This window comes from Coregonus lavaretus (assembly GCF_964263955.1).
Source record: "Coregonus lavaretus genome assembly, chromosome: 6".
NCBI lineage: Eukaryota > Metazoa > Chordata > Actinopteri > Salmoniformes > Salmonidae > Coregonus > Coregonus lavaretus.
The window spans coordinates 38014442-38147756 of record NC_139993.1 but is presented as its reverse complement, the minus strand read 5'-3'; the positions used below and the strand labels follow the sequence as shown (position 1 = coordinate 38147756).

At 43.9% G+C, this 133315-nt stretch overlaps 3 protein-coding genes and 1 pseudogene across 4 annotated transcripts in view; 3 read left to right on the top strand and 1 right to left on the bottom strand.

Moving 5' to 3' along the window:
• The window catches only part of LOC311130272 (semaphorin-6B-like), a 151188-nt gene extending 146333 nt beyond the window's left edge, over positions 1 to 4855 (top strand). Inside the window, exon 17 of the mRNA XM_084162993.1 lies at positions 3783 to 4855. Within this exon, the coding sequence (XP_084019119.1) occupies positions 3783 to 4651 (869 nt within the window). The 3' untranslated portion in view covers positions 4652 to 4855. The remainder of the gene's footprint in view (positions 1 to 3782) is intronic.
• A 14601-nt stretch (positions 4856 to 19456) lies between these two features.
• LOC311131038 (G-protein coupled receptor 55-like) lies at positions 19457 to 20453 on the bottom strand (annotated as a pseudogene). The gene has a single exon. The product of its transcript is annotated as a G-protein coupled receptor 55-like (transcript).
• Positions 20454 to 73329: 52876 nt separating this feature from the next.
• Positions 73330 to 90420, top strand: LOC311131137 (nuclear receptor ROR-beta-like). Its single transcript, XM_084163967.1, has 10 exons — positions 73330 to 73625; positions 85550 to 85635; positions 85837 to 85978; positions 86245 to 86670; positions 86787 to 86908; positions 87046 to 87178; positions 88887 to 88994; positions 89160 to 89270; positions 89397 to 89509; positions 89654 to 90420. The coding sequence occupies exons 1-10, from the start codon at positions 73592 to 73594 to the stop codon at positions 89813 to 89815; spliced, it is 1437 nt and encodes a 478-aa protein (XP_084020093.1). The 5' UTR covers positions 73330 to 73591; the 3' UTR covers positions 89816 to 90420.
• Positions 90421 to 107467: 17047 nt separating this feature from the next.
• On the top strand, positions 107468 to 133048 carry LOC311131460 (endophilin-A2-like). The gene is made up of 9 exons (XM_084164473.1): positions 107468 to 107593; positions 114528 to 114596; positions 115329 to 115401; positions 115598 to 115741; positions 115870 to 116003; positions 116159 to 116317; positions 127754 to 127857; positions 128397 to 128536; positions 130152 to 133048. The coding sequence occupies exons 1-9, from the start codon at positions 107549 to 107551 to the stop codon at positions 130343 to 130345; spliced, it is 1062 nt and encodes a 353-aa protein (XP_084020599.1). The 5' UTR covers positions 107468 to 107548; the 3' UTR covers positions 130346 to 133048.
• The last annotated feature ends 267 nt before the right edge of the window (positions 133049 to 133315 follow it).

Genomic DNA, 133315 nt, shown 5'->3' with positions numbered 1-133315 from the left:
TCTCTCTCTCTTTTCCCTCACTCTCCATCCCTCTCTGGCTATCTCCTCACTCTCTCTCACTCTTTGTCTATCTCTCTCTCTCCCTCCCTGCTCTTCCTCTCTGTCTCTCTGTCTCTCTCTCTCTCTCTCTCTCTCTCTCTCTCTCTCTCTCTCTCTCTCTCTCTCTCTCTCTCTCTCTCTCTCTCTCTCTCTCTCTCTCTCTCTCTCTCTCTCTCTCTGTCTGTCTGTCTGTCTGTCTGTCTCTCTCTCTCTCTCTCTCAATTCAATTCAATTCAATTTAAGGGCTTTATTGGCATGGGAAACGTATGTTAACATTGCCAAAGCAAGTGAAGTAGATAGTAAACAAAAGTGAAATAAACAATAAATATTAACAGTAAACATACACTCAGAAGTTCCAAAAGAATAAAGACATTTCAAATGTCATATTATGTATACAGTGGGGAAAAAAGTATTTAGTCAGCCACCAATTGTGCAAGTTCTCCCACTTAAAAAGATGAGAGAGGCCTGTAATTTTCATCATAGGTACACGTCAACTATGACAGACAAAATGAAAGAAAATATCCAGAAAATCACATTGTAGGATTTTTTATGAATTTATTTGCAAATTATGGTGGAAAATAAGTATTTGGTCAATAACAAAAGTTTCTCAATACTTTGTTATATACCCTTTGTTGGCAATGACACAGGTCAAACGTTTTCTGTAAGTCTTCACAAGGTTTTCACACACTGTTGCTGGTATTTTGGCCCATTCCTCCATGCAGATCTCCTCTAGAGCAGTGATGTTTTGGGGCTGTCGCTGGGCAACACGGACTTTCAACTCCCTCCAAAGATTTTCTATGGGGTTGAGATCTGGAGACTGGCTAGGCCACTCCAGGACCTTGAAATGCTTCTTACGAAGCCACTCCTTTGTTGCCCGGGCAGTGTGTTTGGGATCATTGTCATGCTGAAAGACCCAGCCACGTTTCATCTTCAATGCCCTTGCTGATGGAAGGAGGTTTTCACTCAAAATCTCACGATACATGGCCCCATTCATTCTTTCCTTTACACGGATCAGTCGTCCTGGTCCCTTTGCAGAAAAACAGCCCCAAAGCATGATGTTTCCACCCCCATGCTTCACAGTAGGTATGGTGTTCTTTGGATGCAACTCAGCATTCTTTGTCCTCCAAACACGACAAGTTTAGTTTTTACCAAAAAGTACTATTTTGGTTTCATCTGACCATATGACATTCTCCCAATCCTCTTCTGGATCATCCAAATGCACTCTAGCAAACTTCAGACGGGCCTGGACATGTACTGGCTTAAGCAGGGGGACACGTCTGGCACTGCAGGATTTGAGTCCCTGGCGGCGTAGTGTGTTACTGATGGTAGGCTTTGTTACTTTGGTCCCAGCTCTCTGCAGGTCATTCACTAGGTCCCCCCGTGTGGTTCTGGGATTTTTGCTCACCATTCTTGTGATCATTTTGACCCCACGGGGTGAGATCTTGCGTGGAGCCCCAGATCGAGGGAGATTATCAGTGGTCTTGTATGTCTTCCATTTCCTAATAATTGCTCCCACAGTTGATTTCTTCAAACCAAGCTGCTTACCTATTGCAGATTCAGTCTTCCCAGCCTGGTGCAGGTCTACAATTTTGTTTCTGGTGTCCTTTGACAGCTCTTTGGTCTTGGCCATAGTGGAGTTTGGAGTGTGACTGTTTGAGGTTGTGGACAGGTGTATTTTATACTGATAACAAGTTCAAAAAGGTACCATTAATAAAGGTAACGAGTGGAGGACAGAGGAGCCTCTTAAAGAAGAAGTTACAGGTCTGTGAGAGCCAGAAATCTTGCTTGTTTGTAGGTGACCAAATACTTATTTTCCACCATAATTTGCAAATAAATTCATTAAAAATCCTACAATGTGATTTTCTGGAAAAAAAATCTCAATTTGTCTGTCATAGTTGACGTGTACCCATTATGAAAATTACAGGCCTCTCTCATCTTTTTAAGTGGGAGAACTTGCACAATTGGTGGCTGACTAAATACTTTTTTCCCCACTGTATATACAGTGTTGTAACAATGTGCAAATAGTTAAAGTACAGATGGGAAAATAAATAAACATAAATATGGGTTGTATTTACAATGGTGTTTGTTCTTCACTGGTTGCCCTTTTCTTGTGGCAACAGGTCACAAATCTTGCAGCTGTGATGGCACACTGTGGTTTTTCACTCAGTAGATAAGGGAGTTTATCAAAATTGGGTTTGTTTTCGAATTCTTTGTGGATCGCTGTAATCTGAGGGAAATATGTGTCTCTAATATGGTCATACATTTGGCAGGAGGTTAGGAAGTGCAGCTCAGTTTCCACCTCATTTTGTGGGCAGTGTGCACATAGCCTGTCTTCTCTTGAGAGCCAGGTCTGCCTACGGCAGCCTTTCTCAATAGCAAGGCTATGCTCACTGAGTCTGTACATAGTCAAAGCTTTCCTTAAGTTTGGGTCAGTCACAGTGGTCAGGTATTCTGCCACTGTGTACTCTCTGTTTAGGGCCAAATAGCATTCCGGTTGGGTCTAATTGGGTTGTTGTTGTTGTCCTGGGGCTCTGTGGGGTCTGTTTGTGTTGTGAACAGAGCCCCAGGACCAGCTTACTTAGGGGACTCTTCTCCAAGTGAATCTCTCTGTAGGTGATGGCTTTGTTATGGAAGGTTTGGGAATCGCTTCCTTTTAAGTGGTTATAGAATTTAACGGCTCTTTTCTGGATTTTGATAATTAGCGGGTATTGGCCTAATTCTGCTCTGCATGCATTATTTGGTGTTTTACGTTGTACACAGAGGATGTTTTTGCAGAATTCTGCATGCAAAGTCTCAATTTGGTGTTTGTCCCATTTTGTGAATTCTTGGTTGGTGAGCGGACCCCAGACCTCACAACCATAAAGTGCAATGGGTTCTATAACTCTCCTTGTTTTCTGTTGGTATTGTCCCTGGACTTGCACTGCAAAGAACAAGTTTTCTCCTGACATTTTCTTAATTGATCCATGGCAGCAGCTTTGTGCTCTACTGTTTTTCCACTGCTATAGTAATTCATATATTCCGTTCTCCAGAGGAGCTTCTCTCAAGTTCTTTGTTGGGAAAATAAACATATTATCGTAGTCCTCTTTTCAGATGTGATTGTACATTTGTTTTATAATTTCTCATGCTGTTAGATGAAAATAACTTTGTGAAGTTCATGTGTTAATACAGTATGCAACTTAAAGCAATTACTCACTATTCAAGGGATAGTTCGATATTAAAAGGATAGTTCAATAAAGCCCTTTACCTACTTCCCAGAGTCCCGAAAAATCCCTTTAATTCCGGAGTGTACAGGCATCTTCCGCTGCAATGTAAATGTTACGCAACACTTCAGGGTTGGGAGATATTCTCAATCAGGAAGACAGTTATTACAGCCATTAAAATCACCATCCACTTTAGGTAATGAACACAATTAGCCATTACACCAATAGCATAGCTTCACAGGAGAGCATTCCTCCCCACCCACTGAGGCACAGGGAAATAGGCCACTTTGTCAAGCTGTAAACTCCCACTTTACTAAGGCCAGAGCTGAGATGATGTTAACTGTGCTCTGTCTACTGACAGAACCCTGATGAAGGCTAAACGCAGAAATGTATTGTTGTTTTATAGTGTATTTTTCTCTTCAACATCCATTGTCCCCCAAGAGTGTCTGAACCCTCTTTCACATATCCACTGTATTTACTGACTTATTGACAGCCTTTTCTGTGTCTCTGTTAATCTGTCTGTCTGTCTCCATGTGTCTGTAGGTCTCCTGCAGGAGTCTTTCATTGATGAGCCAGATGGTCTGGTGTCAGTCAACCTGCTGGTTGTGTCTGCGGTCTCGGCCTTCACCACGGGGGCGGTGCTGTCGGGCTTGGCTGTCTGCTGGATCATGAGTCATCGCCACCGCACACGAGGGGCAGGAGCCAACAGGAGCCGTAAAGGAGACAAGGAGCAGAACATGCTGGGTCAGGGCCGGAGCGGCTCAGTGATGAGCGTGACACGTACCAGCGGCAGCGAGAGATCCCGGTCACATTCTCAGGCAGACAACCCGTTCGTAATGCCCAATGGCTGGCCTAAAGGAGAGATGGATCCAGGCCTGCCTACTCCAGAACAGACCCCCCTGCAGCAGAAACGGCCTCCACCCAGCATGAGAGATGGAGACTGGGACCAGAGCCAGACCTTCCTCACCTCAGTGGGCATGCCCTGCCCAGCCAACTCCGTCATCTACCTGAGCTCCAAGTTCCTGCAGGAGAGAGGTGGCAGGCACGAGGGCCCAGGGGATGTGGGGCCCACCAACACGGAGCGAACACGTTACCTGGTCCTGGCCAGCAACCGGGAGCCCCACGGGGGACAACCCAGGACCACCCTGAGGAACTCTGCAGGTGAATACAACTACCCAGCCACGCCACAGGACTCCCCAGACCGCAGGAGGGTGGTCTCAGCCCCCAGCACCCAGATGGACTTTGAGGAGCCCCCCCGCTGGACCCACGAGGGGCTCAACTATAACAGCAATAACGGAGCGCCCTACCCCTCCCAGCGCCCGGGCCTGATCCGGGCCAACCACCACGGCCTTGCAGACTTCAGTCACCTAATGGGAAAGAGCATGGGCGAGCCTACCCCTAGTGGCCAGTGAGGAGAAGAGCGCCATGAACCCCTCTCTCTGAAACCCATTTCCCCTCAGCAACTGGAATACCCCTCAGACTCACTCTCCCATCCCGAATCCTGCCCTGTCTGTCCTCTCTCACTGTCATTCAATGTTCTGACATCCCCCGGCGCGAAGCCTGACTGACTAACTGACTGAAGAGACTGGGACTCCAGAAGCCAGCAGTTTAGAGAGAGAAAGAGAGAGAGAGAGTTAAAGAGAGGAGGTTATTCTCCTCATGGCTTCAGCTCTGCTATCGCCCTGAGAGGTGCACCCCTCTCCTCCATACGTGGTTTAACCCACAGAGCAGGGCCTGGACACCATAAAACCAACCTCAAGGACTAGGAAGGGGTGCAAGGGAAGGGACATTTTGTGAAAAAGGAATAACAAAAAAGAGAACCGCTTCACTGATAATTTAGCATTCAGTTCCAGTTGTGAAAGGTCTCATTCTACTATCTTGTGATCTGCAAGTCATTCTTTGGGTGTGACATTTTTATTTCTGCTTTCCTTTTTGCCAGAATCCAGCAGACAACCATGTGCTTTTCCTTGGTTTTCAGGCCATCTCTATCAGTCATCTCTATCAGTCAGCTCTATCAGTCAGCTCTATCAATCAGCTTGTGTTTGGTAGATATTAGCAATGCCAGAGGGCACTGGATCATGCAGTATGGGAAAGGCTTCCTGTCTTAATGTGAGCATACAACGCACTGGAACTTCTTATAGGAATAAGCTTGATAATGATGTCAACGATCCATTCCGTTGTGTTAACAATCATGGAAAAAACAAATTTCTAGTGTGTCTGAAGCTCTATTATGTGTTTATAATCAGACCCCCCCAGTCTACAGCCCAGATCTAGCAACAACAGCACTGGAGTTGAACATGTCAAGGTGGAGGGTGCAAAAACCAGCAGGGAGGAGATAAGAGAGGATGGCACCTTTCCATTTGATTTAAAATCAACCCCAAGCATTTTCTAATATCTCTGTGTTTCCTTGGAGAAATGGAGGGAACAGTGAAAGAGAGTCAGAGGGTACAGTGGTATAAGACAACCTTGTCCCTCCCACTCCCTTCCTCCTTCTCTGTCTGTCTCTCCCTGGATCTGTGTGACCTGACCTGAGGCCTGGGCTACCCGGCAGGCCAGCGGAGAAGAGAGAAGAGCACATAGCCCATTTAGGGGGATGTGAGCCTGGCTGTGGGAGCTAGTGGGCCCAGGGCCCTGCCACTGGGGAGCTCCATTCAGGCTCCTCTCCCTGACACTGAGCTTCTTTGTGCCCCGGAGCAGGAGGAGACGGCTGCAACAAATAGCCGTTAAGAGTCTGGGCCCGCGGGACGAACCCAGCGCCCCAGACCAGCGGAATATCAATGAGGACAGCAGCGCCCCACTGCCCGTCCCTCCGGCCCCCTCACAGACACTGGCATCGTCTGGGACTGGGGCTGGGACCAGGCAGGGTGGTAGGCCAGGGATGGGCCAATAGGGCTGGGGCTGGCAGACAGGCATCATTCAGACTGCTATCACTGCTATATCCCTGCCTTTCCGTGTCTATACACAAGGGGCACTGGCTAAACAAAGCAAAGTAGAACTGTTTGGCCGTGGATTGTCTCCCTCAGCTCTCTCTCTCTGTTTGATGTTCTCCTTTTGTCCGCCCCTCTGCTCACTCCCCTGTCTGTCGATCCGGTGGCTGGTGTTTGTTCATCTGGGTCATGACTTGTGTGTGTGGATGCTGCTCTGTTTCAGGCTGCAGTGGAAGTTGTCTTAATCTCCTTGTTCTCCCCCTAGTTCTCTGGCCCGGCAGCCATTATCTGAGTGATTTCTGCCGCAATCCCCCAACATTCACAAATCAGTGTTAACTGCATCCTCACCCTGAGTGCTGGTCGGCAACACGCATGGGAGCGCATAGACTGGCTTCATTAGTGGGTCTGTGGGCTGGGAGGAGCAGAGGAGGAGAGCTGGAGAGAGATGGAGCTGGAGGGGCATGGGAGGAACAGAGGCTGATCTGGGTAGGACTGGCAGAGAGTGGTGTTAGAGAAACACACAACAGCGGCAGAGAGCACAAACATACATCTTTGCAGGGCTTAAATACAGAGCTATGGCTACATTCAGAGCTGCTCTGAAACAGGGGGAGCAGATAGAGAGGATGCCTGGCCTGTATAGAGAGCCAGCTGTGTGGTGGGCTGAGGAGAGGAGCCAGGCTGGACGGTGGATTTGTTTGTCTTAATGTAAAGGGCTAAACCACTGAGGTAGAATACTAAAAGAGATTCATGGAGTGGAAGCACATGATCTAGCTGGGTAGAAGTGCCCACGCATGGCTGAGTCCAGGGAGACAACTCAACAACTGAATGAGTGTGTGTGCATGTGTGCGTTCATGTGAGTGTGTTGGTTTTTGTGCACTTGAAGTACAGTAGTAGGGAGTGTTGCCATGAATGAGTAAAGTAGTCGGATGGGGTGGGGAGAATATTGAAATAGCACATTCCATACTGTAGTAGACAAAACCACTCCTCCACGTCGTCGTCCTCCTCCTCCTCCTATCTCCTGAGAGGAGTGTTGGTTGAGAAAATGGGGCCTTGAAGCAGTAGTGGCCCCCTGGTGCCCCCTCTCCTCTCCTCTCTGTCTCCCAGCCAGTGGTGTCCCCTAAGTGCAGTGAGTGAATGAGGCCTGCTCTGCCTACCCAGCCAGCCGTGCTCCAGCTCCCTCTCTTACACTGTTTCACTAAACATGCTTGATTAGGCAAAGTACATCCCAGCTCCTAATGTTGTGATGAGCCTTTGAGAAGATTACTACAGACATATCAAGAGGGTGACGAGCACCCACTCTCCTCGACAGCTATCCCCCCATACACAAACACACACACACAGTTACACGGACACACACAGTCACACATACATAAACATACACACACACTGACACAGACAGTTACACACACACTCAGACACACACACTGCGCCCTAATCAAATTCAGGATGCAATTGAATTACGATTCGCTGTTATCCCCAGGCCAGGGAGGAGGGAGGCCAGACTTGCGGCTCAGACCCAGGGATTTGCTCGTTGAAAGAGCCACACTTAGTCCACCATGACTAAACAGTTAAGGAATCTGGGATTCCCCTTTATACAACCCTTCAGGCTTGCACACAGACAGACAGACAAACAGACACACACACACACACACACACAATCAGCCTTTCCCTCTCTACATGCTGTATTAGCAGCTACAATCAAACAGAGGCAGTTTTAAATGTGTCAACACCAGAATGAAAAATCTGGGTAATTTACTGTGTAGCGCTCAAAAATGTTTGTTCTTTTTTAAATCAGTTTTTAAATGTTTTAACCATTTTTTCCTACATTTGCAATCTGCTGATGCAGTAAATTGTTTTCTTTGGCAGCCATTACTTTCTGCTGGACATTTTTTGTTTGGATCTGTTTGATATGTAGCTCACAGTGTTCCTCTCTCTCCCCCCACCCTCACCCCCAACACACATGACCTGATCTGTCTGTATAAATATCATGGACTGTGTGTTTGCCTGAGACCATGCCATTGTCTGTTGTTGGCTTGTTTTCCTCAGTAACCCAGTGATTTAGCTAATGCCCCCCAGCCAGAAACTGCCAATGCCAGGATGGGATGCCCTAGAAACACCCAAACCAAATAAGGAGACATGTAACCCAATCTGCTGAGGAATAAACACGGGCAGCAGACATATTAATCATTGAAAGATAAGCACAAAAAATGTTTGCATTTTTGTAAAGTTGTAGAGAACATTCTATTTAGTCAGCACTGATCATTCTTGTCATGTTTTATTTGTTTTATTTGTTTGTTTCTGTGGTAATATTTGGTTTGAGTTTTTAGGATTTGTTGTATTGGATTTTCAATTTCCTCTCTGGTGTATGAGTTTGATAAAGTTGATGATGATGATGAAGATGATGATGATGATTCTGTACTGTGAACAGCATCTCAGTATTTGCTCCCACTCTGATGTCTGTGCTGTGTCTGAGTTGTGTCTGGGAGGAGAAGAGGAGGAGAGGAGAAGAGGAGGAGAGGAGGTGAGGAGGAGAGGAGGAGGAGAGGAGGAGAGGAGGTGAGGAGGAGAGGAGGAGAGGAGGAGAGGAGGAGAGGAGGTGAGGAGGAGAGGAGGTGGCGATACAGACTGGAATCACAACAAAGAGAACTTTCCCACTTCTCCTCCAGAGTCGAGTCTCCTGCTACTGTGACAGACTCCTGCAGTCCTGTGGCTCTCACCAGAGGCTGTCTGTCCCTGCCTGTGACCAGGGACACTGTCATTAAATGACACATTTGTCCCTGTGTGTACATAATATCAATGCTTAAATGTAATTTAAGTACAGTAGCTGCATGACACAGCCTCTGTGTGTACAGAAGTAGCAACGTGTGAATTTATACAGTACATGCAAGTGTGTGTGCTTGTGTCTGCAAATCTGTCCATCACACAAAAACATGCATGCACCCTCAAACAACTGCACACACACACACACACACACACACACACACACACACACACACACACACACACACACACACACCCTTCAGCAGTTGAACACCATTTCAACATTGTCCTCAGCTCTGCCTGTCACTTAGCATGGAGACTTTGCTCTCTGTCAACTTTCTTATTCTAATAAACCACTCAGACATTAACTATCTTCTTGTATCTCCTTTTACTCCGGTTATTTGTACTACTTATTCTCCTCCTGAAGGATATATGTATGTATATACACTACCAGTCAAAAGTTTTGACACATCTACTCATTCAAGGGTTTTTCTTTATTTTTACTATTTTTTACATTGTAGAATAATAGTGAAGACATCAAAACTATGAAATAACACATATGGAATCATGTACACTACCGGTCAATAGTTTTAGAACACCTACTCATTCAAGGGTTTTTCTTTATTTTTACTATTTTCTACATTGTAACTACATCAAAACTACCGTGCGGTAGTAGAGAGAACAGTCTATGACTATGGTGGCTGGAGTCTTTGACAATTTTTAGGGCCTTCCTCTGACACCGCCTGGTATAGAGGTCCTGGATGGCAGGAAGCTTGGCCCCAGTGATGTACTGGGCTGTACGCACTACCCTCTGTAGTGCCTTGCGGTCAGAGGCCGAGCAGTTGCCATAACAGGTAGTGATGCAACCAGTTACGATGCTCTCGATGGTGCAGCTGTAGAACCTTTTGAGGATCTAAGGACCCATGCCAAATCTTTTCAATCTCCTTAGGGGGAATAGGTTTTGTCGTGCCCTATTCACGACTGTCTTGGTGTGCTTGGACCATGTTAGTCTGTTGGTGATGTGGACACCAAGGAACTTGAAGCTCTCAACCTGCTCCACTACAGCCCCGTCGATGAGAATGGGGGCGTGCTCGGTACTCTTCTTTTTCCTGTAGTCTACAATCATCTCCTTTGTCTTGATCACGTTGAGGGAGAGGTTGTTGTCCTGGCACCACACGGCCAGGTCTCTGACCTCCTCCCTATAGGCTGTCTCGTCGTTGTCGGTGATCAGGCCTACCACTGTTGTGTCATCGGCAAACTTAATGATGGTGTTGGAGTCGTGTCTGGCCATGCAGTCATGAGTGAACATGGGAGTACAGGAGGGGATTGAGCACGCACCCCTGAAGGGCCCCTGTGTTGAGGATCAGCGTAGCAGATGTGTTGTTACCTACCCTTACCACCTGGGGGCGGCCCGTCAGGAAGTCCAGGATCCAGTTGCAGAGGGAGGTGTTTAGTCCCAGGGTCCTTAGCTTAGTGATGAGCTTTGTGGGCACTATGGTGTTGAACGCTGAGCTGTAGTCAATGAATAGCATTCTCACATAGGTGTTCCTTTTGTCCAGGTGTGAAAGGGAAGTGTGGAGCGCAATAGAGATTGCATCATCTGTGGATCTGTTGGGGCAGTATGCAAATTGGAGTGGGTCTAGGGTTTCTGGGATAATGGTGTTGATGTGAGCCATGATCATCCTTTCAAAACACAACAGTCGTGAGTGCGACGGGTCTGTAGGCATTTAGGCAGGTTACGTTAGTGTTCTTGGGCACAGGGACTATGGTGGTCTGCTTGAAACATGTTGGTATTACAGACACAGACAGGGAGAGGTTGAAAATGTTAGTGAAGACACTTGCCATTTGGTCAGCGCATGCTTGGAGTACACGTCCTGGTAATTCGTCTGGCCCTGCGGCCTTGTGAATGTTGACCTGTTTAAAGGTCTTACTCACATCGGCTATGGAGAACGTGATCACACAGTCGTCCGGAACAGCTGATGCTCTCATGCATGTTTCAGTGTTACTTGCCTCGAAGCGAGCATAGAAGCAATTTAGCTTGTCTGGTAGGCTCGTGTCACTGGGCAGCTTGCGGCTGTGCTTCCCTTTGTAGTATGTAATAGTTTGCAAGCCCTGCCACATCCGACGAGCGTTGGAGCCGGTGTAGTACTATTCAATCTTAGTCCTGTATTGACGCTTTGCCTGCTTGATGGTTCGTCGGAGGGCATAGCGGGATTTCTTATAAGCTTCCGGGTTAGAGTCCCGCTCCTTGAAAACGGCGGCTCTACCCTTTAGCTCAGTGCGGATGTTTCCTGTAATCCATGACTTCTGGTTGGGGTATGTACGTACAGTCACTGTGGGGACGACGTCTTCGATGCACTTATTGATGAAGCCAGTGACTGATGTGGTGTACTCCTCAATGCCATTGGAAGAATCATATTCCAGTCAGTGCTAGCAAAACAGTCCTGTAGCTTAGCATCTGCTTCATCTGACCACTTTTTTATTGACCGAGTCACTGGTGTTTCCTGCTTTAGTTTTTGCTTGTAAGCAGGAATCAGGAGTACAGAATTATGCTCAGACTTGCCAAATGGAGGGCGAGGGAGAGCTTTGTACATGTCTCTGTGTGTGGAGTAAAGGTGGTCTAGAGTTTTTTTCCCTCTGGTTGCACATTTAACATGCTGGTAGAAATGAGGTAAAACGGATTTAAGTTTCCCTGCATTAAAGTCCCCGGCCACTAGGAGCGCCGCCTCTGGATGAGCGTTTTCCTGTTTGCTTATGGCCGTATACAGTTAATTGAGCGCAGTCTTAGTGCCAGCATCGGTTTGTGGGGGTAAATAGACAGCTACGAAGAATATAGATGAAAACTCTCTTGGTAGATAGTGTGGTCTACAGCTTATCATGATATACTCTACCTCAGAAATACAAAAATACATAGACCGCCACCCCTTGTCTTACCAGAGGCTGCTGTTCTATCCTGCCGATACAGTGTATAACCCGCCAGCTGTATGTTATTCATGTCTTCGTTCAGCCACGACTCTGTGAAACATAACATATTACAGTTTTTAATGTCCCGTTGGTAGAATATTCATGCCTGTAGTTCGTCCACTTTATTATCAAGCGATTGTAAATTGACCAATGGTATCGATGGCAAAGGCAGATTAGCCACTCATCGCCAGCTCCTTACCAAGCACCCCGATCTCCTTCCTGCGATATCTCCTTTTCTTTCTACTGCGAATGACGGGGATGAGGGCCCTGTCGGGTGTCAGGAGCAAATCCCTCTCGTCCGACTCATTAAATAAAAAAATGTTGTCCAGTTCAAGGTGAGTAATCGCTGTTCGGATGTCCAGAAGCTCTTTTCGGTCATAAGAGACGATAGCAGCAACATTATGTACAAAATAAGTTACAAACAATGCGAAAGAACACAGAAAATAGCACGGTTGGTTGAGAATCCATAAAACGGCAGCCATCCCCTCCGGCGCTATCTTGCTTACAGTGGGGAAAAAAAGTATTTAGTCAGCCACCAATTGTGCAAGTTCTCCCACTTAAAAAGATGAGAGAGGCCTGTAATTTTCATCATAGGTACACGTCAACTATGACAGACAAAATGAGAAAAAAAAATCCAGAAAATCACATTGTAGGATTTTTTATGAATTTATTTGCAAATTATGGTGGAAAATAAGTATTTGGTCAATAACAAAAGTTTCTCAATACTTTGTTATATACCCTTTGTTGGCAATGACACAGGTCAAACGTTTTCTGTAAGTCTTCACAAGGTTTTCACACACTGTTGCTGGTATTTTGGCCCATTCCTCCATGCAGAGCAGTGATGTTTTGGGGCTGTCGCTGGGCAACACGGACTTTCAACTCCCTCCAAAGATTTTCTATGGGGTTGAGATCTGGAGACTGGCTAGGCCACTCCAGGACCTTGAAATGCTTCTTACGAAGCCACTCCTTCGTTGCCCGGGCGGTGTGTTTGGGATCATTGTCATGCTGAAAGACCCAGCCATGTTTCATCTTCAATGCCCTTGCTGATGGAAGGAGGTTTTCACTCAAAATCTCACGATACATGGCCCCATACATTCTTTCCTTTACACGGATCAGTCGTCCTGGTCCCTTTGCAGGAAAACAGCCCCAAAGCATGATGTTTCCATCCCCATGCTTCACAGTAGGTATGGTGTTCTTTGGATGCAACTCAGCATTCTTTGTCCTCCAAACACAACGAGTTGAGTTTTTACCAAAAAGTTATATTTAGGTTTCATCTGACCATATGACATTCTCCCAATCCTCTTCTGGATCATCCAAATGCACTCTAGCAAACTTCAGACGGGCCTGGACATGTACTGGCTTAAGCAGGGGGACACGTCTGGCACTGCAGGATTTGAGTCCCTGGCGGCCTAGTGTGTTACTGATGGTAGGCTTTGTTACTTTGGTCCCAGCTCTCTGCAGGTCATTCACTAGGTCCCCCCGTGTGGTTCTGGGATTTTTGCTCACCGTTCTTGTGATCATTTTGACCCCACGGGGTGAGATCTTGCGTGGAGCCCCAGATCGAGGGAGATTACCAGTGGTCTTGTATGTCTTCCATTTCCTAATAATTGCTCCCACAGTTGATTTCTTCAAACCAAGCTGCTTACCTATTGCAGATTCAGTCTTCCCAGCCTGGTGCAGGTCTACAATTTTGTTTCTGGTGTCCTTTGACAGCTCTTTGGTCTTGGCCATAGTGGAGTTTGGAGTGTGACTGTTTGAGGTTGTGGACAGGTGTCTTTTATACTGATAACAAGTTCAAACAGGTGCCATTAATACAGGTAACGAGTGGAGGACAGAGGAGCCTCTTAAAGAAGAAGTTACAGGTCTGTGAGAGCCAGAAATCGTGCTTGTTTGTAGGTGACCAAATACTTATTTTCCACCATAATTTGCAAATAAATTCATTAAAAATTACAGGCCTCTCTCATCTTTTTAAGTGGGAGAACTTGCACAATTGGTGGCTGACTAAATACTTTTTTTCCCCACCGTTCAAAAGTTTGGGGTCACTTAGAAATGTGTTCTTGAAATTGATCAGAAATACAGTGTAGACATTGTTCATGTTGTAAATGGCTATTGTAGCTGGAAACGGCTGATTTTTTATGGAATATCTACATAGGTGTACAGAGGCCCATTATCAGCAACCATCAGTCCTGTGTTCCAATGGCACGTTGTGTTTGCTAATCCAAGTTTATCATTTTGAAAGGCATAATTGATCATTAGAAAACCATTTTGCAATTATGTTAGCACACCTGAAAACTGTTGTGCTGATTAAAGAAGCAATAAAACAGGCCTTTTTGAGACTAGTTGAGTATATGGAGCATCAGCAATTGTGGGTTCAATTACAGGCTAAAAATGGCCTGAAATTCGTCAATCTATTATTGTTCTGAGAAATGAAGGCTATTCCATGCGAGAAATTGCCAAGAAATTGAAGATCTCGTACAACGCTGTGTACTACTCCCTTCACAGAACAGCGCAAACTGTCTCTAACCAGAATATAAAGAGGAGTGGGAGGACCCGGTGCACAACTGAGCAAGAGGACAAATACATTAGAGTGTCTAGTTTGAGAAACAGACGCCTAACAGGTCTTCAACTGGCAGCTTCATTAAATAGTACCCGCAAAACACAAGTCTCAACATCAACAGTGAAGAGGCGACTCCGGGATGCTGACCTTCTAGGCAGAGTTGCAAAAAAAAAACTATATCTCAGACTGGCCAATAAAAATAAAAGATTAAGATGGGCAGTCTGAGATATGGCTTTTTCTTTGGAACTCTGCCTAGAAGGTCAGCCTTTTAAAATGATAAACTTGGATTAGCAAACACAACGTGCCATTGGAACACAGGACTGATGGTTGCTGATAATGGGCCTCTGTACACCTATGTATTCCATAAAAAATCTGCCGTTTCCAGCTACAATAGCCATTTACAACATTAACCATGTCTACACTGTGTTTCTGATCAATTTGATGTTATTTTAATGGTCAAAAAAATTGACAAGGACATTTCTATGTGACCCCAAACTTTTGAACGGTAGTGTATATATATATATATATATATATATATATATATATATATATATATATATATATATATATATATATTAGACAGTATCTAACTAATTACTAGTCGGTGCTTTAAAGTTATTTGTGAGATACATTGAATACTTTGCTATCAATTGTGTCAAATGCATTAGTACACTTCTCTTTGTAGCCATGATGTAGTTTGAAAATACCACCACTGTCCAGTAGATGGTGTTGTTGGTCCATCAACGGCCTGTGACAGCTGTAAAATAAGGCATGGACTATGCCTCTCCCTCTGCCATGGCAGTCCAGTGTGTCCTCCACTTTGCCAACATGAGTAATACTACTTCTGACAATTGTGAGGATAAACCATCCAAAAGCATCAGATTTAATAATAGAAATGAACTCAAATAGCTTTGTCAGTATTGATGATATGAGCACAGGATTCTCCTCACACACACCTCTGTCTCTCTCTCTCAGGGGAGCATATGAGACAGTAACACATCTGTTGACAGGTAAAGGGGCTGTGAGGCCTGTCAGAGCCGCCCATTCCCCGGTGCTGCGTTATGGGTCCTCAGCCCTGGTGCTGCAGTTTGGAGCCGGAGCCCTGCATGCCCCGCAGCCCTCCCTCCGCCACCGCAGCCCTTGCTGGCCATCATGTTGTCATAAATCTCAGAATCAATCAGCCGAGCCAGAGGCACATTCATGTGATGAATCTGATTCATTAATGGATTGGACCAATGCCAGCCCAGAGGACACTGTCGGGATGACCCACAGCTGAGCTCACTGCAGGCTAACTCACAGCTTCACAGCCCTCTTCTGTGTATTCAGATTCCAGCCACATATTGTCTTTTTGCATTCATTACAGGGCTGAATTGTGTAAACATCATGAATATGATACAAGACACAGTGTGTAATTTGAGGCCCATCTATCTGACATATTTATCAGGCACCTCTGAGAGAGAGAAGGAAAAGGTCATTCTGTTTAATGCTCTGTTTGCTTTCAGGCACCAACACAGACACAGACACGGGGGCTGTCTATGCAGCACAGAAAACCGCAGAAAATCAAGCACAGAGGGCAGGGCAGATGTACAGTAAGCTTGACAACAACACATCCGGGAAAGGACTATAGAATTACACAATCAATATCAGTGTGGACATTGGTCTATATTTATTACTACCACAGTGGTCTTTAGGGCCAGAGACCATCCACGTAACATACACTGAGTGTACAAAATGTTAAGAACACCTGCCCTTTCCATGACATAGACTGACCAGGTGAATCCATGTGAAAGCTATGATCCCTTATTGATGTCACTTGTTAAATCCACTTCAATCAGTGTAGATGAAGGAGAGGAGACAAGTTAAAGGATTTTTAAGCCTTGATACAATTGAGACATGGATTATGATTTAAGTGCCTTTGAACAGTGTATAGTAGTACATATATTCTTTCATATATGTAAAGACAAGATTAAATTAAGAATAGTCTGATGGGTGACAATATTAGCCTATCACTTGTGAATTACAGTATATATTATCACTTGAATGATGCCCAGCATAAGGCAAGAAACAATGCCTTTTTCTTGCGACTTTTTCGAATCACAGTCGAACACCTCATGTAGCCTAGCCCATAGGCCTATATGTTTGATAAGGTTTGTATCACAACTAAAGTGGCCAAATACATTCTTAAAGTTAAGCACATTAATCTGCTTTACAATGGGTGTAGAGCCTAACTGGCATACATAAGCAGTGCGTGAGTTTCAAGTTTGGGGAAGAGAATTTTCACCATAAAAATGCACCTATATAATAAAAGCATTACATGCATAATCGCATTTGCTGTCACTTTTGTTAATGGTGTTTTCCCGGTAATGGAACATTCGCGCTTATAGCCCACTGCAGTGTGCACATTGCTGTGCTTATAATGTGAAGATATAGCCTAATAGTTTATCACATTTTAATCTAAATGTTCTGATCTGTTGCGTAAGCCTCATCGAGTAAAACATTTTTTGATGCTAGTGGTTGTATTAAGTTGGGATCTATCGTATCCCACAACTGTCCCATACTACTTTTTGGAATATTTATTTCTCACACTGTAACAATGACGCTGTGAGTCGAGAAGCAAGTGCAACATTTAATAAAACAACAAACATGAACCGAGACAGCGTAACAGTGGCGATATAGCATAAACACAGGCACAATACCGACTGAGGACTAAACGTAAGGGAGGGACCAGGTGTGAATCATAATGATCTGCAGGTGCGCGTAATGATGGATGCCAGGTGTGTGTAATGATGAATCCCAGGACCGGTGGTTAGTATTCCGGCGATGTCGCACGCTGGAGGGGAGGAGCAGGAGTAGACGTGACACGTACAGAATAGAATAGGTCAACTTTTGTACTATGGAGGATAGTTGATTGACATAGGCTAGTGCTTTTGCTGTTTGTTAGGACTACTCATCTTGTTGGCTGACCAAAAGTAAATGTGGACAGTTCCTCCAATATCTTCAATATGCACCTCGGAATTGGATAAGAATGCAGGTAGTTGCGTCCCCGAAGTGTCTGTCTTCACTTGTAGCCTGTGAGAAATACCCGATCACGTGATGGAGAACCATGTGAGTGAGAGGTGCTTCAGAGCACGCAGCACTCAGGGAGACGGGAACAACGGCCACTGGCCGCAAAAGGCATGGATTCTTTTAGGGTGCATTATGGCCACACAAAGGAGATGCCGCTGGGAAATTCGAGGCATTATCAAGTGCTTGTCAAATTGTGAATGAGAGACTGATTAAGTGTGTACAGCCTGCGCCAAAAAACAAACCAGAGCTCATGCCTTCAAGCGACTTTTTTAAAATCATGCAGCCTTACAATGTATTAAAAATCAAAACATATAGCCCAACATTTGTAGAACAACTAAAGTTACATTAATAACTCTAAATTAAGCATATAGGAGTACCTATTTCTTTGTTAACCGCTCAACACAGAATAGCCACGCGTGCACTCCCTCAAATCGTTTGGAGAAAATATCCTTTCTATTTTATTCAGCTTTGTTCAATTGTATTCTTCATACTGTAAAATAATGCCACGGAATTCTAACCAAATCTTGTCTGCTAAATGAATAAGTGTAGCCCACAGCCATATGGCATAGCCAGATCAGGACGTAACATAAGGACAACTCAGAGTATGCTATTCTGTTCTTCTGAAATAGACTACATTTTCTTCATATATAATGGATTTATTGTGAAGGTGTATGCTATATTACATGGATTTATTAGACCTTTTAAAATGTAGTTGTTCCAAAGGTCTGCATCAGTGGCTTGTAGGCTATGTGTGGAAGCCAGGAGGTGCTAAATATGTTTATGTTAATCGAATCAAATCAAATCAAATCAAATTGTATTGGTCACATGCGCCAAATACAACAGGTGTACTTACAAGCCGATAACCAACAATGCAGTTCAAGAAATAGAGTTAAGAAAATATTTACTAAATAAACTAAAGTTAAAAAATAAAAAATAAAATAATAATAAAAAGTAACACAATAAAAGAACAATAACGAGGCTATATACAGGTGGTACCGGTACCAAGTCAATGTGCGGGGGACCCATGCCAAATCTTTCCGTCTCCTGAGGGGGAAAAGGTGTTGTCGTGCCCTCTTCACGACTGTCTTGGTGTGTTTGGACCATGATAGTTTGTTGGTGAAACTCTCGACCCCCGCCGCTACAGCCCCGTCAATGTTCATGGGAGCTTGTTCGGCTCGCCTTTTCCTGTAGTCCACGATCAGCTCCTTTGTCTAATTAACAGTCAATTACCGTGAGACCGACAGTTATTTGCTTGACAATCACCGGCTGATGAAATTTCGTGACGCCACAGCCCTAGCCAGGCGCACTGGTTTGTGTCAAGAACTGCAATGCTGCTGGGTTTTTCACACTCAACATTTTCCCATGTGTATCAAGAATGGTCCACCACCCAGAGGACATCCAGCCAACTTGACACAACTGTGGGAAGCATTGGAGTCAACATGGGCCAGCATCCCTGTGGAGTGCTTTCGGCAGTGCAACTCAATATTAGGAAGGTGTCATTAATGTTTTGTACACTCAGTGTACATGACTCTCTTTCAATGTTGACTGTATATAATTTCTATAATGGGGCATTTGTATTCTCACTTATATTGCCTCAACAATTTTTATCTGATTTTAGAAGCCATGTCAATTTCCATTATCAAATATAAACAATGTCAATATTGATTATTCAGTATAAACCATGTAAATATCTATCATTCAATATTAATGGGAATGTATTTTAGCATAAAGCAGGGTGCGATGACCAGGCTGAACACAAGGGGGAGACATTAGCCTGCCAAAAGTTAAGTCCAGAAAAGCAGAACTGTTTTTAACATTTTAAGCTACCCTTCAGTTGTTTGAAAAAGACGACACCAGACACCTACACAGTAGGAAAATGTGTATATAATTCATATATCTATATAACCATCAGATTTTTATGATTTTTCAAGTGACAGCATTCTCTAGGCCAAAACAGAATATACAGTAGCTGATAATTCCTCTCCATTCCTATCCAGTTCTAGAGAGAGCAATTCTCTCTGGAGAGTCTCGGTTCGCTCTTTGCACTGACCTCCCTGGGATCAGTTCCTTGCGGAACTCCTTCACTAAGAAGAAATATCCAATAGCATCTAAACAGCAGTTTGTTGTGGCAATCCCTTCTGAGACATGATAAAAGTTATGCATCAAATTATACTGTTGGCAGTCAAGCGGGACTTTGGAGGCAACATAGAACTTCATGAAAAATGCAATATGGATAGGAGTGTAACAGATGAAAAAGACTACCAAATTGGCTGATATTATTCTAATACTTTTCCTGTTGTCCTCATTTGAGTGCATGTCCTTCTTGGCCAGCAGAGTGCAGATCGTCTGCAATGAACAAAGGAGCATTGTGAGAAAAGGAACCACATATCCCAGTATCTCCAGAGTCAGAATGTAGCCCAGTGGAAACGGACGGTCTCTCTCAAAGCAGGCCAGTCTGTATTCAGGTCTGTTGTGCTCCCTGAATATCACACATAGGACCACAATAGTTACCCATATCATCACACACACTACAACAGCCACTTGTTTCTTGGAGCCCATTCTCCTGGAGTGGAAGGGAAACTGAATGGCGATGAATCTCTGGATACTGATAGCCATAACAGTGAAGATACTAGCGTACATGTTGGTGAAGTGGATGAGAACCAGAACAACACAGAGGCCAGGAGAGTCCAGGTTGAAGAAGGTGTGGTAGATCCTGAAGGGCAGGAAGGTGATGAGGGCACAGTCGGCCACAGCCAGGTTGAACATGTAGATGTGTGTGTCTGTCCAGCTGTCTCTCTTACAGTAGAACACCCTCAGAGCAGAGAGGTTCAGGACCAGACCCAGCAGAAACACAGGGCTGTACACAACCCTCTGGAATAGCCTCACCTCCTCCAACATGTTGGTGTTACAGAGGTGTGGTCCATGTGAATGGTTGGACATCATTCTCACTATGGTGAAGAGCATGGTCAGTTAGTCTGATATTATGATGTTTTATTGATGAAGGCTAACATTATGGTCTTTAGATTCTTATGAAGTTGGTAATGTGTTTCTATTTCAAGCACGTATTACTAAAAGTCAAAGTTACAATCAACATCAGTGAGTCGATTGCTGTTTTAGGGTTCAGAGGCTAAGAATCGTTACATACACTACAATTGTAACAGTTCTCACTTGGTCTGTACTTCACACTTCAATTAAAAACACATAGTTCTTTCTGTTTGTTCTGACTGTTAATAAATGTCCTACCTTAAAATGAGAGGAACTCTGACAAAGACAGCCTTTTAATGCGATTTCCAGCCACCAAGCATACAGATGATTTTCACCTGTAAGTTAAGACTCTGTCTCCTTCTTGAAGCTGTGTGAGAAGCTTGAAGTTTCCTTCAAGCAGTGTCCCCTTGACAACAGAAAAAGGAAGTTGCCTTTGATAGACTGCAGTCTATTTGCATTTCAAAGTGTAGAACTGCGTAGGTATAATATCACCAGAGAGTAACAATTTGACAGACATACATTAAAGCCTAAGAATATTTCAACAATAACGAAAGAGCCAAAAGCTCTGAAATTGCCTTGATCTTTTTCTGTTTTATATTACCTCACTATACACAGTCACAATATGAGAAGTTATTTTAACCTCAAGACAATGTTATTTCCTTTATATGGTCTGCACTGTAATTGGTTGGGAAATTTAGACTGTTGGTGCAATATTTGTCTCTTCGTGGTTTGGAGGTTCACATCTAATGTCCTTCTGTTTGTGTTGAATGTTGAAAGACACATGACAAGATGCATTCTCATGACATTCTCATGACAAGATGCATTCTCATGACATTCTCATGACAAGATGCATTCTCATGACATTCTCATGACAAGAACATTCTCCATTCAGGCTGAATTGGATTTCCTCCTTAACTAGATTTAATGGCGAGAAGGCGGAAACAAGGGGAAAATATGCATACTTTCTTTATGAAAAACCATTTTCCACCACAATGTAAAGTGGCTAATGCCTAGTAATGCTAGTCCCGGATGTTGCGTATTGCGTTCAGCCAATCAGGTTGCAGCAGTCTGTTGTTTACCCCTGGCTGAACGCAGGGCCCAACATCAGGAAGTAGCAACTAGCAAAGTGGTGGAAAATGGTGTTTCATAAAGAAAGTACGCATATCTTGCCAGTTGTTATCCACATTCTCGCCATTAAATCTAGTTAAGGAGGAAATCCAATGCAGCCTGAATGGAGACTGTTTTAGGTACCAACCGGTCCACAGGGGATATGAGTGTATTGCCAGCTGCCATCAATATCAGATCAATATCATCATCTGCCGACCTTTGGGCTAGGGCTAATGGTAACTACTTCTAAACTTCCAAAGATCCAATCAACCATGGATGAATATAGTATACCTAGCTAAAGTTGAAATGATGGTGTCCTTTGTTGGGCAAATCAGATGTCAATGTAACCTACATAAACCCAACCTCACTCCGAATGTACTTTTACATTTAGCTTGTGTAAGAAAAGTTAGAGGAGTTACTTTCAACTATTCAATGTTATTTAGGTCGTCTATGGAAATGAGTATAGAAGCTGATCAATGTCTAAATGTGTTGACATGATAGCTCAGCTGAAACGAACACAACTCATTTCCAAAATAATCGGCGTACATAGAGGTAGGCATCTGGATGGTAGACTCATTCTCACTAAAGTGCATTACCCCTCATTTACCAGTAGGTGTCGCTGTTCAGGCATTGGACTGTGGCTTCACATTTTATTTCAATATACCTCTTTATTTAGATTGATAGCGTAACGTTGAAACAATGATGTTGATTGAAACATACCATTTTACTATCAACATTGAAACAAGGTGAAATGAAATATGTTTAATCAAATCTAAAATGAAACATAATTTCAACTACCCAATTGAATATAGGATAAAAAAATATTTGTTAAGTTTCTATGTGGAATTCAGTCACAATACATTGACAAATTACATTGAAACAATATTGATTGAATCAGTGTGTGCCCAATGGGTACTTTTCGGAGAATACACACCAATACAGCTCTCTGTGTAGATTCAGAGTTATGCATTGCAGTTCTATCTAGTATTTGTACCATTGGCAGACTTACAGTTGAAGTCGGAGGTTTACATACACTTAGGTTGGAGTCATTAAAACTCGTTTTTCAACCACTCCACAAATTTCTTGTTAACAAACTATAGTTTTGGCAAGTCGGTTAGGACATCTACTTTGTGCATGACACAAGTAATTTTTCCAACAATTGTTTACAGACAGATTATTTCACTTATAATTCACTGTATCACAGTCCCAGTGGGTCAGAAGTTTACATACACTAAGTTGACTGTGCCTTTAAACAGCTTGGAAAATTCCAGGAAATGATGTCATGGCTTTAGAAGCTTCTGATAGGTGTACCTGTGGATGTATTTCAAGGCCTACCTTCACTCTTTGCTTGACATCATGGGAAAATTAAAAGAAATCAGCCAAGACCTCAGAAAAAAATGTGTAGACCTCCACAAGTCTGGTTCATCCTTGGGAGCAATTTCCAAACGCCTGAAGATACCACGTTCATCTGTACAAACAATAGTACGCAAGTATAAACACCATGGGACCACGCAGCCGTCATACCGCTCAGGAAGGAGACGCGTTCTGTCTCTTAGAGATGAACGTACTTTGGTGCGAAAAGTGCAAATCAATCCCAGAACAACAGCAAAGGACCTTGTGAAGATGCTGGACAGGTACAAAAGTATTTATATCCACAGTAAAACTAGTCCTATATTGACATAACCATAAAGGCCGCTCAGCAAGGAAGAAGCCACTGCTCCAAAACCGCCATAAAAAAGCCAGACTACGGTTTGCAACTGCACATGGGGACAAAGATCGTACTTTTTGAAGAAATGTCCTCTGGTCTGATTAAACAAAAATATAACTGTTTGGCCATAATGACCATCGTTATGTTTGGAGGAAAAAGGGGGTGCCTTGCAAGCCGAAGAACACCATCCCAACCGTGAAGCACGGGGGTGGCAGCATCATGCTGTGGGGCTGCTTTGCTGCAGGAGGGACTGGTGCAGTTCACAAAATAGATGGCATCATGAGGAAGGAAAATTATGTGGATATATTGAAGCAACATCTCAAGACATCAGTCAGGAAGTTAAAGCTTGGTCGCAAATGGGTCTTCCAAATGGACAATGACCCCAAGCATACTTCCAAAGTTGTGGCAAAATGGCTTAAGGACAACAAAGTCAAGGTATTGGAGTGGTCATCACAAAGCCCTGACCTCAATCCTATAGAAAATCTGTGGGCAGAACTGAAAAAGCATGTGCGAGCAAGGAGGTCTACAAACCTGACTCAGTTACACCAGCTCTGTCAGGAGGAATGGGCCAAAATTCACCCAACTTATTGTGGGAAGCTTGTGGAAGGCTACCCGAAACGTTTGACCCAAGTTAAACAATTTAAAGGCAATGCTACCAAATACTAATTGAGTGTATGTCAACTTCTGAACCCCTGGGAATGTGATGAAAGAAATAAAAGCTGAAATAAATCATTCTCTCTACTATTATTCTGACATTTCACATTCTTAAAATAAAGTGGTGATCCTAACTGACCTAAGACAGGGAATTTTTACTAGGATTAAATGTCAGGAATTGTGGAAAACTGAGTTTAAATGTATTTGGCTAAGGTGTATGTAAACTTCCGACTTTAACTGTATATGTACAAAAAGAAGGTCATTTTGGTTTTGTACACAGTCATACGATACGTGGTGTAGAAATGTACAATCTTAGGCGAGTATATGGGGAGCTATATCTCTGCAGATGATCTGTCAAAATCACTGATACAGGCCCCCTCCAGAAAAAATTGGGTTCAAATAAAGATCCTGTATATCAAATTACTACAGGCGGAATTAGGTGTTTTTGACTTGGGTCAAAATGACCCCAAAGGACTTGAATTTTTTATAAGTCCATATTGATAACGAAACACTAAACAATGATTTAGATTTATTAACAACAAGCTGATTGACAAAGTCATGAACATTTTGATGAATTCAATAAACCACCTCTGGGCTATGATAAAAAATATGCCTCTGGGGTCAAAATCAAATCAAATCAAATCAAATTTTATTTGCAAATGACCCTAGTCGGCAGTATGAGGGTTTTTATGTTATAGACTGCTGCTGCCCTGCCCTATCTGTCTCCTCTCTGGTTTACATCTGTCTTAACGCCAGGCACCACACCCTAATAGGGTATTTTTTCCCCCTTAGTCATATCACAATAAACTTTTACCAGTTGAATATACACACCAATATAATACTTTTTTGTGTTACAACTTTTCTGAAACAATGTATTAAAATATGCAAATGAGGTGGTATGTCAATATATGCACATATTTGCATGTACCACAAATCCATTTTTATGGACACTGGATAAGGTCAGCCTAAATATTTTGGTTTAATTTGGTTAAAACACTCCAGGACCGGACTTGTGTAGAGCAGATTTTCATCTTTCTATCTGTAAAATACTAAAGACATGTACAGTACATAAACAGCATTTTGGGTGCATATTTCCAAACAAAATATTATCCAGAATCAACATTTGACAACACATCCACAATTCCCTCCATACAAATCTGGAGAACATATCTAAGGATAACCACACAAAATTTGGTGAATGCAGATAAATTCTGAAGCTGAGAAAAATTTGTTGGCATGTGGGAAGAGTTTGACTTTCAGGAAATGGCAGTTAAAGAGAAGTACAATGAATTTAGCCTAACACACACACACACACACACACATACATACACACACACATACATGCGACACACACACACACCATATAACGACTCGCTCAATTACAATATAGTTAATTAAAGAGCAGTGTTGTTGAGGTTGCTGTAAATGTGTGTCAAGGCTTGGCTTGCTGATTAGCACTGAGTGATGTTGCAATGTAATCTAATGAGGGTTAGAGTAATTGAAAAGCAATCCCCTCTGATTCGTCAGGGATCATGAGATGTGGTGCACCTTTCCTCCGTCTCAACATAGGATGCAGGAAAGAACATTCAGAGGCCACAGAGTTTGAGGGGGGAAAAACTATCCTGAGAAACACTTCATCCTTTTTTTCTCAGAACTCAACCTCCCGTTGATCTGTATTAGATTGGGTGTTTGCTGTTGTAAAGCATCTTTTCATTGAGAAATAAAAGTGATTGTTTTTCTTATGTCCTGTCTGACATTTAGACATCAAATAGAACAGGAAACTGGGTTTCTTCCTCCAGGTTTTCTTGTTGACATTTACCGTGATGAGGTGACACAAGAAACCCCATCGAGAAAAGGGAATGAATCTCCCTGCCAGTGCTCCACTTGGATAGATAATACCACAACAACACACAACCACAGCCCTGCCCTGTCTCACTGACAAGCACTTAGCATGATCAATGTCCATGTACTGTTGAGCCGATGAGCCACTCTCTTAGACAACTGCTAGAAGTTGATCCCAAAATCATGCAGTTCAGTAACTATGAGTTAAATCGTCCTTGGCTACATTTAAATAAAATGTTTTTCAATTAACTTCAAGCAAATCTTTATAACGGGTCTTCAAGCACTTGGCTGTTAGTCAAAAACACAGTGTACTCTCAATACCATTGTAGTGGGCATAATATTTATCATGTATGATATTATAAATACCTCACATGTGACTCGTAATAAGACTAAGCAATTAATTATTTTTATCTGACTCCATAGGATAAATAGGAATATGCAAGGAGACTATGGTTGAGTTACAGTAATAGGCAATGGAGAAATGTCTGAGAATGGAATTCTAAATACAAGTGTATTTAGTTACTTTGTCAAATGAATGGATTCACATACAAGGCATAAACTTCAGTTACAAAGCATTAACAAGTATTACAAGGCATTATCCTAAGCATGGTCAGAGAGAGAAAGAGAAACCATAGCCTGAAAGGCCATGCCACAAACGTCCATGGGGTGGAGAGAGAAAGAAATAGTACCTCACCACAGCAGGTCAGGGACAAATAAGAGAAATAACAATGCATCTTAGACCCTTTTATAAGCATCTGAGTTGTTTGGATTCAAAACCTGAGTTGTTGACCAATAGTATTACTGTAAAGTTAACCTCCAATTAGATATCAGACCTCCATGACGTAAACTCTGCTTCTCAGGGGTGTGACAATGGGGGTTGGCATGACCAACACAGAGAATGTTGAATTCCTACGACAACACATAGCAAATTCTTGCATACAGTTGATAAGAAGAGTCACTTCTGAGGCCGGGCTGCCCTACACCTTACATTCAGTCTGGCCTGTGGAGAGAAACATCATAAATGATTGAAGAGCCCCGGTGGCGAGTCAGCAGAACGGGACGGCAGCCAGCCAGCAGGTTAACACTCCCATTTGTTGAGGTGGGAATCAGGGTCATTCTACCCGCATGCTGCTGAAGACGGGGCGACTAGCCTTGGCTCTCACCCAAGGTAGTGTTATGAGCTGGCCTACTGTAGCACTGTTCAGCGTAAGCTGTCATTTCATTAAAAGCTACTCTCAAGGTCAGGTTACCACAGGGGTGGGAATGCCTGCTCATGATGCACTGTGTTCGTTGAAGGTGATCACTAGAAGTCAGAATGATGCTAGCTTTTCTGGGACATTACAAATGAACATGACTCAAGTTGTAAAGGTGTTGAATTAGAAGCAATCATCCCCTTGTCACCATAACACATGTGAGCTGAATGACCCGGGTGTCATACAGTAGATTGTGTTCCAGGATGGCATTACTGAGAGTGCATTTATTCCTTGTACAGATGTACGATCTTAATTTGAGCCAGTTTGCTACAGCAATAAAAAAAATATCCAGCAACAGGAAATTATAATTAATGAACATTTTTGTAGGGTTTGATATATTTTTCGTTAGGGCAAATCAAGTCTGACATTTCAAAGTGGAAATTACAAACTTTATAAGCCTTTTAAAAACTAAAATACACTAGAAGTTTGCATTTCCTGCTTTGCAGGAAAATTCTCAGCAACAAAAGAGTAATCAAGTTAAGATCCTACATCTGTACCGCTCAGTATTCAACATCATAGTCCCCTCCAAGTTCATCACAAACCTCAGGAACTGGATCCTGATCTTCCTGACGGGCCGCTCCCAGGCGGTGAGGGTAGGCAGCAACACATTCCAACACCATCATCAAGTTTGCTGACGACACGACGATGGTAGGACTGATCACCGATGACGATGAGGCAGCCTATAGGGAGGTCAGAGACCTGGCAGTGTGGTGCCAGGAAAACAAACTCTCCCTCAATGTCAGCAAGACAAAGGAGCTGATCGTGGATTACAGGAAACGGAGGGGTGAGCACACCCCCATCCACATTGATGGGACTGTAGTGGAGCGGGTCAAGAGCTTCAAGTTCCTCTGTGTCTACATCACTAAGGAACTAACACGGCCCACACAGTTGTGAAGAGGGCACGACAGCACCTCTATCCCCTCAGGAGGCTGAAAATATTTGGCATGGGCCCTCAGATCCTCAAACAGTTCTACATCTGCACCATTGAGAGCATATTGACTGGTTGCATCACCGCTTAGTATGGCAACTGCAAGGCACCCGACTGCAAGGTGCTACAGAGGGTGGTGGGTACGGGGCCAAGCTCCCTGCCATCCAGGACCTGTATACCAGGCGGTGTCAAAGACTCCAGCCACCCAAGCCATAGACTAATCGCATGGCAAGCAGTACCAGTGCACCAGGTCTGGAACCAACAGGACCCTGAACAGCTTCTATAAGACTGCTAAACAAGACTGCTAAATACAGTGGGGGAAAAAAGTATTTAGTCAGCCACCAATTGTGCAAGTTCTCCCACTTAAAAAGATGAGAGAGGCCTGTAATTTTCATCATAGGTACATGTCAACTATGACAGACAAATTGAGATTTTTTTTCTCCCGAAAATCACATTGTAGGATTTTTAATGAATTTATTTGCAAATTATGGTGGAAAATAAGTATTTGGTCACCTACAAACAAGCAAGATTTCTGGCTCTCACAGACCTGTAACTTCTTCTTTAAGAGGCTCCTCTGTCCTCCACTCGTTACCTGTATTAATGGCACCTGTTTGAACTTGTTATCAGTATAAAAGACACCTGTCCACAACCTCAAACAGTCACACTCCAAACTCCACTATGGCCAAGACCAAAGAGCTGTCAAAGGACCTGCACCAGGCTGGAAAAGACTGAATCTGCAATAGGTAAGCAGCTTGGTTTGAAGAAATCAACTGTGGGAGCAATTATTAGGAAATGGAAGACATACAAGACCACTGATAATCTCCCTCGATCTGGATCTCCACGCAAGATCTCACCCTGTGGGGTCAAAATGATCACAAGAATGGTGAGCAAAAATCCCAGAACCACACGGGGGGACCTAGTGAATGACCTGCAGAGAGCTGGGACCAAAGTAACAAAGCCTACCATCAGTAACACACTATCCCGCCAGGGACTCAAATCCTGCAGTGCCAGACGTGTCCCCCTGCTTAAGCCAGTACATGTCCAGGCCCGTCTGAAGTTTGCTAGAGTGCATTTGGATGATCCAGAAGAGGATTGGGAGAATGTCATATGGTCAGATGAAACCAAAATATAACTTTTTGGTAAAAACTCAACTCGTTGTGTTTGGAGGACAAAGAATGCTGAGTTGCATCCAAAGAACACCATACCTACTGTGAAGCATAGGGGTGGAAACATCATGCTTTGGGGCTGTTTTTCTGCAAAGGGACCAGGACGACTGATCCGTGTAAAGGAATGAATGAATGGGGCCATGTATCGTGAGATTTTGAGTGAAAACCTCCTTCCATCTGCAAGGGCATTGAAGATGAAACGTGGCTAGGTCTTTCAGCATGACAATGATGCCAAACACACCGCCCGGGCAACGAAGGAGTGGCTTCGTAAGAAGCATTTCAAGGTCCTGGAGTGGCCTAGCCAGCCTCCAGATCTCAACCCCATAGAAAATCTTTGGAGGGAGTTGAAAGTCTGTGTTGCCCAGCGACAGCCCCAAAACATCACTGCTCTAGAGGAGATCTGCCTGGAGGAATGGGCCAAAATACCAGCAACAGTGTGTGAAAACCTTGTGAAGACTTACAGAAAACGTTTGACCTGTGTCATTGCCAACAAAGGGTATATAACAAAGTATTGAGAAACTTTTGTTATTGACCAAATACTTATTTTCCACCATAATTTGCAAATAAATTCATAAAAAATCCTACAATGTGATTTTCTGGATTTTTTTTTCTCATTTTGTCTGTCATAGTTGACGTGTACCTATGATGAAAATTACAGGCCTCTCTCATCTTTTTAAGTGGGAGAACTTATCAAATGGCTACCTAGACTACAAGCACACACACTGGACTCTACCCACACACTCACAAATACTTACACTGACACCACAACACACACACACACACGATGACCATCAACACGGGGGCCCCTCAGGGGTGTGTGCTTAGTCCTCCCCTGTCCTCTCTGTTCATCCGCAACTCCAACACAATTAACTCCAACACAATTAAGTTTGCTGACGATATGACAGTGGTAGGACTGACCACTGACAACGATGAGGCAGCCTATGGATTCAACCACAAAGACCAGGGAGGTTTCCAATGCCTCCCAAAGAAGGGCACCTTTTGGTAGATTGGTCAAAAAAAGCAGACATTGAATATCGCTTTGAGCATGGTGAAGTTATTAATTACACTTTGGATGGTGTATCAATACACCCTGTCACTACAAAGATGAAGGCGTCCTTCCTAACTCATTTGCCGGAGAGGAAGGAAACCGCTTAGGGATTTCACCATGAGGCCTAAGCTGACTTTAAAACAGTTACAGAGTTTAATGGCTGTGATTGGAGAAATCTGAGGATGGATCAACAACATTGTAGTTACTCCACAAACAGCTCCAGGCATTCCATGCTTTTCTTAACTCTTATTATGAGCACCTGAGATACACTATGCAATCTGACATCCGTCAAATCAGTTTCCTTTATCTTTAGATTTTGTGTGAGGATAATGTTCCATACACTGATCTTTACAGGAAACCCACTGATCATTACAGTTTGTTGAGGGCTGATAGCTATCACCCGCTTCCCTTGAAAAACAGTTTGCCCTACAGCCAATTCTATCGAATCAAAATCATTTGCAAAAAACTATCAGATTTCGACAGAAACATTCAAGGTCCTTCGCACAGGCTGCAAGTGAAGACAGACACATTGGGGCGCGAGTCCTTATCAAATTTCAAGGCGCATATTGAAGATGTTGGAAGAACTGTCCACATGTACTTTTCGTCAGCCAACAAGATGAGTAGGCCTAACGAACAGCAAAAGCACTAGCCTACAGTGAGGGAAGAAAGTATTTGATCCCCTGCTGATTTTGTACGTTTGCCCACTGACAAAGAAATGATCAATCTATAATTTTAATCGTAGGTTTATTTGAACAATGAGAGACAGAATAAAAACAAAAAAATCCAGAAAAACACGTCAAAAATGTTATAAATTGATTTGCATTTTAATTAGGGAAATAAGTATTTGACCCCTCTGCAAAACATGACTTAGTACTTGGTGGCAAAACCCTTGTTGGCAATCACAGAGGACAGACGTTTCTTGTAGTTGGCCACCAGGTTTGCACACATCTCAGGAGGGATTTTGTCCCACTCCTCTTTGCAGATCTTCTCCAAGTCATTAAGGTTTTGAGGCTGACGTTTGGCAACTCGAACCTTCAGCTCCCTCCACAGATTTTCTATGGGATTAAGGTCTGGAGACTGGCTAGGCACTCCAGGACCTTAATGTGCTTCTTCTTGAGCCACTCCTTTGTTGCCTTGGCCGTGTGTTTTGGGTCATTGTCATGCTGGAGTACCCATCCACGACCCATTTTCAATGCCCTGGCTGAGGGAAGGAGGTTCTCACCCAAGATTTGACGGTACATGGTCCCGTCCATCGTCCCTTAGATGCGGTGAAGTTGTCCTGTCCCCTTAGCAGAAAAACACCCCCAAAGCATAATGTTTCCACCTCCATGTTTGACGGTGGGGATGGTGTTCTTGGGGTCATAGGCAGCATTCCTCCTCCTCCAAACACGGCGAGTTGAGTTGATGCCAAAGAGCTCAATTTTGGTCTCATCTGACCACAACACTTTCACCCAGTTCTCCTCTGAATCATTCAGATTTTCATTGGCAAACTTCAGACGGGCCTGTATATGTGCTTTCTTGAGCAGGGGGACCTTGCGGGCACTGCAGGATTTCAGTCCTTCACGGCGTAGTGTGTTACCAATTGTTTTCTTGGTAACTATGGTCCCAGCTGCCTTGAGATCATTGACAAGATCCTCCCGTGTAGTTCTGGGCTGATTCCTCACCGTTCTCATGATTATTGCAACTCCACGAGGTGAGATCTTGCATGGAGCCCCAGGCCGAGGGAGATTGACCGTTCTTTTGTGTTTCTTCCATTTGCGAATAATCGCACCAACTGTTCTCACCTTCTCACCAAGCTGCTTGGCGATGGTCTTGTAGCCCATTCCAGCCTTATGTAGGTCTACAATCTTGTCCCTGACATCCTTGGAGAGCTCTTTGGTCTTGGCCACGGTGGAGAGTTTGGAATCTGATTGATTGATTGCTTCTGTGGACAGGTGTCTTTTATACAGGTAACAAACTGAGATTAGGAGCACTCCCTTTAAGAGTGTGCTCCTAATCTCAGCTCGTTACCTGTATAAAAGACACCTGGGAGCCAGAAATCTTTCTGATTGAGAGGGGGTCAAATACTTATTTCCCTCATTAAAATGCAAATCAATTGATAACATTTTTGACATGCTTTTTTTCAGGATTTTGTTGATGTTATTCTGTCTCTCACTGTTCAAATAAACCTACCATTAAAATTATAGACTGATCATTTCTTTGTCAGTGGGCTAACGTACAAAATCAACAGGGGATCAAATACTTTTTTCCCTCACTGTATGTCAATCTACTTTCCCCCATAGTACAACAGTTAACCTATTATATTGGTCAACTTGTCCTTCTGTGCAATAAATAAATATTCCAAACATAGTCTGGGACAGTTGTGGGATGCAATAGATCCCAAATTAATACAACCACTCGCATCAAACAACCTTTTAAAACCAATGAGGCTGATGCAACAGATCAGAATGTTTAGCTTAAAATGTTGATAAACTATTAGGCTATTTCTTCACATTGTAAGCGCAGCTATGCGCACGCGGCAGTAGGCTATAAGTGTGAATGTTCCAAAATGCAACCAATTAGCGGGAAAACACCATTCTCAAAAGTGACCGCAAATGCATTTATGCATGTAATGCTTTATAATAATGTTTCTTCTTTTTTTTGTACTTTAGTTATAGATTTTCAGACATGAGAACAGAAAAACAGTAAAACCCCAACCCTTCATCCATCCACCCATCCCTCCATCCATCCCTCCCTCCCATCCATCCCTCCCTCCCATCCCTCCATCCCTCCCTCCCACCAATCCCACCACCCCAGCCCACCCCCACCCACCCACCAAGGCATCGTACAAGGATATCACAGAAAAGTACATTAAATAGGACAAAAATAGAAACAGTAATAGAAACAAAAACAAAAACAATGGAAAAAGTTAAATATAAAAATAAAAATCAGTATTATAATTAGAGTTGAATCTTATCAGCACAATATATGGCCACTAGAACAGACAGGACTGCTTACCAAAATATACAAGTTACACAGTAAAAGACATGCTCTCCACGTAGTGTATGAATGGGGACCAGGTTAAGTCAAACTTTTGTCAGGACCCATGCACAGTGTACCTAACCTTCTCCAGAGGCAGAGATGACATCACCTCCTTAACCCACTGCATAAAGGAAGGCGGCTTTGCAGACTTCCAGTGAAAGAGGACAAGGCGGCGAACTAGCAGTGAGGCAAACGCTATCACATTCACCTGATGCGTGGTAACATTCTGATCTAGGGAAGTACACCAAAAATGGCAGTGAACAGGTTTGGCCTAATAATTGTATTACACATATGTGAGAATGCCTAAAAATGGGGTCCCAGAAGCCAAGGTGCATTTTTATGGTGAAAATTATCTTCCCCAAACTTGAAACTCATATACCGCATATGTATGCCAATTAGGCTCTACAACGGTCGTAAAGCGGATTAATGTGCTTAATTTTAAGAAGTTATTTGGCCACTTTAGTTGCAAGACAAATCTTATCAAAACATATAGGCCTATGTGCTAAGATACATGAGGTGTGCGACTATGATTTGAAAAAGTCGCAAAAAAAGGCATGCGCTGTTTCTTTCCTTAAGCTGGGCATCATTCACAAGTGATAGGCTAATATTGTCACCCATCAGACTATTCTTGATTTAATCTTGTCTTTACATATACTAAATTGTATGTGTGAAATTTGTTTTGATTTAGAATGGACCATTATCATGCACCTGTCTCAGAATAGGGGCAGAGGAAAAAAAGACATGTCATGTACTTAAATAGCGAATGGAGGACGCTTTTCGGGTGGTTCATTTTCATGCCAGCCAGGTAGGCTATACTCCTGTTGTAAAGAGGAGCAGTGTGCTTAATATTAGGAAAGTTGAGAAATAGATATAGTAGGCCTAGCCTATAGAAAGCTGATGGGATCCTCCTCTATTTAATAGAGGCCATCAAAACTCAGTTTTCTCACGCAATTGCATAGCCTATAGAAATGTTGTGCAACATGAGCTCATCGGCTATCATGAAGTGTTTGATTAGATTTTCAAATACATTTGCATTGATGTCAAAGTGATTAGAGGGACAATAGAGTGCAGAGTACCAGGGAGTTAGCAAATTCGGTAGGCTACTAATGACCATCAGCAGCATCAGAGCTTGGAGAAGCCTAGTTAGCGTGACTAAATGGTCACGTGGAATTTGCCTGCAGACTCATGATTGCCGGTGTGGCGGCAATATGGTCACAGTAACAGCCCTACCAGGTCTTTTAACAAAAACATCTGTAGAGTCATTTACATTTACATTTTAGTCATTTAGCAGACGCTCTTATCCAGAGCGACTTACAGGAGCAAGTCCAAATGGTTTGAGCTACAAACTATTAAAAGCTACAGTAGCTTCTTTAAGAAGCAAGGCCGGCGTGGTTATGGTGTTGAACTGAGCGGACGTCAGTGCTGTCCTGCCAATTTTTTTATCTCTTATTTTAAATCCTCGAAACACGAACAGCAATTTTCTTGGACAATTTCAGACGTATCTACATCCATTATGAATCGACTTAAACATAGTCCTCCTAAAGCAAGAACTTTGCCGACGACACAACAGTGGTAGGCCTGATCACCGACAACTGTGATCTGACCTACTCCTCACAGACCTGGCCGTGTGGTGCCAGGACAACAACCTCTCCCTCAACGTGATCAAGACAAAGGAGATGATTGTGGACTACAGTGGGAAAAAAGAGGACTGAGCACGCCCCCATTCTCATCGACGGGGCTGTAGTGGAACAGGTTGAGAGCTTTAAGTTCCTTTGTGTCCACATCACCAACAAACTAACATGGTCCAAACACACCAAGACAGTCGTGAAGAGGGCACGACAAAGCATATTCCCCCTCAGGAGACTGAAAAGATTTGGCATGGGTCCTCAGTTCCTCAAAAAGTTCTACAGCTGCACCATCGAGAGCATCCTGACTGGTTGCATCACTGCCTGGTATGGCAACTGCTCAGCCTCCGACCGCAAGGCACTACAGAGGGTAGTGCATACGGCCCAGCACATCACTGGGGCCAAGCTTCCTGCCATCCAGGACCTCTATACCAGGCGGTGTCAGAGGAAGGCCCTAAAAATTGTCAAAGACTCCAGCCACCCTGTTCATAGACTGTTCTCTCTGCTACCGGACGGCAAGCGGTACCGGAGCGCCAAGTTTAGGTCCAAAAGGCTTCTTAACAGCTTCTACACCTAAATAAGACTCCTGAACAGCTAATCATGGCTACCCGGACTATTTGCATTGTCCCCCCCACCCCACCCCCTCTTTTACGCTGCTGCTACTCTCTGTTTATTATCTATGCATAGTCACTTTAACTCTACCCACATGTACATATTACCTCAATTACCTCGACTAAACTGTGCCCCCGCACATTGACTCTGTACCGGTACTCCCTGTATATAGCCTCCCTACTGATATTTTATTTTACTGCTGCTCTTTAATTATTTGTAATTTCTATTTTTTACTTATCTATTTTTTACTTAACACTTATTTTTCATAAAACTGCGTTGTTGGTTAAGGGCTTGTAAGTAAGCATTTCACTGTAAGGTCTACACCTGTTGTATTCGGCACATGTGGCAAATAAAACTTGATTTAATTTGATCTCACATCAACAACGTGGTCCAGGCTAGGCCAGTTAGCCCTGCTAATTCAGCCAGCTCTACTAACCCAGCTCCTCACACCATGAGTCCGACATGGCAACTAACGATGTCGACGACCTAAAACAGAACCAGAACCAAGGGGTTTTGGAAGCAATCTCTGCCATGAGGGCGGACTTTCCACCAAACTCGAAGGTGTCCTAACAGGGATTAGTGAGGTTAAACGTGACCTTCAAGCCTACTCCACGCGCTTGGACAAAGCAGAGGAATGCATTAGCATGGTGGAAGATACTGTCGTCACTGTCAAATCAACGACCGAAAAGTTGTAAAAACAGGTGGCGGACCTTACTTCAAAACTAAGCTCGCTCCAGAACCACCACAGGAGGTCTAATTTGAGACTGGTTAATCTACCCGAAAAAGTGGAAAATGGTGATGTCGTGTATTGAGATTATGACGTTGTTAATGTTTTAAGTGGAACCAGAGAGGACGTTAATTTTAGTATCAAGAGGGAATGTTTTAGTGTAACGCCACATACAACAGACAGGAAGTGTGTTGTAGACAGGGGAGACTGGTGATTGGCCAGAAGAGGGAGCCCATCTTTTTGCATTGTTTATAAGTAGGGGTTAAACGATGAAAGGGCAGAGTGGCCATTCTGAGGCGTCGCTCTCCGGATGTCATGACATCTGTCACTTATGCTGTAACCGTGGGATATTAATAAAAGCCTCTAAAACACGGTGCAGCCTAAGCGGACTCTTTGTTGACAGCAATAATTGCCACCATTCACCCGATACGACAGTGACACAGTTGCATTTCTCGAGAGATGGCTTTCCGAGGCATTGGGGTCGGACAACTTTCCGGACCCCCTGCGCATTGAAAGAGCCCATCGGCTTCCGATTCCTGCAGGCCCGAGAAACCACCCCTCTCCTCGAGTCCTTATCATGAAGTTTCTCAACTTTCAAGACAAAGTCCAAGTGATGTGTAAAGCCAGGGCTAAGAGCAAGGTGATGTATGGGGACCAAGAGATCATGTTCTTCCCTGACCTGTCCGCGGACCTGCACCGAAAAAGAAAAGGCTATGGAATAGCCTTCCCAGCTAAACTACATCTGACTTACAATGGACGGTCACACGAGTTTGAATCTCCCTCTCAAGCCGAGGCATTCATCTGTGGCATACAACGTGGAACTTCTTCCTAGTCATGTTGCCGCTGTGAAGTTTACCATCACTCTGGACTACGGATAATTAAACCACCTTGGATTATTTGACTGTTGGCAAGCTAACTAACATTAGCTAATGTATTAGCTACTACTGTAGTACTGTAGCTAGAATAACAGTTAAGTTAATAAAATGGCGAGCTAGTCCACTCAAAGTTTCCTTATATTTTTTGTAGCCTGTATGTGCTCATCAGTTAGCTCCGTTTCTTCTATATGACAGGTGAGATAGCTGTCCATTGATCGTTGGACGTCATGTTTAAGTTCATTTTTGTTATGTTGATAATTCTCTTCCATTGGATTACATAAAACACTAAAATGCCAGCAAAGATGTTTAGCTCCATGTCAACAGACTCGAAATGGCTAACGTTACCTCACTTATTTAGCCAGTGAGCCAGCCTTAACACAGCGGGACCTTATTCATTCATCCTGCACCACCAAGAAGCATCGGGACTACTTTATATGAAGTTTAAGTTTTGATCATGTCCTTGGACTAAAATGATTGACACTCACGTGCAAGCCTGACATCTTGTGCAAAGGGCCTTTGGGTAACGTAGCACATATTCAATGGTATCTCTTTTTCTCACGTAGCCTGTTCATTTCTGATCTTTATACTACGTTAACGCTATATGTATGGGCCATTTTGTTAATTGGTAGCTACTAGCAACAGACCCTGTGTTGTGGATCATCTACAACTATTTTGGACTGCCCATACTGTAACGTTAACGTTAGTCTCAGGCTTCACTAACTAGCGTTACTGTTTTAAGTAGAGCTATTCTTTGCTACTTTTCAAACAAATACTATGTGATATTTCACATCATCTTGCTAGATATGCCTTTTGTTGTGATATTTCACATAACATCTTGGAAGATATGCCTTTGTTTTGTTCGTGAGGAGTAATGGCCGAGAGAAGGCAGGAGACACTTTGTTTTGTTTAGCGTCGCTTAGGTTAGACTGCTCCGTTTAATGGATCAGTCGTCCACCAGGCTACACTCTACGATTAGGGGGGGTGGGAGTGGAAGCGTTGGGTGTCTCGGTTAGGGAGACAAGGGAATGGGGTTCAGTGTTTTACTGTTAGGATAGATTTATGTTTGTTTGTTCCAACAGATCTTTACATATTTTTCTCACTACAAAATATTCTAGCGGTCCTTGTGGTTACTAAACATATTTTTGATATGCCTTTATGCTATAGCTTATTCCATGTTTACATCTTTGGTTAAATGACTTTAAATGTAAAACTGAAATTTACTTAGTGGAATGTCTGTGGAGTTTGTAAACTATCCAAGCTTAAACAGGTTATAACTAGGCTTAAACAACTTAATTAATCTATTGTGTTCCTAAAAGAAACTCACTTGTTGAAGGATGAGCTCCTTAAAGTACGCAGTAGATGGCAAGGGCAAGTAATAGCATCCTGTTTCTCTTCTTATTCTCGTGGTGATCTGGTTTTAATTCACAAATCTGTTCCGTTTCAAGTGGATAATATTATAACTGATACAGCTGGTAGATACATTTTGATACAGGGAACTCATTTGAATGAGCGTATTAATCTGGTTAATGTTTATGGTCCTAATGATGATAATCCCAAATTCTTTGAGAAGGTATTTCTATTGAAAGCCTCCCTTCCTGGTAAAGTCCTAATGGCAGGGGATTTTAATTGCACTCTTGATCCTCATCTACATCGCTCTGCTGGTTTAGACAATTCCCACTCGCAGAGTAGAATGAAATTACAGCATTTCATTAAGGACTTAAATCTATGTGAACCTTGGACGACTCAGAACCCAGTAAAAGGGAGTATTCATGTTACTCGTCAACATTTAAATCATTCTCATATAGACTACTTTTTAGTTTCTTGCTCATTGCTTCCCAATGTAGCAGGAAGTGGGTATGATAGTATTGTTCTGAGTGACCATTCCCCTGTGTCATTATTCTATAAGGATACAAAACTAGTAAAAGGATCCTCTAGATGGCGTTTGCATCCCAGATGGTTACAGGACCCAGACTTCTTACATTACGTTGGTGTCATGTCTGCTCCTGCTCCTCCCCTCCGGAGTACAACGTCGCTGGAATATTAACCACCGGTCCTGGTATTCATCATTACGCACACCTGGCATCCATCATTACGCGCACTTGCAGATCATTATGATTCACACCTGGACTCCATCACCTTCCTCATTACCTCCCCTTTATCTGTCCCTCCCTTATGTTTATTCCTCAGTCGGTATTGTTCTGTGGTTGCCCTTCAGTCCAACATCCCAGAGATGTACCAGGACCTGCGGGAGGTTTTCTCCAAGACCCGCGCCACCTCTCTTCCTCCTCATCGCCTCTGGGACTGTGCCATCGACCTGCTTTCAGGTTCTGCGCCTCCACGCAGACGCATCTACCCTCTGTCGGTGGCTGAGACCCAGGCCATGGAGGAATACATCCAAGAAGCGCTCCAACAAGGTTTCATCCGCACGTCCACTTCCCCTGCGTCGGCTGGTTTCTTCTTCGTGGCCAAGAAGGATGGAGGGTTACGTCCCTGCATTGACTGCAGAGGACTCAACGAAATCACCACTAAGTATTGGTACCCTCTCCCATTGGTGCCGTCAGCCATCGAGCAGCTCCGCGGGTCCCGGTTCTTTACCAAACTGGACCTGCGGAGTGCATACAATCTCATCCAGGGATGAGTGGAAGACGCCATTTAGCACGATGTCTAGTCACTACGAGTACTTGGTGATGCCATATGGCTTAGCCAATGCTCTGTCAGTGTTCCAGGCATTCGTTAACAAGGTGTTCAGGGACATGCTCGGTCACCAGGTGGTCGTGTATATCGATGACATCCTGATGTACTCGTCTACCCTGGAGGACCACATCATTCACGTTCAAGCAGTCCTGAAACGCTTCCTCGCCAACCACCTGTTCGTCAAGGCTGAGAAGTGCCAATTTCACCAGAGGATGGTCGCCTTCTTAGACTACCAAATCAGCCAACAGAGTGTGAGGATGGATGACAAGAAGGTAGATGCAATCCTGTCATGGTCAGTTCCAACCACCATAAAGGGGTTACAACAGTTTTTGGGGTTTGCCAACTTCTACTTCCGCTTCATCAGGAACTTCAGCTCTGTCACCGCTCCTCTCACCTCTCTTTTTAAAGGAGGGCCCCGTAGGTTGGTGTGGAGCCCAGCAGCCGACGAGGCCTTCTGTCTACTCAAAGGATGTTTCACCTCCGCCCCAGTGCTCAAACACCCAGATCCCACGACATCCTTTGTGGTGGAGGTGGACGCTTCAGAGGTAGGCATGGGGGACATTCTGCCTCAACGACAGGGTAACCTACAGAAGTTGTACCCGTGTGCGTTTTACTCGAAGAAACTGTCTCCTGCAGAGAGGAATTACGATGTGGTGATCGTAAGCTCCTGGCAGTGAAGTTGGCATTAGAGGAGTGGAGACACTGGCTGGAGGGCATCAAGAACCATTCGTCATTCTCACTGACCATCAGAACCGGGAGTACATACGGACAGCGAGGAGGCTGAATCCGCGCCAAGCAAGGTTGGCCCTTCACAAGATTTGACTTCACGCTGACCTATCTCTCAGGTTCTAAGAACACCAAGGCCGATGCTCTGTCCCGTCTCTACGATTCGGGGGAAGGTCCTGTCCAGAATGCGCCATAATTCCATCTTCCCGAGTCGTAGCTCCTGTGGTCTGGGACGTAGATGCGGACATCCGCCAGGCTCTGGAGAGGGAGCCCGCACCCACTAATTGTCCTCCCGAGCGCATTTACGTTCCCACAGGGATAAGGGACCGGCTGCTGACCTGGGTGCACACAGCTGTCGTTGCTGGACATCCAGGTATTTCTCACACTACCCAATCCATCTCTGGGAAATACTGGTGGCCCACCTTAGCACAGGACGTCACTCGCTATGTCAACTCCTGTTCCGTATGTGCCCAAACCAAGTCCCCCCAGAACGTTCCAGCAGGGAAGCTCCTGTCGCTTCCCGTGCCTCAGCCACCCTGGTCACATTTTCCATTGACTTTGTAAACGATCTCCCCTCCTCTGACGGTTTCACCACCATTTTGGTGTCCTGTTGTTTAATTCCTCTTCATGGTCTCCCCACTACTCTCCAGGTCGCTGAGGCACTCTTCCAGCAGGTCTTCCGGCATTATGGCCTTCCGGAGGACATCGTCTCCGACCGTGACCCACAATTCACACATCACGAGTATGGAGGGCCTTCATGGAGAAGCTCGCGGTCACGGCCAGCCTCACTTCCAGGTACCGGCCTCAGTCCAACAGGCAGGTGGAGAGGATGAACCAGGAGCTGGGGAGGTTCCTGAGGAGTCACAGTCAGAACCGGCAGGGTGATTGGGCATGATTCCTTCCATGGGCAGAGTACGCCCAAAACTCGCTACGTCACTCCTCCACTGGGTTGACCCCCTTCCAGTGTGTTCTGGGTTTCCAACCGGCCCTGGCTCCGTGGACCCCGGGCCAGACCTAAGCTCCTGCGGTTGATGAGTGGTTCTGGCGCGCAGAAGAAGTGTGGAGCGACGCTCACGTAAGACTCCAGCGTCATCCTGCAGCGGGAGCCGTGCGTCAGAGGGGGGGTACTGTTACGTCTCCTCCTGCTCCTCCCCTCCGGCGGAATACTAACCACCGGTCCTGGGATTCATCATTACGCACACCTAGCATCCATCATTACACGCATCTGCAGATCATTATGATTCACACCTGGACTCAATTACCTCCCCTTTATCTGTCCCTCCCTTTCGTTTATTCCTCAGTCGGTATTGTTCCTGTGTTCATGCTATTTTGCTACTGTTACGCTGTCTCGTTTCATGTTTGTTGTTTTATGAAACGTTTCACCTGCACCTGCATTTTGACTCACAGCGTCATGGTTACAGTTGGAGTGCATATAGATGTTTATTTTACATTGAACACTGACCAAACATCAGCGAGTACCAGATGGGATGCTTTCAAAGCATATACAGTGGGGAAAAAAAGTATTTAGTCAGCCACCAATTGTGCAAGTTCTCCCACTTAAAAAGATGAGAGAGGCCTGTAATTTTCATCATAGGTACACGTCAACTATGACAGACAAATTGAGGGAAAAAAATCCAGAAAATCACATTGTAGGATTTTTTATGAATTTATTTGCAAATTATGGTGGAAAATAAGTATTTGGTCACCTTCAAAGAAGCAAGATTTCTGGCTCTCACAGACCTGTAACTTCTTCTTTAAGAGGCTCCTCTGTCCTCCACTCGTTATATGTATTAATGGCACCTGTTTGAACTTGTTAACAGTATAAAAGACACCTGTCCACAACCTCAAACAGTCACACTCCAAACTTCACTATGGCCAAGACCAAAGAGCTGTCAAAGGAGACCAGAAACAAAATTGTAGACCTGCACCAGGCTGGGAAGACTGAATCTGCAATAGGTAAGCAGCTTGGTTTGAAGAAATCAACTGTGGGAGCAATTATTAGGAAATGGAAGATATACAAGACCACTGATAATCTCCCTCGATCTGGGGCTCCACGCAAGATCTCACCCCGTGGGGTCAAAATGATCACAAGAACGGTGAGCAAAAATCCCAGAACCACACGGGGGGACCTAGTGAATGACCTGCAGAGAGCTGGGACCAAAGTAACAAAGCCTACCATCAGTAACACACTACGCCGCCAGGGACTCAAATCCTGCAGTGCAAGACGTGTCCCCCTGCTTAAGCCAGTACATGTCCAGGCCCGTCTGAAGTTTGCTAGAGTGCATTTGGATGATCCAGAAGAGGATTGGGAGAATGTCATATGGTCAGATGAAACCAAAATATAACTTTTTAGTAAAAACTCAACTCGTCGTGTTTGGAGGACAAAGAATGCTGAGTTGCATCCAAAGAACACAATACCTACTGTGAAGCATAGGGGTGGAAACATCATGCTTTGGGGCTGTTTTTCTGCAAAGGGACCAGGACGACTGATCCGTGTAAAGGAAAGAATGAATGGGGTCATGTATCATGAGATTTTGAGTGAAAACCTCCTTCCATCAGCAAGGGCATTGAAGATGAAATGTGGCTGGGTCTTTCAGCATGACAATGATCCCAAACACACCGCCCGGGCAACGAAGGAGTGGCTTCGTAAGAAGCATTTCAAGGTCCTGGAGTGGCCTAGCCAGTCTCCAGATCTCAACCCCATAGAAAATCTTTGGAGGGAGTTGAAAAACTGTGTTGCCCAGCGACAGCCCCAAAACATCACTGCTCTAGAGGAGATCTGCATGGAGGAATGGGCCAAAATACCAGCAACAATGTGTGAAAACCTTGTGAAGACTTACAGAAAATGTTTGACCTGTGTCATTGCCAACAAAGGGTATATAACAAAGTATTGAGAAACTTTTGTTATTGACCAAATACTTATTTTCCACCATATTTTGCAAATAAATTCATTAAAAATCCTACAATGTGATTTTCTGGAAAAAAAAATCTCATTTTGTCTGTCATATTTGACGTGTACCTATGATGAAAATTACAGGCCTCTCTCATCTTTTTAAGTGGGAGAACTTGCACAATTGGTGGCTGACTAAATACTTTTTTTCCCCACTGTATTAGGGGGCAAATGATACATTTTACCAGTTTAAAATCAAATCAATTTTCCAACTTAATCGAGGAAAATAAGAACAATCCAAAATTTCTTTTTGATACTGTTGCAAAGCTAACTAAAAAGCAGCATTCCCCAAGAGAGGATGGCTTTCACTTCAGCAGTGATAAATTCATGAACTTCTTTGAGGAAAAGATCATGACCATTAGAAAGCAAATTACGGACTCCTCTTTGAATCTGCGTATTCCTCCAGGGCTTAGCTGTCCTGGATCTGCACAGCTCTGCGAGGGCCTGGGATCGGGAGAGACACTTAAGTGTTTTAGTACTATATCTCTTGACACAATGATGAAAATAATCATGGCCTCTAAACCTTCAAGCTGCATACTGGATCCTATTCCTACTAAACTGCTGAAGGAGCTGCTTCCTGTGCTTGGCCCTCCTATGTTGAACATAATAAACAGCTCTCTATCCACCGGATGTGTACCAAACTCACTAAAAGTGGCAGTGATAAAGCCTCTCTTGAAAAAGCCAAACCTTGACCCGGAAAATATAAAAAACTATCGGCCTATATCGAATCTTCCATTCCTCTCAAAAATTTTAGAAAAAGCTGTTGCGCAGCAACTCACTGCCTTTCTGAAGACAAACAATGTATACGAAATGCTTCAGTCTGGTTTTAGACCCCATCATAGCACTGAGACTGCACTTGTGAAGGTGGTAAATGACCTTTTAATGGCATCAGACCGAGGCTCTGCATCTGTCCTCGTGCTACTAGACCTTAGTGCTGCCTTTGACACCATCGATCACCACATTCTTTTGGAGAGACTGGAAACCCAAATTGGTCTACACGGACAAGTTCTGGCCTGGTTTAGATCCTACCTGTCGGAAAGATATCAGTTTGTCTCTGTGAATGGTCTGTCCTCCGACAAATCAACTGTACATTTCGGTGTTCCTCAAGGTTCCGTTTTAGGACCACTATTGTTTTCACTATATATTTTACCTCTTGGGGATGTTATTCGAAAACATAATGTTAACTTTCACTGCTATGCGGATGACACACAGCTGTACATTTCAATGAAGCATGGTGAAGCCCCAAAATTGCCCTCGCTAGAAGCCTGTGTTTCAGACATAAGAAAGTGGATGGCAAAAAACTTTTTACTTTTAAACTCGGACAAAACAGAGATGCTTGTTCTAGGTCCCAAGAAACAAAGAGATCTTCTGTTAAATCTGACAATTCATCTTGATGGTTGTAAAGTCGTCTCAAATAAAACTGTGAAGGACCTAGGCGTTACTCTTGACCCTGATCTCTCTTTTGACGAACATATCAAGACTGTTTCAAGGACAGCTTTTTTCCATCTACGTAACATTGCAAAAATCAGAAATTTTCTGTCCAAAAATGATGCAGAAAAATTAATCCATGCATTTGTTACTTCTAGGTTAGACTACTGCAATGCTCTATTTTCCGGCTACCCGGATAAAGCACTAAATAAACTTCAGTTAGTGCTAAATACGGCTGCTAGAATCCTGACTAGAACCAAGAAATTTGATCATATTACTCCAGTGCTAGCTTCCCTACACTGGCTTCCTGTTAAGGCAAGGGCTGATTTCAAGGTTTTACTGTTAACCTATAAAGCGTTACATGGGCTTGCTCCTACCTATCTTTCCGAGTTGGTCCTGCCGTACATACCAATACGTACGCTACGGTCACAAGACGCAGGCCTCCTAATTGTCCCTAGAATTTCTAAGCAAACAGCGGGAGGCAGGGCTTTCTCCTATAGATCTCCATTTTTATGGAACAGTCTGCCTACCCATGTGAGAGACGCAGACTCAGTCTCAACCTTTAAGTCTTTACTGAAGACTTATCTCTTCAGTAGGTCATATGATTGAGTGTAGTCTGGCCCAGGAGTGTGAAGGTGAACGGAAAGGCTGGAGCAACGAACAGCCCTTGCTGTCTCTGCCAGGCCGGTTCCCCTCTCCACTGGGGTTCTCTGCCTCTAACCCTGTTGCAGGGGCTGAGTCACTGGCTTGCTGGTGCTCTTTCATGCCGTCCCTGGGAGGGGTGCGTCACTTGAGTGGGTTGAGTTACTGACGTGATCTTCCTGTCTGGGTTGGCGCCCCCCCCTTGGTTTGTGCTGTGGTGGAGACCTCTGTGGGCTATACTCGGCCTTGTCTCAGGATTGTAAGTTGGTGGTTGGGGATATCCCTCTAGTGATGCGGGGGCTGTGCTTTGGCGGAGTGGGTGGGGTTATATCCTTCCTGTTTGGCCCTGTCCGGGGGTTTCTTCGGATGGGGCCACAGTGTCTCCGGACCGCTCCTGTCTCAGCCTCCAGTATTTATGCTGCAGTAGTTTATGTGTCGGGGGGCTGGGGTTAGTTGGTTATACCTGGAGTACTTCTCCTGTCTTATCCAGTGTCCTGTGTGAATTTAAGTATGCTCTCTCTAATTCTCTCGTTCTCTCTTTCTCTCTGAGAACCTGAGCCCTAGGACCATACGTCAGGACTACCGGGCATGATGACACCTTGCTGTCCCCAGTCCGCCTGGCCTTGCTGCTATTCCAGTTTCAACTGTTCTGCCTGCGGCTACGAAACCCCTACCTGTCCCAGACCTGCTGTTTTCAACTCTTAATGATCGGCTATGAAAAGCCAACTGAGAGACCTGAGCCCTAGGACCATACGTCGGGACTACCGGCCGTGGTGACTCCTTGCTGTCCCCAGTCCGCCTGGCCTTGCTGCTATTCCAGTTTAAACTGTTCTGCCTGCGGTTATGGAACCCCTACCTGTCCCAGACCTGCTGTTTTCAAACTCTTAATGATCGGCTATGAAAAGCCAACTGAGATTTATTCCTGATTATTATTTGACCATGCTTGTCACTTATGAACATTTTTGAACATCTTGGCATGGTTCTGTTATAATCTCCACCCGGCACAGCCAGAAGAGGACTGGCCACCCCTCATAGCCTGGTTCCTCTCTAGGTTTCTTCCTAGGTTTTCGCCTTTCTAGGGAGTTTTTCCTAGCCACCGTGCTTCTACACCTGCATTACTAGCTGTTTGGGGTTTTAGGCTGGGTTTCTGTACAGCACTTCGAGATATTAGCTGATGTAAGAAGGGCTATATAAAATAAAATTGATTGATTGATTGATTGATCAATTAAATCTGAAAAGGAGAGAGATGGACAGCAAAATCAGAGAATTGGAGAGGGAAGCTTTTTTGGATACCTCAGTAGAAGTAAATAAGGAATTATTTGCTCTTAAAGCTCAGTATGAAGAACTTTCCACTTCAAAGGCTGTAAACAGCTTAACGAGGCCGAAACAGTCCTTCTATGATCTAGGTGAAAGACCTGGTAAATTGCTGGCCTGGCGCATTATGATGTTAAATTCAGACAGAGCCATTAATGCAATTCATAATTTACAAGGACAGTTATCAATGGATCCTGTAGAAATAAACCAAACATTTTCTTCCTACTATAACACACTTTACAACTCTGAATCTCCTGAGAACTTAACTAATCAGACATCATATTTGGATGGTCTTGATTTTCCCTCTATTTCAGAAGACACAAAATTGGATCTGGAAAAGGAATTGGATGGTGTTGAAATATCTGATGCTATTTTCAATATGAAGGGAGGTAAAGCGGCAGGTCCAGATGGTCCCAATAGATACAGTTTAAGTCAGAAGTTTACATACACCTTAGCCAAATACATTTAAACTCAGTTTTTCACAATTCCTGACATTTAATCCTAGTAAAAATTCCCTGTCTTAGGTCAGTTAGGATCACCACTTTATTTTAAGAATGTGAAATGTCAGAATAATAGTAGAGAGAATGATTTATTTCAGCTTTTATTTATTTCAGCACATTCCCAGTGGGTCAGAAGTTTACATGCACTCAATTAGTATTTGGTAGCATTGCCTTTAAATTGTTTAACTTGGGTCAAACGTTTCAGGTAGCCTTCCACAAGCTTCACACAATAAGTTGGGTGAATTTTGGCCCATTCCTCCTGATGGCCACTCTAATACCTTGACTTTGCTGTCTTTAAGCCATTTTGCCACAACTTTGGAAGTATGCTTGTGGTCATTGTCCATTTGGAAGACCATTTGTGACCAAACCTTAACTTCCTGACTGATGTCTTGAGATGTTGCTTCAATATATCCACATAATTTTCCTTCCTCATGATGCCATCTATTTTGTGAAGTGCACCAGTCCCTCCTGCAGCAAAGCACCCCCACAGCATGATACTGCCACCCCCGTGCTTCACGGTTGGGATGGTGTTATTCGGCTTGCAAGCCTCTCCTTGTTTCATCAGAACAGAGGACATTTCTCCAAAAAGTACGATCTTTGTCCCCATGTGCAGTTGCAAACCGTAGTCTGGCTTTTTTATGGCGGTTTTGGAGCAGTGGATTCTTCCTTGCTGAGCGGCCTTTCAGGTTATGTCGATATAGGACTCGTTTTACTGTGGATATAGATACTTTTGTACCTGTGTCCTCCAGCATCTTCACAAGGTCCTTTGCCGTTGTTCTGGGATTGATTTGCACTTTTCGCACCAAAGTACGTTCATCTCTAGGAGACAGAACGAGTCTCCTTCCTTAGCGGTATGACGGCAGCTTGGTCCCATGGTGTTTATACTTGCGTACTATTGTTTGTACAGATAAACGTGGTAACTTCAGGCGTTTGGAAATTGCTCCCAATGATGAACCAGACTTGTGGAGGTTACAATTTTTTTCTGAGGTCTTGGCTGATTTCTTTTGATTTTCCCATGATGTCAAGCAAAGAGGCACTGCGTTTGAAGGTAGGCCTTGAAATATATCCACAGGTACACTTCCAATTGACTCAAATGATGTCAATTAGCCTATCAGAAGCTTCTAAAGCCATGACATTATTTTCTGGAATTTTCAAAGCTGTTTAAAGGCACAGTCAACTTAGTGTATGTAAACTTCTGACCCACTGGAATTGTGATACAGTGAATTATAAGTGAAATAATCTGTCTGTAAACAATTGTTGGAAAAATGACTTGTGTCATGCACAAAGTAGATGTCCTAACTGACTTGCCAAAACTATAGTTTGTTAACAAGAGATTTGTGGAGTGGTTGAAAAACGAGTTTTAATGACTCCAACCTAAGTGTATGTAAACTTCCGACTTCAACTGAATAAGATATTTAAGGACAAACTTCTAGGTCCACTTTTGGATATGTATGCTGAATCCTTTCAGCAAGGTTGTTTCCCCCCGTCTCTAAGGAGTGCTTTAATTAAGACTGATAAATCCCCAACAAAATGTAAAAGTTACAGACCGATTTCTCTTCTAAACTCTGACTCAAAAATTATTACTAAAGCCTTAGCCAGGAGATTGGATAGAGTGCTCCCATATCTAATACACGAAGACCAAAATGGCTTTGTGAGAAGAGTACTAAACATAGTGCACATGTGTGAAGGGTCCCCTGATACTGTCATACTCTCACTTGATGCAGAGAAAGCATTCGATAGAGTTGAGTGGTCTTATTTATTTGAAGTGCTTAAGAGATTTAGGTTTGGGAACTACTTCTGTAAATGGATTAAGATATTATATACCGACCCCACTGCAGAAGTTGCAACTAACGACTTGATTTCACATCCTTTTTCGGTGCACAAATATGTCCGGCCAGTCCAGGACTCTTTCTTTTAGCTATAGAACCCTTTGCCATTGCAGTAAGGGCCCACCTGTCAATTAGTGGAATTAAAACATCAGATTTTGAACATCGAGGGGCCCTGTATGCCGATGATACCCTCTTATTCCTAACAGATCTAAAGAATCCCTCGCCAATTTAATTAATAACTTTGGTCAGTTTTCTGGGTTTAAAGTTAATAAAACCAAATCTTCCATCCTTTTCCTCAACAAGCAAGAGAGACTGAATCCAGTTGTACAGCATCCATTTGTGAATACAGAACAAGGTTTCACATATCTTGGTATTCAAATCACACCAGAAATTAGCTCCTTGAGTTCAACAAATTATGAACCCATGGGAACGACTGTAACAGAATCCATCAACAGATGGACATCATTGCCTATATCTATTATTGATAGAATAAATATAATTAAGAGGAATATTCTGCCCAAATTCCTTTCTCTATTTCAATCAATTCCTCTGGCTCCACCACCTTTATTTTCCCCAAAGATCAGATAGATACTCTCAAATTTTATCTGGAGCAACAGAAAACCAAGGCTTAGACTTTCTCTTCTTTATTTGCCCTATGACAAAGGGGGGTTGCAACTTCCAAACCTACAGTGGTATTACTGGGCTGCGCAACTTAGGGCTGCAATGTTTTGGTTCTCCAAGTAACCATACATACCCTGGCTACAGACTGAAATGCTGTCCACAAAAGGCTTAACTTTGGATGGATATTTGTACTCTGTGTCACGGGTTCTGCCGAGACTGCCCTTCCTTCTGGTTCGGGCAGGCTTCGGCGTTTGTCGTCACCGGAATACTAGCTGCTGCCGATCTATGTTTCATGTTTCTATGTTGCACACCTGTTTCCCATTATGGTATTATGTCCTTCCCTATTTAACCTGTTCGCTCCCACTGTGTGTTGTGCATGTTTGTTACTTGTTTCGAGTGTCGTTTGTGAGTGGGTTTGCTCCTCCCTGTGTTGGAGGTTTTGCTTGTTTCTTTACTATACAGTAAAGTAGATTTTCATTTCATTTTTGTGTCCTACCACATTCCACAGACATTCACGACAGAAACACGCACCACTATGGAGTCAGCAGGAGCAGCCGGATTAACCGAGACGATGGAGGAACGAGTCCAACGACAAGAGATGATGATTCAGACTCTCGGTGTCACCATGGAACGAGTGTTCCAGACGATGGAACGATGGGAGAGAGGGGGTATCCTGTCACCATCTCCAACCACTCAACCACCTACAACATTGGTCACCACTCCGCCACCTGGGTCCAGTGGGATTCGGCTCTCGCTCCCGAGGGCATATGACGGTACACCTGCCGGGTGCCAGGGATTTCTCCTCCAGGTAGAGCTCTACCTGGCCAACATTCACCCGGCGCCCTCGGGATACGAGAGCGTGTCCGCCCTCATCTCCTATCTATCGGGGAAGGCGCTTGAATGGGCCAACGCCGAGTGGGGAGGAATAGACTCGAGAACTGTCCGCTACGAGGATTTCACCCGCCGCTTCCGGGCGGTATTCGATCATCCACCAGAGGGGAGAGCGGCGGGTGAACGTCTGTTCCACCTACGACAGGAGATGAGGAGCGCGCAGGAGTTTGCGCTGGAGTTTAGAACTTTGGCAGCCAGCGCGGGATGGAATGAGAGGGCCCTGATCGACCATTATCGTTGCAGCTTAAGGGGGGACGTCCGTCGGGAACTGGCCTGCAGGGACACCAATCTCAACCTGGACATGTCCATCAGGTTGGATAACCTGTTGGCAGCCCGCGGACGTTCTGATCGGGGGCCGTCCATCCCATCCCCCAGCACCTCCGAGCCTACCCCCATGGAGCTCGGAGGTGCTGCAGTTAGGGAGACGGGGAGAGGGACCGTCCCCTGCACCAACTGTGGCTGCAGAGGACACACTGCTGGTCGGTGCTGGGGAGGGTCCTCAGGAGGTCGAGGCATCAGGCAGAGCATTGGTCGACCGTCGCAGGTGAGTAGGCACCCGTCTCACCCAGAGCCCCCTGTTGCTAATCTGTGTATTGATATTGTTTTTCCAGAGTTTCCCCCCCATTCCCAGCATAAGGCACTAGTAGATTCAGGCGGCTGGGAATTTTATTGATCGCCAGAATGCTCGGAGGTTAGGGATCCCTACTGTGTCTGTTGATAAACCTTTCCCTGTGCATGCATTAGATAGTCGTCCGTTAGGGTCAAGCATAATCAGGGAGGTCACCGCTCCACTTTTGATGAGGACGCAGGGGGGTCATGAGGAGAGGATTAGCCTCTATCTGATTGATTCTCCTGCATATCCTGTGGTGTTGGGACTTCCCTGGTTAACCATTCATGACCCCACGATTTCATGGCAACAGAGGGCTCTCAACGGATGGTCCAGTCAGTGTTCAGGGAGGTGTGTATGAGTTTCCTTGGGGGCAACTACGGTGGAAAGTCCAAACCAGCTTTCCACTATGCACATTCCTGCCGAGTATGCCGATTTGGCTATCGCCTTCAGTAAAAAGAGGGCGACTAAATTACCACCCCATCGTCCGGGGGATTGCGCAATAAATCTCCAGGTAGGAGCTGCACTTCCCCGGAGTCACGTGTATCCTTTGTCTCAGGAGGAGAGGGCGGCTATGGAGACATATGTCACCGAATCTCTGAGACAGGGATACATTCGGCCATCCACTTCACCTGTCTCCTCAAGTTTCTTTTTTGTGAAGAAGAAAGAGGGTGGGTTACGCCCGTGCATTGATTACCGTGGCTTAAATCAGATTACCATCAAGTACAGCTATCCATTACCCCTGATATGTAGTATGACGGAATCATTGCACGGGGCACGCTTCTTCACAAAATTGGATCTCAGGAGCGCGTACAACCTAGTGCGTATCCGGAGGGAGATGAGTGGAAGACGGCATTTAGTACCACCTCTGGACATTATGAGTATCTTGTCATGCCATACGGGTTAATGAATGCTCCATCAGTTTTCCAATCATTTGTGGATGAAATTTTCAGGGACCTGCACGGACAAGGGGTAGTGGTGTATATTGATGACATCCTTATATACTCCACTACATGGGCCGAGCATGTGTCCCTGGTGCGTAAAGTGCTTGGAAGACTGTTGGAGCATGACCTGTATGCTAAGGCAGAGAAATGCCTGTTCTTTCAGGAGTCCATCTCCTTCCTAGGGTACCACATGTCCGCGTCTGGGGTGAGGATGGAGAGTGACCGCATTTCGGCCGTGCGTAATTGGCCGACTCCAACCACGGTGAAGGAGGTGCAGCGATTCTTGGGGTTTGCCAACTACTACCGGAGGTTTATCCGGGGCTTTGGTCAGGTAGCGGCTCCCATTACCTCGTTGCTGAAGGGGGGACCAGTGCGTCTGCGGTGGTCAGCTGAGGCGGACAGGGCTTTTAGTCACCTGAAGGACCTGTTTACCTCGGCTCCAGTGCTGACTCATCCGGATCCCTCCTTGGCCTTCACGGTTGAGGTGGACGCGTCCGAGGCTGGGATAGACGCTGTACTTTCTCAGCGCTCGGGCACGCCACCCAAGCTCCGTCCCTGTGCTTTCTTTTCGAAGAAGCTCAGCCCGGCGGAGCGCAACTATGATGTGGGGGACCGGGAGCTGTTGGCTGTGGTCAAAGCCCTGAAAGTGTGGAGACATTGGCTTGAGGGGGCTAAACACCCTTTTCTCATTTTGACTGACCACCGCAATCTTGAGTACATCCGAGCGGCGAAGAGGTTAAACCCTCGCCAGGCAAGGTGGTCCATGTTTCCCACCCATTTTGTTTTCACCCTTTCTTACAGACCAGGCTCCCAGAACGCTAAGGCAGATGCTCTGTCCCGACTGTATGACACGGAGGAGAGTTCTGTGGAGCCCACTCCCATGCTTCCGGCGTCGTGTCTGGTGGCTCCGGTGGTATTGGAGGTTGACGCGGACATCGAGCGGGCATTACGAACCCACTCCTCCCCAGTGTCCAGAGGGTTGTATGTACGTACCGCTGGAGGTCTGCGATCGTTTGATCTATTGGGCTCACACGTCACCCTCCTCTGGTCATCCTGGCATCAGTCGGACAGTGAACTGTCTTAGTGGGAAGTACTGGTGGCCCACCTTAGCTAAGGACGTGAGGGTTTATGTTTCCTCCTGCTCGGTGTGCGCCCAGTGTAAGGCTCCTAGACACCTGCCCAGAGGGATATTACACCCCCCACCCGTTCCACAACGACCGTGGTCCCACCTATCGGTGGATTTTATGACTGATCTTCCTCCCTCAAAAGGGAACATAATCATCCTGGTCGTTGTGGATCGGTTTTCTAAGTCCTGTCACCTCTGCCCGGACTCCCTACGGCCCTACAAACTGCGAGGCCCTATTTACACACGTCTTCCGGCACTACAGGGTGCCTGAGGATATAGTGTCTGATTTCTCCTCATTCACCTCAAGGGTTTGGAGGGTGTTCATGGAACGGTTGGGGATCGTTCGAGAGTAACGGGCATGTGGAGAGAATCAACCAGGAGGTGGGTAGGTTTCTGAGGTCGTATTGCCAGGACCGGCGATGGGAGTGGTCGGTTTTCCTACCGTCTGCAGAGATGGCAATAAACTCCAACCGCCACTCCTCAACCGACCTCACTCCTTTCCAGTGTGTGTTAGGTTATCAGCCGGCCCTGGCACCTTGGCATCAGAGCCAGATCGAGGTACCTGCGGTGGACGAGTGGGTTCGGCGCTCGCAGGAGACCTGGGACGCTGCCCATGAACGCCTGCAGCGGGCCATCAGGCGGCAGAAGGCGAGCGCCAACCGCTACCACAGTGAAGCCCCGGTGTATGCAACGGGGGACCGGGTCTGGCTCTCGACCCGAAACCTGCCACTTCGCCTGCCCTGCCGGAAGTTGGGTAGGCGGTTTGTGGGCCCATTTAAAGTCCTGAGGAGATTGAACGAGGTATGTTATAGGTTACAGCCTCCTACTAATTATCGCATTAACCCCTCGTTCCATGTGTCTCTCCTCAGGCCGGTGGTAGCTGGTCCACTCCAGGAATCTGAGATACGGGAGGTTCCTCCGTCCCCACTAGACATCGAGGGGGCACCGGTGTACTCGGTCCTTCCATCCTGTCTTCGAGGCGTCGGATGGGGGGCCTGCAGTATCTCGTGGAGTGGGAGGGGTACGGTCCGGAGGAGCGGTGCTGGGTTCCTAGGAGGGATACCCTCGATCCCTCCTTGTTGAGAGAATTTCATCGAAATCATCCGACTCACCCCGCACCATATCCTCCTGGCCGTCCCCGAAGCCGGTGTCGACGCACGGCTGGAGCCGCGCGTCAGGGGGGGGGGGGGGGGGGGGTACTGTCATGGGTTCTGCTGAGACTGCCCTTCCTTCTGGTTCGGGCAGGCTTCGGCGTTCGTCGTCACCGGAATACTAGCTGCTGCCGATCTATGTTTCTATGTTCATCTGGTTGCTGTCTAGTGTTGCATACCTGTTTCCCATTATGGTATTATGTCCTTCCCTATTTAACCTGTTCGCTCCCACTGCGTGTTGTGCGTGTTTGTTACTTGTTTCGAGTGTCGTTTGTGAGTGGGTTTGCTCCTCCCTGTGTTGGAGGTTTTGCTTGTTTCTTTACTATACAGTAAAGTAGATTTTCATTTCATTTTTGTGTCCTGCGCTTGACTCTGGCCTACCGCATTCCACAGACATTCATGACACTCTGCTCCCTTTAAGGAACTAAAGAAGAATATTACTAATCCCTTTGTTAAAAACACCCTAAATATATGGCATGAAGTACAGCAATATCTGGGCGAATCCCCTGTATTATCCAGTTTTACACCAATTTGGGGCAATGACAATTTCTCACCTGCTAAAAAGGACTTGGGGTTTAAAGAATGGGCAAGAAAAGGTATTGTTAAAGTAATGGACTTATACAATGAAAACGGGCTCATGTCATTTGGTGGTCCTCTGTAGCTCAGCTGGTAGAGCACGGCGCTTGTAACGCCAAGGTAGTGGGTTCGATCCCCGGGACCACCCATACACAAAAATGTATGCACGCATGACTGTAAGTCGCTTTGGATAAAAGCGTCTGCTAAATGGCATATTATTTATTATTATTTATTTGAAGAACTAAATGGAAGATATAACTTACCACAAAAGCATTTTTTCAAATACTTACAATTGAGAAGCTTGAATTTTTTCCAGTCTAAAACAATCTGCCCTACAACCTCCTTTGACCACTTTAGAAACTCTCTCTGTTAATATGTGTTATGGGAGAGGTCAAATTACGTCATTATATGGGAAAATGGTAGCTACTCTGATAGTAAAAGACTTCAGTGGATACAAGATATGCAGGAAGATATTTCAACAGAGGACTGGGGTATGATATGCTCTAGAGCTCAGATACAGACAATAAACACCCGCCTGAGATTGTTGCAATACAATTGGATAATGAGAACATATATCACCCCTGTTAAGCTCCACAAATTTGACCCTAATATCCCAGACCTGTGTGTTAAATGTAACACGCATTTAGGCACCTTGTATCATTGGCCATGGGAGTGTGCTGAGATACAAATGTTTTGGAGCTCAGTACTGTGCTATATCTCTGAGATTACCTCTACCCCAATACCACCAATCCCTAAACGTTGCATCCTAAATCTTTACCCAGAGAATATCTCTTTACATAGGAGAGAGAAGAAAATGGTTGACCTCTGTCAATTACAAGCTAGACGTTCAATTGCTCTCCACTGGAAGTATGTCAGTTCCCCCTCACTTGTTCATTGGTTAAAATAATGAATGTCAAGCCTGGCTCTTGAAAAATGTACTTGTATAGTGAAAAAGAAAGCCCCAGAGTTTCGTGATATTTGGGATCTGTTTGGTGAGTTTTTGCAAACCGGTGATATTGTAGAAGCAATGGAATTGTACATCTGCACAGAGAACTAGAGCCCACATTCCTTGGGGGCGGGCCGCATAAGTGGCACTGTGTTATCCTCAAAGCGGGCGAAGAAGGTGTTTACCTTGTCCGGGAGCAAGACGTCAGTGTCCGCGATGTGGCTGGTTTTCCCTTTGTAATCCGTGATTGTCTGTAGACCCTGCCTCGTGTCTGTAGACCGAGACACGAGACGTATGTGGCAGGGCCTACAGACAAGGACTGTGGGCTCTCGTTCTCCGTGGCCGAGGTGAGTAAGACATTTAAGCGTGTTAACCATCACAAGGCTGCCAGCCCAGACGGCATCCCTAGCCGCGTCCTCAGAGCATGCGCAGACCAGCTGGCTGGAGTGTTTACGGACATATTCAATCTCTCCCTATCCCAGTCTGCTGTCCCCACTTGCTTTAAGATGTCCACCATTGTTCCTGTACCCAAGAAAACAAAGGTAACTGAACTAATTGACTATTGCCCTGTAGCACTCACTTCTGTCTTTTTTTTTATTATTTCACCTTTATTTAACCAGGTAAGCCAGTTGAGAACAAGTTCTCATTTACAACTGCGACCTGGCCAAGATAAAGCAAAGCAGTGCGATAAAAACAACAACACATAGTTACATATGGAGTAAAACAAAACATACAGTCAAAAATACCACAGAAAAATATACAGTGTGTGCAAATGTAGCAAGTTATGGAGGTAAGGCAATAAATAATTACAATTAGTATTAACACTGGAATGATAGATGTGCAAGAGTTGATGTGCAAATAGAGATACTGGGGTGCAAATGAGCAAAATAAATAACAATATGGGGATGAGGTAGTTGAGTGGGCTAATTTCAGAAGGGCTGTGTACAGGTGCAGTGATCGGTAAGGTGCTCTGACAACTGATGCTTAAAGTTAGTGAGGGAGATAAGAGTCTCCAGCTTCAGAGATTTTTGCAGTTCGTTCCAGTCATTGGCAGCAGAGAACTGGAAGGAATGGCGGCCAAAGGAGGTGTTGGCTTTGGGGATGACCAGTGAGATATACCTGCTGGAGCGCATACTACGGGTGGGTGTTGCTATGGTGACCAATGAGCTAAGATAAGGCAGAGATTTGCCTAGCAGTGATTTATAGATGGCCTGGAGCCAGTGGGTTTGGCGACGAATATGTAGTGAGGACCAGCCAACAAGAGCGTACAGGTCACAGTGGTGGGTAGTATATGGGGCTTTGGTGACAAAACGGATGGCACTGTGATAGACTACATCCAATTTGCTGAGTAGAGTGTTGGAGGCTATTTTGTAAATGTCATCATGAAGTGCTTTGAGAGTTAAGGATCATATCACCTCCACCTTACCTGACGCCCTAGACCCACTTCAATTTGCATTCCGCCCCAACAGATCCACAGACGATGCAATCGCCAACGCACTGCACACTGCTTTAGCCCATCTGGACAAGAGGAATACCTATGTAAGAATGTTGTTCATTGACTATAGCTCAGCCTTCAACACCATAGTACCCTCCAAGCTCTTCATTAAGCTCTGGGCCCTGGGTCTGAACCCCGCCCTGTGCAACTGGTTCCTGGACTTCCTGACGGGCCGCCCCCAGGTGGTGAAGGTAGGAAACAACACCTCCACTACGCTGATCCTCAACACAGGGGCCCCAGAAGTGTGCATGATCAGCCTCCTCCTGTACTCCCTGTTCACCCATGACTGCGTGGCCACGCACGCCTCCAACTCAATCATCAAGTTTGCAGACGACACAACAGTGGTAGGCCTGATTACCAACAATGACTAGACAGCCTACATGGAGGAGGTGAGGGGCCTGGCGGAGTGGTGCCAGGAAAATAACCTCTCCCTCAACGTCAACAAAACGAAGGAGCTGATCATGGACTTCAGGAGACAGCAGAGGGAGCACACCCCTATCCACATCGACGGGACCGCAGTGGAGAAGGTGAAAAGCTTCAAGTTCCTCGGCGTACACATCACTGACAATCTCAAATGGTCCACCCACACAGACAGTGTGGTGAAGAAGGCGCAACAGCGCCTCTTCAACCTCAGGAGGCTGAAGAAATTAGTCTTGGCCCCTAAGACCCTTACAAACTTTTACAGATGCACAATTGAGAGCATCATGTCGGGCTGTATCACCGCCTGGTCTGGGCAACTGCACCGCCCACAACCGCAGGGCTCTCCAGAGGGTGATCTGCTCTGCCCAATGCATCACCAGGAGCACACTGCCTGCCCTCCAGGACATCTACAGCACCCGATGTCACAGGAAGGCCAAAAAGATAATCAAGGACATCAACCACCGGAGCCACGGCCTGTTCATCCCGCTATCATCCAGAAGTCGAGGTCAGTACAGGTGCATCAAAGCTGGGACCGAGAGACTGAAAAACAGCTTCTATCTCAAGGCCATCAGACTGTTAAATATCTATCACTACCCGGCTACCACACATTTACTCAACCCTGCACCTTAGAGGCTGCTGCCTTATGTACATTACATTTTTACATTTTAGTCATTTAGCAGACGCTCTTATCTAGAGTGACTTACAGTTAGTGAGTGCATACATTTTTTTTTTGTCATACTGGTCCCCCGTGGGAATCGAACCCACAACCCTGGCATTGCAAGCACCATGCTCTACCAACTGAGCTACACGGGACATGGAATCACTGGTTACTTTAATAACGGCGCACTAGTCACTTTAATAATGTTACATACTGTTTTATATACTGTATTCTACTGTATTTTAGGTAATGCCACTCCGACATTGCTCGTCCTAATATTGATATATTTCTTAATTCCATTATTTTACTTTTAGATTTGTGTGTATTGTTGTGAATTGTTAGATAGTACTGCACTGTTGGAGCTAGGAACACAAGCATTTCGCTACACCCACAATAACGTCTGCTAAATATGTGTATGTGACCAATACAATATTATTTTATTTGATGTAACATGTTTTGCTCTATGTTTTGCTCTATGTTGTTAGAAGGTAAGGGGTTCTTCTACATAGAAGATCATAGGAAATCCAAGGACATACTGTCTATAATACTGTAATAAGCGCACATAGTTGCTGTCACAAACTACAAACTCCAAACTGAAAACACAGTTGTCATTGACTAGTTGGATATTCATTTCCCACTGAGCAAAACATTTCTGTACTTAAAGCATTCATATAAATTCATTTTTATCATGTTTTTGTTATGCCGGACCTTCTTTTTTTTAACAACATTTGTCAATAAAACTAATGAATGCAACTGTTTATGTCAAATTGTTTTGTGTTTTACTTGTAGCCCCTACATTTTGAGGCTAAATATAAGGGCTGGACATGCAGATAGATGATGCTGCTTTGTACTCAATACCAGAACGGGACTCTCTCCACCCTCTACCTTAATGGAAAGTCCTTAGCATATGTGGGAACTTTGTCTCAATTATGACATACAGTACATTGTGTCACTATCAATGCTGTTATATCAACACAGCATTATTCCCTTTTCCATTCTTCTCTGCTGTGTTATGTTATACTGTACATTGTACAATATTTTGTCTTGCTTTGACCTTGTATATGAGATAATGGGGGAAAGAACATACTCTCTCTTTGTTAACGTTCTAGTTCACTCACTGTAACTTACCTTACTTATGCAGGTGCATACTGGGCTTTGCAGGCGTGGTCCCCTTGCGTGTGCTGAAGAAATGTAATTCAACCGCTGACCAACATATTTTTTCGTTGTGTTTTCATTCAATAGGGGTTTCAGTACTTTTATCTGAAGCCATCCCTTTACATTTGGTGTAGTAGCTTTAATTCGAATGTTCTCGACCGACTCACTGGAATATATGGAGAAAACGGTTCACGATATTAGGGATCAATGAAAGAAAGCCATGTAAATACACACGTTCGTCTCCTTTTCAGCACCAATTGGTAGATTTAAATATACTCTGATCTTGTATATTATTTAAGTTTAGGCAGTATTTATGAATAAAAATGGTTTGGAGTGCCTCTATGCACGAAATATATTGGTGAATCAAAAATATAGTGGTAATCAAAAATACAGTGGTTTGTTTAATCCTGAAAGTTGTCATATTCAATTGTTCAATCCATGACATATTCGAAGGTGAGAAAAATATACAAGGGTTTGAACAGTAGTGCTATAAATCTACCCTAATAATCCTCACTAATCACGGAACTGTGATGACAACCGCCCAGTTGTCGTGAACGGTGCGCCAGGCTCCAGGTTTAAACTGCTATGTATGGTCTGCGTTCCATAAGGATTCAAATAAGCTACATGTCCCAAATTATTGCACAACTTGTAATACATTAGCCTAACATGATCCACTATTGCTAGTGATCCATAGGAACAACCACATGAACGTGACAGAGGAAGGAAAGGTAATCCAACAATGGAATGGAATGATGCAAAATCTAAGGAAACTAACAAAGTCCCAGTTATACATGTATTTGGGTATAACTGACGGTGGCTACCGATTGTGGCTAATATTTAACATGATACAAATTGTGAGAAAAAAAATACAGTGGTGAAAAGTCCAGGAATATAATTAAAACATTCTAGACTTCATAAATCTACTTGGTAGGTTTGGCACTACACTGTCATTTGCGTATGGCTACAGAAGAGTATCCACTATAAAAAAGGTGATATGTTGATATGCTTCAGTTTTCTACCATATGACTGGTTTCACATTTGTCTGCAGTGATCATAAGGTAAAATAGATCTCAAACAACTGTAATTTATATTTAAAATCCCCTTATCCAAATGGTTTATTCATTTACCTAGCTCTTATCAATAGCTATTATCAAAGTGTATGGAGAATGGGGTTATTTCTGTCAGAACAAATAAAGTAGATGTTTTTCATCTTGGAACCGACAGGTTGCTCGACCTTATTCATCGTTTCATCGTGAGTAAAGGTGGTGAAATTATGATGGAATTAAGCCAAGGTCAGAGTAAAGCATATCTGTAGACACCTCCGCCACACCTTCATTTTATGATCTCCAACCCAAACGAATAGCGGGTGAATAGTATGCTTTTCTCATGCTTAAATTCAAGATCAGAATACACATAGAGAGAAAAGTGCATAAAAAGGGAATTACGTTCCATTTATGCGCGCTTAACTCGGGTCGGAAGAACAATTGTACCCTCTATTGTAGCCCTTTTTCTTGAGCAGATGTTGAACAAATAGAATGCCTGGGATCAGGTAATGATAGGCCATGTTATCTCATTGGTAAGCACAGCTACCCAGAAGCACTTGGCCAATTAGTGAAGTATTGGGTCATTGATCCCCATGTTACTTCTAATCACCAGGACCGCTATTTACTGCATCTCCACGACCATGACAATAACAAGGCACAGGCTAACTGACCTAGTAACAGGTGTATTGTATAAGACTGCAGCGGAGATCGAGACACTACAAGGCTTATGTCTCTGTGACGCAGAGAAACATAACCATAGAACACTCTAACTAACAATCTAACTAGAAATGTTATCATGATGGATTGATAATAATAAAGAGGTCAGAGAGAGAAGGGGAGAAAGAGAGAATGAGAGCGGGAAGACGATTGAAATAGAGAGGTAGAAAGAGTGGGAGAAAACCGAGTCGATAGCCTGCCTGCATGTTGCTCTGAAAACGGTTCTGAGAGACCATGACTGGTAATGGGGGAGTACGAGTTTAGGGCTGTGACAGGTGGCTCTGTTGTATAACCCATGGAAATCAATTATTTATTTCCTCCGTTTATAAGACACTCACTCTGATGCCTTTTTTACTTGGCTCACATTGTTCTATGGGAACATACAGTGCATTCTGTTTTCTTTGTTTGTGGTTTATGTGTAGGTTAATTAACTATTCACCTGTAGACCTGTGGAAGTCATCAACCTGGACTCATGGGGAGACATAACATAGTAAACAAAAAACCGAAACACTCAAATTAGTATGGTATATTATGTTTGGTATGGTATGTATTAATTTGTGGATGTCCGTCATCCATTTCGTATGATATGTTACAAATTACAATACCTATGATATGTTACGAATAACAATTTATATGATATGTTATGAATTGCAATTTGTACAATATGTTACAAATTTGCTATACTTATGATATGTTATGAATTACAATTTGTTGTGGCTAACGTTAGCTAGGTGGCTAGGGGGCTAACACTAACTTTAGCCATATGGCTAACATTAACATTAGCTAGGCGGCTAACGTTAGCTAGGCTAGGGGTTAGGATTAGGGCTTAAGGTTAAGGTTACGGTTAGGGTTAGGGGAAGGGTTAGCTAACATGCTAAGTAGTTGCAAAGTTGTTAAAAAGTAGTTAGTAGTTGCAAAGTTGCTAATTACCTCAAATGCTAAAGTTGTCCGTGAAGAGATTCGAAAACGCAACCTTTGGGTTGCTAGACGTTCGCGTTATACGCCTACCCATTCACCCCGACCAACCACCCTCCTTTCCTTTTTGCCTTAAGTAACCTTCTGTCTTATGTAACCATACCAAACATAACATATCATACTAATTTGAGTGTCCTGGATTTTTGTTTACTATGCTGTATCTAGTCTATGAGACCAGGCTGAAGCATTGCGGTTTGCCCTTTCATACCCCCACTCCCCTCTCCTCTACCATCGAAGATGAATTACATAGAGTCTCTCTGGATTTGTACACTTACTGCATTTAGTCACAACAGTAAAACTGATCACAAGGTCTGACCACAAGATTCCTAATAATCACAAGGCCTCTAAACACAAAATAACAGACACAACAGTGCAGCCCTTGTTGTCTTGTGTGTTCTTATTGCTCAGTGTCAGCCTGTGAGGGCTGTGCTACATTTCACATAATATTGGATATTATCTGTTTTATGTAATACATTGTAGAGGAACTAAAGCCTTGTTTATAGTCGGGGCTAACATGCATCCTTTGTCCTAAAGTGAGCCACGTTCCGATTTTGTCCACATTGTAGCCGTAGAATTTACACATGGAAGTAAAATGTGTCTCTTATCCATCTACTGTGTCCACATTGTGACCTGATATCCTAGTCTCTCCCTGTATGCAAATTGTTTGACAAATATGATTTTAAAATAATATTTATTTATATATTTTTGGACATACAGTACCAGTCAAAAGTTTGGACACACCTACTCATTCCAGGGTTTTTCTTTGTTTTCACTATTTTCTACATTGTAGAATAATAGTGAAGACATCAAAACTATTAAATAACACATATGGAATCATGAAAGTGTTCAACAAATCAAAATATATTTTATATTTGAGATTCTTCAAAATAGCCACTCCATCACTCTCCTTCCTGGTCAAATAGCTCTTACACAGCCTGGAGGTGTGTTGGGTCATTGTCCTGTTGAAAAACAAATGATAGTCCCACTAAGCCCAAACCAGATGGGGTGGTGTATCGCTGCAGAATGCTGTGGTAGCATGCTGGTTAAGTGTGCCTTGAATTCTAAATAAATCACAGACAGTGTCACCAGCAAAGCACCCCCACACCATAACACCTCCTCCTCCATGCTTTACGGTGTGAACTACACATGCAGAGATTATCCGTTCATCCACACCGCGTCTCACAAAGACACGGCGGTGTTAACCAAAGATCTCAAATTTGGACTCCAGACCAAAGGACACATTTCCACCGGTCTAATGTCCATTGCTCATGTTTCTTGGCCCAAGCAGGTCTCTTCTTATTATTGGTGTCCGCTAGTAGTGGTTTCTTTGCAGCGATTCAACCATGAAGGCCTGATTCACACAGTCCCCTCTGAACAGTTGATGTTGAGATGTGTCTATTAATTGAATTCTGTGAAGCATTTATTTGGGCTGCAATTTCTGAAGCTGGTAACTCTAATGAACTTATCCTCTGCAGCAGAGGTAACTCTAGGTCTTCCATTCTTGTGGCGGTCCTCATAGCGCTTGATGGTTTTTGCGACTGCATTTGAAGAAACTTTCAAAGTTCTTGAAATTTTCCGGATTGACTGACCTTCATGTCTTAAAGCAATTCCACAAACTAACTTTTAAGAAAGCACACCTGTTAATTGAAATGTATTCCAGGTGACTACCTCATGAAGCTGGTTGAGAGAATGTCAAGAGTGTGCAAAGCTGTCATGAAGGCAAAGGGTGGCTATTTGAAGAATCTCAAATACAAAATATATTTTGATTTGTTTAATACCTTTTGGGTTACTACATGATTCCATATGTGTTATTTCATAGTTTTGATGACTTCACTATTATTCTACAATGTAAAAAATAGTAAAAATAAAGAAAAACCCTTGAAAGAGTAGGTGTGTCCAAACTTTTGACTGGTATTGTATGATGGTACAATAAGTCAATGGCGTCACCTGTCAATGATTTTAGAGGGCGGGATAAATGATGATTTCAATGTTTTCACTGTTCAGATCTGACTACACTTGTACGATAACGTATTCAGACACAATTCGTGTCTGACTACCTCCAGAGGTGGTCAGGAAGATATAATCACAATCAGATCACAATGTGTCTTTTAATCGTCTACACCTGTCTAAAAATGTGAACACAATCAGAATGTGGACAAAATCAGGACAAAGGAGGCATGTTAGAACCAGGTATAATTGGGCTTAAGAGAGAATGAGAGTGCATGGGGTTATTTTAGGACCTCAGGATGATTCAGAGCGCTTGATAAATAAGGAAATCCTCATCCTGGTTATCCGAACCATTCTCTGACAACACCAATGTATTATTCAGAGCTTCTGGCAAGGCTTGCATCGAGCCACACTAATTGATTGTTTATTTAGAAGGCGTTGCATAAGATGAAATTCTACACACACTGATAATGTAAATAATGCTTATATCCTCTAGAGAGTTCAAACCACCAGTGCTCTTTGGAAAATGTCCCTTGATTGAACTGCACATCACAGACTACATAACAGTGTAGACTACACAGCACAGTGTACACCACTTGATAAAAGGCAAGTAGAAAATAAAGTGAAAAGACAAAATAAGTGTCAAACAGTGAGAACATATAGCAGTTGAAGTAAATAAAAGTATGCCATGGATATCTGTGTCAGAAATACAGATCCCGACAGGTGTCTTCTTAGATGCAGTGAATGAAAAATATCATAAAAGAGGTCTAGTAACATATAGAATTGGAACGTCAAGTAGCTTATTACAGAATGGGAGCATTGAGTTCAAGGGAGAAATACAATACATCCAGATCCCTCTAGTCTATAGGTACCTGTTGGCTGGCTGCAAATAATGAAGAAGACAAATAAGTGGCCATTGTGTCACTGGAGATCTAATCTAGTTCTAAATTAAATCTCTCCACCGAGGATTAAATGAACCCCTCTGGGGAAATTTCTGAAATTAACCAAATGATTTATTAGCAGGAAGTGACATACCCTACATAATTGTTTTAGTTATATAATTTTATCTTCAATTGACAGAAACAATCCTAGAAAAAAAGAGAACAGTTCAGGTGGGACTTAATCACATATTTTTAATAATAGTATTATTACCACAATTTAATCTAGAAACATCAATAAATAGAAAGGTAATTACCATGAAATGTTAAAGGGGTAAGACATAGGTTTTCTACAGCTGTCAGAGAATAATTATTTCAAAACAACACATCTAGAATTGCTTTTGCAGCTGTACAGGTAATTCCTACAACAACATCCTTAGAAAATCAGATTCACTGATTAGTTTTATAACCAGGTTGCAGAAAGCTATTGAGTCCATCCATTGACCATTGGTGTGTGTGTATGTGTGTGTGTGTGTGTTAGAGACAGAGGGATGGTGCAGCAGTGTGGTAAGTTTCCTCTCACTGCATTGTTGCTCTAAGTAGGTCAGAGCAGAGCTCCCCCTCCCTCCCTGTTCCTTTCTCCTCCCCTCTCTCTTCTGAATGAGACCACACTTCCACTCCATTTCACGCTTTTCCACTGAGTTTGGGAAGCAGGACATGGTGTCTCCTGAAGTCCACCAGCCCCTGTCTCCTATACCCCTCACTGCAAATCCCATTACACACACTTTAAACATATATACCTATGTAAACTAGCAAACACTGGAGTTTAACACACACTAAATCAACCTTTCATTGCAAGTACAGTACATTCATTTCCATCTGGTAAAGTCTGTCTAAGTCTACAATCTGTTTCAAATTACTTGGAGTCTGTGTTTATTTCCTGTCAGACATGCTGTGTATACATTTTTGAGGGGAATGACATTATAATTATTGCCTGAACAATTGTGCTGACTGGTGATTCTGAAATTATTTTGTGTGTGTGTGTGTGTGTGTGTGTGTGTGTGTGTGTGTGTGTGTGTGTGTGTGTGTGTGTGTGTGTGTGTGTGTGTGTGTGTGTGTGTGTGTGTGTGTGTGTGTGTGTGCGTGTGTGTGTATGAAAAATGTATACACTCACTAACTGTAAGTCACTCTGGATAAGAGCGTCTGACAAAATACTGTGAAGACTACAACAATCCTTGAGCCACACAGAGTATAATAGAAGAAAAGACATAGCAACTAAGAAACAGAACAATTTTAATAAAAAGAGGAAGTGTGTATGGAGGTAGAAAACTAAACTACTTTAAATAAGGCTAGTACAGTACAGTGATATGACATTGCTGCAGTCACATATGCTTACTTGACAGGATAACTTTGTTGTGTGGATACCACGTTGTAATAAGGGGATAGAGAGGATGTGAGTGGCCTGGTAAACACATCAACAGTGGGGGTCCTGTGTGCTACAGCATGGCACTTGCAACGCCAGGGTTGTGGGTTCGATTCCCACGGGGGACCAGTATGAAAAAGTACAAAAATGTATGACTAGAATGTAAATGTGAAAAATGTCAATTGACAGGGTTTTGTAGAATATATATATATTTTTAATGTGTTTATGTTCTACCCGATGACATCATCAAACGTTTTTAAACACTGTGAGATTCATGGTGACTTCGTGGGGAACAACAAAAAACCCTCCCTCTTGTTGCAGGTTTAGATTTTTCATTTAAATTTTTTTTATTATTTTTTCCTGTGATGTCACAATTTTTAGGACCTTTCTTCTTATCATTTTAACCACAGATCATAGAAACAAGCAGTTTTCATACATGTAGGCACTGATATGGTGCTGGAGATGATGAATATGAGGTTAAAAAGTGGCGTAATTGCCCTTTAAGAGGAAAGAGAAAGAAGGAGAGAGAATGGGCAGGCAGCTAAACAAAATGGAGGATGATTATTGAGAATGATAAGGGATAAAAGGCCGAGGGAAAGTGAGACCAGATCAATAGATGGACAGTTTGTTTCACCCCATGGTGCATGGAGGCATCAGGAGAGAAGGAGGAGGGGGGTAGGAGGGATAGAAGAACAAGGCCACCAGGCCAGAGAAGGTGAGGGATAGCAAAATGCAGGGACGAAGGGAGAGGAAAAGATGCCCACTGTGAGATGCCCACTGTTAATCCCCATTGACCATTGGCTCTCCTCAGTTTCCCTTTTAATCTCTGCCTCTATGTACGACTATCTTTCGTTTCCATCACTAGATTAAAAAATATATATATCTACGTCTATGTATATGAGTGCATTTGTGTGTGCATTTGTGTGTGTGTGTGTGCGTGTGTGTGTGTGCGGGACCGGACTACCGCATTTGGGGCCCTGTTTGCTGTTTTATAGCTCATCTCATGCTTTTGTTCACATTTTGCTATTAGGCTGAGAGAAAATGTTGCAGTTTTATGTTCATTGTATGGTTGAGCCTGTTTGCCTGTGTGTTAACGCAGTGAGTCAATAGCAGGTGTGTGCTTTGCTCTTTGTCAGTCAGTTTAGTTATTGTTCTCATCTGTAGCTGGCAGCTGGCAGAGAGGAAGATAAATGGCATTGGCATTCCATAAAATACTCCAGGATTAGACCTGGTAAACCTAGGGTGTGTAGAGAGAATGGCCTCACTTGTACTTCGATACAACTCTGTTTTAATGATACTGTACTGGAACTATAGGGCTAAAGACAGTGAGAATGAAGTCAACACATACTAAAGACATAGGACAACAAGCATGTACAGATGTATGATCTTCATTTGAGCCAGTTTGCTACAGCAGGAAAATAATCCTGCAGCAACAGGAAATGTGAATTACTATGTGGATTATAATTAATGGACATTTTTGTAGCGGAAAATTAAGTCTCAAATTTCAAAGCGGAAATACTAACTTCAGAAGCCTTTTTAAACCTCAAATATACTGCAAGTTTTAAATGTCCTGCATTGCAGGAAAGTTCTCCTGCAACAGGGTGATCAAATGAAGATCCTACATCTGTAAGGAATTTAAAACAGTATTTTTGTGAGCAGGACAAAAAACAATGATGGTCCTACATTACTTCAGTATTCCACTTTGGAACATTTACACACAGCATACGGGTATTCCCTTCCTCTACCCAGAAAGTGGCTGAGCAGCATGCTTGCGTTCCACCCTGTGTGCTGTAAACAACCAAAGAATGAAATGTAATCTGTTCTGAGGATATAAACAAACATGGCTGTCTCAGCTAGATGACCTTCGAGACAGATGATTCAGTACTGCCAGGCCACAGGGTCGGGGCCCTGGCCATTGTCATGGAAACCTGCTGGAAAGAGGAGATCGCCCCTTAGTATCATCTTCAGAGCAACAGGCTGTCCACTCGGTTTTCTCTCTTCACTCTCTAACTCCTTCGTTTTTTTCTCCTTTCCTTTCTCCCTCTCCCTCTCTCTTTTTCTCCACAGTACTCTATTGCAAGACCAACTCCCTGGCCCCCTGCCTAAAGCATGACCTCTGACCCCTGGGATGGCTGACATATTTCCTGGTACTTGCCCATTCCATTCTGCCCCTTGAACTTGACCTCCTCATTGACTTCTCCTCTCTGGTTGATGACAGAGTGGATGCCTGGGTACCTTGTTGGATGTTAGGCAATATTATCCTTTGAGGGAACCCAGAGGTAGGAGAAAGGAGAATAACTGCCCAGAAAGACTTCAACTTATAATGGAAGTTGTGTCCAATATCTCTTTGAAATGCTATATCAATACTATAGGTTGATAGAGCCTCATTTGTTTATTAATGACGTGGCCATTAGATAGCACTGGGAAGAAAGAAAGATAGAAAATAACAAGTGGTTAGTCAATGAGTCAATATGTTGAGTTAATAAAGACTGAGACAATGGAAGGCCTAACCAGAGATTTCCCAGAAGGACCAGAACCAAGCCAAGACCAATCAGAATAGTTATTCTCCATTACTTCACCATATGGAAGAGACAGTAATTTCAACCAACAAATAATGGACCACCAATCTCACCACCAATTTAGGAAATGGAAAGATTCACAGATCCTCAATTTTTCATTCTGTATTTTTCTTATTACTCTGTTTTAGGTTCTTCTCATAGCAAACAGTCAGTCCCAAGTATAGTAACTGACCGTTTTGATGTTGATAAAGATGTAACAGAAGCAGACTGACACACACACGGCCTGCCACACAAATAAGCCTGGGCCCCCATGTGGTCGAGCAGCACAGATGTCATCATTGTAAATGTCATGTTTAATTGTCTGCTTTCCATCCCAATACGCCTGTGCCAGACGAGATCATCAATATAAAAATAATATGGATCATTTTGACAAGGATAAAACCCATATTGATCTCAGGAAAACTCGTTGCTGACATCTGGGAGACTGACAGCTGCTAGCGAGATAGATGGATATCGGGTTTGAATCAGTCAGAAAGCTTCAGCATGTTTATAGCTGATTGTTACTCATCGTTTGTGATGTCCAGACTTTTCTCTTCTGGCCAAACATGTCACTTCTGAGATAAACCTGCTCCTAGCCAAACAAACAGCCTGCACCACCCAACTCTAATTCCTGTTTCTAAGACGACCCACAAACCCTTTGGCTATGGAGGAGAGGTGTGGCCTGGCCAGTGAGGTGATAAAGGACATCCGCGTGGCTGTGTTGGAGTTTGGCTCACTGATCTATTGGTGTGAATGAATGTACAGACGCGATGAGAGGAGGTGGTGGATGGGCAGGGACAAAATAGATTACAGGCCCATAGAGAAACAGTGACGGATTAGTGTGCATTTGAAAGAGGAGAAGAGAGGGGGTTGAGCAGGATGAGGGAGAGGGGAGGAGAGAGGATTACAGTACAGAGAGCGGGATCCTAAAATACTCCAGTGCTTTATCCACTGTGGGGTGGCGGGGAGCCCTCTAGTCCCCCTCCAAACTCACTCATCCTCTGTGCTCTGTCAAAGCCTGCATCTAACCTTTTGCACTTCATAAATACCTTTGCTTTGAAATCACTATTTGTATCATGCTGCAATCTCTTCTCTCTGTTTGTCTATATTCTATAATCTTTCTCCCTCTCTTAAATATATTTTTTCTCTCCCTCTACCCCTCTTTCCCTCTATGTTGTAATCTCTCTCTCTTTCCCTCTCTATGTTGCAATCTCTCTTTTTCTCTCTGTTGTAATCTCTCTCTCTCTTTTTCTCTCTATGTTGTAATCTCTCTCTTTTTCTCTATGTTGTAATCTCTCTCTCTTTTTCTCTATGTTGTAATCCCGCTCTCTCTTTTTCTCTCTATGTTATAATCTCTCTCTCTTTTTCTCTCTATGTTGTAATCTCTCTCTCTCTCTTTTCTTTCTTCCTCTCTCTCCACCCCCTTTTCTCTCTATCTAAAATAAATAAAATAAATATGCCATTTAGCAGACGCTTTTATCCAAAGCGACTTACAGTCATGCGTGCATACATTTTTGTGTATGGGTGGTCCCGGGGATCGAACCCACTACCTTGGCGTTACAAGCGCCGTGCTCTACCAGTTGAGCTACAGAGGACCATCTATGCTGTAATAGTTCTAAATCTCTTTATCTCTATGTGCTGTAATCCCTCTCTCTCTCTATGCTGTAATCTTTCTCCCTCTCTTTTTCACTATGTGCTGTAATCTCTCTCCCTCCCTTTTTTTCTCTCTCTTCCTCTATGCTGTAATAATCTGGAGAGTTTTGGTCTACATGCCTGTGTGTTGTTAAGCTCCTCCCCCCTCTCTCCCGCTCGAATTTACAGGCATTACAGTGGTTATATAAGATTCAGGGTCAGGGGGTCAGTGATGTTGCCAGTGAATGCAGGATAGAGACTATGGCCACGTTCCCCTGCTCAGATGTAGCATGCATCAACCAATGGTTGCATGCCATGTCATTGACTGTGTCATCAACTGACAAATTGCTATAACATATGATGTGGTTAGCTGATATTTAAAATACCTATCCAGGCGTTGTAAGATCTGGCATGCGTCAGCAACACCTAAGCAGAGGAGGCAGCTCTGTGGCTGCCTGCAGAGGAAAGAGAGGCGAGAGGCGGAGAATACGTAACCGAGGAAGGAGGATGAAGAGGAAGAATCATTCAGACAGGAAGGAAAACATACACAGACACGAAAAATAGGAGCAAGGAGAAGTTTAGAAAGAGGAGAATGCAGAAATGTATGCAGTATTTTCTTCATGGCTGTGTTTGTAAGCTTTGCAAAGGAAGCACTCTGAGCTAATAAAAACCCAAATGTGTCCATTTTGGATTTTATTAGTGTTGTTGCTATTCTCCTGCCAACAGGCTGATCTAGGGATCATGTATAATAACGAGAGATATTGAGATACAGAACACATTACAGGTTGAGATGTGTATGTTTGTATAGGTAAATGCAGATATTGAAAAGCATAGAAAAGGAGTGGATGCAATGCAACTCTATAGGTCCATAGGAAAAACAAAAGCGGAGTGTAAAAGGAGTTGTAGATAGGAACTGAGAGAAAAGGGTGGAGAAGAACTGAGAGAAAAGGGTGTGTAGAGAGAGGGAGGGGTGTGAATGGAGAGCTCTATCAGCTTGAGCGCTGTTCTACTAACCTACTTACTAATCTCTACTCTCCTATACTCATTTAATAACTAGGCCTACCAGTTACATCATAGAACTTTAGTCATACCCACGCTCACAACCTTTCTATTTTCATCACCAGTATTATTATTGTTCTTGGCTTCACTAGCCGGCTGCACACACATAAACTCATTGTCAGGTTCTCTCCTTTGGTGATTTATGACACATACACTTCAATTGAGCATTTATTAAGTGTTATGCAGAGTGCACTGAGCTTTGATCGGAGAATATAAAGGGAGATTTTTTGAAATAATGCACTTTTGTGATTTGAACCAATTATGTTTATTAGGAATAATGATAAGATATTAATTTAAAGAACATAATGTAGACCTAACCACAAACATTTTTATGCAATGATAATTTGATCTTTGAAGTTATCCTTCACTTTATTTAAAATTGAGAGTACAAAATAAAAAGCAGTATATGTTTTACTTCATAATCCTCTAAAGAGCATCTGTGGAGAAAACAATGAACGCATAAACCTGCTGTTTAATCCAATACAAATAATAAGGGATAATCTAATTGAACATTATATAACAAAGTTATTTTACAATCTCATAAGCAACATGTTTATTCCCTTTCCAGCAATATTGTGTTGTACATGTTATAATATATGTTTTATGCAGCTCCTAACAATAAACACAATTTTATATAAAGGTTTATTATACATATTATACATATTGTTTTGCATGTTGCTGAGCAATTGTCTATGAGAGGGCCATTGGACTATATGGATTTTCATACTAAGCATTTAATAACGTTGTAATAAACTACTAATGTGTCCAAAATGCTCAACCTTTTCAGTCTTCATATGAGTTCCATAATGGATGCATAATGCTGTTTTATAATTAATAGTTTTTACACTCATAGGTTCTAACTGAAGAAAGATGTTGGCTAGTTAATTAATTGTAAGTTTGATATTTTAAAAATTAACTAAATAAAGTAAATGCAATAGGATGAGTTTGATATTAGACAGGTTTGATTTAATGAATACAGAACTATCAACCTATTTGATAACAAAATAGCCTTACTTTAGTGAGAGGAGAAAAAAGCAAAACCCACAATCAGAGCACCTTAGTGCTTAGGTCTATTTGAGACATACTTTGATATATTTCCGAATCACAGTATGTATTAATATTTTAATGAGGAAAATAACACCCTAGAATAAGTCTGCTTTGTGGGAATTTTTCCCACGATGTTGCTCCTGTGACACACTACCACACTTTCCCACGCATGCTCATTTAAGCGCGCGCCGCTGCCGGGAGCAAGAGGCGGACCTTGTGGAGAGAGAGCATGTGAGAGTCCACGCGCCGAAAGTAGGTTACAGCAGCGAGCGAAAAAAGACATTGAGCTCTAATCCAGGAAAGAAGTGGGAAGACCAAGAGTTCGCTACAATATTTTATTGCATACAGTCCACGCTGAATTACAGGAAGAATACTTATGCTACACGGAGTAAATACGGAAACAATCTTACTAATAACCTATTCGTTTGATATTTTGTTTGTTTCACAGACCAGCTATTAGAAAACATATGAGATTTTTTTATTTATTTTTATTTAACAGCTCCTTTTTGGAGTGAAAAAGCGTAGATCATATTTATATTCCTCCATTTTATTTTCATTAGCCTACCTGCAGATTTATGACAAAAAAATTATACAGCAAGAATATGAGAGGTAAGTTTATTGTAATAATACTTATATATAGAATAATAAAATATAGAATATATGTTGTTTTGCTAATTAAAGTGATAGTTTTGTATGGGAATAATGTAAACTGTGGTGGATGCATTACTTTGAAGTAACCTACTGTACTGTCAGAGCTGAAGTGCGCTTGTTGAAACCAGGCACGCTTGGCAATGAACGACGACACAGATCTCAGATAAGCTTCAACGGACTGTTTGGCCATGACATGCTTTAAGACAAATAACCTAGTATTCTATGTCCCCCGTCAAGATATTTTACAATTTAAATTTAGAAACTTAAAACCACTGCAATTATTATTATTATTATTATTTTTATGCATCAAATTCAAGTTAAAAATATATAAATATTTGCATGGACATTTGCATGGCATTTCCCATAAGCTACAGCTTAGGTTATACATATATGATATGTAAATGTATGACAATCAGTGTGCAGATAAACTTCGAAGGTGATTCGTTTGTCTTTGCATGCAGAATGACAAGAAGAATTTCGATGTAGTTACTTTAATTCGCCAGCAATTGGCAGCAATCATGTTTGGTTATGTAAGAGGCTGAAATGGCTTTCACGAAAAACATTATATAATCGTGTAATCTATTTGTTATTAGGCCTACAGAGATTATGTTTGTTCAGCTCTGTTTGCCATTCAGCATGTAGCCTAGGTACTAGGTAGGTTATAGGTTATCTGTCTGAGTGACTATTGTTGGCCATAATGAACTTGATCATATTAATATATTTATTAATATAATATACAAAATAATATAAATATAAAAAAATGCACCCAACCCCTCAAAACTCGAGAGTGCTGATTTCGTGTCAGTTCTAATTGGTGGTGCGCGGGTGGGTGTTTGATATCGCGTGTTGAGTGCGCGTTGTTGTTTTCTGCATCCCGGCATGGCGGACTGTGGGAGAGAGTCCACTGTTCCATTGACCTAGTTCTGTCATTGAGGATTACACAGCATTCAGAGAGGTGGTGGAGGATGGGTGGGGACTGGGGAGGCATGGCTTCTGAGGGTTATCGTAATTTCTAAAGCAATCCATTAGCCATTACTTCAATCTGAGGACATTGGCAGTGGAGAAACCGACCAGGTCTTGCAGAGTAGAGGTTTCATGGTATGTACAAACCAATGCGGGTTGTGTGTCAACAACAGAGCGTTTGCTGGTGCATAAGTAAACAAATAAAGTTTATTATAGTCCACATATTATTTGCTACATTGGTTATGCTTTTTGATTGATAGGCTACACAGATATCAGTGTTTAACAGATTATGTTTTGTATCATCAATCATTAATAATCTAATATTTTTTATTATTTTTTATCCAGAGTATTCATCAGAATTTTACCCATCTTCACATTTAGTATGCAAAAACAATGTAGGCCTATAGCACTTGTGGTCAGGTCATGTGTACAAGAGGCCCAGGGGCCATGTTGTGCAGGATGCACTTTATATGCAGAGCCCCAGCAGGATATGGGTAGCAACAACCAGTGGCCTACATTCACCTCTCAGCCCTCACTCTGTTTCCATTGTGAGTTTAGCTACTTGATTACAGCAACCAGAATCTACGTCATCCATTTGTTTTCAACCACTGCTTCCATCAATATACAGTACGATAGATTACATAACTCCTGTCTCTCATTCTCTCCAGTGATCCACACCTATGTGGCTATGGATGGACCCTCAGGTGCCAATGGCAGGGCCACTGTAAACGTAATGGATGCAGCCACTGTAGCGATTACTTTTATGAAGTGGACTTCTCCTAAGTGAGAAGAGAACTCTGTCTGCCACACTGTGTGAAGTGTTACAGCCATGTAGGGTATAGTTTTAGCAAGGGATCAAAGACAAAGTATAGCAGTGGAGGCAGCTCTCTGCTCCCAAGGGCACTGTTATTCAAGCTCAAAGTCATTATCTGTCAGGAAATGTTCACAGTGGGGCTACAGTATGTGTGAAGATGCCTCTCTCTGACAACTGGCTGCTAACGTTCCACTCCCTAGAGTTTTAACTCTTGCCCTGCCTAGAGTTGATTCATCCTCCTTTGACTCCCTATACAGTATGATTAGACTAGTGCTGGGAGTTTTGCCTGGCCAGGGGAAAAACGATGGACCCCAGATAAAGGCTATATGCTACATATAATGAATAACTGCTGGCCCAAAGTACAGTCTGACTATTTGTTTGGGAGCAGAGTCGTAAAGTCATGGAGTTATATATGATGTGTCGAAATGTGGTTGTAGCACAGCCCTAAATATGTTCTAGTGCGGGGGATGAGCAAACAAGCAGAGGACAAAAGTAACTTTGTTTAAAATGTTTGTTTTTACAGCTTTTTTGTTACATATACATTTTACGCACATTTTACATACATGGTACTTTCACAGCATTCACATAACAAAGATATTGTTTTTTTTTAATACACATTACATTTAGGATAGATAGTACTCAGGCATCTCCAGTCTACATTATACAGTATATAGTGTTTTCAGTAATAACTATTACCAATCATGTGCTTTTTATTCCCACCCCTCAGCTACTCTCAGCCCATCCCTCCTGTCTCGGTAGACCGCCCTCTTTTGATTTCCATGTGCCATATATTTTTCAACTGTGCTGTGATGTCTTACATGAAATTTGAACCTTTCTAATTGAATAGTATCGACAGATTGTGAGTTAAAGATGACATTTTTTCCTAAGAGTATTATTATATTGTTGATTGATTGACTATGGCTTTCCAAATCGCCCAACACTGCTATTTGTAGGGTTAATTTTAAATGAATGTTGTGATTTTTCTGCCATTCCTGAACCTGTGACTAGAAATAAGCTACATGGGGGCAATACCAGAATAAATGATCTAATGATTCTGTCTCTTTGTAGCAAAATCTGCAGAGCTGAGATTGTTGTATGCTCAATATATACAGTATATAACATTCTGTTGGTGGCAAGAATTTTGTATAATCATATTTTGCAACCTGTACGGTGCAGCTGTCAACATCTTTGTCCTCAAATGAAACTGGTGTATTTTTCTATTTATTCCAACCTTTTTCAGCCAATTTTGGTCTTTAATATATGGCAGACAAATTCCCTACCTTCTCCCCCTTCCACTTGCCTCCTCCATTTTCCAGTAATGCTGCAATCAGTATATAATATAAGGATAAAATAAAGACGTTACTTCTAAAAGCCTATTTCACACCATAGCCTGCTGAATTTACAAGATAACTTTATCTTTCATTTTGATTTCAGCACAAATGAAAATGTAGCACTGACTTGCCCATGGATTGATGTTTCAGCATTGTCTCAATGAAGAGTTCGGCGTTCAACTAGCCATGTGCGACATGTGCGCACAGTTACAGTACAAGCCTGCTAGAGTTAGCGGCAGGCGGACAAGCAATATCTACCTTCGTAGTACAGATGAAGCCTGACCTGGAATGTGAAGCTAACTGAAGCTGACTAGCTTTATAAAAGCCTGAGTAGATCTAGCGTGCTTCGTAGTATAGCACTCAGGACTGTCAGGGAAATGCAGATTGATATGTTACACTCAATGATCTATGGCAGTGGAGCAAAATATATAGAGAGCAAATGAGAAGTGGATGTTTCATACGCCAAAAATACAGCCACAAACCACACCCATAAAACAAGAATAAATGCTGAAATTCATTGAAAAACAGTCAAAGCAACAACTAAATAAAAAAATTAAACAAAAAAAGTATATGTTTTGGGAAACCAAAAAAAGAGTACAATCATCTGGTGATGTCATTTATTTTCCTACTCAATATTTAGTATTAACACAGTAACACTGATTGTTACCTAATGTAGCTCGGCTAGATCATCAGTCAACATCATTGGCACCGTACACTCATGCCTCAGGGCCTCTAAGTCCACTCTCAGTGCACTCCTGTTACTTCTACAGAGGAATTACTCAATCCTCTTGTGCATATTTAAAGAGTTGGGCTCTGTGTCAGCCATACACTCTCACAGAGTACTACTTTGTGTAGGTAGGCCACACTGTAGTAGAGAGAGAGGGAGAAGTTATCACTATCCACAAAGCTGTTTTAGAAAACTGGTAGGCCCCATCAGCAGCCTAGCCTAGAGAGAGGGTTATGTTTTATGAACTAAATGTCGCCTTAACCTTGCAAAAAAGCTCCAGGACAAGAGCACCTCACACAAGGTGATCTATGTTATATATATATACCTTAAACCCTTAACGCATATGCAATGTAGGTTAAACATACAGTGTGTCAAGTAAATACAAAGTGCAAGGTAAATAGGACCTTCGGACTCCCTATGAGCTGTTTGGTTAGGTAAGATAAGAGAAGAGAGAAAAGTCTCCTTGATTGCAGGCTTTACTGCTGGGACAAGCAAACTGACCGGCAGAGACTGACACACTGACACAGAGTTGCCTCAGAAGATACCTCAAGAAACATGACCCCAGATAACTGACAGTACCACTAACTGCTTTAGGGCGCTAAAACTCTAATCAAATCCCACCTTCAATCACAATTGTCTGCAGATTGTGATAGCATGAACATTTCCAGCACTTTTTGAATTTGCTTGCTAGTATTGTACATTAGTATCGGCTTTCTTGGTTTGAACTAGATTATAATTTCTTCAACAAGAATTTGACAACACTCCCCTCCCACTTAGTAGATGGCTATTACAACATCAGTTCTGTCCCTTAATATACATAATTTTTTAGCTGGTTCCTCTATATATAGCCTACAGTGCATTTGGAAAGTATTCAGACCCCTTGACTTTTTCCCCATTTTGTTATGTTACAGCCTTATTCTAAAATTGATTTTAAAAATGTTACACACAATACCGCATAATGACAAAGCAAAAAAAGTTTTTTTTGTGATTTCTGCAAATGTATTAAAAATAACGTAAATATCACATTTACGTAAGTAATCAGACCCTTTACTCAGTACTTTGTTGAAGCACCTTTGGCAGCGATTACAGCCTCGAGTCTTCTTGAGGATAATGCTACAAGCTAGGCACATCTGTATTTGGGGAGTTTGGATGGGGAGTCAGGTTGGATGGGGAGCGTCGCTGCACAGCTATTTTCAGGTCTCTCCAGAGATCGGGTTCAAGTCCGGGCTCTGGCTGGGCCACTCAAGGACATTCAGAGACTTGTCCCGAAGCCACTCCTGCGTTGTCTTGGCTGTGTGCATAGGGTCGTTGTCCTGTTAGAAGGTGAACCTTCGTCCCAGTTTGAGGTCTTGAGCGCTCTGGAGCAAGTTTTCATCAAAGATCTCTGTGTACTTTGCTCCGTTCATCTTTCCCTCGATCCTGACTAGTCTCCCAGTCCCTGCCGCTGAAAAACATCCCCACAGCATGATGCTGCTACCACCATGCTTCACCGTAGGAATGGTGCCAGGTTTCCTCCAGACGTGACACTTGGCATTCAGGCCAAAGAGTTCAATCTTGGTTTCATCAGACCAGAGAATCTTGTTTCTCATGCTGAGAGTCCTTTAGGTGCCTTTTGGCAAACTCCAAGCGGGCTGTCATGTGCCTTTTACTGAGGAGTGGCTTCTGTCTGCCCACTCTACCATAAAGGCCGGAGAAGATGGCTGCCGTTTTACAGCCCTCTAACCAATTGTACTATAATGTTTGTTTTTTCGCATGATTTGTAATTTATTCTGTATATAATGTTTCTGCCATCGTCTCTTATAACCAAAAAGAGCTTCTGGATATCAGGACAGCGATTACTCACTTCGTATTGGACGAAGGCGGCCGCAAAGGATATCCTACAGACACCCGACAAGGCCCAAATCCCCGTCATTCGCAGGAGAAAGAGACAGAGATATCGTGGACGTAGGTCGGGCTGCCTCGTAAGGATGCGACGGCGAGCAAGTAAACTGCCTCTTCCATCAATCCTATTAACCAATCTTCAATCATTGGAAAATAAATTAGATGACCTACGATTACGCTTATTCTACCAACGGGACATTAAAAACGGTAATATCTTATGTTTCACGGAGTCTTGGCTGAACGACGACATGGACAACATAAAGCTAGCGGGCTATACGCTACATCGGCAGGATAGAACGGCTGACTCCGGTAAGACAAGGGGTGGCGGTTTTTGTATATTTGTAAACAACAGCTGGTGCACAAAATCAAATACTAAGGAAGTCTCGAGGTTTTGCTCGCCTGAGGTAGAGTACCTTATGATAAGCTGTAGACCACGCTATTTACCAAGAGAGTTTTCAACTATATTTTTCATAGCTGTCTATTTACCACCACAAACCAATGCTGGCATTAAGATTGCACTCAATGAGCTTTATAAGGCCATAACTAAACAGGAAAACGCTCATCCAGAGGCAGCGCTCCTAGTGGCCGGGGACTGTAATGTAGGAAAACTTAAATCCGTTCTACCTAATTTCTACCAGCATGTTAAATGTGCAACCAGAGGGAAAAAAACTCTAGACCACCTTTACTCCACACAAAGAGACACATACAAAGCTCTCCCTCGCCCTCCATTTGGCAAATCTGACCATAACTCTATCCTCCTGATTCCTGCTTATAAGCAAAAAAATAAAACAGGAAGCACCAGTGACTCGGTTAATAAAAAAGTGGTCAGATGACACAGATGCTAAGCTACAGGACTGTTTTGCTAGCACAGACTGGAACATGTTCCGGGATTCTTCAGATAGCATTGAGGAGTACACCACATCAGTCACTGGCTTCATCAATAAGTGCATCGATGACGTCGTCCCCACAGTGACCGTACGTACATACCCCAACCAGAAGCCATGGATTACAGGCAACATCCGCACTGAGCTAAAGGGTAGAGCTGCCGCTTTCAAGGAGCGGGACTCTAACCCGGACGCTTATAAGAAATCCCGCTATGCCCTCAAACAGGCAAAGAGTCAATACAGGACTAAGATTGAATCGTACTACACCGGCTCTGACGCTCGTCGGATATGGCAGGGCTTGAAAACTATTACAGACTACAAAGGGAAGCACAGCCGCGAGCTGCCCAGTGACACAAGCCTACCAGACGAGCTAAACCACTTCTATGCTCGCTTCGAGGCAAGCAACACTGAAGCATGCATGAGAGCACCAGCTGTTCCGGATGACTATGTGATCACGCTCTCCGTAGCCGATGTGAGTAAGACTTTTAAGCAGGTCAACATTCACAAGGCCGCAGGGCCAGACGGATTACCAGGACGTGTACTCCGAGCATGTGCTGACCAACTGGCAAGTGTCTTCACCGACATTTTCAACATGTCCCTGACTGAGTCTGTAATGCCAACATGTTTCAAGCAGACCACCATAGTCCCCGTGCCCAAGGACACTAAGATAACCTGCCTAAATGACTACCGACCCGTAGCACGGATGTCTGTAGCCATGAAGTGCTTTGAAAGGCTGGTCATGGCTCACATCAACACCATTATCCCAGAAACCCTAGACCCACTCTAATTTGCATACCGCCCCAACAGATCCACAGATGATGCAATCTCTATTGCACTCCACACTGCCGTTTCCCACCTGGACAAGAGGAACACCTACGTGAGAATGCTATTCATTGACTACAGCTCAGCGTTCAACACCATAGTGCCCTCAAAGCTCATCACTAAGCTAAGGATCCTGGGACTAAACACCTCCCTCTGCAACTGGATCCTGGACTTCCTGACGGGCCGCCCCCCAGGTGGTAAGGGTAGGTAACAACACATCTGCCACGCTGATCCTCAACACAGGGGCCCCTCAGGGGTGCGTGCTCAGTCCCCTCCTGTACTCTCTGTTCACCCATGACTGCATGGCCAGGCACGACGCCAACACCATCATTAAGTTTGCAGACGACACAACAGTGGTAGGTCTGATCACCGACAACGATGAGACAGCCTATAGGGAGGAGGTCAGAGACCTGGCCGCGTGGTGCCAGGTTAACAACCTCTCCCTCAACGTGACCAAGACAAAGGAGATTATTGTGGACTACAGGAAAAAAAAGAGGACTGAGCACGCCCCCATTCTCATCGACAGAGCTGTAGTGGAACAGGTTGAGAGCTTCAAGTTCCTTGGTGTCCACATCACCAACGAACTATCATGGTCCAAACACACCAAGACAGTCGTGAAGAGGGCACGACAAAGCCTATTCCCCCTCAGGAGACTGAAAACATTTGGCATGGGTCCTCAGATCCTCAAAAAGTTATACAGCTGCACCATCGAGAGCATCCTGACTGGTTGCATCACCGCCTGGTATGGCAACTGCTCGGCCTCCGACCGCAAGGCATTACAGAGGGTAGTGCGTACGGCCCAGTACATCATTGGGGCCAAGCTTCCTGCCATCCAGGACCTCTATACTAGGCGGTGTCAGAGGAAGGCCCTCAAAATTGTCAAGCGGTACCGGAGCGCCAAGTCTAGGTCCAAAAGGCTTCTCAACAGCTTTACCCCCAAGCCATAAGACTCCTGAACAGCTAATCATGGCTACCCGGACTATTTGCACCCCCACCCCATCTTTTTACGCTGCTGCTACTCTGTTAATTATTTATGCATAGTCACTTTAACTCTACCCACATGTATATATTACCTCAACTACCTCAACTAGCCGGTGTCCCCGCACATTGACTCTGCACCGGTACACCCCTGTATATAGCCTCCCTACTGTTATTTTATTTTACTTCTGCTCTTTTTTTCTCAACACTTTTTTGTTGTTGTTGTTTTATTTTACTTTTTATTAAGAAATAAATGCATTGTTGGTTAAGGGCTGTACGTAAGCATTTCACGGTAATGTCTACACCTGTTGTTTTCGGCGCATGTGGCAAATAACATTTGATTTGATTTGATTTGATTGGTGGAGTACTGCAGAGATGGTTGTCTTTCTGGAAGGTTCTCCCATCTCCACGGAGGAACTCTGGAGCTCTGTCAGAGTGACCATCGGGTTCTTGGTCACCTCCCTGACCAAGGCCCTTCTCCCCCGATTGCCCAGTTTGGCCGGGCGGCCAGCTCTAGGAAGAGTCTTGGTGGTTTGAAACTTCTTCCATTTAAGAATGATGGAGGCCATTGTGTTCTTGGGGACCTTCAATGCTGCAGAAATGTTTTGGTACCCTTCCCCAGATCTGTGCCTCGACACAATCCTGTCTCGGAGCTCTACGGACAATTCCATCGACCTCATGGCTTGGTTTTTGCGCTGACATGCACTGTCAACTGTGGGACCTTATATAGACAGGTGTGTGCCTTTCCAAATCATGTCCAATCAATGGAATTTACCACAGGTGGACTCCAATCAAGTTGTAGAAACATCTCAAGGATGATCAATGGAAACAGGATGCACCTGAGCTCAATTTTGAGTCTCATAGAAAAGTGTCTTAATACTTGTGTAAATAAGGTATTTCTGTTTTTTATTTGTAATAAATTAGCAAACATTTCTAAAAACCTGTTTTCGCTTTGTCCTTATGGGGTATTGTGTGTAGATTGATGAGGGAAAAAAAACATTTAATCAATTTTAGAATAAGGCTGTAACGTAACAACATTTGGAAAAAGGGAAGGGGTCCGAATATTTTCCGAATGCACTGTAAATCATCTTATCTCACTCATATTGGTTACACTTTATTTTACTGCCCACTAATTACCTGGTATTTACCATGTTGCAATGTTTATCATTACATAATTATTACTTTTTGGTTTCTTTGAGATAAATCTTCCTAGAGAGAGTGCATTTATGAGAGTAAAATACAAATAGTCCTTTGTCTAAACTTGACAGAGCATGACTACAGGTCAAACTTCCCTGACCCATTGACCAAACCAGAAAAGTAAGGCCCACAAGGACTCATACTTCTTCAAACAATGTCCAGAAACTTTGCTGACATTCTGAACTGCTACATAGTGCTACATGCTACTACTGTATGGTGCTTTGTGTACTTTACATGCCAAATACTGTCACGTGATTAAGAGATTGTCCTCAAATTAATTAGTCATCCATTTGAGTTGTGTGAAAAGTTTTCAGGTGTTGAATCCATGAGCACTTTATGTAACTGTGACATGTCCAGGCAGACCATTACACTCCTGCAGGTCTCTGTGGCCATGCTAGGGGTATTAATAGTTTTATGGACAGCTGAAACTGCACTCAAATACCTGACATGCTGCCACAAGTTGAGCACCAGTGTAAGTTACAGTCAGGGCCCCTTCAGAATATATTGTATGTTGAAAATACTCTTGCACTCCCTGGTGTTACATAAGTGGAAAATGGATGGCAATACAGCTGTATTTACTCTACAGTTTCTAAAGTGTTCATCAATCTTTCACTAATCAAACATAGACTGTTTTTTTAGGCCTGTGAACATTTCCATTCCCCTGTTAGTGATTTAATCATATTTGGTTCCACCTTAAAACAAGAAAGAAAGAAATCGGATTACAGGCCTTGCAAGGCTGACACCTAAAGTACCTCCCCCTTGCTGAATGGGAAAGTGTGTCAGTAGAACAGCTCATCCTCTCTCATAGCCTGTATGTGCTCCGCAGCTGAGCGGCAGGTCAGTTAACATATCAGAGACAAAGCTATGCTCCCGGGAACCAATGTGAGCGATAGGGGAGGGAAGGGGTAGGCTTTTCACAGCATTGCTAGGGTGACCTCCTCCCCTGAATGAGTGTTTTTCGTGGAGCAAGGCCAGACGGCAGTTATATAACATGGAGAGGGTGGGGGCCAGGGGCGCTGGATATGTTAGAGAGAAAGAGAAAGGTTTTTTCCCACTGTCTTAGTTTTTTCCCCCATTTCCTTAGTTGCTTTTTGTAGATCAGTAGAAATTCTATCCAGGAAAACTCAAATATCTCACTCACATTATTCATAAGAGACTCCCACTCACACAGCCGTAGTAGTTGAGAAGGGGAAAATGGATCCTATTATTTTCTCCCTTCCTATCCATGAAGCTGAGATTTCCACTTTATAGTCAGTCACTTACCTCATTTGCTTTGCTCCCAGTGTGTGACGCACTTATCTACCCACAGCCTCACTCGGTGATTGGTTAGGCGTGAGTTGTTTTTTGATGAGCTGGTAAAGGGCAGTTAATACTGTTGCTGCCTGCAAATGAAATGTTACCTAACGCCTTGCGTCACTGTAACACAAAGTAGTTCTGAAAAAATCATTCAACACACCCAGCAGTCAAAGCAAACAGAGAAAAAACTGCAATTGTTTTTGAGAATAGCCATTTTATCTTGTGTAGCGGAGGAGGCTCTCCTGAAGCCGGGGCTTTTGTGAACCTCTTAACATTTAGTTCACCCTGGAGGAGGATCAGTGCCAGTTATTCTGGGCCATAGGAGGCCCTGCCACTTAGATAAACAGCATAATGAAAAGAACAGCCTGTTTCAGGGAGAGAGGGCTCAGTGCTGTGCACACACTGTTAAAGGTGTAGTCTATGTGTTCCATTTGTAGATTTTGGCAGGATGCATTGTTCTAATTTCTTTCATCCTACGAGTTGACATTTAAACAATATTTTATATGAATACATGTTATATTACATTTTATAGTTTTATTGCTGGGGTGGATATATTTTATCTGCAAATTGTTGCAGATTGGCTTTTGCTTTTGATAGTGTTTCTGTTTGGTTCAAAATCAGGGCAGTTGGTAATAAAGATGAAACAGATTGAAATGTGGCTATTCCTTCTTATTTGATAGGGTTTATGGGGATGTTCCTCATATCGCCACCTGTCGTGCACTTTCTCACACAGTTCTGGCACAGATCATGAGACTCCTTATCACCAGACGATTGAACCATGTCATACTAGAGATTAATAAACCCAACCCAAGACGCCATCAATCAATGTTTTATTATCTAGTCTAGTCACTTTTAAAGCACAATCAGTGCTTTCAGTCTGAACACAGCTATTGAACAACTTGTATGAAGCACCAGCATGCAAATCCACCTCACATGTTAAAATGTGTTAAGTATGCAATGTACTAAATGTTCCTCCTCTCTCCTTCCAGCACAAATTGAAGTAATACCCTGCAAGATCTGTGGGGACAAGTCATCAGGGATCCACTATGGCGTAATCACCTGTGAAGGCTGCAAGGTGAGCAACCTCAACCTCGGCGTGCCTTCGAGATCTGTTTACTCCACTCGAGTGTTCTATTTTGGTTTAGCATCCCTCAAGAATACCCTCAGCAAATTCAATCAATATAGACTATTTATATATTGTATGCCATTGCCCAGTACTTCAGCCCTCCCTGCTACTGTGCCTGTGTTCATGGTGTTTGTGCTTGTGTGTTTGTAGGGTTTCTTCAGACGCAGCCAGCAGAACAATGCTATGTACTCCTGCTCCCGGCAGAGGAACTGTCTGATTGACCGCACCAATCGGAATCGCTGCCAACACTGCCGGCTGCAGAAGTGCCTGGCCCTGGGCATGAGCCGTGATGGTGAGTGTGAAACACACAAACACAACAAGGTCAGTCCAGAGGCGACCACTGTCTGTCTGTCTCTTCACCGGACGCTAGGGCTCTCTGGGTCTTATTGAAAGGCCATGTGTAGAGTTCATTTATACTGTGTGAAATCACTGCTGGAATCATGCCAGAGTATGGAATTCAATTCTATATTTAGTTCTATATTGGCTCCATATGGACTTATGAGCTCATAATTCATTCCCTGGTTATTGACTGACTCTTTATCTCCTTTGCTGATACAGCGGTGAAGTTTGGCCGCATGTCCAAAAAGCAGAGAGACAGCCTGTATGCTGAGGTCCAGAAACACCAGGCGTCCCAGGAGTTAGCTGCCGCCCGCAAGGAGGGAGCCGAGGTTGAAGGTCATGGCCGGGCATACAGCAGAGGCTCCAGTGCCGCCCTCAGCGACCTTGACGACATCGCCACCCTGCCGGACGGCCTGCTGTTCGACCTGCCCCTGACACCAGAGGGCGGCGAAAGAGAGTACTGCAATCTGGAGATGATGGGGGGCAGCAGCTCGTCCTCTCAGAGCTCGCCCGAACAGAACGGACTAGACTTCAGAGATGGCAACCACCACATCAAGCACGAGTACCAGCTGCTGCACGAGTCCAGCCTATTCACGCACACGCTGCTCAACACTCTACCGGAGGGGTTCTCAATACTTGAGATCGGTAAGTGGAACTGTCACTCTTATCATTATCTGCTGTGTGTCACTAAAACTATCACTAGATCATTTTTCATTGAGTGTGGTTGAAAGCTAACCCATACTTGACTTGTCAATTTCCAGAGCGTATAACTGCTAGTGTGGTAAAGTCTCACATAGAGACCAGTCAGTACGGCAGTGAGGAGCTGAAGAGACTTTTCTGGTCCCTGTACACCCCTGAGGAGACACGCAGCTTCCAGAGCAAGGTAAACATCAATGTCCTGTACCAGGATTAACTCAGTGACCTAGTACTCTGTGACCGCTGACCTATATACTCTTACACTACTATGTGCTATTCCCAATGTCATATCTAACATGGGCATCCCTCTGGTCTCTCTTTCAGTCTGCGGAAGTCATGTGGCAGCATTGTGCCATCCACCTCACCAATGCCATCCAGTATGTGGTGGAGTTTGCCAAGCGCATCACTGGATTCCTTGATCTGTGTCAGAACGACCAGATCATTCTTCTCAAAGCAGGTCAGTACCTACTGTTAGTACATAGGAGGAGTGCATTTCATAACTCTATTTCATGACCTCATATAACAGCTTTCTCTGAGCTTAAAGCACAGTTCCTGTTCACACAACCTGAGCGTGTATGCATTTACTACATTTACAGTACATTTACCCAAAACATTTTTTGTTTGTTTACATCGTAGAATAATAGTGAATACATCAAAACTATGAAATAACACATATGGAATCATGTAGTAACCAAAAAAGTGTTAAACAAATCAAAATATATTTTATATTTGAGAGATTCTTCAAATAGCCACCCTTTGCCTTGATGACAGCTTTGCACACTCTTGGCATTCTCTCAACCAGCTTCACCTGGAATGCTTTTCCAATAGTCTTGAAGGAGTTCCCACATATGCTGAGCACTTGTTGGCTGCTTTGCCTTCACTCTGCGGTCCGACTCATCCCAAACCATCTCAATTGGGTTGAGGTCGGGGGATTGTGGAGGCCAGGTCATCTGATGCAGCACTCCATCACTCTCTTTCTTGGTAAAATAGCCCTTACACAGCCTGGAGGTGTGTTGGGTCATTGTAACTCTGGGTCTTCCATTCCTGTGGCGGTCCTCATGAGAGCCAGTTTCATCATAGCGCTTGATGGTTTTTGCGACTGCACTTGAAGAAACTTTCAAAGTTCTTGACATTTTCTATATTGACTGACCTTCATGTCTTTAAGCAATGATGGACTGTCGTTTCTCTTTGCTTATTTGAGCTGTTCTTGCCATAAAATGGACTTGGTCTTTTACCAAATAGGGCTATCTTCTGTATACCCCCTATTGTCACAACACAACTGATTGGTCCAAACGCATTAAGAAGGAAAGAAATTCCACAAATTAACTTTTATTGAAATGCATTCCAGGTGACTACCTCATGAAGCTGGTTGAGCGAATGCCAAGAGTGTGCAAAGCTGTCATCAAGGCAAAGGGTGGCTATTTGAAGAATCTCAAAAATATTTTGATTTGTTTAACACTTTTTTGGTTACTACATGATTCCATATGTGTTATTTCATAGTTTTGATGTCTTCACTATTATTCTACAATGTAGAAAATAGTAAAAATAAAGAAAAACCCTTGAATGAGTAGGTGTGTCCAAACTTTTGACTGGTAGTGTACATGTCTCAGTACTTAATGTTGTAGTATAGTACTACAACATTAATACACAATAGTATATTTGACAAACGTGTGTCTACAGTTAGAAAAACAAACTCCAGCACTTGGACTACATTTTAACATATACAAACAATTTAATCTAATTTGTGCACACCATATACTGTATTTGTCACATTTTGCATATAGGGTCACTACATTTTGCATAAACCTGGAGGTTGCTACATAAATTAACAACATATGACACAAAGGCCACATTCCGTTTCCAACGATATCGAAGAAGAAAAGTTATTATTCTAACGATGGCTCTTCTTTATGTTTTTTTAAAATTATGTGCTGTTTGTTTATCATCATTGTTTGAATTGTAAAACAAATGTTTAAAAAAAATGATTTTATTTATAATTTATTGAAATAGATTTGATGTTATGATAGGAAATATACTTATTTTATTGACTGACAACATGGAATTAATGTTTTATTTCATGTTGTTTGTGTGTGCATGTTGGCTCATCCTTTTTCTTCCTTTCCCTCTTCATCTCTCCCTCTCCATCTTTGCGGTCTCCGCTTCAGGATGTCTGGATGTGCTTCTGATTCGCATGTGTCGCGCCTACAACCCCATCAACAACACTGTTCTGTTTGATGGCAAGTTTGCCAGCGCACAGACCTTCAAAGCTCTTGGTGAGTCCCTTCTTTATGAAACCAAATCATTAATATTCCATCAGAATTTATTCACACACCAACATAGTTGAACAATTCTAGGTCAACCTTTCAATAGCTTCCGTTTAAAAAAAGTCAGGCGTTTCTGTTTTGATGACACCTGTTTTTCCCCCTGCTTTCTCACAGGTTGTGATGACCTTGTGGCTGCCGTGTTTGACCTGGCCAAGAGCCTGAACCGTATGCAGCTCTCTGAAGAGGAAATGGCTCTCTTCAGTGCTGCTGTTCTCCTGTCACCAGGTAATCCTCTCACACTGTCTCCCGTTGACTGGTATGATGTCCCAGGTCTAAATCAGACACTAAGTAATATGTAAGAAGGAAAACCAGCAGAGTCTAACTGTGGTTGTCGCTCTCTTTTTCCTCCAGACCGACCATGGTTGAAAGACACCCAACAGGTGCAGAAGCTTCAAGAGAAAGTATATCTCTCTCTGCAGCATTGTCTACACAGATGTGGCTCATCAGAGGAGAAACTGGCAAAGGTACATATTGGCAGAGGATGACATATTCCTTTATTCCTAAAACGGGCCTTTGTTCATGGATTTGGGGTGAAATGTGAAAAATATAAATGTTCTATCTCTCTTTTTCCTTGTCTCGCTCTCTCTCTCTCTTCTTCTACCTCTAAGATGGTGTCCAAGCTTCCCATGATGAAGTCCATCTGCAATCTCCACATTGACAAGCTCAAGTTTTTCCGTCTCCTCCACCCGGAGACGACATACAATTTCCCCCCTCTGTACCGTGAGGTGTTCAGCAGTGAAATCACCTTCCCAGACTCCACAATGGGCTAAAAATCTGTTCAGATATGAAAGTGATTCATATAGAGACAGAAAGATGTAGGGAAGGAGAGGTAGAGAGGGAGAGGAACGTGGCAACAGCGAAGCAACCAGCAGATCAGTGAAAATCTTGCACGCTACACTTTAGGACACACTACTCTCACCTCAGAACTCCACTCTATGGAGTCGCTTGGACTGTAAGCCAGTCCAGGCTACAAAATTCAACACTAGGTGCTGGGTACTATGCGCATGCTACTTATTTTTGTTGTTGACTAAAACGGTTCTGAGAATGTAATTTCGCATTCTCAGATGGTTTTTCAAAAGGAGCTTGAGATCTCCCTTAAGCTAAAGTCCTCTGTAAAACGAGGATGACTTCTTTGAATGTACCCCACAGACATGCAGCACAGCCCTAGGCTTGAGACAGAATGTACTATATACAGTGAGGGAAAAAAGTATTTGATCCCCTGCTGATTTTGTACGTTTGCCCACCGACAAAGACATGATCAGTCTATAATTTTAATGTTAGGTTTATTTGAACAGTGAGAGACAGAATAACAACAACAAAATCCAGAAAAATGCATGTAAAAAATGTTATAAATTGATTTGCATTTTAATGAGGGAAATAAGTATTTGACCCCTCTGCAAAACATGACTTAGTACTTGGTGGCAAAACCCTTGTTGGCAATCACAGAGGTCAGATGTTTCTTGTAGTTGGCCACCAGGTTTGCACACATCTCAGGAGGGATTTTGTCCCACTCTTCTTTGCAGATCTTCTCCAAGTCATTAAGGTTTCGAGGCTGACGTTTGGCAGCTCGAACCTTCAGCTCCCTCCACAGATTTTCTATGGGATTAAGGTCTGGAGACTGGCTAGGCCACTCCAGGACCTTAATGTGCTTCTTCTTGAGCCACTCCTTTGTTGCCTTGGCCGTGTGTTTTGGGTCATTGTCATGCTTCTCACCAAGCTGCTTGGTGATGGTCTTGTAGCCCATTCCAGCCTTGTGTAGGTCTACAATCTTGTCCCTGACATCCTTGGAGAGCTCTTTGGTCTTGGCCATTGTGGAGAGTTTGGAATCTGATTGATTGATTGCTTCTGTGGACAGGTGTCTTTTATACAGGTAACAAACTGAGATTAGGAGCACTCCCTTTAAGAGTGTGCTCCTAATCTCAGCTCGTTACCTGTATAAAAGACACCTGGGAGCCAGAAAACGTTCTGATTGAGAGGGGGTCAAATACTTATTTCCCTCATTAAAATGCAAATCAATTTATAACATTTTTGACATGCGTTTTTCTGGATTTTGTTGTTGTTATTCTGTCTCTCACTGTCAAATAAACCTACCATTAAAATTATAGACTGATCATGTCTTTGTCAGTGGGGGATCAAATACTTTTTTCCCTCACTGTACTGTACTATCCTGCCCCATGGAGGAGTTGCTGTGTAGATCTTTTTTAATTTTTTTATTGCAGTTCTACAGCTCAATTTTAGTTTCTTATTTGGTAGTGCCCATACTTTGCAGTTTTGTATCCTATGAACAAACTGTTTAAAGGGACCAAGATCAAACAGATAGGCGGGCAGGTTTGTTTTGCATGCAAGACATGGACAAAGAGACCCAGGGTGTCTATTACCATGCATGCAGACTTGCACAAACAGTACTAAGACAAAGCACTTATGCTGACCTAAATATGTATTTTTACAAGCACACATTCAGACACTGATATTTTTGAGCTCTTGACTTTATTTCTAAAAATGCAATCAAAGACCTCGGTCCCACTACCTTTTCCCCTTGCAAATGCCACTTAGAGAGAGAAAGAGAGAATCACAGAAGTATTTTTAAAGTATTTTTAAATGTTCCTTATACACTTATATTTACAGATGTAAAATAAAATTTGACAGGGATTTATATACAGTATATATATATACTACTGGTGAAAAGTTTTAGAACACCTACTCATTCAAGGATTTGTCTTTATTTTTACTATTTATAATAATAGTGAAGACATCAAAACTATGAAATAACACATATGGAATCATGTAGTAACCAAAAAAGTGTTAAACAAATCAAAATATATTTGAGATTTGTGATTCTTCAAATAGCCACCCTTGATGACAGCTTTGCACACTCTTGGCATTCTCTCAACCAGCTTCATGAGGAAGTCAGCTGGAATGCATTTCAATTAACAGGTGTGCCTTCTTAAAAGTTAATTTGTGGAATTTCTTTCCTTCTTAATGCGTTTGAGCCAATCAGTTGTGTTTTGACAAGGTAGTTGGGGTATACAGAAGATAGCCCTATTTGGTAAAAGACCAAGTCCATATTATGGCAAGAACAGCTCAAATAAGCAAATAGAAACAACAGTCCATCACTACTTTAAGACATGAAGGTCAGTCAATACGGAAAATGTCAAGAACTTTGAAAGTTTCTTAAAGTGCAATCGCAAAAACCATCAAGCGCTATGATGAAACTGGCTCTCATGAGGACCGCCACAGGAATGGAAGACCCAGAGTTACCTCTGCTGCAGAGGATAAGTTCATTAGAGTTACCAGCCTCAGAAATTGCAGCCCAAATAAATGCATCACAGAGTTCAAGTAACAGATACATCTCAACATCAACTGTTCAGAGGGGAATGTGTGAATCAGGCCTTCGTGGTCGAATTGCTGCAAAGAAACCACTACTAAAGGACACCAATAATAAGAAGAGACTTGCTTGGGTCAAGAAACACGAGCAATGGACATTAGACCGGTGGAATTGTGTCCTTTGGTCTGGAGTCCAAATTTGAGATTTTTGGTTCCAACCGCTATGTCTTTGTGAGACGCGGTGAGGGTGAACGGATGATCTCCGCATGTGTATTTCCCACCGTAAAGCATGGAGGAGGAGGTGTTATGGTGTGGGAGTGCTTTGCTGGTGACACAGTCTGTGATGTATTTAGAATTCAAGGCACACTTAACCAGCATGGCTACCATAGCATTCTGCAGCGATACGCCATCCCATCTGGTTTGGGCTTAGTGGGACTATCATTTGTTTTTCAACAGTACAATGACCCAACACACCTCCAGGCTGTGTAAGGGCTATTTTACCAAGAAAGAGAGTGATGGAGTGCTGCATCAGATGACCTGGCCTCCACAATCTCCCGACTTCAACCAAATTGAGATGGTTTGGGATGAATCAGACCGCAGAGTGAAGGAAAAGCAGCCAACAAGTGCTCAGCATATGTGGGAACTCCTTCAAGACTGTTGGAAAAGCATTCCAGGTGAAGCTGGTTGAGAGAATGCCAAGAGTGTGCAAAGCTGTCATCAAGGCAAAGGATGGCTATTTGAAGAATCTCAAATCTCAAATATATTTTGATTTGTTTAACACTTTTTTGGTTACTACATGATTCCATATGTGTTATTTCATAGTTTTGATGTCTTCACTATTATTCTACAATGTAGAAAATAGTACAAATAAAGAAAAACCCTTGAATAAGTAGGTGTTCTAAAACTTTTGACCGGTAGTGTATATATATATATATATATATATATATATATATATATATATATATATATATATATATATATATATATATATATATAAATATACACTTACCTGGTTAAATAAATGCAATTAAATAAAGACAAATAAATAAATAGATTCTCCTGGACAGTGTGATGAATGTTCACCTGTCAGTCAAAGACTGCCTGACCATATTCTGGGGAACTGGGATGAAAAATTATTAGATTAATAGCATTTACCATCTAAGAGCCCTCCACCCGATCTAGACCCTTTTCTCGTGCTACCAAGAGCCTCAGGGTTCCAACTCAAAGACTGCCGATTGTCCTCCTGAATCTGACAGAAGTGGGATCTGTGGGTCCAATACAAGACTTTGTTGAGCAGAGAAAGGAAGCAGATGATAAGAAGAAAACAAACAGGTGGCAAACAGACTTTCCTGTGCTCCCACATAGGCACCAACCACAATGGGGAAGGGGGGTTTGGGGTTTGACGTTTGACCAGCAGGGAGAAGGTAGGGACTCAAGCCCTCCCTGTGTGTTCAGGCAGTCAACTGTTTCAGACTGAACTGAATGTGTGCTGATTTGTTAATGATTCCCTCTCACCCTAACCCTCACCCCTTCTACCTCACCCTCGCCCAAACACTTACAGATGTGATCTCTTAATTTGATCACTGTTGTCGATTAGAATTTTACTGCACAGCAGTAAATGCAAATTGTCGTGTATTCAAGGTTTAAAAAAGATTCTAAAGTTTGTAATTTCCACTTTAAAATTCAAATTTCAACCCCTACAAAAATGTCCATTAATTATAACCCACATAATTCACATTTCCTGTTGCTGCAGGATATTTTCCTGCTGTGAGAAACTGGTCAAATTAAGAGAGTATACCTGTATGGCACAACAAAGGGTTGACAGAGCCATCAGCTACCCCCCTGAGTTAGAGATTTCTACATTTAGATTATAGAGTATATGAGATTTCATAATTTGCAATGCAATTTGAAGGACAATGATATACATACAAAAATATGTATTTTATGCAGATATATTTTCCCACACTGTTTATTTTAGAACACTAAATCTGCCTCTCTGTCTTCAATGAGAGAGCAGCTTTTTTATTAATCTCTACCGGGAAGTCATAGTTAGATTAACATCTCTCTCTTCGGAGAGGGACATCGGGTGTGGCAGGATGTTACTTTTTAACAATTCTTGAAGGGGCTTTTTGGATTTCAAAAAACTTTCACCGCTCACAGTACAAAGCTTGTACATAGACAAGCTGCTGTGTGAACAGTTTGGTCAGAGTGGAATACTTTGAAAACTTTTACCACAAGAAGAGACAATCACTTTCAGGCCTTGGATATTTTCTGTCCAAATATAATCATATTTTTCACCTTGCACTGCTGGAACAGTGCTCTTCTCCAAACTGTATATATGATATAGTTGGTATTTATGGAGATACACTTTTATGGGTGCTTACAACAGTGTCATAATGGGACTGTGCTATAATGTCTTTCCCGATTTCAGTTAGGAGGGCCGAAACAGTCCTGGTAGATGGCTTAGTAGACTCCATAAGCACTCCTGCCAGTGACCCTTAAAAGTACAGCACAAGAGGTTTCAAGTTCTCTCAACGTAACGACACCCTACTTTGACACAGAACTAATATTAACTGACTTGAGTTTATAGTTCGTAAGGCAGGGGAGAAGTGTAAATGCTTTCTAAGAACTTACATTGTTCGGTATTCATAAAGTGTAATTTGCAGACCTAAAACAGCTTTTTCTGTCTTTAGAGGCAGTTCTCAAGGTGTGCAGTTACATTTCCACTCAGTCACTCAGGGAGATAGCTGGGCTCTCTGTCCTACAGAGTCTTCATCAGTTAGCCAAGTCAGACACTGTGCACCGAATAGAAGACCTTAAAACCTTGATCACTGTGTACAGTACATGTTCTTGTGAATGTTGATCACAGAAGTATCAAAGATTTACCCCTGTCTAATATCAATATTATTACAGGACTTTTGAGCCTGAATTGTAGAAGAAATAGGATCTAAAATGTAATGAAATTGAAAGATAGATTTTAATCTTTGAATCCTGTGTTGTTTTTGTCGTGATCTTTTGTTTCTTCATTTCTATAGTTAGCTGTCAATTTTTTTGTCATCAGTTTACTGTCCTCCTTTTTGTCTTGGACAGTTGTAATACAAAACAATGTAAGAATGTTTTTAAGAATATCTCCCTTAAAGTTACTCTTTTGTCATGATCCTTCTGTTTATCATGTTTTCATTCTATTATAAGATTATTATTGAAATCAATATAGATTTGAATAAGATATAATCTAAAATATGTTATTAATATGACACATTTAAGAGTTTTTGTTGTACAATGGGGATACAATATGTGGATTTAAGAATGTAATAAAAGTCTTTTTACAATAAGCTAACCTCTTAAGGATCGGACCCTTTTCTTAAATTTTTTCCTAAAATGACATACCCAAATCTAACTGCCTGTAGCTCAGGACCTGAAGCAAGGATATGCATATTCTTGATACCCTTTGAAAGGAAACACTTTGAAGTTTGTGGAAATGTGAAATTAATGTAAGAGAATACAAACAAAAAAACGTTTTCTATTTTTTTGTTTTGTTCCAACATCTTTGAAATGCAAGAGAAAGGCCACAATATAATATTGCAGTTTAGGCGCAATTTAGCAGCGTGTGTGCAAAGTTTCAGATTGATGCAGTGAAGCATTGCAATGCTGGACTATTTTGTATCAAGTCTGCCCAAATGTGCCGAATTGGTCAATTGATACATTTTCAAGTACATAACTATAGAGAACATACAAAAATGATATGGTAATACAAAATGTAAGTTTACACACTCCCAGGAATGTCATACATGATTGATCATTAGCTTATACACTAACTTTCACACATGTAGATGGTCAGCGGGGTGGGTGTGGAGCCAGAGACAGCAAGGGTTCAAACTGTAGAACCCAGTTCCTACATTTGAATATAAAAATTGATTTTATCAAACAAAACAATGCTATGTTTTATCTCTGGGACCCTCAGGATGACAAATCAGAGCAAGATTACTGAATATAAGTACCTTCAGAGGTGAATGTATCAAACCAGTTGCTGTGATAAGGTTTTTGTTTTTGTGCACGCACCTCAAACAATAGCATGGTATTTTTTCACTGTAATAGCTACTGTAAATTGGACAGTGCAGTTAGATTAACAATAATTTAAGCTTTCTGCTCATATAAGACATGTCTATGTCCTGGAAAGTTTCCTGTTACTTACAACAGTCATGCTAATCACATTAGCGCACCTTAGCGCAACCGTCCCGTATACGGGACACCGATCCCATAGAGGTTAATGCTGTTTGTGTGCTTACTCATGTATTGAAACTTCTTAACCCTTGAAATGTGATTCTTCCACAACAGTTTATTGGTTTTACATATAGGAATATCAATCACATGGAATATAGATAGGTCACTTGTTAAATATTTAACAAGAGATATACAGTTAACATCTGTCGACAACATAGAACAAGCCAAAACGTAGCTTTTTCAATGACAAACTATGATAAATCACAGTGGTGCAAATTGGGAAAGAAAGGTGAAGATACACTACATGACCAAAAGTATGTGGACACCTGCTCATCGAACATTCCAACAAAATCATGGAAATTAATATGGAGTTGGTCCCCTCTTTGCTGCTATAACAGCCTCCACTCTTCTGGGAAGGCTTTCCACAATATGTTGGAACATTGCTGCAGGGACTTGCTTCCATTCAGCCACAAGAGCATTAATGAGGTCGGGCACTGATGTTGGGCGATTATGCCTGGCTCGCAGTCGGCGTTCCAATTTATCCCAAAGGTGTTCAATGGGGTTGAGGTCAGGGCTCTGTGCAGGGGCCTAGCACGAACCATGAAAAACAGCCCCAGACATTATTCCTCCTTCACCAAACTTTACAGTTGACACTATGCATTGGGGCAGGTAGCGTTCTCCTGGCATCCCCCAAACCCAGATCCGTACGTCGGACTGCCAGATGGTAAAGCGTGATTCATCACTCCAGAGAACGCGTTTCCACTGCTCCAGCGTCCAATGGTGGCGAGCTTTACACCACTACAGCCAACGCTTGGCATTGCGCATGGTGTTCTTAGGCTTGTGTGCGGCTGCTCGGCCATGGAAACTCCTTTCATGAAGCTCTCGACGAACAGTTATTGTGCTGATGTTGCTTCCAGAGGCAGTTTGGAACTCGGCAGTGAGTGTTGCAACCGAGGACAGAGTATTATTACGCGTTACGCGCTTCAGCACTCGGCGGTCCTGTTCTGTGAGCTTGTGTGGCCTACCACTTTGCGGCTGAGCCGTTGTTGCTCCTAGACGTTTCCACATCACAATAACAGCACTTACAGGGCTCTCACCTCCCTGTAGGCTGTCTCATAGTTTTTGGTAATCAGGCCTACCACTGTTGTGTCGTCAGCAAACTTGATGATTGAGTTGGAGACGTGCGTGGCCACACAGTCATGGGTGAACAAGGAGTACTGGAGGGGACTGAGCACGCTAGCTAGTGTTGCTACACTGATGCTGTAGTCTTCATGAAATGTACAGTAATCATGATCATGCAAATGCATAAAGCCATACATATAGCATGAGTGTGAAGTGGTTTTCAACTAATTAGACTAGTGGCCAATCCTCAAAAATGGATTTCGTTTTTGAGATACCCCATACCCGAGGTATAACAAAGCACAACCTTGTTTTTACATATCTCTAAGGTCTCCCATATATGAAATGCATAGCTGTATAAACACATGTAGTGTATGTTAGGAATCCAATATGCCCACCATATACACTCAAACACCTTTGTCTGGATATATAAAAAGGCATCCGACTGCTTGGCATGGCAACACCAAGTATTCCAAGTCTTTTAGGATCAATGAGGCAACTGGGAGGCTCCAACGCAAGGAAAGAGAATCCAACCCTGGACTCTGACACCCTCTCCCTAGCTCTACAACTTGCCCCAACAAGGAAAGAGAATCCAACCCTGGACTCTGACACCCTCTCCCTAGCTCTACAACTTGTGGTCAATTATTATTTATTTTTTAATGGAATATTAAAACATACAATCTACCTGCAGTAAAGCCGCTCAACATTTACATTACATTTAGTCATCTAACAGACTCCCATCCAGAGCGACCTACAGGAGCAACCAGGGTCAAGCGCCCCGCCCAAGGGCACGTCGACAGATCTCCCACCAAGACAAAACAAGGACCCGAACCAGCGACCTATCGGGCACCGGCCCATGCTCCCAACTGCCAAACCACCAACCATATGGTATAACTTGTGATAGCCTATACGTATTGGCTACAGCCTCTCATGTCCACACCTATGCTGACATGAGGAAGGCACCAGAAAATGTTCCTGAAGTTTAGTGAGACCTTTAACATTTATATAGGCGAAATGTAATTAATACAGTCATGTTTGACAAATAAAATGTAAGATTGTCACTATTCCGTCGTGGATGTGGTGGAGGAGTCAAGCACAGGAAACAGAGGTTTAGTCCAACAAGACTTTTAATAGTCTCAATAACACGAGAACAAAACCCCGACCTCGAAAACACGAAGTGGCGAGGGAAAATTACGCACACGCGTAAAACACTAAACATGAAAAAATGACACGGAAAACAAACACGTATCATAGACACAGTGGCAACAGAATAACAACACACAAATACCCTAGATCACAACACGGAACTTATAAGACACGTAATCAACTCCCAAACAGACACAGGTGTGACAGACAGACAAAAGCAATCAAACACAGAAACATAGAGCGGTGGCAGCTAGTACTCCGGGGACGGCGAACGCCGAAGCCTGCCCGAACCAGGAGGAGGAGCAGCCTCGGCCGAAACCGTGACAGTACCCCCCCCTTGACGCGCGGCTCCAGCCGCGCGCCGACCCCGGCCTCGGGGACGGCCAGGAGGACGCGGACCCGGGCGCGTGGGATGCCCATGGTGAAACTCAGTCAGGAGGGATGGATCGAGTATGTCCCTCCTGGGCACCCAGCACCGTTCCTCCGGACCGTACCCCTCCCACTCCACGAGATACTGGAGACCACTCCTCCGGCGCCTCGAGTCCAAGATGGTCCGGACCCTGTACGCCGGGACCCCCTCGATGTCCAAAGGGGGCGGAGGGGTCTCTCCTATCTCATCTTCTTGGAGTGGGCCAGCTACCACCGGCCTGAGAAGAGACACATGGAACGAGGGGTTAATATTTTTATACTCAATTGGCAGTTGTAACCTGTAACACACCTCGTTCAATCTTCTCAGGACTTTGAAGGGCCCCACAAACCGCCGACCCAGCTTCCGGCAGGGCAGGCGGAGGGGCAGGTTTCGAGTCGAGAGCCAGACTCGATCTCCCGGTGCGTACACCGGTCCCTCACTGCGGTGGCGATCGGCGCTCGCCTTTTGTTGACGGATGGCACGCTGCAGATGGACATGGGCAGCGTCCCACGTCTCTTCCGAGCGCAGAATCCACTCGTCCACCGCAGGGGCCTCGATCTGGCTCTCGTGCCACGGTGCCAGGACCGGCTGATAACCTAAAACACACTGGAAAGGTGTTAAGTTGGTGGAGGAGTGGCGGAGAGAGTTCTGGGCCATCTCTGCCCAGGGGATGAACCTCGACCACTCCTCCGGCCGGTCCCGGCAATAGGACCTCAAAAACCTACCCACATCCTGGTTGACACGTTCCACCTGCCCATTACTCTCTGGGTGGTACCCCGAGGTAAGGCTTACCGAGACCCCCAACCGTTCCATGAACGCTCCCCAAACTCTGGAAGTGAACTGGGGACCTCGGTCAGACACAATATCCTCGGGGACCCCATAGTGCCGGAACACATGGGTAAATAGGGCCTCAGCGGTTTGTAGGGCAGTAGGGAGACCCGGCATGGGAAGGAGACGACAGGCCTTGGAAAACCGATCCACAACGACCAATATGGTGGTATTCCCCTGGGAGGGGGGTAGGTCAGTTACGAAATCCACCGATAGGTGGGACCACGGTCATTGTGGAACGGGCAGGGGATGTAGCTTACCCCTGGGCAAATGTCTAGGCGCCTTACACTGGGCACACACCGAGCAGGAGGAGACATAAACCCTCACATCCCTAGCTAACGTTGGCCACCAGTATTTCATGCTAAGACAGTGCACGGTCCGGCCAATACCTGGATGTCCAGAGGAGGGTGATGTATGAGCCCAATAAATAAGACGATCACGAATCTCGAGCGGAACGTACGTCCGCCCCACAGGACACTCGGGGGGAGTAGGGTCGGTACGCAGTGCCCGCTCGATTTCCGTATCGACCTCCCATACTACCGGAGCCACCAAACAAGATTCCGGCAATATGGAAGTAGGCTCGTTGGACCTCTCCTCCGTGTCATACCGCCGGGACAGGGCGTCTGCCTTACCATTCTGGGACCCTGGGATGTATGTGATCTTAAAAACAAACCGGGTTAGGAACATATTCCACCTAGCCTGACGAGGGTTCAATCTCCTAGCTGCCCGGATGTACTCCAGGTTACGGTGATCAGTCAGAATGAGGAAAGGGTGTTGAGCCCCCTCAAGCCAATGCCTCCACACCTTTAGGGCTTGGACTACGGCTAACAGCTCCCTGTCCCCAACATCATAGTTGCGCTCCGCCGAGCTGAGCTTCTTCGAGTAGAAAGCACAGGGGCGGAGTTTAGGTGGCGCGCCGGACCGTTGTGACAGGACTGCCCCAATACCGGTCTCGGACGCGTCTACCTCAACCTGGAATGGTAAAGAGGGATCCGGATGCGCCAGCACCGGAGCCGAGGTGAACAGGTTCTTAAGTTTGACAAATGCCCTGTCCGCCTCAGCCGACCACCGCAAACGAACCGGACCCCCCTTTAGCAGGGACGTAATGGGAGCTGCAACCTGTCCAAAACCCCGAATAAACCTCCGGTAGTAATTAGCAAAACCCAAGAACTGCTGCACCTCTTTTACAGTGGTTGGAGTTTGCCAATTACGCACGGCCGATACCCGGTCTACCTCTATCTCCACACCAGACGCGGACAACCGATAACCCAAAAAGGAGACGGACTCCTGGAAGAACAGGCATTTCTCTGCCTTGACATACAAGTCATGCTCCAACAGTCTTCTCAACACTCGGCGCACCTGGGCTACATGCTCGGCTCGAGTAGCAGAGTACACTAGGATGTCGTCGATGTAAACTACTACCCCCTGCCCATGCATGTCCCGGAAAATCTCGTCAACAAAGGATTGGAAGACTGACGGAGCATTCATTAACCCGTATGGCATGACGAGATACTCGTAATGACCCGAAGTGGTGCTAAATGCTGTCTTCCATTCATCCCCCTCCCTAATGCGCACCAGATTGTACGCGCTCCTGAGATCCAACTTTGTGAAGAACCGCGCTCCGCGTAATGATTCCGTCATCGTCGCAATCAGTGGAAGTGGGTAGCTGTATTTAACTGTGATCTGATTGAGACTACGATAATCAATACACGGGCGCAATCCCCTGTCCTTCTTCTTCACAAAGAAGAAACTCGAGGAGACTGGGGAAGTAGAGGACCGTATGTATCCCTGTGCCAAGGACTCGGCTATGTATGTCTCCATAGCCGCTGTCTCCTCTTGAGACAGGGGATACACATGACTCCATGGAAGAGCCGCTCCTGTTTGGAGATTTATCGCACAGTCCCCCTGTCTATGAGGAGGTAGCCGTGTTGCCCTCGATTTGCTAAACACGAGTGCTAAATCCTCATACTCGGGGGGAATGCGCAGTGCGGGCACTTGGTTCGGACTCTCTACCGAGGTCGCCCCTACGGAAACACCTAGACATCTCCCTACACACTGAGCAGACCACTCCATAAGAGCCCTCTGTTGCCACGCTATGGTAGGATCATGGGTGCTTAACCAGGGAAGGCCCAACACCACGGGGTACGCAGGAGAGTCAATCAGATAAAACTGAATGATCTCCTCATGACCCCCCTGCGTCGTCATCGTCAGTGGTGCTGTGACCTCCCTGATCAGGCCCGACCCCAACGGCCGGCTGTCTAATGCGTGGACAGGAAATGGATCGTCTACCGGCCGAAGGGGAATCCCTAACCTACTACAAAATGCCCGATCAATAAAGTTCCCAGCTGCGCCTGAATCTACTAGCGCCTTATGCTGGGAATGAGGTGCCACCTGTGGAAACCTCACAGGAATACTCATGTGACCAACAGAGAGCTCTGGGTGAGTGGGGCGCCTACTCACCTGAAATGACTCCCCAGTGCGTGGCCTGTTGTCACCTCTCCCAGGAGACCCTCCCCAGCACCTGGCCGCAGTGTGTCCTCCACGACCGCAGGTGGTGCAGGGGATGGCCCCCCTCGGGTTCCCTCTCCTCCTCTCTCTAGCGCCAGCACCCCCCAGCTCCATGGGAATCGGCTCGGGGGTGCTGGAGGGTGGACTGGACGACCCCCACTCGGGACGTCCGCGGGTAGCCAGCAGGGTATCCAGACGGATGGAAATGTCCACCAACTGGTCAAACGACAGGTTGGTGTCCCTGCAGGCCAGCTCCCGACGAACGTCCTCTCGTAGACTACACCGGTACTGGTCGATGAGGGCCCTCTCATTCCACCCCGCATCCGCCGCTAGTGTCCGGAACTCCAGTGCGAACTCCTGTGCGCTCCTCTTCCCCTGTCGGAGGTGGAATAGACGCTCTCCCGCCGCTTTCCCCTCAGGGGGATGATCGAAGACAGCCCTGAAGCGGCGGGAGAACTCCGCGTAGGTGATGGTTGCGGCGTCTATTCCCCTCCATTCGGCGTTGGCCCACTCCAACGCCTTGCCGGAGAGACAGGAGATGAGGGCGGAGACGCTCTCGTATCCCGAGGGCGCCGGGTGTATGGTGGCAAGGTAAAGTTCTACCTGCAGGAGGAATCCCTGACACCCGGCTGCAGAACCGTCATATGCCCTCGGGAGTGAGAGCCGAATGCCACTGGGTTCCGGTGCTGAGAGAGGAGGACTGGCCGTTGGTGATGCGATGTTGTAAGGGTCCTTGGCCACCTCATGGTTCACCAATCGGCGCAGAGTGTTGGACACCTCGTCCATGGCGGTCCCGAGTTGCCGGATCATGGCGTCCTGGAAGTTGATCCGGTCCAGCAGGGATTCGGGTGCCGCCGCTGTTCCTGCTGACTCCATGATGGTGTGTTGTTCTGTCACTATTCCGTCGTGGATGTGGTGGAGGAGTCAAGCGCAGGAAACAGAGGTTTAGTCCAACAAGACTTTTAATAGTCTCAATAACACGAGAACAAAACCCCGACCTCGAAAACACGAAGTGGCGAGGGAAAATTACGCACACGCGTAAAACACTAAACATGAAAAAATGACACGGAAAACAAACACGTATCATAGACACAGTGGCAACAGAATAACAACACACAAATACCCTAGATCACAACACGGAACTTATAAGACACGTAATCAACTCCCAAACAAAAGCAATCAAACACAGAAACATAGAGCGGTGGCAGCTAGTACTCCGGGGACGGCGAACGCCGAAGCCTGCCCGAACCAGGAGGAGGAGCAGCCTCGGCCGAAACCGTGACAAAGATAATGTAGGATAGTTAATATTAACATATAGGGGGCATGGTCGTCGATACTGCTGGGAAATTCGAGGCCTTCCCTGAATCCAACATGATCTTCTGCTGGCTCACTGCATTTGTGATGCACATTGGGATGTTCCGGTGCACTCTTATCCTGTTTGGGTTGAGCTGGCACATTGCTTCTTCCAGACAATCATGTCCACCATCCTGGATGTCTGCACTGGAGTTGCTGTATATATGTTGGCTTGGTGACCGTTATGGTGTATGGGGAGGAAGCAACCACACATGACAAACGCATAAGGCAGGTAGGTGTTCACTATAGTGAACCAACACAGCCAGACACTAATTGACAAGAAATGCCATCAACTTATTGGTCCTTCACATGTCATAGGAATTGCACCTCTCCAATGTCAATGCCATCCTAAATCTCCCAGAACTGTCATTGATAGGCCCACTCCACCATCAGTCCTCCATCAAAATGCCGTCTAGAAATTGCTGCTGTGTATTGTCCTCATCTGTACCTATTTTGCTACCAACCATGACTGGTAAGCCCATGTGACACCTGAACTGGACTCGTATGTGAAGAATTAGTTTTCATGCTGGGGTGACTCATGCATTGGTCTGGGAAACTGCAGTAATACCAATATCCCTATAGGGACATATGCCATTTATGGCAAACAAGAAGCACCTTAGGATGGTAAAACTGGCTGTATGTGATCATTTATGGTGGCTAATGATTGACTGTGAGATAGTGGCCTTTGTGCACCATGCTTGACCAGCTCCACCTCCTCTGCAACCCTTTTACTGTCCATCAAAGCCCTGGGATCATCTTCAAATGTGTACGTGTGTGGAGCTGTGTTATGTCCCTCACAACCAACGCTTCTTAGTCATAGTCTATGACCTAGCTACACTCAAATTAACCTAACTAGATATATGAAGAGCCTTATGAAACCATTTTAAAGACAGAATAACACAATACAAATGAACTAGGGCTACTTATATGCAGGCTATGGTGTTTGAGTGTAATCATATTGGCCATCTTGGATTCAGAATAAAATTGGTTCACAGCAACAGTCTTTAAAGGCATGAGTGTTGTTCACAATTCTGAAAAAATACTATAATTTACAAAATTCAAATTTGCAGGTGATTTAACCTCCATCAAATGTTGTTCACCTCCATCAAACGTTATTATGGCAGCCATATTTGATTTAGGACGCCATTTTCGAATTGAGACTAAATATAAAGATAATCTGTGATTGCCCCTTTCACTTAATTGCAAGACTAGGGGCTAAAGATGCAAAATCTTTTAAGGAACCTTGGACCCCATTTTTTTGGTATTTTGATGTCTGAGCACACTTGATTTCCTTAGAGACAATTACAATAGCCACAACGTTTTAAAAAACGTGTAACGGTATGCATTTTTGTCAGGCAGGATCATACAGCACTGAATGAGAGCAAATTTGACTTGGAAATGTGTCTATTGAACAGCTACCAAAAAGGGAAGTTCATCATAAATACAGACAGCTGAATAGTTGTATTCCACATTTAAGCAATATCAGAGATTGCAATATTGGGTTACATGAGTTTATGTGGCGCACTCTACTCCAGTACATTTTTTTGTTTAGTGGGTGTTTTAGAGCATATTACAATAGCCACAACATCAAAAGACGTGATACTGTATGTATTTTTGTTAGGCATAACCATACAGCACTGAATGAGAGCAAAAGTTGTCTATTGAACAGCTACCAAAAAGCAATATTGGGTTACATGAGTTTATTTGGCCCACCCCACAATATCTATCAATTGAACCACTTTTGCAGTAAAGTATTTTCACACAACCATCCATTTCATATATGGGAGACCTTAGAGATATGGAAAAACATGGTTCTGTTTAGTTATACCTCTGGTAGGGGTATCTCAAAATCAGTGGCGGCTGGTGGGAGGAGCTATAGGAGGATGGGCTCCTTATAAGGGGTAGAATGGCATAAATGGAACAGTCTCAAACGCATCAAACATTTGGAAACCACGTTTGACTCCGTTCCATTGATTCCATTCCAGATATTACAATGAGCCTGTCCTCCTATAGCTCCTCCCACTAGCCTCCACTGCTCAAAATGTATCTCAAAACTAGCTTAAAAGTGCTTGAGACTAAAACGCACGCCTAGAAAACTATTGAAGAACACTTCTGCCACCCTGTGGGGGTGGAAAGTGAACATACAGTCGTGGTCAAAAGTTTTGAGAATGACACAAATATTAATTTCCACAAAGTCTGCTGCGTCAGTTTTGATGATGGCAATTTGCATATACTCCAGAATGTTATGAAGAGTGATCAGAGGAATTGCAATTAATTGCAAAGTCCCTCTTTGCCATGAAAATTAACTTAATCCCAAAAAAACTTTTCCACTGCATTTCAGCCCTGCCACAAAAAGACCAGCTGGTCCTCTGTAGCTCAATTGGTAGAGCATGGTGCTTATAACGCCAGGGTAGTGGGTTCGATCCCCGGGACCACCCATACGTAAAAATGTATGCACGCATGACTGTAAGTCGCTTTGGATAAAAGCGTCTGCTAAATGGCATATTATTATTATTACATAATGTCAGTGATTCTCTCGTTAACACATGTGAGAGTGTTGACGAGGACAAGGCTGGAGATCACTCTGTCATGCTGATTGAGTTAGAATAACAGACTGGAAGCTTTAAAAGGAGGGTGGTGCTTGAAATCATTGTTCTTCCTCTGTTAACCATGGTTACTTCCAAGGAAAGTATCATTGCTTTGCACAAAAAGGGCTTCACAGGCAATGATATTGCTGTTAGTAAGATTGCACCTAAATCAACCATTTATCGGATCTTCGAGGAGAGAGGTTCAATTGTTGTGAAGAAGGCTTCAGGGCGCCCAAGAAAGTCCAGCAAGCGCCAGGACCGTCTCCTAAAGTTGATTCAGCTGCGGGATCGGGGCACCACCAGTGCAGAGCTTGCTCAGGAATGGAAGCAGGCAGGTGTGAGTGCATCTACACGCCATGCTCTACCAACTGAGCTACACGGGACTGTGTAATTATACTTCAGTATACCATAGAAACATAAAATATCTAAAAACACTGAAGCAGCAAACTTTGTGAATACCAATACTTGTGTCATTCTCAAAACGTTTTACCACGACTGTAGACCCTATTGATTGGCCTGTTCCTCTTCTGTGCCATAGTGGGCGCTGCGTACCTGTTTATGGAGAGACCATCTGCAAACTGTGGTATTGTATTGATTGGCCAGTTCCTCTTCTGTGCAATAGTTGGCGCTGCATACTTGTTTATGGAGAGACCATCTGCAAACTGTGGAATGTGCAGCGCAGGGATTAAGAGTTTGGTGCTATTTAGCAAAAGTGTACACTGTGTGGATATGCTCATAGCTACGTATTACTAGAGGCTTTCAAGACCTATCTGCACTTTATAGAGATCTGCGTGCTTGTACAACCGCGGTTTACGTTTACCGCAGGAAATCCTCGTAGACGTGGTCAGCCAGCAGCTATCAGATATTTGGCGTGTCCTGACTGAACGACAGTAGCGCAATTTTATGTTATGACCACGGCGTATTAGTTAACGATTTAGTATAATTTAGTTAACTAGTTATTCTCAACTTTAATTTACTAAAAAAGTGAAACACAGTCCGGGTCCAAGATGTCAGTAGCGGGATTTAAGAAGCAGTTTTATAAAGCCAGCCAGGTTAGCGAACAACTTTTCTCCCCTCCGAATAACTGTTACTGTAGCTAGTTAACGTAGCTAAACAGCTAGCTAGCATATGGCCAGCTAGCTAGTTAGCTTTTATACACTTCTGAAGTTCTGTAATAGTCTTTGTTTGCATGTCTGTCTATAACTAACACATTGGTTTAAATAAGTATTAGCTAACGTTATAGCTATAACGTTAGCAATCAACGGGTTCAATAAAAATGTATACTTCGCTAAGTTAACAGTAACTAGCTAACGTTAGCTTGCAACGTGTCTTAGCGAGCTAACTAGTTATCTTGCTAGATGGTTAATTAGCTAGCTACCTTAGACACTAGCTAGACATTCTTAAGAAAATAAAATAGTAAGCTACCTAGTAACTGTGTCCTACTGATTTCATTGGCAAACGTCAGCAAACTACGTTAGCGAGCTAACACTTGGTAAGAGCCTTTCAATTCAAAATAATGCCATGATAAACTTGACAGTTAACGTTTAGCTAGCTAAACTAGCTACTTTTTGTGTGCTTAGAATCTAAACAAGATAAACACTTCTCAGGTATCGAATCCTAGTGCACAGCTGAGCTACCGTTAGTTACATAGTGCATGTGTCAATTCTGTCAGCTGTCACTCAACAGGCAAAGCTAGGGGTGTGTACACACCCTCAAGTAACACATTTTGTCCTACAATGCCAGGGGTATTCAACTCTTGCCCTGCGAGGTCCGGAGCCTGCTGGTTTTCTGTTCTACCAAAATAATTAATTGCACACACGGTCTGGTGTCCCAGGTCTAAATCAGTCCCTGATTAGAGGGGAACAATGGAAAAAATGCAGTGTAACTGTCTTCGAGGTCCATAGTTGTTTGAAGGCACTAGGCTATCTATACCCTGAGGATATTGATTTTGTTGTGTGGATTGGTGTTGGTATTAACTGCCTTGTAGGGCATAGGAAATCTCTTAAATAATACATTTGTACACATTGTTACTCTTCAGTAAAAATAAAATCTCCTCAGTTTGGCTGGAGCCCTCCCTGTCTGATCTCAGTTCTGGTTGTTGATTATTAAAAGAGACTTGAGTCAGACTTCCTGCTGATCTCAGCAGAAAATCCATTTGCTTTCTACCCCGACTTCCTGTTAGGAGCGGGTGTAGATCCTTGTTGGGGAGATAAAGAGGGAAAAGAGTCAATCCGTTGGGAAGACTGAAAGAAAGTGCAAGTGAAAACCCCCCCAAAAAATGGAGCGGCAGAACTGCAGTGCATGTGTGTACTGTTTGTATGTGCCCGTGCATGTGTTACAGGGGGCAAAGAGAGATGAATGAGGCAGTACTTTCCCAGATTGGATTGGACTGCAATGCAGTTGCAGTTTCTTGCCAAACTCCATAGGAGTCGATAATGCCTGACGCAAACAATAAATTACGCTCCCCTGCAAGGCACAAAAGAACATGCTTATTCAAAGCATGAGCATGCATGTTACTACCAATGATGGCATGTGATTGGAAATAGGCCTCTTTTTTTACAGCACTTTTTTCTGCTCTTATGGAATGCACGAAGTTGGCTTTAGATAATATGTATACGCAGCACCCCACACGCCCATGTTTTTTTACTTACTGCCCCCCTTTTCAACACATTTCAAAAACCTGGCAAACATGGCCTACACATTCAACTTGTTTACACACATGCACCAAGTATCATAGATAATACTTAATCTGACTCAATATCTGAAATGCCTTTCATTGTCTTGCAGCAGCGGCATACTTTGCAATATGTACAGGGAAGTTGGTGGGAATGTTAGAGGAAATGGTGGGTCAGAGTGGAGTCTGCAGATGGCTGATCCTATCATATTCACTCACAAAGGGAGTGGTCAACTGAAGGATCATATGCAGCTCAAAAGGTTAAAGGGATACTACAGGATTTTGGCAATGAGGCCCTTTATCTACTTCCCCAGAGTCAGATGAACACGTGGATAGTATTTTTATGCCTAATCTCACATAGGCCTATTAGCAGAGTACATACTTCATGATCCAAATGTATAGGTGTGTAATGTCTATTTTGCCAGCAGTGTTACAAAGTCCTTCACAGCCTTTTCCCTTCAGGGTCAGTGGGGCCAGTGTGAGGCTGCTGCATGATCAGTGTTTGATTAATTCAGGTGTCAGACAGTTATGAGATGTTTTTCTATAATGTTGTGTAGAAGGAGAAAGCCTGGCAGCGGTTGGCCCATTGTTAAGGAGGCAGCTGACTCACTATCACGCCGTCTCTCACCCAATAGGATTACAATCACACCATTCTCTGTTAAAATAGATGGTATTTTCAGGCGTCAGTGTTGTGCTCTCCTCCCTCATTATCTAGCTAGCAGGAGCCGGCACGTATGTGGCCTTGTGTGTCTGCTTCACTGCATAACTAAAATGTGACTACATTTCTCTTTTTTGAAGATTTCTATGAAATAAAGCTGTATCTTTTTCAGCAGGAGATTTACTCATTACTTTCAAGACGCTCTGTGGCGGTTATGTATTTTATATATATATATATTTTTTTTTTTCCAGCTGTAGGCCTACTTTTCCAAAGATCATTATTCCTCCCCAACATATTTTAGGCCTATGAAAGCACAGCCACCATCCATGTTTTGCCAAAGTAGCAGTTTTGTGGCTAGGAAGAACTGAACACACCATTTCCCCACCTGTTGATGTAAAGCAAACACATTTTTATGGGCTAAGACCATTGGCTTAGATACTGATTCTATTAGCTCCTGCACTGTCATTTTGGCTGCTCTTCATCCCCACTCAGATTCCTCTATATGAGTCACTTTCCCCATCCCTCAGTCAGTGGACTTTCTACCCCAGATGTTGTGTGTGTTTAGATTATCCATTCTCTGGCTTACACATTAAGTGGGGAATCAGTAGCGCGGCATGCACAGGAAGTCATCACTCTATTCGCTGGGTGTCCATTTCTACTTGTCAGATCTGACACTCAGTGTAAAAGCAGTGTACAAGTCTGTAGCAACAACTGGTACTATGAAGTACATACACTGAGCAAAATATAAACGCAACATGCAAGATTTTAATGAGTTACAGTTCATATAATGAAATCAGTTAATTGAAATAAATGAATTAGGTCCTAATCTATGGATTTCACATGACTGGGAATACAGATATGTATCTGTTGGTCACAGATACCTTTTTTTAAAAGGTAGGGGCGTGGATCAAAAAACCAGTCAGTATCTGGTGTGACCATCATCTGCCTCATGCAGCGCGACACATCTCCTTTGCATAGAGTTGATCAGGCTGTTGATTGTGGCCTGTGAAATGTTGTCCTACTCCTCTACAATGGCTGTGCGAAGTTGCTGGATATTGGTGAGAACTGGAACACGCTGTTGTACACCTCGATCCAGAGTGTCCCAAACATGTGCAGTGGGTGACGTCTGGTGAGTATGCAGGCCATGGAAGAACTAGGACATATTCAGCTTCCAGGAATTGTGTACCGATCCTTGCGACATGGAGCCATGCATTATCATGCTGAAACATGAGGTGATGGCGGCAGGTGAATGGCACGACAATTGGCCTCAGGATCTCGTCACAGTATCTTTGTGCATTAAAATTGCCATCGATAAAATGCACTTGTGTTTGTTGTCCGTAGTTTATGCCTGACCATGCCATAACCCCACCGCCACCATGGGGCACTCTGTTCACAACGTTGACATCAGCAAACCGCTCGCCCGGTAGAGTTGAAACAACAAGATTCATCCTTGAAGAGCACATTTCTCCAGTGTGCCAGTGGCCATCGAAGGTGAGCATTTGCCAACTGAAGTTGGTTACGACGCCGAACTGCAGTCAGGTCAAGACCCTGGTGAGGAAGACGAGCACACAGATGAGCTTCCCTGAGACGGTTTCTGACAGTTTGTGCAGAAAATCTTCGCTTGTGCAAACCCACAGTTTCATCAGCTGTCTGGGTGGCAGGCCTCAGATGATCCCGCAGGTGAAGAAGCTGGATGTGGAGGTCCTGGGCTGGCGTTGTTACACGTGGTCTGTGGTTGAGAGGCCGTTTGGACGTACTGCCAAATTCTCTAAAACGACATGGTCGAGAAATGAACATTCAATTCTCTGACAACAGCTCTGGTGGACATTCCTGCAGTCAGCATGCCAATTGCACGCTCCCTCAAAACTTGAGACATCTGTGGTGTTGTGTGACAACTGCACATTTTTGTGTCCTTTTATTGTCCCCAGCACAAGGTGCACCTGTGTAATGATCATGCTGTTTAATCAGCTTCTTGATATGCCACACCTGTCAAGTGGATGGATTATCTTGGCAAAGGACAAATGCTCACTAACAGGGATGTAAACAAATTTGTGCAGATGGAACATTTCTGGGATCTTTTATTTCAGCTCATGAAACATGGGCTCAACACTTTACATGTTGCGTTGATATTTTTTTTCTGTATATTTTCTGAACTATACAAAGCTTTTTTCACCCCAATGTGGTTTGTATTAATGGGCACAGAATATACCAATCATGTCCTCCCCCATGAAGTATACTGGCATAACTCATTTTGAACCATTTCAGTAAGTAAAACCAAATGCCACATCATGTCACATAATAGAAAAGATGATCAATAAGTTTGCTCTCACCAACCTCACTTTCTGCGACTGTAGTGAATGTTACAGCAGTCCTACGTAGCCTGAGGTGTGTCTGTGTCTTTACTCATGACCTCAGTCCTTCAGGGTATCATGTTTACCTCATACATACTACAGTTTGTAACTGTAATCTAAAGGTAGGCGAGCTGCTGCACCCATCAAGTGCTTGTAGTCTAACTAGTCTATAATGTGATATTTGCACAAGGAAAGGCTTTCAATGATTATACCTCTCCCCGGGCTGAGAGCGGTGGAAATGCAAATAGCCTATACATATCCTCTTGTTGGAGTGAAGCCCCTCATGCAGTGGGACACATGGCTGGTTGTGTCCTGGCCTCAGAGAGTGCAGGAGTAGTGGGTAGATGTTGTGCCTTGCCGCTGGCAGTGTCTGCTGCTCCCTTTGTCCCCACAGGCAGTTGTTTTTCTCCTGGTCATAACTGGGTTAGCTAGACCTCCCTGACATGTTTAGGACTGACAGAATGGCAGAAGGGAGAGAAATGTAGGCTACTCGAATACCCAAGAATTACCGATAGCCTATGGGGAATTAAAAAGTATACAAACTCTTGGGATATGATGTGCAAGGAAAAGTTTTTAAACTGGGATGCCTGAATACAGTACGTGGCCTAAACATGTTGAATGTGTATCCTAAAGTTTCCTCATAAAAGAGTGCATATGCTTTCAATTAACGTAGCGGTTTACGTCACTTCAAAAACATTGGGTATTGTTATTATAGAAAATCCAGAAAGGAGTAGAATCAAGACGTACAGTTTCCCCATATGTGTTGTAGGGTTGGGACAATACCAGTATTGCGATACTCGTTACTGTCATGGCAAGGAAACAAAACAGTAAGCAGATTTAACATCTTTAGGAAAACAGCCCTAATGTTGGAAACAAACATCATTATGTTGTCATTCAGTCACATTTATTTATATTCCAAGCTATAGCACACCATATTTTACATACAGCAGGTTTTTAAAGGACCAAGGAGTTTGGTCTGCTTTGTGTTTTCATTTTTGCCATGGAAAAACTATTGCGACACTGATATCATCAGCCCTAATGTTTTGATATAGTCAAGGCACTGGCAGCTAGATTCATATGAAATCATATCGAGAGAGTGAACATGTTATTGCGTCACTGTGATGTTATGGTGTCATGATCATCATATGGTACTTGCAACAGGTCAAAGCTGAAAATTAGTTGAAATGTTGACCTTACTACATACTGTATTGTAGTCAGCCTAGATATAGCCAAGTAGTTCAATTGAGACATTTTATGAGGGAGGAACTGGGAAGCAAAACTGAGGGAGAGAGGTGCAGTAGGGGGAGGGTGATTTCTTTCTTTCTTTTTTTTCTTTTTACACATAGTGTTAAAGAGATGCTTCGGGATTTAGGCAATGAGGACCTTTTATCTACTTTCCCAGAGTCAAATGAACTCGTGGATACCATTTTTATGTCTGCATGCAGTTTGAATGAAGTTGCTAACTAGCGCTAGTGCAATTGCTAACTAGCGTTAGCGTGCTAGCAGATACCCATAGACTTCCATTCATTGCGCTAACGCTAGTTAGCATTGGCTCGACACTACCTCTAACTTCCTTCATACTGGACAGAGACATACAAATGGTATCCACTAGTTGATCTGACTGGGGACATAGAAAAAGGGCATAATTGCCCAAATCCTGAAGTATCCCTTTAAAGTGCAGACATATAAAGCAGTCTTTTTCCACACAGGGGAAGATCGCGGGAGAAGGTAAACGTGTAGGCTACATTTACTGCTGGGTGGCCTGCACGTATTGTTGTCTTACACAACAAGTTCCAACATGTTGAAGTGAATGTGAGAAATGGCCTATAGCCGATGTTTACAGTTATGAGATGATTCACTACCCTACAGTACATGGTCATTATAGAGGATAAAATATATTGTACAGGATTCCAGCATCTGGTCCTTTTACTGTATTTACATAATTCAGCCTCAGAATCTGTACTGTAGGCTCCAATGATCTACAATGGTCATATCCAGACAAGCCTGTATTTGTTTCTGCACAGGGGTGTATCATCAGTGTGTGAGAAAAAAGAACTCAACTTCTTTTGTTTCCTACAGGGTTGTTTGATGGTGTCAGTCAGAACAGATTGTCAGTTAAGATTCAACTGTTACCTTCACGATTAGAACATTACTGTGTGAATGGCAGAACTGGCCAGCTGTATTTTCTTTAAAATGATAAGTAAGAAACAATCATATCTGTTGAGGGATCTTTCTGATACACTCTCAAGAACAGCACATGTATTGTGTAATAATGACCCTTTTCTCTCCCACTCTCTGTGCAGATGGTCAGTGAGAAGGTTGGCGGTGCAGAGGGAACGAAACTGGATGAAGACTTCAAAGATTTGGAAAGGGTATAATGCCTCTTTGACTCTACATGAAATACGTTAGAATTCTATATATTAGGCCTATCCATTCGGCAAATATATTTACAGGTTTACAGAATGGCATCAGGGAAAAGGCTAATAAGTTAACACAACCAGACACACATAGCCCAACAACACAGTGCATGAATAGATATGCCCTACAGTGTTACATAATACAGTAGTGATGGTGTTAATAATACAGCCACGTTCACAATACCTTACTTGCATATGGCCATAAAGTCTAGACTACCATGCACTAGAAGGGAGTGTTGCATCATGCATAGCTGTCGACTGAAGTGAAGAGTCAGCTGTTAGTGAGCAGTCTCAGTTTGCATGCTGGGTACAGTATGTCAGTATAGTATTCATAGGGGAGCCCTGTGAATAGATCCATAGAGTGGCAGACTGGCAGCACACCTGCCTTTTCTGCTCCAGCCAACTGTCATGGAGAACTCCAGCAATCAACAGAAAAGGCCTTCACTGTAGTGGTCTACTGTACAGACCTCCGCTGAATGAACATTGGTTGTTGATTGGTTGTTTCACAAAGTCAGTTTCATTTAACAGTACAATTAGCGAAGTGACAATATTTCATTAACTTTTTCATTGCCTATTTGGAAACTAGTCTCATCGCAAATAAAGGATTTGGAAAATATTAAAGGAACGACATTGTGTTTCATATTTCCTTGTGATTGTTAGTGACGTCCCCTCCCCTGTGTTTTGTAGAAAGTAGATGTGACCAGCAAAGCTGTGGTGGAGGTCATATCTAAAACATCAGAGTACCTGCAGCCTAACCCAGGTAAGGCAATGAACCAGAAAGAGACTTAGTGTCTTAATTAGACTTTCAATTAAAATTAATATTAGATGTGTAATTGGTGGTGGAAAATGCCTTTTATACTATATCACAGATATACAGTAGCTTGAACACAAGTCCTATAACTGCCACCGCTCCATCCCTCCCTCTCACTGTCTCCCTTTCTCTGTCCCTTTCTCAGCATCGCGGGCGAAGCTGTCTATGTTGAACACTGTGTCTAAGATCAGAGGCCAGGTGAAGAACCCAGGCTATCCCCAAGCTGAGGGCCTGCTGGGAGAGTGTATGGTCAAGTACGGCCGGGACCTAGGGGAGGAAACCAACTTCGGTACGTTGTGTCCGTCTGCCTTTCTGTCTGTGAGTGTGTATGCCTGCCAGTGCATAGATGGCATCTGTTTTGTGGAGTGGTGAATTGAATCTATTGATGTGATTCAGCGTCTGCTCTTACTGTGTCAGGTGGGGCTCTAGTAGATGCGGGGGAGACCATGAAGAGGCTGGCGGAGGTTAAGGACTCTCTAGACATCGACGTCAAACAGAACTTCATCGATCCATTACAAAATCTGTGTGACAAGGACCTCCGAGAGATACAGGTACTGTATCACATTACAAACGTATATATCCGCTGCTGAAAACCAACCTCTTTGTCATCTCTCTAGTTTGAACTGAATGTGATTTACATCCCTCATCCACCCATCTCTTCTCCCCCATCTCTTCTCCCCCCTCCTCCTCTCCTGCCATCCCCCAGCACCATCTAAAGAAGCTGGAGGGAAGGCGTCTGGACTACGACTATAAGAAGAAGCGCCAAGGGAAGATACCAGATGAGGAGCTGAGACAGGCCCTGGAGAAGTTCCACGAATCTAAAGAGGTGGCCGAGATCAGCATGTACAACATACTGGAGACTGACGTAAGTAGTACCTGTCTGTGGGTGTTGGCCTGTCCCCTGATAACATTCATAATGTCAATGGGAATACCCAGCCTATCATCAATCTGATGTTTATGATTTCATTATCTGATTGCTCAGTGACAGACCAGTTCCATTGGGGGCAAGCAGTGCCATCTGTGTGCTAAAGGTCATTTGTTCAATTAGATTTACTGGTTAAATCCACACTTTTCCACCATAACAAGAGTGTCACCTGCAGCATAAACCAATTTAGGTCAACATGAAATATAATCTATGTACAGCGTTAATCAGCTCAATGGCCTATGTTAACTGTGGTTAGCCCTACCCGCCCTTCTGTTGAGGGTTTATATAGGGTGTCCAATCAAAAACCCATATTTTGACCAATTAGTAAAATAATGTTATTTTTGTAGATAATCCTCTAAGAAAACCAATGGTCCAAACCTCTTGCTTGGCTACCCAGACTCCTTGCTCCAAACGCTACGCCACGCCTACGGACGTTCGTTTCTTCTCTGCAATGAGTCATGATCTGAGTACCTCCCCGACCCTTCACCGAATGCGAACACATTCGGGGCCGTCTGATTGGTCCGAAACCGATGTGTTGGGCCAGAACACACATGGGTAAAGCGGTGGTTTGAACATTTGTCATTGGCTTTTACTCTGATTGATTAGAGACGATCCAATCGCTGATGACTTTGTTTTGTGCAACTTCGTGCCCCTCATCACCACAAACGACTTCAATGGTGGCAGTCTTAGACTAAAGTAATCTGAGTACACAACTATTAAGAACACCTGCTCTTTCCATGACATAGGTGAATCCAGGTGAAAGCTATTTTCCCTTATTGATGTTGTTAAATCGACTTCAATCAGTGTAGATGAAGGGGAGGAGACAGGTTATAGAATGATTTTTAAGCCTTGAGACAATGATTGTGTAGGTGTGCCATTCAGAGGGTAAATGGGCAAGACAAAATATTTAAGTACCTTTGTATGGTAGGTGTATGGTTTGTGTCGAGAACTATTTATATGAACAGCATGGCGTGAAATGGAACTGTTTGTGATAAGGTGGTGTTGAAGGAGTCAGGCGCAGGAGGGTAAATCACAGAATAACAGGCTTTAATCCGCAAAAATACAGGGTTACGCAGAAATGCGTCAAACACACTCCAGGGCACAAAACAGGTGCACTGGAAAATACAAGGCACACAGGAAAATACTCCCGTCTAACAAAATACACGAGCTCCACCGAGCTTCACTAACCTTCACAATAAACAATCACCCACAAGGACAAGGGGGCAGAGGGCCATTAAGATTTCCCTTCACTGGAACTAAGGGGCCTTATACACAGACTAATTAGGGGATTAGAACCAGGTGTGTGTGATAACGAGACAAGACAATTGTGATGATGATTGGGGCGGCAGTGGTTAGTACTCCGGTGACGACGAACGCCGAAGCCTGCCCGAACAAGGAGGGGAGGCAGCCTCGGCCGAAGTCGTGACAGTACCCCCGACGCGCAGCTCCAGCAGCGCGCCGACCCCGGCCTCGAGGACGGCCAGGAGGACTTGGAGCAGGGCGAGCCGGATGGCGACGGTGGAAATCCCGCAACAGGGAGGGATCGAGGATATCCCTCACCGGGACCCAGCACCGTTCCTCCGGACCGTACCCTTCCCACTCCACAAGGTACTGAAGGCCCCCCACCCGACGCCTTGAATCCAGGATGGCACGGACAGAGTACGCTGGGGCCCCCTCGATGTCCAGAGGAGGTGGAGGAACCTCCCGCACCTCAGACTCCTGGAGCGGACCAACCACCACCGGCCTGAGGAGAGACACATGAAACGAGTGGTTAATACGGTAATCAGGGGGAAGTAACAACGTATACGTAACCTCGTTGATTCTCCTCAGGACTTTGAACGGCCCCACAAACCGCGGGCTCAGCTTCCGGCAGGGCAGGCGGAGGGGCAGATTCCGGGTCGAGAGCCAGACCCGATCCCCCGGTACGAAGACCGGGGCCTCACTGCGGTGACGGTCAGCGTTGGCCTTCTGACGATGCACGGCGCGCTGGAGGTGAACGTGGGCAGCGTCCCACGTCTTCTCTGTGTGCCGAAACCAGTCATCCACCGCAGGAGCCTCGGTCTGGCTCTGGTGCCCAGATGTTCCATGAAAGCCTTCCAAACCTTGGACGTGAACTGGGGACCTCGGTCGGACACGATATCCTCTGGCACCCCGTAGTGCCGGAAGATGTGAGTAAACAGGGCCTCCACAGTCTGCAGGGCCGTGGGGAGACCGGGAAGAGGAAGGAGGCGGCAGGACTTGGAGAAGCGGTCCACAACGACCAGGATGGTGGTGTTACCTTGGGAGAGGGGAAGATCAGTCAGAAAATCAATACTAAGATGAGACAATGGTCGTTGTGGAACTGGTAATGGTTGTAGCTTACCCGTTGGGAGGTGCCTAGGTGCCTTACTCTGGGCGCACACTGAGCAGGAGGAGACGTACACCCTCACGTCCTTAGCCAAGGTAGGCCACCAGTACTTTCCGGTCAAGCAGCGCACTGTACGGCCGATACCTGGGTGACCAGAGGAGGGTGACGTGTGTGCCCAGAAGATCAGACGATCACGGATAAGAGCAGGCACGTACCGCAGCCCAGCTGGACACTGCGGTGGAGATGGATCTGTGCGTAATGCCTGCTCTATATCCGCGTCCATCGCCCATACTACCGGTGCCACAATGCAGGAGGCCGGGAGTATGGGGGTGTTGTCTCTGGGCCTCTCCTCTGTGTCATACAGCCGGGACAGTGCGTCTGCCTTCACGTTCTTCGTACCCGGAATGTATGACAGCGTAAAATCAAACCGGGTGAAGAATAGGGCCCACCTTGCCTGGCGAGGATTCAGCCTCCTCGCTGCCCGGATGTACTCCAGGTTACAGTGGTCCGTCCAGACGAGGAAAGGGTGTTTCGCCCCTTCGAGCCAATGCCTCCACACGGTCAAGGCTCGGATAACAGCCAACAGCTCCCGATCACCAACGTCGTAGTTCTGCTCCGCCGGGCTGAGCTTCTTAGAGAAGAAGGCACAGGGGCGGAGCTTGGGTGGCATACCCGAGCGTTGAGACAGGACTGATCCTATCTCAACCTCGGACGCATCCACCTCCACTACGAACGGTAGTGATGAATCGGGGTGGGCCAGTACTGGGGCTGAGGTAAACAGACCCCGCAGTTTGCTGAAGGCCAGGTCAGCCTCAGCAGACCAGCGGAGCCGGGACGGCCCACCCCTCAACAGGGAGGTAATGGGAGCTTCGACCTTGCCAAAGCCCCGGATAAACCTCCGATAGTAGTTGGCAAAGCCAAGGAAGCGCTGCATCTCCTTAACCGTGGTTGGAGTCGGCCAATTACGCACGGCTGAAGTGTGATCTCCCTCAATCTCCACACCTGAGGTGAAAATGCGGTATCCAAGGAAGGAGACGGACTGCTGGAAAAACATACACTTCTCTGCCTTAGCATAAAAGTCATTTTCCAACAGTCGGCCCAGCACCTTGCGAACCAGGGACACATGCTCGGCGCGCGTAGCGGAATACACCAGGATGTCATCGATGTAGACCACTACACCGCGACCAAGCATGTCCCGAAAACACCTCGTTCACAAAGGACTGGAAAACTGAGGGAGCATTCATCAAACCATAGGGCATCACCAGGTATTCATAATGCCCTGTGGTTGTGCTGAATGCTGTTTTCCACTCATCTCCCTCTCGGATACGCACCAGGTTGTACGCACTCCTGAGATCTAATTTGGTGAAGAAGTGCGCCCCATGCATTGATTCAATCACCGAAGGAATGAGGGGGAGAGGATAACTAAATCTTATCGTCTCCCTGTTCAGTGGTCGATAATCAATGCACGGGCGCAGACCTCCGTCCTCCTTCTTCACAAAGAAGAAACTTGAGGAGGCGAGTGAAGTGGAGGGACGTATGTACCCCTGGCGCAGGGACTCGGTGACATAGGTTTCCATAGCCACCGTTTCAGCCTGTGACAGGGGGTATATATGACTCCTGGGAGGTACAGCGTCTACCCGGAGGTTTATCGCGCAATCCCCCGCCCGATGAGGTGGTAATTTAGTCACCTGCGTTTTAGAGAACGCTTGTGCCAGATTGAGGTATTCAGGGGGAATGCGCACGGTGGAGGTACTGTCTGGACTTTCTACCGTGGTTGCACCAACGGAAACATCTAGACACCTACCCTGACACTCTCGCGACCACCCCGTGAGAGCCCTCTGCGGCCATGAGAAGGTGGGGTTGTGGAGTGCTAGCCAAGAGATACCTAATACCACAGGGAAAGCAGGAGATTCAATAATCGAAAAAATTACCTGCTCACAATGAGTCCTGGGTGATCATGGTGACTGGTATCGTGACTTCTGTAACAAACCCGGACCCTATTGGTCGATTATCGAGTGCTCTGAGTGGAATGGATAGGGGAACCAATGTTATTCCTTGACGGCGTGCGAATGCCCTGTCCATAAAGTTCCCAGCTGCGCCTGAATCGACTAACGCCTTACACTGGGGAACTGCCATGAGATCGGGAAAGTCGATAGGTAGGGTAGCAGAGGGCTCTGAACAAGTGTGGGTGTTCAATACCTGGGGTGATGCATGAGTGCCCTGCCTGCCACCTCCCGGCCCAAAGAAAAGTTGACTATGACGTGTAGTGTATTGTCCCTTTGTGCCACCAGAGTGGCACTGTCGCTGTCCTCCTCCGCTCTCTCGGCCGGCGGCTCCACCCAGCGCCATCGGCTCGGGATCCGAGTTGTCCGGGGTGGAAACCAGGACGTCCTCTGGCTGCCAGCAGGTTGTCCAAGAGAGGCTGCCAGCAGGTTGCCCCTCTATCCTCGGCCGGGTGATCAAAGACCGCCGAAAGAGGCGAGCGAACTCCCTGTAGTCCTCCAACGCGGCTCCTCCTTAGTTTCACACCGCGTTGGCCCACTCCAGGGCTTTCCCACAGAGGCAGGAAACGAGGACGGATACCTTCTCCCGCTCCGATGGTTCCGGCCTGATGCTGGCGAAGTAAAGCTCCAATTGGAGGAGGAATCCCTGGCACACCGCCGTCGTCCCATCAAACGCCCGTGGTCGGGATATCTGGATCCCTCCGGGTGCTGGGGTGTATGTAGGTGGCTGGATCCGGTTGGCCAGCTGGTCTCGACAGATCGGGTTCTCTCCTCTCCAGGCGTTGAACGACCTTAAGAACCCAATCCATCGCTTCCCCAAGCTGGCCAACATTGTGGAATTCTCCTGGACCCGTGCCACGACTTCAGGCATGCGCTCTTCTCCTGCTGACTCCATGAGCGGGTGGGTGATTCTGTGATAAGGTGGTGTTGAAGGAGTCAGGCACAGGAGGGTAAATCAAAGAATAACAGGCTTTAATCCGCGAAAATACAGGGTTACGCAGAAATGCGTCAAACACACTCCAGGGCACAAAACAGGTGCACTGGAAAATACAAGGCACATGGGAAAATACTCCCGTCGAACAAAATACACAAGCTCCACTGAGCTTCACTAACCTTCACAATAAACAATCACCCACAAGGACAAGGGGGCAGAGGGAACACTTATACACAGACTAATTAGGGTATTAGAACCAGGTGTGTGTGATAACGAGACAAGACCATTGTGATGATGAATGGTGCGGCAGTTGTTAGTACTCCGGTGACAACGAATGCCGAAGCCTGCCCGAACAAGGAGGGGAGGCAGCCTCGGCCGAAGTCGTGACACTGTTAAATTATATGTGATGTCTAAATCTGGCTTCTCTACGGCCTCTGCATGATTAATCAACGCTCAGGGTGGGGACAGACAGCCCATCTCAGTATGGAGCAGCAGTTCGCAATGCATACAGACCTATCATCTCATCATGGTAACTTTTTTTCTTGTGACAGGTAGACCTACACTTGCTGCAGCATAGCCTATGTTACAGTAATATAAAGACCGACTGCGTGTTTAATTTACCCATCTCCATCTGGCTTTCGTGGGTCACCTTTTTAAAAATTGTAACAATTTTGTATTTTTTTATTGCAGCTGCAGAGTTTTAAAACAGCCTATCACTCAAATATCGCTGCTTTAAATCAGTGCACGCGTGAGCACTCTCGCAGTCTCTCTCTCTCTCCATCAAGTCCATTCAAATTGCATCCAAAATAGATCATCCTGTATTTGATACAGTATATAGATGTCCAAGCCTACCTTTTTCAGGTAATAAATTCAATGCAGCAATTAGCCTTTATATTTAGCTAGTTAATGATGGGTTATGCATAATAAGCTTCTAACTTATAGCCTCTGTCTCTTGCGCAATACGCAAGCACATGTGCTGCTCTGGCCTCTCCTTAAAAAAACGCTCCTTTGCTCTTGGAGTCTCATGCAGGAAAAGCTAGACTAGAATAGCTTGCTGGACATTTATTTTTGTAGCATTTCTTATACCAATAAACTATTAGAGGAGGGACGCAAGGTCTTTTTTGCTGAATGTTAAACACAGTAGCCCAATAGAACTCACAGTTAGTTTGAAAGAAGAGTGAACGCACGATAGCGGTAGGTAATAGCAATTATTTATTCAGACCCATAACCATTCAATCTTCGTGAAGAGAAGTGAAAGCCTTCTGCATCTAATTCTAGTCCTATATTATTCAAAGATGTCATTAGAATGATAAAACTTATTTCATTTAACTATTGAAAGGAAGGAAGGAATGAAGCAACAAAGAGAGGAAGAGGAGGTAGGCTAATAACATTAGGGGAAATATTATGAACAGTATATATGCGTCAGCCTACTAATTATACAAATGGGTCCTATATTTCGAAATTTAAAATCAAATTCGCTATTCCATAATTGTAACTTTGTAGTCCGCATGTGCTGCACCACAATCGCATGTTCTCTTCTGCTTTATCATGGTTTGAACGATTTGTGTAATTCCAATAATATAGTACAATACAGTACAGTAACAGTTCACACAAAAAGATTAGCCTACTGGAGCTAGTTTCATTTATTTACCCAAGAGAGCATATACAGTGCATTCGGAAAGTATTCAGACCCCTTGACTTTTTCCACATTTTGTTACAGCCTTATACTAAAATGGATTACATACATTTTTCCTCATTAATCTACACACAATACCCCATAATGACAAAGCCAAAACAGGATTTTAGAATTTTTGGCAAGTATAACAATTTTAAAAAACGGATACCTTATTTACATAAGTGTTCAGACCCTTTGCTATGAGACTCGAAATTGAGCTCAGGTATATCCTGTTTCCATTGATCATCCTTGAGATGGTTCTACAACTTAATTGGAGTCCACCTGTGGTAAATTCAATTGATTGGACATGATTTGGAAAGGCACACACCTGTCTGTATAAGGTCCCACAGTTGGTCCCATTACGCTGCTGCTACTCTCTGTTTATTATCTATGCATAGTCACTCTACCTACATGTACATACAGTGGGGAAAAAAAGTATTTAGTCAGCCACCAATTGTGCAAGTTCTCCCACGTAAAAAGATGAGAGGCCTGTAATTTTCATCATAGGTATACGTCAACTATGACAGACAAATTGAGAAAAAAAAATCCTGAAAATCACATTGTAGGATTTTTTATGAATTTATTTGCAAATTATGGTGGAAAATAAGTATTTGGTCACCTACAAACAAGCAAGATTTCTGGCTCTCACAGACCTGTAACTTCTTCTTTAAGAGGCTCCTCTGTCCTCCACTCATTACCTGTATTAATGGCACCTGTTTGAACTTGTTATCAGTATAAAAGACACCTGTCCACAACCTCAAACAGTCACACTCCAAACTCCACTGTGGCCAAGACCAAAGAGCAGTCAAAGGACACCAGAAACAAAATTGTAGACCTGCACCAGGCTGGGAAGACTGAATCTGCAATAGGTAAGCAGCTTGGTTTGAAGAAATCAACTGTGGGAGCAATTATTAGGAAATGGAAGACATACAAGACCACTGATAATCTCCCTCGATCTGGGGCTCCACGCAAGATCTCACCCCGTGGGGTCAAAATGATCACAAGAACGGTGAGCAAAAATCCCAGAACCACACGGGGGGACCTAGTGAATGACCTGCAGAGAGCTGGGACCAAAGTAACAAAGCCTACCATCAGTAACACACTACGCCGCCAGGGACTCAAATCCTGCAGTGCCAGACGTGTCCCCCTGCTTAAGCCAGTACATGTCCAGGCCCGTCTGAAGTTTGCTAGAGTGCATTTGGATGATCCAGAAGAGGATTGGGAGAATGTCATATGGTCAGATGAAACCAAAATAGAACTTTTTGGTAAAAACTCAACTCGTCGTGTTTGGAGGACAAAGAATGCTGAGTTGCATCCAAAGAACACCATACCTACTGTGAAGCATGGGGGTGGAAACATCATGCTTTGGGGCTGTTTTTCTGCAAAGGGACCAGGACGACTGATCCGTGTAAAGGAAAGAATGAATGGGGCCATGTATCGTGAGATTTTGAGTGAAAACCTCCTTCCATCAGCAAGGGAATTGAAGATGAAACGTGGCTGGGTCTTTCAGCATGACAATGATCCCAAACACACCGCCCGGGCAACGAAGGAGTGGCTTCGTAAGAAGCATTTCAAGGTCCTGGAGTGGCCTAGCCAGTCTCCAGATCTCAACCCCATAGAAAATCTTTGGAGGGAGTTGAAAGTCCGTGTTGCCCAGCGACAGCCCCAAAACATCACTGCTCTAGAGGAGATCTGCATGGAGGAATGGGCCAAAATACCAGCAACAGTGTGTGAAAACCTTGTGAAGACTTACAGAAGAAAACGTTTGACCTGTGTCATTGCCAACAAAGGGTATATAACAAAGTATTGAGAAACTTTTGTTATTGACCAAATACTTATTTTCCACCATAATTTGCAAATAAATTCATTAAAAATCCTACAATGTGATTTTCTGGATTTTTTTTCTCATTTTGTCTGTCATAGTTGACGTGTACCTATGATGAAAATTACAGGCCTCTCTCATATTTTTAAGTGGGAGAACTTGCACAATTGGTGGCTGACTAAATACTTTTTTTCCCCACTGTATTACCTCGACTAACCGGTGCCCCCGCACATTGACTCAGTACCGGTACCCCCTAATAGCCTCGCTATTGCTATTTTACTGCTGCTCTTTAATTATTTGTAACTCTTTTTTTTCCTTCTTTTTTTAATTCTTTCTTAAAACTGCATTGTTGGTTAAGGGCTTGTAAGTAAGCATTTCACTGTAAGGTCTACACCTATTGTATTTGATGCATGTGACAAGTAAAATTTGATTTGATTTGACAGTGCATATCAGAGCAAAAACCAAGCCATGAGGTGGAAGGAATTGTCCGTAGAGCTCCGAGACAGGATTGTGTCAAGGCACAGATCTGGGGAAGGGTACCAAAAAATGTCTGCAGCATTGAAGGTCCCCAAGAACACAGTGGCCTCCATCATTCTTAAATGGAAGAAGTTTGGAACCACCAAGACACTCTGACAAATCTCCAGAGTTCCTCTGTGGAGATGGGATAACCTTCCAGAAGGACCACCATCTCTGCACCACTCCACCAATCAGGCCTATATGGTAGAATGGCCAGACAGAAGCCAATCCTCAGTAAAAGGCACATGACAACCCGCTTGGAGTTTGCCAAAAGGCACTTAAAGACTCTCAGACCATGAGAAACAAGATTATCTGGTCTGATGAAACCAAGACTGAACTCTTTGGCCTGAATGCCAAGCGTCACGTCTGGAGGAAACCTGGCACCAGCCCTACGGTGAAGCATGGTGGTGGCAGCATTGTGCTGTGGGGATGTGTTTCAGCGGCAGGGACTGGGAAACTAGTCAGGCTGGAGGGAAAGATGAACGGAGCAGTGCAGAGATCCTTGATGAAAACCTCCTCCAAAGCGCCCAGGACCTTAGACTAGGGTGAAGGTTCACCTTCCAACAGGACAACAACCCTAAGCTCACAGCCAAGACATCGCAGAGGTGGCTTCGGGACAAGTCTCTGAATGTCCTTGAGTGGCCCTGCCAGAGCCCGGACTTGAACCCGATCGAACATCTCTGGAGAGACCTGAAAATAGCTGTGCAGCGATGCTCCCCATCCAACCTGACAGAGCTTGAGAGGCTCTGCAGAGAAGAATGGGAGAAACTCCCCAAATATAGGTGTTCCATGCTTGTAGCATCATACTCAAGAAGACTCAAGGCTGTAATCGCTGCCAAAGGTGCTTCAACAAAGTACTGAGTAAAGGGTCTGAATAATTATGTAAATGTGATATGTCCGTTTTTAATTTTTAATAAATTAACAACAATTTCTAAAAACCTGTTTTTGCTTTGTCATTATGGGGTATTGTGTGTAGATTTGTGAGGGGGTGAAAACAATTTTAATCAATTTTAGAATAAGGCTGTAATGTAACAAAATGTGGAAAAAGTTACTTTCCGAATGCGCTGTAGCTAGCTACATTTATCGGCTTTTATGTTTTTCTGTTGTGCGTAATGTGCAGTAGCCTATATCATGTATGTATTGGATAACAGCACAATCATTTTGGCTTTTTTGGGCTTGGACTCATTAAATGTCATTTAATGTAGGGCTCATAAAATGTATTTAATATATGGCTCATCAGGCTCAGTTAGCATCAGGTTTGAATTTTCATGTGGATCAAAGCTCTAATCAAATCCAGACATATTTATATGCTTTATAATGCTTTTGAATGACACTTCCGGTTTTGGCAGGAAATACCGGATTACCCAGGAGAAAAGTGATTTATTCTCGGGATGGAACATTTGTTGCAACTCAATATTAGGAAGGTGTTCCTAATGTTTGGTATACTCAGTGTATGTAGCGAATGACCGAGCAGCTAAATAATTTAGTGTGAGTTATCAGGCTACCAAACCTCATGTCTCTATCATAATCCGTTAAAATGTTTTGGGAGTTTTTACCCTTGTAGGATTGCCAGAACATGATAATTGAGCTTTTTGCGACCCGCGGAAACAACTTTGAAGACGATGACTATAAAATGTAAAATCCTCAAAAGTTGTTAAGAGAAACCTGCACCGCTATGTCAACAGAGCTCGGTGCTTATTATCGGATGTATTAGGTTACGAAATTTGACTTTTTGATATATGTAAGAGAAAGACCCCACTGAACGATTCAGAAGATGAATAATCATGTTTGTCTTGGTAAAATGTATTTTATAACATAAGTCAAATTTCATCACCAAAGTGTGTTTTCCCCCTAGTTTATCTAATTACTGTACTGCTCTCACTTACAATTAGACAGATTACTGTGTATCCAGGGGAATGCCACTGTTATTACTCATATGTGTATCAAGTGTGACCATGGGCTGGGTCCTTGTGCGTGTGTCTCTGTGTATGTGACTGTGTGCATGCTTGTATCTCTGTTTGTGTGTGAGTGTGTACAGTCAGTAACCATAGCCTGCTCTCTGTGTGTGTCTCTGTGCAGATAGAGCAGGTGAGCCAGCTGTCGTCTCTGGTGGAGTCCCAGCTGCAGTACCACAGACAGGCCACACAGATCCTGGACGAGCTCTCGGACAAACTCAGGGACAGGTACACAATGCAGCAGCCTCCAGCTCTATCCCTAACCTTTCTTCCCTGCTCAGTCACTACAAGTTATGTGTCCAAAGTGTCATTATACAGATACAGTAGCCCACTCACCAACCCCAACCCCTTCTCCCTGTCTAGTCATAACAAGCATGTGTGCCCTTGCCATATCTATGTCAATGTGTTCTCCTGTGAATCTGAATGAACACATTCAAGGCCCTCAATCACAGAGCATACAGTACACACTAATTGACCTTGTGTACGTTTTGAGTTCTTGATATTTTCCTACTAGCCTAGCGGTTAAGAGCGTTGGGCCAGTAATCGAAAAGGTCGCTGGTTCGAATCCCTGAGCCGACTATGTGAAAATCTGTCTGTGCCCTTGAGCAAGGCACATAACCCTAATTGCTCCTGTAAGTCGCTCTGGATAAGAGCAACTGCTAAATGACAAAAATGTCAAATGTACTATTTTTAACATTGAGTCTACTAACGGATATTAACTTTGGTCTCTGGACCTGCTGGGTTAATCTAACTCCCTTCCTCTTCAGGATGAACGAGGCCCAGAACCGACCACGCCGCGAGTACACACCCAAGCCCAAACCCATCTTTGACTTTGGAGAATGTGACAACCAATCAACCAATGGTGGCTACACGACCTCCGTTGCCCCACCACCCTCCCGCAACTCAGGTAACACAGTTGGACATGCTACCTACTGTGTACATCAGCTCATCAAAGAGAAGGCACTTTTTAAAATCTTATTGTACTACCAGAGCCAGTTTTGAGGTTCACTCTCACACTGAGACTGCAGTGTAGTATGAATGTGTGTGTTTGTCGAAGGTTGAGGTGTGTTCGATGTGTGTGGAGATAATGAACAGGAGGGGTGTGCAGGCAGCTGTCAGCTGGTTGCCCTCTTCTCCTTTTGACTTTGTTCTTCTCTTCCTGTGACATCATCAGAGTTACACTTCCTCCACGCCAGATTGTCATTTCAGAAAACCAGATGTGAGTCAGATTGAGAGTGTGTTTGTCAGAGAGATGGCAGCAAAGCTACTTGTATGAAATGGTTGATGCAATCCTATCAGTGAGCCAAGTGTCAAATCAAAAAGCTCTAGAATTTAAGTTCTGTGATTTTAAGTAATCCATTATCTTGTACACAAGCTATTTGAGAAACTTCTAATTTTAAGAACTCAATCATTTGATTGGGTTCTTCATTGGGTTTGGTTGTTTCTCTGGTTTAAATGTTTATCAGAATTGTTTTTAGATACGAAGCCTAGAGCTTTTTGATTGACACAGTTTAATGACCTGCACTGAATGCAGTGGTACCATTGGACTAACCCACTCTCCATATTGTCAGCTGGATCATTGTCACGTACAGAAAGCTGGTGTAACTGTAAAGCTTATTCTAGATTATACTAACTACATTCACTGTTATGCTGGTACAGAAATGGGTTGAATAATGATAGAAGATATATGATACATATTTGAGTTAGTGTATCTCTGGAAGTCTCCTAGATTTATGGGGAGGGGATGTGTTGTGTTCAACAATGAAAGTGAATCTCCCAGGCAGAGACAGTGATGGATCCCTCCCCATATCCACTGTGCCATGCCCTGTGCCAACTGCCTGTGGGGTAAACTGACACAAAGAGGAAATTGTTTTGAGACAAAAAGCCTGGTGTGTGGATATGGCCATGGGCTGCCTGAGCTCTGAGAGAGAGCGAGAGGGAGGGATGGGGAGGGGGAGCAGGACAGTGTCTCACAGAGATGATGCAAAACGTTGGGATTGGGACACCCATCAGTGTGTGGTCAACTACTTTTGCGTGTGTGTGTTTCTGCTTGTGTGTTGTGAGACTGACCAGCATGTGTGTTCCACCCTATGAGTCATAGACAGACTTCCTGTACCCCTCCAGTCCTAGCCACTGTAGTCCCCCAACCCTTGCAGGCCCCAGCTAAGAACAACACAGGACTGTATGGGGGGCCAGGTCATCTCTCCAGCACTCAGCATCTTGTCTCTCATTGTCTGAGCCTGCAGTGTGATAATATCCCAGCCTAGCCACACACACAAATACTGAAACTACAGTGTGAATCACAAGCTAACAAACAGAATGCCGTGTGAACCTAAAACCACAATCAGTCTGACACTGTTCCAGCTCTGTCAGCCAGCCGAAGGAGGGAGGGAGGGAGGGACGGATGGACAGAGAGAGGAGATGGGATTAGTCTACCAGGGTATTATATACACTCTTTCAACCCTCTCCCCCTGTTTTCCACCCCTCTCTCCTCCTCTCTTTCTCCTCTTTCTGTCGTTCAGTCTCAGAACAGCCGTGCTGTAAGGCCCTGTTTGACTTTGACCCGGAGAACGAGGGAGAGCTGGGCTTCAAGGAGGGCGACATCATCACCCTGACCAATCAGATCGACGAGAACTGGTACGAGGGCATGCTGCACGGCCAATCAGGATTCTTCCCTCTCAACTACGTGGAAATCGTCGTCCCCCTGCCACACTAAAGAGTGCTGTACATGAGTGAGAGCGAGCGAGAGAGAGATGGAGGGAATGAGAGAGATGGAGGGAATGAGAGAGAGATGGAGGGAATGAGAGAGTGAGGGAGGGAATGAGAGAGTGAGGGAGGGAATGAGAGAGTGAGGGAGTGAGGGAATGAGGAGCCAGTTAAATCTATTGGACAGATTCTAGAGTCTTTGTCCTAATCTTCACCATCATCGCCATCATCACAGACGTACCTGTACTCTTTGGCACTTTGTCATTTTGACATTTGAAAGAGGGAAATTGGAAGATGGTGGCTTCTCGCATTCCAGTTCTGAAAGAGATTTGAATATGACCCCCCTGCCCCCCAAGCAAAAATAAAGACGGACAGACAGACACAGACATGAAGAACAGGACTAAACCAGACTGTTAATGTTTTAAAGTAACATTTTCTGTCAACCACAGATATCCCTATAGAAAGAGTTTCAAATTAAATGTATTTAAAATTGAAATGGTCAAAATCTATTACTTAATGTAATAAGCAGCATAATATATTTACATCTGCAGTTTAGCTGGTTCTGACTCTGTAAAAACTGTACAACTTGTAACTACAACCATTTAAAAAGTAATTTCAGTCACAAATCAAGTTTCTCTAGGTCCCACATTTCAGTATGGACTCTGGTGAATACTTGACTTATTTCCAAGGCAAGTGTGTCACACACACTGCAACTGCACAGCCTTTCCAAATGATGGATTTTGACTGGACGACGTCTCTTGGAGCCCGCTGCCGGCCAGGCTTAGACAACCATTCTCCTCCTCAGTAAACAACTACAGTAATGCCTTGTAGCCATGATCCATTTACAGTCAGTAGATTTACAACACTATGTACATGCTGTATGCCTGAGCCACAGGAGAGCACAAAGGCCCTCAGATATGTAGTTTTGCTATGGTCTGTATTTGATTTGTTTTGGTTTCAGCCTTGTTTTATTGTTTTTTTAATGTACTGTTAAATTGCACCTTGGTCCTCCAATGAGATTGTTGCTGTTTGTATGAGAGACTGTACGTTTTGTGTAGTTATATACCTCTACTGAGAGGGTGTTCAAACCCAGACAGTCAGAGACTGAAGCCCCTGAGGAGAACACAAGACCCAAAGTCAAACACTAACATTTATAAGAAACCCCTTTCCCCAGGGGTGGGCTACTGCACGTTTAGTGACGTTAGCAACATACGAAGTCTGTGTGTTTTACTTTTCCTCTGTCTAATCATCTGTTCAAAAGAGGAAACACAGCCAAACATGCCAAATAGAATAGAGTACATGGTGTGTAAACCATATGACGTTGATATGGTGAGTTGGGTTTTAGCTGTCATAGTGCCTGTCTGTTCAGCTTCTCCTTAGTAACTCCGCTTGCCGCCCCCACCCTCCCTCTCCGAGAGCCTGTTTGTCCCAGTGCCTCCATAGACAACAACGCTGCTGGCGGCGTCGCTGTCTGTCTCTCACATAGTGCACATAGATGTGGGCCTGTTTTCATGTGCCTGGGTGTGTGAGACTGAACTTCTTTAGGATCAGTAAATCCCATTCATTCACGTCAGTCACATTCTTTCTGTATTTAGTATTTTTTACTACTCCGTTGGTTATCATACTCCTGGCTGGGTCTCTTAGTAGGAGGGGTTGGGTTCTAGTCTGGAGTTGGTATGTGTGCTGCTGGACAGGTCTGCATAGGGCGTCAAATACAGTAAATACTGAATGAGGGAAAGACAGGGTAGTGATGTAGAACAGGATAAAAAGGGAAAAGGAATAATATATAGCAGAAGTCCTCTTATTTTATTTGTGGTGATTGTTCTGTTAGGAAAAGCCCCTACTACCAAGATGCATACTATCAGCACTAAGAGACTCTCCACGATTGATAGTTGTGGAGACGATGTGATTGACTCACACTTGCTGCTGTGCACTCTTTCATTCACATATTCCTGTCCCCTCAGTGTTGAGGTCCAGGCTACTTTCAATGGTCATGAGTTTAAGCTACTCTTCTTTGCCCCAGCCGGCTCCCTCCATCCACCATTCTGCTCTGTCACTTACAACACCTCACTGGTGTTAGATCTCTCCAATACATTTACAGGCCTGCTCGTTAATTTCATTGGGAGAGTGGAGTTGGTGGACTGGTTAAGAGCAACTTGGTGCTGACTGGATCACACACCATCACAAGTCCAAAACAAACAGAGAATCCATAGTTAGGGGTGCTTCAGTGCCTTTGGGAAAGGAAGGAGGGAAATAATAACAAACCAAAATAACCAAGCTACTTACAATGGTCATACATTTCTGTACCAAGTGTTCTGTTCATTTCCAGCCTCGGCACTTTGCTGCGTACATACATTTGTGCATGCCTTTGTGTCACACTACACTTTTTAAAAAGGGTTATTTCTGTCTAATCAGTTCGAGTACCAGAATTCTCTTTTAAACTAAAGGTCATTCTCGCACTCAATAGTATTATTTTTTATATACGAAACCTTTAAATAATTGTTTTATTAACCTTTGCATGTAGGTCTATCCAATACATTGTAAATGTATGTATGTTAGTTGAAGCTTTCTTTTTACTTTTGGTATGTCATTTTAGTATGGTATGTCAAATTTAACTGCAATATCTTGTAATGTATTATCAAAATATTTGTACTTGCTTTGTCTTGTTTCCACCTTCTGTCTTTGTATAAATAAATTAAGAAAAAAAGCAGTCTGCACTGAGTGTGTGGAATGTTTTGGTAATAAAATGCTCAACTTATACTGCTTGGATGCCAAAATGTAAAAAAAAAAAAATGTCACCTTTATTTAACCAGGTAAGCCAGTTGAGAACAAATTCTCATTTACAACTGCGACCTGGACAAGATAAAGCAAAGCAGTGCGATTAAAAACAACAACACAGAGTTACATATGGGGTAAACAAACAAAGTCAAAAAATACAACAAAATATATATACAGTGTGTGCAAATGTAGCAAGTTATGG

Excerpts from the sequence above, each read along its gene's own strand:
- LOC311131137 (XM_084163967.1), top strand. The coding sequence starts at position 73,592 with ATGACAAAAAAATTATACAGCAAGAATATGAGAG. Across the intron at positions 88,995-89,159 it reads ACAGACCTTCAAAGCTCTTG|GTTGTGATGACCTTGTGGCT; the intron begins GTGAGTCCCTTC and ends GCTTTCTCACAG. Across the intron at positions 89,271-89,396 it reads TGCTGTTCTCCTGTCACCAG|ACCGACCATGGTTGAAAGAC; the intron begins GTAATCCTCTCA and ends TTTTTCCTCCAG.
- LOC311131460 (XM_084164473.1), top strand. The coding sequence starts at position 107,549 with ATGTCAGTAGCGGGATTTAAGAAGCAGTTTTATAAAGCCAGCCAG. Across the intron at positions 114,597-115,328 it reads ACTTCAAAGATTTGGAAAGG|AAAGTAGATGTGACCAGCAA; the intron begins GTATAATGCCTC and ends TGTGTTTTGTAG. Across the intron at positions 116,004-116,158 it reads AGGACCTCCGAGAGATACAG|CACCATCTAAAGAAGCTGGA; the intron begins GTACTGTATCAC and ends GCCATCCCCCAG.